Source organism: Anolis carolinensis, chromosome 3 (genome assembly GCF_035594765.1).
Source record: "Anolis carolinensis isolate JA03-04 chromosome 3, rAnoCar3.1.pri, whole genome shotgun sequence".
Lineage (NCBI taxonomy): Eukaryota > Metazoa > Chordata > Lepidosauria > Squamata > Dactyloidae > Anolis > Anolis carolinensis.
In genome coordinates, this window is record NC_085843.1 from 279,560,768 (window position 1) to 279,687,429 (window position 126,662).

General features: G+C 39.5%; 4 protein-coding genes across 5 annotated transcripts; all 4 read right to left on the reverse strand.

The window, feature by feature from the left end:
• Positions 1 to 14,844: 14,844 nt before the first annotated feature.
• Positions 14,845 to 35,534, reverse strand: LOC100563941 (cytochrome P450 2J4). The gene is made up of 9 exons (XM_062976848.1): positions 35,060 to 35,534; positions 31,127 to 31,289; positions 26,224 to 26,373; positions 25,854 to 26,014; positions 24,697 to 24,873; positions 20,718 to 20,865; positions 19,264 to 19,448; positions 18,167 to 18,308; positions 14,845 to 16,650 (listed from the first exon to the last, which is right to left on the reverse strand). Exons 1-9 carry the CDS (start codon positions 35,402 to 35,404, stop codon positions 16,460 to 16,462), a joined length of 1,662 nt encoding a protein of 553 aa, XP_062832918.1. The 5' UTR covers positions 35,405 to 35,534; the 3' UTR covers positions 14,845 to 16,459.
• Positions 35,535 to 43,377: 7,843 nt separating this feature from the next.
• LOC134297917 (cytochrome P450 2K1-like) lies at positions 43,378 to 60,333 on the reverse strand. Of its 2 annotated transcripts, none has more exons than XR_010004889.1 (4): positions 56,899 to 60,333; positions 47,253 to 47,437; positions 45,760 to 45,901; positions 43,378 to 43,638 (listed from the first exon to the last, which is right to left on the reverse strand). XR_010004889.1 is itself a non-coding variant. In XM_062976856.1 (4 exons), the coding sequence occupies exons 2-4, from the start codon at positions 47,274 to 47,276 to the stop codon at positions 43,445 to 43,447; spliced, it is 360 nt and encodes a 119-aa protein (XP_062832926.1). In that variant the 5' UTR covers positions 47,277 to 47,437; positions 53,336 to 53,638; the 3' UTR covers positions 43,378 to 43,444. The 2 variants fall into 2 exon arrangements, 1 of the variants encoding a protein (XP_062832926.1); XM_062976856.1 differs by lacking the exon at positions 56,899 to 60,333 and adding an exon at positions 53,336 to 53,638.
• Positions 60,334 to 63,476: 3,143 nt separating this feature from the next.
• On the reverse strand, positions 63,477 to 82,534 carry LOC103279724 (cytochrome P450 2J6). The gene is made up of 9 exons (XM_062976851.1): positions 82,243 to 82,534; positions 79,588 to 79,750; positions 77,833 to 77,982; positions 77,487 to 77,647; positions 72,795 to 72,971; positions 70,130 to 70,271; positions 67,725 to 67,909; positions 65,495 to 65,636; positions 63,477 to 63,777 (listed from the first exon to the last, which is right to left on the reverse strand). Exons 1-9 carry the CDS (start codon positions 82,417 to 82,419, stop codon positions 63,584 to 63,586), a joined length of 1,491 nt encoding a protein of 496 aa, XP_062832921.1. The 5' UTR covers positions 82,420 to 82,534; the 3' UTR covers positions 63,477 to 63,583.
• Positions 82,535 to 96,622: 14,088 nt separating this feature from the next.
• On the reverse strand, positions 96,623 to 108,058 carry LOC134297955 (cytochrome P450 2D3-like). The gene is made up of 6 exons (XM_062976992.1): positions 106,714 to 108,058; positions 106,428 to 106,588; positions 103,258 to 103,434; positions 102,005 to 102,163; positions 98,013 to 98,154; positions 96,623 to 96,813 (listed from the first exon to the last, which is right to left on the reverse strand). Exons 2-6 carry the CDS (start codon positions 106,527 to 106,529, stop codon positions 96,623 to 96,625), a joined length of 771 nt encoding a protein of 256 aa, XP_062833062.1. The 5' UTR covers positions 106,530 to 106,588; positions 106,714 to 108,058.
• Between the last annotated feature and the right edge of the window lie 18,604 nt (positions 108,059 to 126,662).

Here is a 126,662-nt window from a genome sequence, read left to right on the forward strand (position 1 = left end):
TCCCAGATGGTGTCATTGGGGGACACCTGCTCGGCCCCACAACCATTGACTTGTGGGGTCCCGCAGGGGTCAATACTGTCCCCCAAGTTGTTTAACCTATACATGAAGCCGCTGGGAGAGATCATCCGGAGTTTCGGGGTCCGGTGTCATCTGTACACAGATGATGTCCAGCTCTGTCACTCCTTCCCACCTGTCACTAAGGAGGCTGCCCAGGTCCTGAACCGGTGCTTGGCCGCTGTGTCAGACTGGATGAGGGTGAACAAATTGAAACTTAATCCAGACAAGACAGAGGTCCTCCTGGTCAGTCGTAGGGCCGAACAGGGAATAGGGTTACAGCCTGTGTTGGATGGGGTCGCACTCCCCTTGAAGACACAGGTTTGCAGTCTGGGGGTCCTCCTGGACTCATCGCTGAGCCTGGAGCCCCAGGTCTCGGCGGTGGCCAGGGGAGCCTTTGCACAACTCCGCCTTGTGTGCCAGCTGCGCCCGTTCCTTGGGAGGTCTGACTTGGCCACGGTGGTCCACGCTCTGGTTACAGCTCGTTTGGACTACTGCAACGCGCTCTACGTGGGGCTGCCTTTGAAGACGGCTCGGAAGCTCCAACTAGTACAACGGGCGGCAGCCAGACTAATAACAGGAGCGGCTTACAGGGAGCGTACTACTCCCATGCTGAGCCACTGGCTGCCAATATGGTACCGAGCCCAATTCAAAGTGCTGGTTTTGACCTACAAAGCCCTAAATGGTTCTGGCCCATCTTACCTGTCCGAACGTATTTCCCCCTATGAGCCTTCTAGAACTCTTAGATCATCGGGGGAGGCCCTGCTCTCAGTCCCACCAGCCTCGCAGGTAAGGTTGGTGGGAACGAGGGACAGGGCCTTCTCGGTGGTGGCTCCTCGGCTGTGGAACACCCTCCCCAGCAACATACGGCAGATACCAACTCTCCTAGGCTTCAGGAAAGCCTTAAAGACATGGCTGTGCACACAAGCTTTTAATGAATAAGAACATGGACTTTACATGACCTGTACGAAGACTTGAGGATTCTGGATGAATGGATTTTAATCTTGGACATTCTTAAAATTGTATATAATGTGATTTTCTTTTGTAATGGTACCTGTTTTATATGAACTGTTGTTTTGTAGATTGTTTTATATGAATTGTTGTTTTTACATTGTTTTTAGGCATTGAATTTTTGCCTATTTACTGTAAGCCGCTTTGAGTCTCCTCGGAAAGAAAGGCGGGGTAAAAGTGATGTAAATAAATAAATAAATAAATAAAATAAAGGGGAGATGGAAGGTGGGGAATGGGGTTGGTAGAAAGGGATAGGAAGGGTGGGAGGTGGTGAGAGGAACTTGGGGAAGGGAAAGTAAGAAACTAATAGTTGGGGTAGGGGGGTTTCAACTTCCATTCTTCTTTCTTCCAGTTTTCTGGTTTCCTTTTACGCATAATTATCCTTTAGATATTCTTCTAGGTCTGTCCAGTCCGTTTCTTTCATTTTAGTATCTGTATTCTTCTTAACTAGAAATGTCCATGTCTCTTATTGCAATAATTTTATCTATCCATAATTCCTTTGTAGGTGGTGTTTCTGATTTCCAGTATTTAGCTATTATAATTCTTGCCGCAGTTATAAAATAAGTGAAAAGTTTGTCTTTATTTATGTCCAATATTTCTTTTTGATCTAAGAGGCCTGGTAAAAAAATTTCTGGTTTCAACTCCAATTTTAATTTTAGAATTTTATTACATTCTGTTTGTACTACCTTCCAATAACCTAACAATTTTTTACAATTCCACCACATATGAAAGTAGGAACCAACTTGGTCCTTGCACCTCCAACAGTAGTTATTTACATTTTTCCCCATTAATCCAATTTTTTTTGGTGTTAAATACCACCTATGCAGTACTTTTAACCAGTTTTCCTTCAGTTCTGTCGCATAAGTGTATTTAATTTTTTCCTCCAAATTGATTCCCATTCATCCATTTTAATTGGTCTACCTATATTTTGTGCCCATTTTACCATCGAATTAGTAATCTCGGCATCTGCCGTTTCCCATTCTAACCATTTTTTATATATGACTGATACAACTTTGTTCTTTCTTTGGATCAAAATATCCCAAAAACCATTTTCGGTCATAAAGCCCGTTTTTGTGTCTTTCTTAAAAGCTTCCTCCGGTATTCATTCTCCTCTGGTCTTCCCTCCCAAGAACAAACCAAGGTTAACTCTGCTTAGCTTCCAAGATCAGACAGAATATCTTGTCTTTGGGTTATTCAAAGTTCCTATATGGTCCCTAAACTAGGGGCAACATAGAGAACATAATAGTCACAAGTGTATAATTTGATTTAACACAAATGTAACTACTACCATAGAGGACCCCAGTTGATAACTTTCTTGGAAACAAGTTTACATTTGCGTTTAAATATTTAGAAAGGCCTATATTTGAGGGAGAGAAAAATATTATTGCAATTTCAATACTCACTATAATAAAACATTTGCATGCTGATGACCTATAAATGTGAACATGAAGTAAGTCCTCAGTTCCGCAGAAGGGTGTGCACCTAATATTTGAAATTGGAAGCATTTAAACACACCCCATTAGAATTCAAATGCAGTCACATGTATTTACTTGAAATGAGTAGATAATAAACTAAGAGTTGAACAGGAAATCAAGAAAGTCACGTCTTCTTCTTCTTCTTCTTCTTCTTCTTCTTCTTCTTCATTCACACAGTCGTCTCCGACTCTTCGTGACCTGATGGACCGGTCCAGGCCAGAGCTCCCTGTCAGCCGTGACCGACCCCAGTTCCTTCAAGGTCAAGCCAGTTACTTCAAGGATACTGTCCATCCATCTCGCCCTTGGTCAGCCTCTCTTCCTTTTCCCTTCCATTTTCCCCAGCATCGTGATCTTTTCCAAGCCTTCCTGTCTCCTCATGATGTGGCCAAAGTTCTTCATCTTTGCCTCTAATATCCTTCCCTCCTCTAATGCCATTGGGCATTATTTCCTGGAGGATGGACTGGTTGGATCTTCTTGCGGTCCAAGGCACTCTCAGGATTTTTCTCCAGCACCAAAGTTCAAAGGCATCTATCTTCCTTTGCTCAGCCTTCCTTATGGTCCAACTCTCACATCCATAGGTTACTCTGGGGAATACTATTGCTTTAACTATGCGGACCTTCGTTGCCAGTGTGATGTCTCTGCTCTTCACTATTTTGTCAAGGTTGGCCATTGCTCTCCTCCCAAGAAGTAGACGTCTTCTGATTTCCTGGCTGTAGTCTGCATCTGCAGTGATCTTTGCATCTAGAAATATACAGTCTGTCACTGCCTCCACGTTTTCTCCTTCTATTTGCCAGTTATCAATAGGTGTCGTTGCCATGATCTTGGTTTTCTTGATGTTTAACTGCAGCCCAGCTTTTCCACTTTCTTCTTTCACCTTGGTGATAAGGCTCCTCAGGTCCTCCTCACTTTCGGCCATCAGGGTGGTATCATCTGCATACATAAGGTTGTTAATGTTTCTTCCAGCAATTTTAACTCCGGCCTTGGATTCCTCAAGCCCCGCATGTCGCATGATGTGTTATGTGTACAAGTTGAATAGGGAGGGTGAAGTATGCAGCCTGGCCACACCCGTTTCCCAATCTGGAACCAGTCTGTTGTTCCGTGGTCTGTTTTTACTCTTGCTACTTGGTCTTTATACAGATTTCTGTATAAAGGGGCCATGCGAGTATCCACTGCAATTTGATTCAAGGACCCTCTGAGGATAGCAAATTCCATGACTATCAAGTCTCATTATATACAATGGCAGTATCCTTTATATAAAATGGCAAAATCAAGCCTTGCCTTTTGGATTTATTTATTTATTTATTTATTTGTTTATTTCCGACATTTATATCCCGCCCTTCTCACCTGAAGGGACTTAGGGCGGCATACAAAATTGGCAACAATTCAATGCCTACACATAATTAAAACAGCAATGAAAATCCAATTAAAACAATTAAAACAATATATGATTAAAATCCATTCATCCAAAATCCTCGTGCTGTAGCTGTAAATCAGTCCGTGCGAGTGTATTATATATATTTTGAGACATGAATGGTTCAGTCTACAGGTGCAGAATACATAGAAAGCTCACTGTATTCATTTTATATCCTACCTTTTTCTGGTAGAGTACGCAAGGTGGTCAACATCCAGTTAAAACAAACTAAGGCTAACATCTCTTTCCATACCATTAGAAGTGAGTTAAATAAACATTTCTATTCACAACACTTGTCCAGATTGATTGAAAATTTCCAGTTTTGATCCTGTTCTTTTTGAATTTCTACTGCATTAATATAAATAAGCAGATCTTCTGATATACAAATCTCTGATCATACCAGAAGTGGAAAAACATGTTCTGTTCTAAACAAAATTTGTTTGTCTCTCCAAAATAAAATGGACTTTCCACAGATATATATATATAAACCTTCCTTGCTTAGTTTCTCCATACCTCACAACCTCTGAGGATGCCTGCCATAGATGTGGGCGAAATGTCAGGAGAGAATACTTCTAGAACATGGCCATACAGCCCGGAAAACATACAACAACCCTAAAATGAGAAGAAACAGGAACAGAAGACAGTCCATCTGGATGATCCCAACAAAACCATTTAAATAGTACATTAAAATATGCTTAAAGGAATGTAACTGCATGAATGTAAATTTACACTTTGAAAGCATGATGCAGGTGTTTGTTTACATTGATTTCCAAAAAGCTTTTAAGGAAGTTCCTCGTGAATAATTCCCAATTAGCAAAGTTTCAACTACTTGTGGCTCAACTACTACTTATAACATAGAAAGCAAAAAGTAGAATGAGTTGTTGCTTTCTCACCATGGAAGGATCCAAAGTGAAATCTGCATATTTCTCCAAAAATACCTTCTGAAACTGTCTTTTTAAATGTTCCATAAATGACATAGATTTAGTGTTGCCAAGTTTTCTGAAAAAGGGTCTACAGAGAGTCCTATAAGGATGTTTCACAACACTACAACCTATTGATAACTGGCAAATAGAAGGAGAAAACGTGGAGGCAGTGACAGACTTTATATTTCTAGGCGCGAAGATCACTGCAGATGCAGACTGCAGCCAGGAAATCAGAAGATGTTTACTTCTTGGGAGGAGAGCAATGGCCAACCTTGATAAAATAGTGAAGAGCAGAAACATCACTGGTCCATGAGGTCACAAAGAGTCGGAAACGACTATATGACTGAGAGAGAGATAACAATGTTGTGTGATAAGGTCCTAAGTATTTTCATTGCTGATTCAGGGAGTCATTCACTATCACCCCCGTGTAAAGACCTTCACACCCCAAGAGTCAACTTCCTTCTGGTATTTGCTGCCCAGAATGGTGAAGTAGTAGCTCAGTCTCCATCTACACTGCCATATCATTGAACTGCATCCTATGAATCTGACCATACAACTCAGTTTCAAGCCATATAATGAGGCCTGAGAGAAGCTAAGATGTGCCAAGAATCACCCAGCAATGGGGATACATGAGGATATAGCTATAGCAATATCCTTGTAGCTGGACATAAAATAGTAATGCCACCCCCCGGGACCTTCACAGTACACTTGAAGGTTCTGGAGGATGCCTATATTGGCTATTGTTATTATAAATTTTGTAAAAAAATTTTTAAAAAACTGGGTCAGTAATGTTAGAATAGTGTATCCTTTCTTCCAGTTTATATTTTTCTATTACAACTAGTAATTGTGGGAGCAGGCTTCTTTAGGCCCCTTCTACACAGCTGTATAAATCCACATTATCTGCTTTGAACTGGATTATATGGCAGTGTAGACTAAGATGATCCAGTTCAAATCAGATAATGTGGATTTTCTGCTTTGATAACCTGGATTATTTGGCAGTGTAGAATGGGCCTTAATGTGTTCATGTTGTATTCCATTATTGTTCAGTGTTTTAGAATAGGACTTTCGTGGTTGGTTTTAACTTTAATTAATTTAGTTTATAGCTGTCTCTTTCTGTGTGATTTTATATAGGTAGGTATATTTTCTTCATAGGCGTTTTGGGTGTGTTTCTTTTGTTTCTTTCTATTTGGGTTGTAAAAGATGAAGCCTGCAGAAGGTGAGAGAGGAAACAGAAGGGAATTCCACTTGGTTGGACTTTTGTGCTCTACTTCCCTGCAAAGAATCTTGGCCTAATATCAAGGGTCAAGGATAATATACAAGGAGGCCACAGCAAAACACCTGTATTGGTTTGGATGTAAGAATAAATAAAGAAATAACAAAATAAATAAAATGTAACCAATGTGATCAATCTATTGCTTCTGGTATTAATGTTAGAAACGAATGTGACATCACAACATGTTTTGGCAAATATAATCAACATGTCTGCTGAGGGATTACCAACAGCTGGCATTCTTCATGGTTCTGAGGAAATGAAGTAATTACATCATATAGTACTAATTAATAACTCAGTGTGCAAGCTTATCATCAGTTGAAATGAGTTCAGACCACTTCAAACATCATTAGATCTTATTAATATGATTATTTTAAAATTAATTATTATTTACCAACAGGGTTGCCAATCCAAGGGCATGCCCAAGAGTGTTGGGTTTTTGTGGGTCATCTCCAAGTTGGAGGAAAGGATGCAAATTCCCCAGGTTAGGAGGACTACGTGCAAATCTCCAACTCAGTTAGGACAGCAGAAGCTTGCCACAATTCCCAAGTCTTAATTGATTGGTTGGTGCAACTTGGAAAAACTCTCCAGGTTTGGTGGGGTGGGTCTGTGTAGTCAGTAGCGTTGTCCAAAAAATCGTTTTGATTCTTATATCGGAATTATTTCGGATTGTTCTCGCTTTTTGAAACGCATTCCTAGACGTTGTCTCACGGCGCAACTGGCAATGTAATTCGAACCATCGTTGGCCCATTCTCTAATTGTCTCTTAATGTTTCGTTAAATTTTTTTCCCCAAATTTTTTAAAAATATATTTTTTAAATTATTTTGCTTCTGCAACCTATCTTGAATGGGAGCTTAGCGCAGCCTGATTTGGCTGCCGCTCCCCAACATGGCTGCTGCTCCCTGGCCAATCAGAAGCTTCCATGATGGACGCAAATGTGGGTGCTGGGGTCCTCTGCGTCCACGTGGAAGATTGGCATGAAGCCCGTTGCACAGCCCGGGCGAGCCATTCTAGGATGGGTTTTGCGCGGAAAGGGTGGTGGTGTGGAAGCAGAGAGCAAGCAAGCCTATCTTGAGGGAAAGAGGGAGAAGGGGTCTGGTCTGGTTTGGAGAAAGGGTTAGGCTTTTGTTGCTAGTTCCTTCTCTTGTGAGTGACTGAGTGTGTTAATTTTGGGTAGCGCTCAGCTATAGAGCTGTGAATTCCAGGGGTTTTTTTCCATATTAAAAAAATTATCTAGCTTTCAATTTCATTAAGAATAGTTCTTGCTAGATCACAGCATACCTTTGTTGCAGAATCAGTAGTCTGTTTCATTAAGAAGGCATTGCCTTTGAGGCTTGTGGTATCACATAGCCAAACAACATTGATTTCCAGAGTTCTTGCTTACAAATATAGCAAGGGAATTTATAGTTTTCAAGGTATCTTTGCACTCCTGTGACAGCTCTATTTCTAATTGAAGACAAGGCATTGCCTTTGAGGCTTGTGGCATCACATAGCCAAACAACATTGATTTCCAGTGTCCTTCTTGCTTAAAAATATAACAAGGGAATGTATAGTTTTCAAAGTATCTTGTCAGGGCATTGGCCAGCTTCCTCACAGGTACATTACCAAAAGGAAGGCAAGACATTGCCTTTGAGGCTTGTGGGATCACATAGCAAGACACACCATTGATTTCCGGTGTCCTTCTTGCTTAAAAATATTACAAAGGGAATCTCTAGTTTCCAAAGTTCCTTTGCACACAGTGCCTGAGCATTGCCTGGCTTGGTCACAGGTACATTTCCTAAGGAAGGCATTGGGTTTGGGGCTTCTGGGAGCACATAGCAAGACAGCATTGATTTCCAGTGTCCTTTTTCCTTAAAAATTTTACAAAGGGAAAATCAGACACAGAAACAAAGTTACACAAGTAGAAGAAAAAACCCCCCACAATTGAACAGGAAATAAAACTTTCAAACCAGGAACAGGTTTCTTCAATTATTAAAAATAGTTTATTATAAAAGTTATGAAAATTCTCCAAAAATCAGAGGATACAGGAAACGTTCTGCAATTTGGTGAGCTAGGAGGGTTGAATGTGTTCTCCCACTGTACCAAATTTGATCAGGATAGCTCAAGAAATGAGGGCAGGAGAGCCCTGTAAAAGTCCCCCCCGGGTGCTTTTTTTTTTGGCGATTGCACATGCGCGTCCGCCATTTTAGAAACATTACTAATTTTCGGAAATATCCGAAATTTTTGAGGGAAAAAATTGGAAATAGTTTCTATATCCAAGTGCCGGCACCCCCTACTTTAGAAACGAGAATTGAAACATTTTTTTCATCGATCAGACATGCCTAGTAGTCAGTTAGCTTCCCCATAGTTGTAGTGCCAGGGTTTACCCTCAGCTTTGCTCTGCATCAACCTCTTGGCTAGGAGCAAGCAGACCAGATTAAATGTTTTTATCCATTATCAAAATGACTCTGAAAACAGTCCTTTTAGATGTGATTTCTGTCTAAATTTCCAATCAAAACTGCATACCTCTATAGGAGCAAAAACATGTTTTAATCCTTCTATGTTGGGCTGAAGGAATGGATTTGCAAACATTCTGCCAATTTTTTTTTTAAAGAGAAGACAGTGATGTAGAGAAACATCTCAGGACTTGGAAGGAGTCATTACTCAGCCGTGTCATAAATCAAAGGCACATTATTTTATTAGAAATTGAAAGGATAGAGGCTGGTATTATATATCCAGTATATATCCAATCCTCATCTAGCTTGCCTGTTCAAAAGGCATTTTCTGTGGTGTATGCCATAAGGTCCTGTATTTGTAATTGTTGCTCTACTGAAATCCTCCTTAAATTGCTTTATAACATGGCAGGGGTTGGACTCGGCTGTTGTGATTTCTTCTAATTATATAATGGAAATTATTATTTTAAAAATATCCTTGAAGTTTGTTATAAAACAACAAAACATTTTTCACCAGCCCATCTTACATGTAGTGCATCAATACACCCACAAGGCTAAAACTCTGTGTGAACTGAATTTTTGAACCTTCTAATGATGTACATGTAATGTATATGCAGTCCAGTCAGAGCTGTCATTATTACCCAAATACAATAATGCTTTGAACCATGCAATTACATCTGCATGCACTACAGGCATGTTCTGTTGTTTAGTTACTGCTGTTTTTAGAGTAACTTACCTTTGTCAATTTTTCTGTATTTTAGCAACAAGATTGTGGCATGATCTGAAACGGAGAAGGTCCATGGGGGTGATACAGTGGAGTTCCCTCCAAACCCAGAGAACAATCAGCAACAACAACAGATAGCACATCACAGTCAACCAACTTTCAGATCTTAGCCAGCCAGAGTCAGCTACTAGGGTTGCAAAATCCTTTGCTTCTAATTGCTATTGGAATATAAATATTTCTGTATGTTTGCATTGAGTTATGTGTTAGTGTGTTCTGTTGTTAGAGTGAAATGTTATGCTGTTGGGTGCTTGCAACTGTGTGTTTCCGGCAGAGCATTCCAGCAGCGCATGGATTAATCACAAGCCAGCTTTATTGATTGCCTGCAGGACCAATAGGACAGGGCTTCCGTTTGAACTGTCTGACCAGAACTTTCATCATGAACTGAGCAATGCAGGAGGTGCCTGCTTGTACTGATAACAACCTTGGCTAGCAGAGAAGACGCCATGTGTCCGGAGAGTTATGGCTTTGAGTAATTGTATATAACTTGTAAATAAAGCAATTAGACCTGCTGGGATCAGCAGTAATCCAAAAAGTCACAGATATCTCTACAGTATAGAGGAGGTAAACAAAAGTTGTGTCTGTTAAATCACAGTAATGTTATGCATATATATCCAACAAAATATTAATACACAGCAGTGTAGTATTTCTAAAATAGATATTACAGGATTAAATTCTCACAAGTATGTGTACATATAGCAAAACAGTTTGAGTTTAATTCACTCTACTGCTTAAAGCATATAGTACAGGGTTAAGCTTTTATTCATATATGCATAAGTAACAAAATAGTTAGAGTTCAATTCACTCTTTTGCAACTTTCTATAACAGTATTATAGTTGCGCAGTATGCTGCAAGTAGTTGTCTTCTTTTGCTTTTCTGCATATAAGGTGGAGGTAGGTAAGTAGAAATGAAGGAAGTCTCTGATATGAGAAGTGTTTGTTGTGTCCTTGAAAGGATGCACGACAAAGAGTCCCGGGTTTTTTATCTTTGTTTCAGGTCGAGCCCTTCTTCAGGTTTTTCTTAAGGACAATTAGGTTGCAGAGACGCTATATTCTCGTTGAATTCTCGTTCCTACATAAATATCAACAGACAAAAAACAATAGATATGCCAAAAGGCACCCACTCACACAGAATGACAGATAAATAATGATATTATGAATGTCAACGAATAAGAAAACATGCATATGATAACTTACATTCAATTCCTGCGTTGCTCTACATAGAGTATTGTACTAAGGTTTTTTTGTTTTCCGTGGTGAGCAGCTAAATTGCCTAAGGGAAGTGATTTATATCTAAATACTAATGATAAGAAGCAGCTGGTGTGGCTTCTCAGTGGAACAGATAAAGGAAAGGAATTTATTTACAAGAAACAACTGAATTCTAATTTATCATTAAGGCCAGTAGGAAATACTGTATTCAATTTGAAGATCCAAAAAGCCTCCCTTTGTAGGAGAAGATTTTTTGTGTCTATGTGCTGTTTTGAATTGATTTTTTTCTAGGACACAGAATTTTAGGCTTGATGGGGGATGTCCTTTCTCTAGGAAATGGGAGTATAAGGTGCTATCACTGTATTTGTTTTTTTATGCGTGATCGGTGTTCTAAGATTCTGGACCTGACAGATCTTGTAGTCATTCCCACATAGAGAAGATTGCATTCACATTGTAACACGTAAATCACTTGGTCTGTTGCACACGTAGTAAAGCTGTTGAGGGGTATGGTGATTCTCAATGTGGGGTGTGTGAATTGTTTTGTGTTTAGGGAATGGACACAAACATCACAATGTCCACAAAAAGTATGTCCTTTGAGGTTGGATTTGTTGTGAGTAGTTGGTGATATAAAGTCTGATCTAATTAGCATATCTTTAAAGTTTTTTGTGCGTTTGTATGCCACCATAGGAGTATTTTGACATCCTGGGATTTCCTTTATCATGTGCCAATGTTTCTTGACTATTTCACAGATATTAGAAGAGAACTGTGTGAGTCTAAGGGGCCAAATTATCCTGCTGGGATATGTTTTAGGTGAGTATCTTAGTAGATGAGATCTGTCAATGTGGTTGACTTTGCGAATGGCTATATTTATAACTCTGGAAGGATAGCCTCTTTCTTGGAATTGTTTCTTAAAGGTATGTGTTTCTATTTCAAAGTCCCATGGGGAGCTAGTGTTGCATTTTAGACGCATGAGTTGTGAGAAAGGCAGATTTGTTTTCAGCTTGTGATGGTGAAAGCTAGTGTAATGTAAGATGGAGTTTTATCTGTGGGCTTACAATAATTTATCACCCTTAATTTATCTTGCATTTTATACACTGTAATATCTAGGAAATTGATTTCATGTTGATTACTATGGCTGGAAAATTTAATGTGTTCATGTAATGTGTTTATCCATTGACTGAATAGTATGGCTGTTTCTAGTGATTTAATTACCATGAATATGTCATCGATAAATCTACCATAGTAGATAATTTCTGGCAAATAGTTATTTTTTTCTGTATTCAGAATCAAATTTTCTTCCATACTGGCTATGTAGAGGTTTGCCAGTGCGGGCGCGACAGGGCTGCCCATTGTGACCCCAAAAATCTGTAAAAAGAATTGTGATTTACATCTAAAATAATTATTCTCTAGAACAATATCAAGAAGGTCCATCAAAAAATGAGTGGGAGGTGCAGGAGGGTTTCGTGTGTCAAGTAATTCTTTAATCACTGTTCTTGCTTCATCAAGTGGGATGTTAGTATATAATGATGTAATGTCCATCGTCATGAGTATCGAATTGGTGGGTATGGTTAAGGATTCTATGATATTGATAAAATGTGTGGTGTCCTTAATGTAGGATGGCATTCTGGAGACAAAGGGTTGTAAATGATAGTCAATGAATTTGGCCAGAGGTTCTAGGATCGAGGATGTACCAGAAATTATGGGTCTACCAGGAGGGGGGATGATGCCCTTATGAATTTTGGGCAAAATGTAAAATACTGGGGTTCTAGGGTATTTGTTATATAGAAATTCGAATTGTTGTAAAGAAATGTATCCTTTAGCTAGGCCTTCTTGGCAGACTGTTAGGATGAGAAATTTTATTTTTTCAATGGGATCTGTAGGGATAGGTTTATAGAAGGTGGTATCATTCAGATGTTTTTCTACTTCCTTTATGTAGTCACTAGTATTGAGCAGAACAATAGCTCCTCCTTTATCAGCCTGTTTCCAGATATAGTCCTGTAGGTTGGCCAGCCTCTTTATGGTATCTAATTCAGATGGTGTTAAATAATGTTATGGCTTTGAGTAATTGTATATAACTTGTAAATAAAGCAATTAGACCTGCTGGGATCAGCAGTAAAACAACGACTGAGCTGTCGTTTTGTTGGTGCCACTTTTGCTGCTGCATCAAGTGGTCCCTATGGGTGAACAGACAGAGAGAACTGACTCATCAAATAGTCAGGGTGGGGAACGATCAATTTATCCCCCTCTCCCCAGCCCCTGACATTATGTCCATTTTTGGAGAGCAGACTCTGCTGACATACACTTTAGCCAAAGTGAATAAGCGCCTCTTATCTGTGCCTTCATCCAGTGTGTGTCTTATTTGATCCTTTGGGATTTTGACATGCTGGATCCCCAAACCCGTGATTTTACCTGAGCTGAAATCACTCAACACATCCCTGAAATAAAGTGACACTGCCAGGCATTTCTTAGCTGACTGCAGTGATTACATAGCTCTATTATGGAGCACAAGAGGATAAGAGTCCTGCAGAGGGGAGAGGGGAGAGAAAATGGACTTCCACTTGGGTGGAATTTTTTGCACTGCCACCCCGCATGATCTTGGCTTCGTTTGATTGATTGCTCATAATGAAAATATACAAGGAGGACAGAGCAAAATGCCTATATTGATTTACATGTAAGAATAGGAAAACAATAGGTCTGATAAATACTTTGGCTCTGATGTAATGTGCAACCACAAAGTGTTTTGGCAAACATAATCTACATGTGCCCAGTGTAAATACTAACAGCTGGCACCTTCTATTGTTCTGAGGAAATGAAGTAATCACATCATGTGGTTCTAATTATAACTCAATGGGCAAGCTTATAATCAGTTGATAGGAGTTCAGATATTTCACCTATCTCTTAGCTAGGAGCAAACAGGCCAGTTTAAATGTTCCTTATCTTTAAGGTAGTAAGAATGAAAATTCTTGTTTCACCCCAATTTGGAAACACTCCCTGTAGAAAAGATTTCCAACAGGCAAAAATGTTGTGGGTGTGTGTGCGAGTGTGTGTCTATGTTTGTTTGAATGCCAGGCTCTTTCCCTCTGTAGTTGGTAATTAATGCATAACACTTAATGATATCACCAAAGACCTTCAGTTTTGGTCTCGAACCTATACTGGCAAAACCTATTTACCAATATGTTGAACAGCATATAGGCAAATAGACAAAACTGATAATGAGTCTTCCTTATGCAATCCATTTCTATGATTTGTTGTCCCCTGAAAAAAATTGGCCAGCCCCTTCCTCCCCCCCCCCAACTATCAACAGAACAAAAACATGAACAACAGAAAAATGTATGTAAGGAGAGTGTGCTTATTCCCTTTTTAAAGTAGAACTAAGCATAGGAATAATGTCTTCCTCAGTAGACTTGTTAAAAATTGCAAAGCACTTGGAATAGTCCATATTTCAAGAAGAGTTTCGATAAGTGAATACAGTGTTCCCTCACTTATTGCTGGGGTTAGGTTTCCGGACCACCCGCAATAAGTGAACATCCGGGAAGTAGGGACACTATATTTATTTTAATATTTATACATTATTTTAGTAGTTATACACTATTTTAAGTCTTTATCAACCAATTGTGTGTTGATAAATCGCCTCCTTCTCCTCCCGTTCTGCTTGAGCTCCTTTTCTCCCCCTTTGGCTTCTCCTTCTTCCCTTCCTTAGGCTGTAAATTGTAATTTTTTGTGATTTATAATAGTCTTTTAGAGTTTATTGAAAAACTGCAAAACAGCAAATCCACAAAAAGTGAACTACAAAGTAGTGAGGGAGCACTGTAATTTCTTATTTTTGCTGGTGGAAAGTAAAATTGTATTACCTTCACTCAGTATTTGGCTCTTGCTTTGCTGTTTATGAAAAACAAAGGAATGGTTGCAGAGTTTTCATTGTAATTGCTTTCCATTTGTGCTTCCATTTAGTCACCTATGTGTCCCATGGCTCCATTTGTTTACAGCCCAGATCAGCTGTTTCAGAGTTTTAAAATGTGCACATGCACTGGAGCATTACATAGTAGTGTAGGACTAGATTATATGCCTTAGGCTTGATCTACACTGCCCTATATCCCAGGATCTGATCCCATATTATCTGATTATTACAGATTATCTCACAGTGTAGACTCATATAATTAGGTTCAAATCAGATAAACCACATTCAAAGTGCCATCAGGCATCTGTCTTGGAAACAGACCTCTGAACAAAGCCAACTTCCAAAAATATCCCGCCAAAAAACAAGCAATAACAAATGGTATCTCTTTGAGATGAAAGATTTAATTACACTTTACATTCTTTCGCAAGATAATCCTACTAGGAACATAAACAATGGGGATAAAAACAGATTAGAGGAGGAGGAGAAAGGTGAAACATAGGGAAAGGAACATCTCTCTCTCTCTGCTTGCATACCTTGGCCTGTTTCAAAAACATAATCCTGCCCAAGAGATATTGGTGGTAGTAGTGTAGCTTTTTATATTGTTTTGTTATGACCAATAATACTCAAATTTTCCATATTAATCTATTAATGGAATGAAAATAACAAGAAGCCATATTTGCTAAAGAAAAAGAACAGGATTTGGGGCTACAGATTAGAGATATAGAACAGATCCTAGAACATTTCACCCAGGTAAAAGCCTTCGAAGAGTCATATCCAGACTTTTCCCCAGTATGCTGGGGCAGACCTCCCTAGCATATCATCGTATAGTAAGCACTTCCAGGAAAATACTATACGCAATACACAATAAATAATACGGTCCTGGCAGAGTGTGAATACAGAGATTGAAAATCACAATAAGAATCACCTTGCAACCATTGGATCTATCTTATATTAAGATTTATAGAAGCTGCCTCTAGACGGAACAACTGTTTTTCAACAAGGAAAAGTTTATATAACAAGAAGGCAACTGCTTATATTCACTATGACCATCTACTGGTCTTATAGCTTATATTTTTGAGTACTGTATATACTCGAGTATAAGCCTAGTTTTTCAGCCCTTTTTTTAAGACTGAAAAAGCCTCCCTCGGCTTATACTCGGGTGAGGGTCCTGGTTGGCTTATATTTGGGTCAGCTTATACTCAAGAATATATGGTACATTTATTATTTTTCTCTATTATTACTGGTATTATTACATTTATTATTTTTCTCTATTATTGTTGCTACTATTACATTTATTTTACTCTGTTTTTATTATTAATAATAATACACTTATTATTTCACTCTGATCTTATTATTATTATTGCATTTATTATTTTACTCTATTTATTATTACATGTATTATTTTCCTGTATTTATTACTATTATTATTGCATGTATTATTTTACTCTATTTTTATTAAAAGGATACATAAGCACATTTACATTGAAGAAGATGAGAATAATGATTTAATCAGAGTTGGACAGTCTTATCATAAATTTGAGCTTTATGTAAATATTCAAAAACATTTAACCTACTGATGCCTCAATTAATGTAATTTTATTGGTATCTATTTTTATTTCTGAAATTTACCACCCTCTGCTTATACTGGAGTCAATGTTTTCCCAGGTTTTTTGTGGTAAAATTAGGTGACTCGGTTTATATTCGGGTCGGCTTATACTCGAGTATATACGGTATTATCTTTATTCCAAGAACTGAGAAAATACAGCTATATTGGTTTATGCCAGATTGCCAGTAGTATTCCTGGATTATGAATGGTGATTTCATAGAATCATAGAATCATAGAATAGTATTTCACAATAAATCAATTTGTACTTTATGACTGGTGTTCTTCAGGTCTTAAGCATAGGAAGGAAATTTGGGAAAATGAAAGGAAGCCTGGATTTGGTTTAAAATTACAGCAATAAAGTATATGGCATTGTAACTATTTTTGTATGTTTTATGATGAACCACAGCGATGAAGAGCGCACACTTTATAAGGATGGGGTGGTGTTATAAATCCTGCTACAGGTTCTTCATTGAGTTTTTTGACTCCTGGAGGCAGCTCGAAACGGAAGGCCCTCAGCAAGTTGACCAAGAAGATGAAGAACTCCATCCTTGCCAGATGCTCCCCCAAACATGCCCGAGCCCCTGCAAGGGAAACAAAGGCAGAAAGTGAATATCTATCCCATTCAGCAAATGGGTGGATCTAAAAACGGGACTATGGATTGGTAAGCCATGGTGTACTCCACCCTCTTAAAATAACCCATCAGATTCAAATTACAAGACAAGCTATTCTGCCTAAACATTGGAAAGAACTTGTTGTTTGAAAGTACAGACTAAATTGAAATGGGCTGCATTGAAAAATGAACTCTCCATCGTTCGGCAATTGTAAACAAAGGCTGAGAAAGGGCATCTTTCAGTGCTTTATGCCTTGCAATCCCCTCTACTTCTTTCATTTGTTTTCTTTCTGGCATGAATAGGAAAGCAGTGTATTTAAAAGACAGTTTTCATTAAGAAGAGAACAGCAGAAACATTTTTGCATTGCTACCTACCAGAAGGAAAATAGTAAGGAACTAAGGGTAATTGATGTGGAAGCTAAGGACACCTACAACAATGTCATTGGTAAAAAGTTTTCATATGTATAATATATATATATATATATATATGTATATGTATAATATATATATATATATATATATATGTATATGTATTATATATATATATATATATATATATATATATATATATATATATATATAACAAATAACATATTTATAGAAATAGGTAACATTATAGGATTAAACATCACTCCGGATGCTAGGTTAGCATTATCAATGGTCACAACAAAGTTGGATTTAGAAATGGAAAAGAAAGAATTGGTGATTATTTTACTTACAGTAGCAAGACTTATAATTGCAAGGAATTGGAAGATAGTAACCAATCTTACACTGGAAGCAAGGTATGGGGAGGTATGGAATGTAGCCTTAAATGATAAACTATTAATGGAAATGAGGGTGTTCAGGGGGGAAACTAATAGATCTGATTTTGATTTTTACTGGTCAGTTTTTATTAAATATGTTCTAGAAAGCGAAAAAAGAAAACATTACAATCTTGCTGTCAAGAATTTTGGATATGACATTTGTTTAATGGTTGATTTATGAATTCTATGGTAAAGGAAAGACCTGTTCAGTTCTTGGTGGTGGGGTTATATGTCTGTAAAATGTTCATTGTTTTTGTGTTTTGTTTCACTGAAAGTTGTTAATGTATGTAAATAAAAACTATTATATTGGGAAAAAAACATTTTTCCTAAAAGCATTTTCATAACTATCAAAGAAAAAGAAAGTGAACTGAAATGGTAAAATAACCTTTTCATCAACACCAACATCAATCATCCATGTCTTTTTCTCCATTTTTGCCTCTCATGGATTTCAATAGGATTTATTAAGAGAAAATCGCTGGCCTCCCATAACTGCATCATTGTGTATCAGTTTATGGTTCTAAATTGCACCATAGTTGCAACAAATGTTTTACTTCCTAGATGAATATGTGCTCCAGAACAGCAACTGCACTGACTCACAAAGGGCAGAGGCTGCACCAGATCTTATCATGGAAACTCCCCAGAAGACACATTGATGAATCACAAGTTGCTATGAATTACTTTTACCTGCACCAAATCCCAGATATTCTTCCCTAGCAACAAAATGTCCATCCTGGTCCAAAAAATGTTTTGGATTGAACTCATTAGGAGACTCCCAATGCTCAGGATCAAGAAGAACAGAGCGTAGATTTGTTATAACGGTTGTCCCCTGAAAGGCAGAAACAAATGTCAGACAAGCAAGCATATACACATCTCTCTTAGAAATTAATATTTCGTGGGAATGGGCTGTCTGTGTTGTTGTATGGCAGGGTTGTTGTATGTTTTTCGTTCTGTATGGCCATGTTCCAGAAGCATTCTCTCCTGATGTTTCACCCACATCTATACCTCACAACCTCTGAGGATGCCTGACATAGATGTGGGTGAAACATCAGGAGAGAATGCTTCTGGAACATGGCCATACAGCACGGAAAACACACAACAACCCAATGGCTGTCTGATCACTTATCTTAACCCTACTAAGGTTTGTTTTTGTTTTGTTGCTTGCAATCGCTGATATCCTTCATCATGCATGGATAGCATCTAGTTATCAAATGGTTGTGCAACACCACACTTCAAGTACAGACTGACATTGTGCACCCACATGTCTAATCTCCCAATATTATCTGTGCTCAGCTATTCATTTTTAGATTAAACTGACTCATGTTTAAGTACTGTCTAACACCATAGTGTATAACAGTTGACAACTTGTTATTTCGCTTTTTGGTATTTGCTATAGACATCTGTGCCTCTTGGATAATCTCCCAATATGCCTTCTTGATACCTTAGTGTGCAATAAATAATACAAAGTTATGGATGACTCTAATCCTGGTCTGGAGTGATGAAGCCCATTTACACGGACCATGTAATACCAGATTAAGGAGAAGCAGGTGCATGTGAAACAAACCAGATCACAGGTCAGGCTCAGGAACTGGGTTGAGGCTGGGCAGTCACCTGGAAAAGGTAACTCCAACATAATTCCAGCAAGGTTTTGCCATGCAATATGGTTTACACCTACATGTGCAGAAGTACATTATGTGGCCTATTTTGGAAAATTCCAGTATGTTGCTTAACCCTATTTAAGGCTTCAAAGGGCATTGTTATGCACATATATCTACATTCTCTACCTTAGGGATAAGAAAACCTCTCATCTTCACATCAGTGGCAGTTTGTCTTGGGACTCCAAATAGGGAGGAATATTTTGAACGCTGGATCTCATGAAGCACGGCATTTGTATAAGGGAGCTTCTTTAGATCTTGATAGCTGAAGGAAGAGGAACTCAAAACATCTTCTATTTCCTTGTAGGCTTTATCTGTGGAAAAAGATGGAAATGGAAGGAGGCGAGTGGGGATGGGGCTATCCTGGTCAATCTCTCTTGGTAGGGAATTCCTCATTCTGGGACTAGCCACTGAAAAAGGCCCTCTTCTCACATGTTCCTACCAAATGTGATTGAGTAGTCCATAAAATGAACAGAAGCCGGATCTGATTTTCTTTCTTCTCTGATTTAGCACATTGTTGAAAAGATGGGGCTGTGGTGCCACAGCGGGTTAAACCACTGAGCTGCAGAACTTGCTGTTGGCAGTTTGAATCAGCGGAGCGGGGTGAGCTCCCATTGTTAGCCCCAGCATCTGCCAACCTAGCAGTTCAATAATAATGATAATAATAATAATGACCCAAAATGCAGACTGTGCAAGGAAACCGACGAAACCATTGATCATATCCTCAGCTGCTGTAAGAAAATCACACAGACTGACTACAAACAGAGGCACAACTATTTGGCCCAAATGATTCATTGGAACTTATGCCTCAAGTACCACCTCCCAGCAGAAAAGAGCTGGTGGGATCACAAACCTGCAAAAGTATTGGGAAATGAGCACGCAAAGATACTGTGGGACTTCCGAATCCAGACTGACAAAGTTCTGGAACACAACACACCAGACTTCACAGTTGTGGAAAAGAAAAAGATTTGGATCATTGATGTTGCCATCCCAGGTGACAGTCGCATTGACGAAAAACAACAGGAAAAACTCAGCCGCTATCAGGACCTCAAGATTGAACTTCATAGGCTCTGGCATAAACAAGTACAGGTGGTCCCAGTGGTGATGGGCACATTGGGTGCCATGCCAATGATCTCAGCTGGCATTTGAAAACAATAAACATTGACAAAATCATGATCTGTCAACTACAAAAAGCCACCTTACTGGGATCTGCACGCGTCATCCGAAAATACATCACACAGTCCTAGACACTTGGGAAGTGTTCGACTTTTGATTTTGTGATATGAAATCCAGCACGTATATCTCGTTTGCCGTGTCGTACTATGTCTTTGTGTCAATAATAACAATAAATCTTTATTTATAGCCCACATTTCTCCCTCATGGGACCCAAAGCGGCTCAACACAAACAACAATCAGAGTACATCAACTATAAATATAAGCATAATGAAATAAACAAATTAAGAAAAACAACTACAATATACATTTAAAATTCACGTGGCATTGTATCTAGACATGTATTACGTTTTACTCCTGTCTATAAGATAGGATCTTTTCTGACACTCCTGATTAATTTTCTCTTTTACCTTGAATATCTGGATGATTTGCCAAAAGGAGGACTGCCCATTTCAGAGAAATGATTATTGCTTCTGTTCCAGCGAGAAATAAGTCATGAATATCCTGAGCCAGGTTCTCTTCATCATATGTTGAAGTAGGATCATTCCTCCTCTGATCCTGAAAATAGGAAAGATGAAGTATGACTTATGATAGACTACAAAGCTTCTCTTCAAAGCTGTCTTTCTATGTGTGTGCATGTGCCTTCAAATTGCTCATTGATTTATGGCGACCTCATAAATTTCACAGGATTTTTAAGGCAAGGAGTAATGAAATGTGTTTTTGCCATTTTCTTCCTCTGAAATATGGACTGCAGCTACTGTAGTCATTGATGGACTCCTTCCATGTAGTAACCAGGACTAATCTTCCAAGAACAAATGGGATCTGGTGCCTTTAGAGTTTTTAGGTCCTATTTCTAAAGCACAATATTATTATCCTGGTAAAACAGGTTTTGTAAGTGTGTGGATTTGGGTGCTATTTCAACAGCAGAACTCCTAGCCAATAATTTCTTGGCAGAACTGAGGTGCTGATCCAGGCTTTATGTCTATATTATACAGCTCTTCTGTTTCTCTGGTCTGGGATTTAATGAGAATGTCTTAAGAATTGGGCTATCCCGGGCTTCCAGTTGACATGGAGGGCAAAGATTTATCTGCCCCCAACAGCAATGATTTAGTGTCCTCTAGAGTACTCTTCAAGGGTCAGGAAGATTACTTAGTCTTAAATAAATGGCCAAAGTTGATGTGCAAACTCTTTAATTAGTAGCGGCAACCCAGGAGAAACTGCAAGTCCCACAGAATTTCCTTATGGGGAGTGTTCAAGGCTACCACTCCTCAAAAAGGCAGCATCATTGGGAGGAGAGAAAAGCCACACACATGATCAGATTGCCGCTGTTTTTCATTAGCTAACAATACCAACCAATTCAACATTTAAAAAATTATTTTTTCTTTGTTTTTGTTTTTTCCATACCCTTGGAGTTAAATGGAATTAAAGAAACAGAGAAAGACAAAGAAACATCTCAAATGTGGAAGAAGGAGGGGAAAAGAGAAAATTATTTTAAAGCAAATTTTTTTTGAATTTTGTATGTTTTATATCTTAATGCAGCATTGAATTATTGCCAATTTGGAAGCTGCTCTGAGTCCCTTTCAGGGTTGAGATAGAGTGGGGTAAAATACAATAAATAAATAAGAGGAAGACGAGAATTAATTGAATCCTTGGATCACACAACTAATGGCAGGTATACAAACAGAAAACAGATGAGATCATTTTGAAGTGTATTTATTAACAAACATTTAAAAGAAGAAAAAGGAAAAAGGAGATAAAAGGAGGAGAATATTTGTAGCAGAATGTGAAAGAAGCTTTCAAAGGAAAATGTAAAGTGTAGTATCTTCCCTCAAAGAAACAAACAATTTATAGATACTGCAAGTTGTCAGACTAAAAGAAAAGGGAGTAAAGCCTTCTGGATAATTTGACCTTGAAAAAAGTACATGGATTCAAAAATAACATTCCACTCGATTGTGCTTTTCCTGCATGGCAAAGGGTCAGACCAGATGGCCTACGTGGTCTCTTCCAACTCTAATATTCTATGACACTATGATTCTGTTTGAAGGCAAAAGAGATCCTGTTTTTAACAGAAAGATAATCAGCAGAAAGACAACAGGTGACATCTAGTGGACAAGTCCCATAGTGTTTCAATTAGTTCAAATGTTTGATTAGAAGGAATAGAAGGATATGGTTGCTTACCTGTAACCGAGTGGTGATCTGTGAAATCGCGCATTCGAATCAATTACTTCCATATGTGCAATTTCACAGAGACCACGAAGGAGAAAACAGATTTTAAAATAAAGATTATTTTAAAAACATGAGTAAAAAAAGAGAGAAGATGACTGGATAGACTGGATGATATAATAAACAGGGTCAAAAGCATGGATACTAAATTTGGAAAATCTAGTTTATAAATTGGATCAATTGAAGCTAATGCAAAAAGAAGTGATGAAGGAATTGAGTGAAGTGGACATATGGGTAGATGAAATTGAAGACACATAGGACCAGCATCAAACAAAAAGGGATCAATTGCAACAACAACTTCCATCAAAAATACTGAAAGAAAGTATATTACAACAGTGATTGGACTGGCTACAAAAGTGGTTCCCATTTAAACCAAGTGGCATTTCTCACAATGCCTAGAACTCAAGAAAAATGCTGATTTGATCATCTGCAGAAAGGCCCAGAACCCAGGAACTGAACCTGGAGAGACAGACAGATCAGACTTTTTGGATAAATTCTGAATGTGCTACAGGGAATAAAGTCCCTAGAGATGAAGTTAAAGCATTTGTCAAGAAATCTATGCCCTCATTATGACAGACCATGCAGAGCCAGAATAGGTTTCTACAGTCACTTACAGACCCACCACCAAGACTCTACCCTTGGAAGATGATCATACTCAGCCAGTGATCGCCTATTATGAGGATGATACTATTAGCTGAGCTGTTATTTCTTATCCCATAAAATGTGTTAGACTTGGCAAGTCTTACCAATTTTCTTTAAAATTCGTCAATGACATGGGAGTTAGCAGTGTCTGTATCTAGTTGCATTCCATGTCCAGATAGTAAATTCAGATTATTCACATCTTTTGACAATAGAAGCTATTGCTGATAGGAGCAATTTTCCAAAAGCCTGAAGTAAATCTCACAAGGTTAAAGCTTCTTTCTTCTTTAAAAATTGAAATTAAGTTATTCTTTTTTGTTATGGGCTTAACACAGCTGCCACATTACAATGGGTATTTTTTTCCTAACTCTTGTCTTCTCTGGCTCCCACGGCAAAAGCAAATGCTTTGGCAAGCTATCAGAAGAAGAATCTTGATCTTAACAAAAATCTCTTCTTCTTCTTTACCTGAAGGAATGCCAGCACCAGACCAAGATATCTCAGAACAACAGATGGTGAATTCTTTCCCTAGAAGGTTATCAGAGGAGAACCGTGCAGTCAACGATCTTTACCAGGTCTCCATATCCACAGATTCTGCATCCATGGATTCAATCATCTACAGCTTGGAAATAATAAAGAACATCAAAAAAGCAGATTGCGATTTTTACCATTATATATATATATTTCACAGAATGGAATTTGGACATTCACAGATTTTGGTATCCACGGGAATCCTGTAATCATACCACAGTGGATACCAAGGTCCCATTGCATTTCTTGTTGTTATTTATTCATTCAGTGGCTTCCGATTCTTTGTGACCTTATGGACCAGCCAAGGCCAGAGCTTCCAGTTGGCCATTGCCACCCCCAGCTCCTTCAATGTTTCCTGGAGGATGGACTGGTTGAATCTTCTTGCGGTCCAAGGCACTCCCAGGATTTCCCTCCAACACCACAGTTCAAAAGCGTCTATCTTCCTTTGCTCAACCTTCATTATGGTCCGGCTCTCACATCCATAGGTTACTATGGGGAATATAATTGCTTTGACTATGCGGATCTTCATTGCCAGTGTGATGTCTCTACTTTTCACTATCTCTTCGAGATACCGAAGGAGTGAATACGCAATCTGCATCAGCAGTAATCTTCACACCTAGAAATACAAAGACTGTCTCCATGTTTTCCCCCTCTATTTGTTACTTATCAATCAGTCTGGTTGCCATAATCTTGGTTTGCTTGATGTTTAACTGCAACCCAGCTTGTGCACTTTCTTCTTTCACCTTGGAGATAAGGCTCCTCAACTCCTCCTCACTTTCAGCCATCAGAGTGGTATCATCTGCATACCTAAGGTTGTTAATGTTTCTTCCCGCAAGTTCCAGGTCGCAGGATCTATTCAGCATTCAAGTTGAATAGGTAGGGTGAGAGTATACAGCCCTAGTGTACTGCTTTCCCAATCTTGAACCAGTCTTTTCTTACTGTTGCTACTTAGTTGCCTTTCTTAGAATGGATATAATTGGACACAAAGCAGATACTTACTTTCTCTATTTCAAGCAGAAAGAAATCAATGAAATCCCGTGGCTCCTGAAAGGACTTTTGCTCCTTATGTTTCCGTATTTCTTTCTTTGCTAATGAAAGTACCATCTCTATGGTATGCAATGCCTCTTTGTGGGGCCCTGGAAGATGCTTCATGAGCCATGGAAACATTTCATATAGCTACAACAAAGACAAAAGCAAAACCCCGCCATTACTAGAGCAGAAGCAATAAAATTCAGTCCATGAGCTAAAGAGCTTTGACACACACAAGTTGCTTTAGGAGAAGAAAATTTCTGAGGATTGTCTGATGCCATTTTGGTGTCTTCCAAGCACTGCTAAGGACAGTTAAGGGGGCAAGACAGATGTCATCCACATTCCCCAGTTTACCCATTTCCCAAGTGGAAGTGGCTCAGTTGATTAGATGGTTCAAAAGCCACAGATCTTTTGGATTATCCAAAGACTTCAGGTAGTGTGGGTCAAGACCACGTTAATGTCAGATGAGCTCGATGCATCCTATAATGAGCATGAAGCTGATCTGGTTCCCTTGTAGGGATAACAGCAGTTCAAGGTATGCCCTAAGACTTGGGAAGGCAGCTATGTAGGAACTATACAAGATCCTGAAATTTTAAGATAGATAATTGAACAACAAGGTTAGGATTGTTCAGGCCAGTTTCTAATTTCTAGGTTTCTTTGTGAAAGCTGAACAGTGAAGAAAGGAACAAAATCAATTCATTTGAAATGTGCTGCTAGAAAAGGTTCTACAGACAGCATTGACTAAAAAAGACAAAAAAATTGATCCTCAAACCAATCTAACTCTCACTAGAAGCCGTTTAGATCCAACATACTGTTGTCTAATATTGTTACATATGATGTCAATAATGCAGTTTTGTCATACCTAGGTTAGACAATGCAGATTTTGATATTTTCTGATCATATCCAACACTCAAAACACGATTGTAATTGTTTTCTAAATGTTCCTAAGGTCTTGGAAGCATTGGAAAATCTATCTGGTTGAATGGAAATGAAAGAAACCAAAGAAAAAATACTTACGAAATAAAAGAGACTGGTAGAGCACTTTGGTTTATCCAGTGTTAAGTGAGAAGGCAAGCTTTGCTTATGATCTTGCAAAGGTGTCTAAAGTGGCTTACCAAATGACTTACCAAATGAAATGGACTTCCTCCAAATTTTAAGGAATATGTAATGGCATCAATCAGTTCCTTGAAGGTTTCATCTTCAAGGGGAAACCGGTATCCAAAAGTCATGGCACATATCACATTGGAGACTGAATTGGTGATGGGCAATGCAGGATCAAATGGCTGCCCTGCAAATCGAATTCTATTAATATCAGGCAAATGCTTAATACCCTGAATTACATTTTCCATTGGAGGAAGGGACTATTGGGATTTTGTCCACTTATGCTTATATTAGAAATCAACAAAAATATGACAAATTCCACATCAAAGAACAGTAGAGGCCACATAAACTTCTGCAGGTTGACAGATGGTAGCATCATCTCCTAATATGACATACCTTTTTCACGTGCAAAAAGCTCTACAAGCTGTCGGGATTCCTCTTCTATTTGGCCCTCCATGCTTTTTTTCCCCACTCCCAGTTTCCGCAGCGTAACTACGCCAAACCGCCTCTGCTGCTTCCAGGTATGTCCATTTGAAAATACAATACCTGAGGGTGGAAGGAATCAATACGTAATTATTACAAAATTCAGGTCAAATATGGCTAGGTTGCCACCCTAAAATACCCAAACTTTACTAAACACACACACACAGTCACCACACACATGCAGCCATGGGCCATCTCCCTCACCAATGTATATTTTTCCCAAAACAGCTGTTATGAGATTATTAATTTTATTTATTTATTGTGTCAGAAGCAAATTGCGGATGCAGTTATCTATATACAAAAATGTAATGTTCATTTTACTATGGAGTAAACAACAAAACCACTGGACCAAGTCACACCAAATTTGGCCACAAAAGACATAGCCATCCAAAATATGTCTTTCAATGAAAAAAAACCTAGAAAAATAGTCCAAATTACAGAGAATGAGGAAGAACCTTTCTCCCCTTAACTGCCAGTCAGAAAGATGTGCTCTGCTGCCTTTAGGCCCCGCCCCCTTTAGGCCACGCCCCCTTTAGGCCACGCCCCCTTCATGTCCTAGCAACTCCCTCAGCCAAAATAGCACCCAGAGGACAAGCACTTAGGCCTCATCCACACTGCCTATAAAATACAGATTATCTGACTGGAACTGGATTATATGGCAGTGCAGACTCAAGGCCCTGCCAACAGCTATATTACCCAGAATGCCAAGGCAGATAATCCACAGTTTCTGCTTTGAACTGGATTATCTGCCTTGGCATTCTGGGTAATATAGCTGTGTAGCAGGGCTTTGAGTCTACACTGCATCTAATCCAGTTCAGTGTGGATTTTATACAGCTGTGTAGAAGGGGGCCCATATAATCCAGTTCTAAGCAGATAATATAAGATTATAAATATAATATGTAATAATTACTGTGGTATAATAATGCAGAGCAATATAATCGCTAAAACCAGGACAGTAAATAAAGAGCAACACTCTGAAAGCAGGGAAATTGGGAATTTCAGAAAGGAAACAATAAGGGCCAGCTAACACCTCCCAACAAAAGATTCCCCCAGGCAGGAAGCAGCCAGGCTTTGAAGCTGCAAGGCCATTAAATGCTAATCAAGGTGCCTAATTGCAGCATTCATATCTGTCACACCAAGACTATTAATTGCTATTCGAACTAGCCAACCAAGATTTCCCCCTAGGTGAAAAACCCCCAGGCTTTGAAGCCATGAGGATACTCCGTCACATTCAACCTGGCCTAGCAAGGATGCCCTATGGAGAAAGCAGCCAGGCTTTTAAACTGCAAGACTATTCAGTGCAATTCAAGCTGGCCAAACACTGATTCCCATAAGCCTCAGCAACGCGTGGCCGGGCAAAGCTAGTAATGTATAAAAAAACACAAACAGAGTTAAAAACCACAAATAGAGTTTTAAAAAACACACTTGGTATTATATTAAATTTCCTTTGACTAGAAACAGGTGCCTCTGGTGTCACTGTGAGATCTTCCATTGTGTGCATGGCAGGGCTCAGATTGCATTGTAGGAAGTGGTCTGTGGTTTGCTCTTGTCCACATTCCTATGTCATGGACTCCACTTTATAGCCCCGTTTCTTAAGACTGCCTCTGCATCTCGTGGTGGCAGAGTGCAATCTGTTCAGTGCTTTCCAAGTCGCCCAGTCTTCTGTGTGCCCAGGAGGAATTTTCTCATCCAGTATCAGCCACTGATTGAGGTTCCGGGTTTTACCTGTCACTTTTGGACTCCCATTTGCTGAAGTGTTCTTGTGAGTATCTATGTAGATCTTAGGAAACTGTTCCTTGATTTAAGGTGTTGGCATGCTGGCTGATATCTGATTGGAGGATGGGTCATAGATGTCACTTCTTTGGCCCTTTCACTACCGAATGCTACTTCTTCGTGGGTATCAAGTGGTGTAATACTAGCTAAACAGTACAATTTCTCCAGCTTGCTTAATAATAATAATAATAATAATAATAATAATAATAATAATAATAATAATAATAATTGTGTTGTCGAAGGCTTTCATGGCCGGGATCACAGGGTTGTTGTATGTCTTTCGGGCTGTGTGGCCATGTTCCAGAAGCATTCTCTCCTGACGTTTCGCCCACATCTGTGGCAGGCATCCTCAGAGGTTGTGAGGTATTGTGAGATACCTCACAACCTCTGAGGATGCCTGCCACAGATGCGGGCAAAACGTCAGGAGAGAATGCTTCTGGAACATGGCCACACAGCCCGAAAGACATACAACAACCCTATAATAATAATTATTATTATTATATTCCACCTTATTTCCCCAAGGGGACTCAGGATGGATCACAGTACACATACATGGAAAACATTCAATGCCGTTTGGAGACAGGACAGAACAGAATAAGACAAACAGAAGGAGGTATGTAGTCTTGAAGTCCAGGTTCTTTTTGTGTCTTGTAGGTTGAGGTTGTACTCAGATTCAGTCACAGGAGGTGCTGTTGCTTCATTCTCTACGACAAAGAGCCATCAGGACTTACTCCTTCCAAATTCCTCTCTGTCACCGCATTTCTGGTCTTGTTATTTATGGTGTTGTAAAATACCTCCCCCGCAATTTGTGGTACCTAATTTCTCTATTTACAGCTTATAAGCTGTTTTTGAACTGCTTAGGTAAACAGTGGGCTGGGCTTGAGGTCGAGTGCTCACCCCAACCGGGCTTTGAACAGGCCACCTTTTGGTTGGTAGATTTTATTACTGCTGGTGATTTACCAGCTGTGCTACAACCCAGCCCCAGATACTGAAGGTTCATAGGATTCTTTTTTATAGCCAGGATGGAGCTATGCCCCTTTCTTCTCTCTTCCCAACCCTAGTAACATCCAGGGAGGAGGAGAGAGAATAAAGGCAGAAGGTTTTCTTCCAGGATTTCTTACCACATATCCCTGTTTCTGGGAAACTCAGTGGCGTGCACCGGTTGCTGTATAGTTTTACGATTGAGCCCTCCAGCTCCTAACTCATGATTACTTTTGGTGGGGCTCCATTGTAAAACTGTAGAGAAACCGGTGCATGCTGCCATAGCAACATGGGAGGCTTCCCGTGTTCAATTGAAGACAACGAAGGGAAGCCAGGCAGTGGACACTTCGCACTGTGGGATAAGGTGGGGAAAAGCCAGGCAATGTAGCGCATGACAGATTCCCCCTGCTCCCGGCCAGGCACCACCGGATTCGCTTCAATTCATGGCGATTCTGGCAGCCCATCTGATGAGATTGGTAGCCTCAGCTGCTGAACAGACCCACATATAAATCAACCCAGGGTTTCAGAGTCCATTTGTTTTTACCAAGGAATTCTATTTATACAAGAGTATATGCTGTAATTGTTACTTAAATGTAACTATGAGATATGTTGAAATGAAATATGGCCCTGAAAGCCTTAATGAAAAGCCATGTCTATACCCAGCACTGAAGAGAAACAAAAGTTTCCCTACTCAGCTTCCAAATGGAAAGTGCTTTACAGCCTGTCATCTGATTTAAAAGTGTACATACAAAGTAAAGTATAGATCTCATACTCAACATGGTGAAATTGTCTTATTTCAATTTGCAACACCAATAGTGTATGACATAGTATGGCCTGACTCCACCTGTGCTACTGATTTATCTTTGTTTTATTTCCTGTTTAGTGCTTTTGTCTCACAAGTTTGCCATTGCCTTTTTCTGGGGTTCTGAGGCTGCCATATAATGCTGTGTCAGAATGCAGCCTCATAATCCAGTTCAGTGCAGTTCAATCTACATTATATGAGTCTATACTGACCATTTAATGCAATTTAAACTACCTTATATGTCTGTGTAGAAGGGGCAACCCAATGAGTTTTCATGGCTGAACGGGGATGTGAACCCTGGTCTCTGTAATCATAGTTCAATACTCAAAAGCTACACTACCGAAAGACACAGTATAGTTGCCATTTTTACAAGTGACTTTCTGAGTGTAATGTCCAACCAACCACAACTTTCCCCAAAGGATGATTTGTCTTCATATTGCTTCTCTGGAGAAAGATCTACGAGGGTTGAATGAAAAGTAATGCCTCCACCTTCGAAACTCCTCAACAGATGGCAGTACTGGTATGCGAAAGGTCCTGGCTTGTTCAATAGACTCTCCTCTACAGTTCCATTTGGCGGGAAATCTTAGCATTGAACGGTTGTGTTGTTAAAGTGCGAAGTATGGAACCCTGTGCAGACAGTTGGTCAATGCAACTTAAACAACATGCAGTCATTGAATTCTTGACAGCAGAAGGTGTCACCCCAAAGGAGATTCCTCAGAGAATGCAAGCTGTTTATGGTGATTGTGTTGATGTGAGTACTGTGCGTTGTAGGGTGAGTAAGTTTAAAGATGTTGAGGTGGGAACATCTGACTTGCGTGACAAACAAAGAATTGGACATCCTGTGACAGCAACCACCGAGCTTCACAAGCAAAAGGTTGACAGATTGATTCAGGAAGATCGTCGTATCACTCAGAGAGAAATTTCAAGCATAATCGGCTTTTCACAAGAACATGTGGGTCACATTATTGCTTTGCTTGGCTATCGGAAGATCTGTGCACGATGGGTACTGTGGGACGCTGGTTGCGGAAACAGAGTGTCGACTTCTTCCGTGACGGCTTCAGAAAACTTGTTCATCGTTGGTAGAAATGTATCCAATTGTCTGGTGATTATGTGGAAAAGTGAATAGTGATAGTAAAAGAGCACATCCTAAGGATTATTTCTGCATTTGATTTATTAAAATATTCCCATCCAAACCCAAGTAACGAAGGTGGAGGTATTACTTTTCATTCAACCCTCATAGTATAGCATTTCACCACTTACCCTTTCCTTTTCCTATAGTTGTAAGAAATGGACTCTGTGGTCGCTCTGAGAATTCTTCCGAATGATCAACCAGTCCTTCTTTCACAGCTTGAAATCCAGACAAAAACACAACTGGCATATGTCCAACCCACAAAGTAAAAATGTTTCCATATTGTTCTGCAAACTGCCATTTGGATCAATGCAAGAAGAAAAAGAACAGTTACAATCTGTTGAAGCAATGGTTTCAGGCCAATATAGGAATAGTAACCATATCCAGATCCTTGCTTCTGATGTTTCTGGCTGGAAGAAGTCAGATCGGCTCTCACCCTGATGTCATTCAGAAAAGATGTGAAGACTTTTCTGTTTGCAATAACCTTTAACTAAGCACTTTATGGTCATACAAGGAATTTTAAGCTGATTTTAACTTTATTGTTTATAATATGGATGATGCTATAGAGCATTCTTGAAACTTATTGTTTGTTTTTAGCTTTGATTTTATGTTACAACGTATCTTTTAAGATGATATGAGCTGCACTGAGTCCACCTGGAGGAAGGTGGCATAGAAATCTCCTAAATGAATAAATAGTATCAACCCCACTCCCTATTTTAGTTTAGATTTTAGTTGAGAACTGACCTCTCATTTTCTTTAGTCTCATTAAATCATCTCTCTCAAACTACTTATGTCATAAATGTAATGCCTTTCATTGGAGTTGATCATATAATGTCACTGCTCTTTTGCAATGCCTCTGTGGCATACTGTTTGAATAGTGTTTCTTTTTATCAACACCAAAATTTCCTCATAACAAGCTCAATTTCCTTTTCTGCCAGTCACCATTGAATGGTCAGTAGATGTGCTTTGGGTAATTTCCTTACAATTGACAAAATTACCTTTAGAAACCTCATCAAGCCATTTTTTTTCACTAGTGCATCTGGAGAAGTAGTATAATGCCCATGAAAAACCATTCATATATATAAGTCAAAACATGTATCTCTCTGTCTGGACCGAACATGGCATACATATCCATCATGACCAACTTTTGGTTTGGGGGCAGTGATAGGGAATGATGGAAGTTATGTTTCATCCATAATCAAGAGTATCCCGAATGTAACTCACAATGGATCTGGACCAGACTTAGCACACATTTACCCATCATGACCAAATTTAAAATCTGGCAGGGCTTGGGAGGCAATCAAATAAAATGTTGGGAGTTGCGGTCCAACCACATCAAGAGAGCAATGTGAACCCTACTGACGATGGATCAGAAACAAACTTGGCACACGTTCCCATCATGACAAACATTAAATACATGCAGAGATTGGGGGTCAATGACAGAGGATGATGGGAGTAATAGTTTATCCACATCCTTATGCATTTTCTAATGGGATCAATGACTTTTTCTAATGTTCATCCTTGCAAAATACCTAACTCAGGTATCACCAGGTGACAAAGCTAGTGCTAAAATAAATGTGCTCGTCTGAAAGGTGCTGCTCGATTCTTTCACCCCATGCAACCCATACTTTCCATTTAATGCTGAAACAGACTGCTACAACCACTTCTTTCATGTCTGTTCAATGTTTTTCTAAGCATGACTGGGCTGTATGGCCATGCTCCAGAAGAATTCTCTCCTGACGTTTCACCCACATCTATGGCAAACATCCTCAGAGGTTGTGAAGTATCCTTGCCATAGATGTGGGTGAAACGTCAGGAGAGAATGCTTCTGGAACATGGCCATACAGCCCGGAAAACACACAACAATCCTGTGATTCCGGCCTTGAAGGCCTTCGACAACACATGACAATTGTACTTTTCCACTACATACAAAATTTTTTGCAGAGCTTTAAATCCTAATGCACTTACATTCCATGGGATTTCTTGCAATCCACCTTCCCCTTCAGTTCTAGATAACATCCAACCCCTCATCTACATTCCTATTTTTATCACATGTGGCGTTTATGAAATAATTATGTTGATGAGATGCTTCCGTTAATGAAGTTTTTTCACCCTGGTTCCTTTCTTGTCATCAGTTGCACTGAACACTGAAGACTGTGTGAAGCCGATGAAGAGAAGACATCTGATTGCATGCACAGAAGTAGTCTGTTAATTGTACATTCATGCACTGGGGGAATATTTGGGACAAAAAGCAGAGCTGGGAAAAGTTACATTGTGGACTGTAGCTGTGTCACACAATGTCTATACTGCCTAGAAGATTCTGAGAGTAAGCACTAGCAGTAATATCTCCAAACTCTGTCAAAATTTTAATGAAATTACTACAACAACCAAACATATTAATAATAAGCTTTTGTATCAAACATTTACCTATGTGTTTTTGTTTTATTGGAAGTCTCATTGCTTGCACAGTATTATTGCAAAGTATTATTTTCATTCTACATTCATGCACTGTTTATACCACTGGGGGATTCCTTGGGACAAAAAGCAGAGCTACAAAAAGTCATTTTTTGAACCATAGCTGCAACACGGCATGCGCGTTCTGTCTAAGACAGCATTTCTCAACCTGGGGGTCAGGGGTTCTGTATGGGAAGTTTGGCCTAATTCGATCATTGGTGGATTTCAAGGGGTTCTTTGATTGTAGGTGAACTATAAATCCCAGCAACTACAGCTCCCGAATATGAAAGTCTAATTGTGTTGGCATGGATGTGGGAAAACTGGCTCATATATTCATATATGGTGGGAATGTGATAAAGTACAAAATTTTTATAACAAGGTAAAGAATGAAATTGAAGATTTAACAGGACATAAATTGATTTTGAAAAATAAAGAATTCTTCATCCAGAAATTAGATAAGGACAAAATTACTAAGGACTGGGGGGAAGTTATAAAAGATACGATAGTTGCTGCTCAAGCAACAGTTGCTTTGGGTTGGAAAGAGCAAACAAAGTGGGAAGTTTAAAAATGGTATGAATATCTAGCTGATTTTATGCTTCAGGACTATATCCTTGAAAAGAGAACTAAATATATATCAGGCCGGATAAAAAAGAACTGGGATCTGAAATGGGGAAGAATGATAGATAAAGTCAAAGGACAAAGAAAATATAAAGAATTGAATCATTCTCTATTTACGATTGATCAATTAAAATAATATCTGAAAGTACTGTTCCCAGAGGGTGGGGGGAAGGGGGAGGGGTGAAAAACCATTTGACATAAATTAAAAAAAATAATAAAAATATGAAGGTCTATCTTCCCCAAACTCCACCAGGGTTCAAATTTGGGCATTTTGAGTATTTGTGCCAAGTTTGGTCCAGATCCATCATTGTTCGAGTCCCCATTACTCTTTGGATGTAGGTGAACTACAACTCCCAAACTCAAGGTCAATGCCCACCAAACCCTTCCAGTATTTTCGGTTGGTCATGGGAGTTCTGTGTGCCAAGTTTGGTTCAATTCCATCATTGGTGGAGTTTAGAGTGCTCTTTGGTTGTAGGCCAACTATAAATCTCAGTAACTACAACTCCCAGTTGACAATATCCAACCCCACCAGTATTCAAATTTGGGTGTATTGGGTATTTGTGCCAAATTTGGTCCAATGTATGAAAATATATCCTGCATATCAGATATTTACATTACGATTCATAACAGTAGCAAAATGACAGTTTTGAAGTAGCAACGAAAATAATTTTATGGTTGGGAGTCACCACAACATGAGGAACTGTATTAAGGGATTGCGGCATTAGGAAGGTCGAGAACCACTGATCTAAGACATTCTAAGAGCTATATTTTGAGTAAGCAATAATCCCATACTTGCAAAAAGGGATAGACTAACCTTAATATTATTACAACAAAACATATTAATAATAGGCTTTTGTTTCAAACATTTACCTATATATCTTTTATAATTCACAATTCTTTTGTCCACAGCCACCATAGAAAAACATTCACAATGATCCTCATTAATTTTGTTCAAATTAATGTCATTGCTTAATGATTTAGAAAAAAAGTACCTGCATTGGTGTGTCTACATTATATCCAGTTCCAAAGTTAATTTTCCATATGCCTCCAATGAGAGGAAGGGCAAGAGGTCCAGGTGGAAAATGTTGGCGTGACCACTGCTGCTTCAGAAAGTAGAGGAGCAGAAGAATCGCAAGCAGAACAATCAAAAATATCCAGGTCCCCTCCATTCTCCTGCCTTCTTTCTCTTTGATGATTTCCAACCAATTAAAGGGGAAGTTGGTGAAGTGTTCTTTCCTCTCTCTCTTTCCTACTAACACACACACAAACACAAGGCATTTAAATAACAAGCAACTCAACTTCTGATGGCCCTCTGGGCATAGGTCATAATTACCCATTACAGTTTGCAATATGTTTGATTAATTATGATATGTCATGAGTGGCTCAAACTAATTAGAGGAAAGGCGGCTTGAACATAGGACCAATATGTACAACATATGTACAGAAAAAATATTGTATCAAATTGAATAAACATTCAGTATAACCATATATGAAAACTCCCATGTTTAATGAGACTGTTATCGACCGCGCTTTAGGGGATCGGGCCCTTAAGGAGAGTCCCGATCCGGTCCTGAGAGAACGGACCTTGGCGGAGCCAATAGGAAAATATGAGCCGCAATACAACCTGAAGCCAAAATGAAGAAGGTCCGCCAAAGTTGAAGGAAAATCCGCCAAGGAGTCTTTATTGAGCAATTCAGCTGAAGAGGACTCTAGTAGCGATCATTCAGTCTACTAGGGTACCATATAATCAAAATAAAGCCATATTTATACAAAATTTCAGTCTGACAGCCCTTTGAATTTCCCGCCCCGCTCCCCTGCCCATCTGATCGCTGATAGGCTAGAAGGTTGCTCTACCCGAGCCAATCAGGAAGGAGAAGGCGGGAGTTATTGAAACAATGAAGTGACAGGGCAGGAAATATCGGATTAATTCCTGCTAGACCGATTTCTAAAGGGATTAATGGCAGCAATCAAGGATGTCCGGGTTTCTGTCACGTATACAGATTTTAGATATGCCTTGGGGTGTCAGAGGTGGAAGTAAGAATGGGTGGTGATGAGCCATATTTACAGGCTCCGCAGGGCGCCTTCCTGAGGTGTCCTGGTTTTTCCTTTGGATGAGATATGACAATGTTTGCCTTGGGGCGAATCACCTTTAGGTCAATACTCCGAATTCGGCGACTCAAGCCCTATATTGTCCATGCAATCTGAATTTGATTGGGTTAAGCGGTGGCAGATTATCCTTTTGTTTTTGGGAAGGGAAGCCTGGGTCATAGAAAATGGGACAGGTTCTGGGGTTCAGGTTGAGTTCAAAATATTTCCTATTTGATTTCATGACTTGACAATTATATGAAATAAAATGAAAAATAAAATAAAGTTGGAATATAAACCCTGCTGGGAAAAATACATATTTTCCGGGGATCCCAAAGAGTACAAATACATATAGGCAGACAGATAGATTTCATGGAAATAAGAGAGAATTCATAAAAGTGAGTTACATTGCATAAAAGGGAATCATGAATGATATAAACAATTAAAAATATTTGATAAGAACGAAGTTCATAACATCTGGAGAACCCAGCATGGAAATTCATAAAAGTGGAGTTTTAGCAGCATGATTTTACAATTCATGAAGTTGTTATCTCTTGCCTCAGAGTGCAGGGATAATCCACAGTAAACTCCAGTAAAAAGTCTCAATCACCTTCTACTATAAATTATGAAATATAGAACATAAAGTCTTGATTTTTGAACTATCTTTTACAAAGTCCTGGGGGGGGGGTGGTCATCTCGATCACATTTTCCCCCCTTCGGGGCTTGGAAATGGCTATGGGAATCTTCCTGGAAATGAGTTTCAGCCAAAGAAAACTAAGCCCGCTTGCAGACCCTTTGCTCCATAGTGGCGATTTTGCCTCAGTAATAAAAGCTTGAGTTTTAAAAGTAAAAATCTAAGAAGTATGTGTATATATATCTGTGTGTGTGTGTGTGTAATTTCCACATACAGTGTCTATAATTTCATGTGCTCCTATTATACTCTGCTGAATATAGGCTTATTCTTATAATGAGTATGGGGTATTGTTTGGAATTACTCTTAATATAATGGGAGAATTATCATCAGATGGAATGATTTAAAGTAATAAATCAAACTATATGAGTTCCATTTAAAGTGAAAAGGAGTTACTGAGTTTAATGATGAAGATATCTAAAACCAACAGATGGTGCTGGCAATGCTTGCAATGGAATTCGAATATATAGTAGAGAAAATAGCAAAGTTCAGGCTTACACGAAAGTAGCACAGGACCTTGGCCTAGTATCATTCCTCATAACGAAAATATACGAGGAGGACACCTATATTGGCTGACACGTAAGAATAAAGGAAAACAATAAGTCTAATAAATACTTTGGTTCTGAAGTTACTCTTAGTAACTAATGCGCAACCACAAAGTGTTTTGACAAACATAACCTACATGTGCCCAGTGTGAGTACTCATAGCTGGCACTGTTTATTGTTCTGAAGAAATGAAATAATCACATCATGTGGTTCTAATTATAACTAAACATGCAAGTGTATCATCCCATGAAATGAGTGCAGATATTTCCGATATCAGTAGATCTTATTAATAAAAATTAGGACATTATTATTTTCAAATTATTTCTTATTTACCAATAGGCTTGCCAATCCAAAGGCCTGGCCCAGAACATCCAGTCTTTGTGAGTCATCTCACACAAAAAAATCTTGTTTTTGTTTGACTTGATCGCCATAAGCAAAGGAACTGGGAGTGGGACTAGGTGAGCTGGGCAGGAGACTGATGTAGTTGAGTGTGACTCCTCCCCTTTAAAAGATAGTTTAAAATTAGGAAACTTTTTGCGAAGGACACCAGGCTGGAATGATATAAAAGGGGTTAAGTCTTGGCCAACTTGCAAAAGGACTAACAACAACGAGGACCCTTTCCCATGTTAAGGTCTGTGTATATTTAATCAAGGTTTTATATGTATGTGTATAGATAGATAGATAGATAGATAGATAGATAGATAGATAGATAGATAGATAGGCCGGGCTGTGGTGCAGGCTGGATAGCAGCCAGCTGCAACAAATCACTCTGACCAAGAGATCATGAGTTCAAGGCCAGTCTGTCTCTGTCTCTGTTCTATGTTATGGCATTGAATGTTTGCCTTATATATGTACACTAGGTTTGCCCGGCCATGCGTTGCTGTGGCTTATGGGAATCCTTTGTTGGCCAGGTGGAATAGCAGTGAATAGCCTTGCAGTCTCAAAGCCTGGCAGTTTTCTGGAGTAGCTGGAGCTTTTTGTTGTATGAACGTAGAGGCATGGATGAGGGGTTGTGTTGCCAAGTTTAATGTTTCTGGGATGTGTAGTTTTGTTGTTTTGTCCTAGGCCGAAATTTCATTACTCTTTTATATATATAGATTGTGATCCACCCTGAGTCCCCTTCGGGGTGAGAAGGGTGGAATATAAATACTGTAGATAGATAGATAGATAGATAGATCCAAAATTAATAGGTAACAAATATGCTGGAATCCATGTTACAAAAGGCATTGACGTTTGGTTGACCTAAGCCAACATCAAATCAACCCTACTCTTAGGACTTAGTTCTGTCAATTACTCATAAACAAAGGAATTCCAAGGCCTTTTGTCTAGCTGGGGTGAGGGACATCTGCATTTCTATGCTATGGCCTGGGAAAGCTAAAAGGTTAGTAAAGGGAAAGCCAAGAAAACAATATATTTTATAATATTGCACTTACATGTATTTCTCAAATCTAAAATCTATCCTTTCTGCCTATGCCTGCCTCTCTATGTCATCTTTGATTCACTTTGCTGTTTTCTTGCTGCCGCAGCTGGATTCTAATAAAACATATCTATAACTATGCATATAAACCATCATCCCCAGCTGTTTCCCCCCTCCCTCCCTCCCTTCCTTCACCCCCCAAACATGTCCTCCTTTCTCCCCAAATAACCCTGAGTCCCTAATCTCCCCTGTGGATGTTCAGAATTTCTTCAGTCGCCGGGTTCCCCCAGTATCCTCAGGCCCCTCATGTGTGTGTTTTTGTTCAATATTTCTATATTTTATGTCTTGATATAAAACCTTGGAAGATGAAGCCACTCAGCATGACCTTGGTGACCTTTCATCGGCATCTCTTGACCTGGGAACTTGACCTGGTCGTCATCTCTTAACAATGAACTCAATCACCCATCATCTGTGAACCATACTACCAGTTTTCCAAAGACAACAAACATCAGAGTAAGACGAACTGTTTATTTTGCAACCACATGGATGTTTCAAAAGACACTGGGCATGGCAGGTCCCAATGGGAAGCAGATCATGCTCTGTTTTCCACAATGACATTTCCCTTTCCCAGGAACAGATTCATAATCCTATTATCTTGGACAATATATTCTGTTGGAAATACAAAAGACACTGGTGCAGAGTCAACAGCCCATGAGAGACTGGGGTTTATAGCGCAATTATCAGGACAATAAATTTCCAGGAATTTATTAATCCCCTTTTTTTGTCCCAATTGAGGGGCAGTGTAATTGCTTAGTCTGCTTATTTTGAACACTATTTCAAAAATATTAGATACACTTTTCTTAATAAACTTATTATTGTTGTTGATCTGTGTGGTGTCTGAGTGAGAAAGGGATCAAGTAGGATTCTGGGCTGCAATGCACACATTTTTCTCTCTCCTACTAATTCCACAAAGAAACCCAGATGCTGCAGGGAAGAGACTAGCTTTGCAAAAAGCATGTGATTGGCTTTCTTCTTGGCTCTTCTCCTGATTGTCTGACAAGGAAAAATACTGCATGAAACTGCCATTGTCAGTAATCTCAGCCCCTCCCACCCCGGACAATCATGGAGTATGTTACACTGAAAAAACACAGCTTGAAACAACAAATATTTACTAATCTCTCCAAAACATTTTGGAAGCTTCTGTTTCAATTTTTTTTGGTGCATTTTTCACCCATGAAGATAATTTATTAACATTTTAATGATGCAGTTTGGCTGCTTTAATACAATGGATTCCAACTTAATCGTGATAAATCTGCCCATGGTTCACTTTGTTTCAATTCTTAATGCTTCAGAGGGGTCCTGGTCTGATTAGTAATTCAGAGATTTGTATCAACAAATCACACAAATCTCCGAATTAAGAAACAGAGCTCCCAAACTTTGCACAGGCCTACCATATAATGCAGATGGAGGCCTTCATCCTTCTGTCCCTTTTATCTTTGGGCAGATATCTCTGTTCCAGGATGTCTGTATTCTCCCATCTGTCTGTTTGATTCACCCAACATATGGGTTCTTATGAAAACATTATCAACAGATGCTGATACATATTGTAGTCTGGACACAGATTCTACTGCGGCTGAAAAACATGCGATGTTTCAAGAAGCTCTGCCACTTCTCTAAATGTATGGGTTATTGTAGTGTGCCTTTCAGATGTAGAGGAACTCTAAGGCGAACCTCTCACAGTGTTTTCTCAGTAACATTTGTTCATAGAGGTTTGCCATAATCTTCCTCCGAGACTGAGAGAGTATGGTTTCTAGAGTTGTGCAAAATGGCTGAAACCCAATTAGTGATTTGTTTTGGAGATTTAGATGGGCCCTACTTTGACTCACAAAGATTTGACTCACAGTCTTGTTCCGAGTCATAATCTAAATCTCCGATGCTTCGTAATTGAGTCATTAAGATTTGTTCCATTAGCAACAATGAAGAAAATTGTGAGGAATGTTTTTCCTATATTTTTATGGCTATCAGGATGAAATTTGGCACACTTATAGACAACATTTATGACTTTAAGCCTCCCACATTTCAGAATGTTTTAGTCATCCAATAATTGTTAGAATTTTTAAAAAAATTACAATGCTTTTTTTTAAAAAAAAGAACTACAAGAGGCATCCTCTTGAATTTTTGCAAAATAAGACAGCATAAGCTGGGCATCACTCCTGCAAAGTTTCAGAAAGCTTCATTCATTTGCTAATTTTAAGGATTTTTTAAAAAAAAAACATTTCAATTCAAACATTATTTTTAAAACTTCAAGAGTTATCCCCTAAAATTGTGACACAGTGAGACAACATGGGCGGGGCAGAAAACCTGCAAAGTTTCAGAACAATCGGTTTATCCATGGATTTTTAAGAATTTTTCCAGTTTAAGCACACGTGATCAACCTTCATTGGGGTTTTAATGAGGACAGCCCCATTCTTCTGGTGTGAGCAGAATTCTGGGGAATATAGTTTAGGGCAGGGATTTTTTAATAAATAATTTTATTGGTGAAATAAAATAATCAATTTTAACAATGTTTAAAAACAAAGACAATTGGTAGGAAGAACTAACAATTACAAAGTAGCTAAACAACAAAACAAAAAAAGAAAAATGAAGGAGTGGATTTGGGGCAATAGAGGGTTGATGGGTGGAGAGAAGAAAAAGAGGAAGAAAGAAAAGAATTGACTTCCAATCTTCTCCACAGAGGCTTTCAATGTCTTTTTCCCAAGTCTTTATTTTTCTGCTATTCCCTCTTCGAATTACTGTTCCCTGGAGAACAATTTTTATCCTACTAAGTTGTCCCTTATACCCATTTCATTTTTTCTTGCTTCATAAATTCCACTAATACTGTCAAAACCTATTACATTTTTCCCTGTGATTCTTGGCTCATTTATTGGGTTAATTTATACATTTCATTGTGTTTGTTATTTTAAACATGTTCTAATGATGTAAACTCTTTTGTCCTCCATTTTTGGGCATATGCTTTTTTAGCCTCAGTTATTAGACCATTGAAAAGTTTCTCTTTGTTTTTATCCATCTCACAGTCTATTATTCCTAATAGAAAGTACTCAGGTATAAAATGAAATTTTATGTCCAATTAAATTAAATTGGGGCCAGGCTGTGGCGCAGGCTGTTGAGCAGCTGCAATAAATCACTCTGACCATGAGGTCATGAGTTCGAGGCCAGCACGTGGTGGGGTGAGCACCCGTCAATTAAAAATTAAAAATTAAAAACAGCCCCTGCTCGTTGCTGACCTAGCAACCCGAAAGATAGTTGCATCTATCAAGTAGGAAATAAGGTACCACTTATAAAAAAAAGTGGGGAGGCAAGTTTAACTAATTTATGACCTGGAATGAGGAAGTGCCATTAGATTGGATGATGAAGCAGCTGCTCCCCCTGTGGCCAGAATCAAACATCCCCTCAGGAGAAGGTTAAATTGCCTCTGTGTCTGTCTGTCTCGGTCTCTGTTTGATGTGTTTATGGGCATTGAATGTTTCCCCTATGTGTTTATAATGTGATCCGCCCTGAGTCCCCTTCGGGGTGAGAAGGGGGGAATATAAATACTGTAAATAAATTTTTAAAATTTTTCTCTTGCATATCTCTCCAATACTTTTTTTGCCAATTTGCAGGTCCACCACATGTGAAAGAACATTCATGTATGGTCTTCACACCTTTTGAATACTCTGCTACAGAGGTCCTTGATTTCCCAAACTACATTTCCCAGAATTCTACTTGTGCCAGAGGAATGAGGCTGTAGTTTGGGGTTGGATAATTTCAATAGAGGAAAGTTATAGACTGGATGAAGGGACAGAAAGAAAAAGAATTCTCAAAAAGCTACTATAGGTTTAAATTTTAAGAAACACAGAGAAACAGAATGGACCTCAAAAGAACATGCCTTTATCTCTCTCTCCTGCAAATGCCACCACGACAAAGACACAGAGACACAGAGGGGAGTAGACTAGCTTTGCAGAAAGCCATTTGATTTGGTTTTCTTCTTCTGATTGGCTGACAAGGAAAAAACGGCATTTTGCTGCCTGCTCTCTCCCACATCAGTCCCCACTTCCTCCCAGCACAGAAAATTATGGACAACAAAGTATGTTACATTGGAAAAAAAGGTCAGAAACAACAAATCTTTGTAAATCTCTCTGAACTTTTGGAGACTTGTGTTTCAATTTGTAAATGCCTCAAAGAGTCTTTTCCAATAAGTAATTCCGAGATTCGTATTTATGAATCATTGAATTCTCCAGATCATGAAAAGGAACTCCAACGCTTTGCATGCCTCCAATAGTTTCCCAAGATCACACAGGAGTTTCCATGGCAAAGCAAGGATTTGAAAACAGATCTCCCAAAGAAGCAGATCAACTTGCAACACACTATGCCACATTAGCCCCACTACATTCATAAATAGCAAGAATTCTTTAAACTGAACATTTTGTGAAAAAATAAAGCAAAACAGAATGAGACAGAATCTCTTTATGACTGAATTATATCACAAGTGTGCTTCAGATCCTAAGCATAGTAAAGAAATTTGGGAAAATGAAATGAAGTCTGGATTTTATTTAAAATTGCAGCAATAAAGTTTATGCCATTGTAATTATTTTTGTATGCTTTATGATGAACTACAGCGAGGAACTGCACACACTTTATAAGGATGAGGTGGTGTTGACACTCCTACTACAGGTTCTTCATTGAGTTCTTCATTGACTCCTGGAGGCAGCTGGAAATGGAAGGCCCTCAGCAGACTGACCAAGAAGATGAAGAACTCCATCCTTGCCAGCTGCTCCCCCAAACACACCCGAGCCCCTGCAAGGGAAACAAAGGCAAAAAAGTTAGTATCTCTATCCCATTCAGCAAACAGGGATGGATCTGAAAACTGGACTGTGAACTGGTAAGCCATGATATACTCCATCATCAGATTCAAATTACAAGAGAAGCTATTCCGCCTAACCATTGGAAAGAACTTGTTGTTTGAAAGTGCTGACTAAATTGGAATAGACTGCATCAAAGTATGGTAAACTTTCCATCATTGGGCAATTGTAAAAAAAAAAAAGGTTGAAACAAGATCATGTGTCATAGAAGGGAAACAGGAGGAGAAAATTGTCCAAGATACAAAGATATATTGACTAGAGAGAATAGTTCCTACAACTTGAAAAGCCAGGAAGAGTTATGCCAACAATTCAAAAACATAGGATGGTTTCAATACATGCAGTTAAAAGACTACTATAACAAGGACAAGAAATTAGTATTTGAGAAGAAAGAAACTTTCTGGGAGAAGATTATGAAATTGGAAAAGAAGACTATATCTAAAATTTATGAGAAATTACTAGAATCGGAAACAGAGACCAAATTAATTAAAGAGTGCATGATAAAATGGGCGAAAAATCTATGGAAGCCGATCAAATTGGAAGAATGGGAAAAAAAGTTGTAATACTAGGCTCAAATTTACTTATGCAATGGATATGAAAGAAAATTGGATAAAAACATTTTATAGATGGTATTAGACACCCCCCAAAATTCAAAATTTTGCAAAAATACATCAAATAAATGTTGGAAATGTGGAGAACAAGTAGGGACTTTTTTTCACTGTTGGTGGACTTGTAAAAAAGCCAAGGCTTATTGGAAAGAAATTCATTATAAAATTCAAAAGATGTTACAAATTAGAATAGATCTGAACCCAAAATATTTCCTCCTAGGGATGTTAAATATAGAAAAAGATAGAAATAAGGAAATTCTATTTAATTACCTCACTACCGCTGCAAGAATGACTTTTGCCAAATACTGGAAAGAGAAAGGAATGCTGGAAACAAGGTATTGGATAAATAAGATTTGGGAAATAATGAATATGGATAAGCTAACATATCTATTAAAAAACAACCAAGGCAGGCCAAAAAAACAGACAGACTGGGAATTGGTTTAAAACTATTTGAAAGAAGAGGAATGTAAGGTGATTATCTAACTAAAATGAATTTGAGGAAAAGGTCTGCAACTGAGTATGTGAATAATAGGCAATATCTAAAATAGAGACACTAGATAGAGATGGTTGAGAAAAAGAATGTAAAATTTCTTTTATGCAGAATACTGTGCTAAAGATGGAAGTTAATTTTATGTCTTCTCTTTTTTTCTCTTCTTCTTTTTTCTTTTTTTCTTTTTGATGTTATATATTTTTTTCTCTTCTTTCTTTCCTATCACTGATATTTTTTTTCTGTATGTCAAATCTTGATCTTTCTTTATTTTTATGTTGAAAGCACTAATAAAAATTATTTCAAAAGAAAGAAAGAAAGAAAGAAAGAAAGAAAGAAAGAAAGAAAGAAAGAAAGAAAGAAAGAAAGAAAGAAAGAGGATCATTCAGGAGTGCTTTAGTTGTGTATCCCTTGCAATCCCTTCTAGGTCTTTGATATGTTTTCTTCTTGGCATGAACAAGATAGAGGTGTGTTTAAAAATAATAATCAAAGAAACAGCTTAAATTAAGAAGAAAGCAGCAGAAACATTTCGGTATTACTACCTACCAACAAGAAAATAGTGAGGAACAAAAGTGGGAAGGGCAACTGATGTGGAAGCTAACAACACTTATAACTATGTCACTGGTAAACATTTTTCCTAAAAGTATTTTCATAATGCTATGAACTACCAAAGAGAAATAAAGCAAACCATACCAACATCCATCACCCATGCCTTTCTCTCCATTTTTGGCACTCATGGATTTTAGTATGATTTATTGGCAGATTTATTGACTCCCATCATGTATTAGCTTATGGTTCTTGATTGCACCATAATTGCAACAAATGTTTTGCTGCCTTGATGAATCTGTACTCCAGAGCAGCAACTGCACTGACTCACGAAGGTCAGAGGCTGGAGCAGATCTTATCATGGAAACTCCCCAGAAGACACACCGATAAATCACAAGCTGCTTTGAATTTCTTTTACCTGCACCAAATGCCAGATACGCTTCTCTAGCAACAAAATGTCCATCCTGGTCCAAAAAATGTTTTGGATTGAACTCTTTAGGAGACTCCCAGTGCTCAGGATCAAGAGGAACAGAGCGTAGATTTGGTACAATGATTGTCCCCTGAAAGGGAGAAAAAAATGTCAAACAGTTGTAAACACATCAGTCTTAGAAATTAAGATTTTGTGGGAATTGAATGGACTGTCTGATCGCTTACTTTAAACCAGTTAAGGTTTGTTTTGTTTGTTGTTGTTTGCAATAGCTGAGATGCTACATCGTGCGTGCATAATGTAAACATACTCCTACCTAGTTATATGATGTTGTTCTACACCACATTTATGGAAAAGACTGATATTGTGCATCCAGGTATGTAATTTCCCAATATGCCTGCTTGATGTCCCATTGTGCAATAAATACAGTAGAGTCTCACTTATCCAGAATAAACGGGCTGGCAGAATGTTGGATAAGCGAATATGCTGGATAATAAGGAGGCATTAAGGAAAAGCCTATTAAACATCAAATTAGGTTATGATTTTACAAATTAAGCACCAAAACACCATGTTGTACAACAAATTTGACATTAAAAATAGTTCAATATGCAATAATGCTATGTAGTAATTACTGTATTTACGAATTTAGCACCAAAATATTACGATGTATTGAAAACATTGACTACAAAAATACGTTGGATAATCCAGAACGTTGGATAAGTGAGACTTTACTGTAATGCAAAGTGGCTATTTCTGCTGTCCCAACAAATCAAGCAATGCACTAAAGGAATTGACAGATACATCCAGGCACACCATCTAAGAATGTGCAAAACATGGCAGAACCCCTTCCTGGGTAAATTTAATTACGGTACATCAAAATAATGTATTCAATTGTTGGATAGTAACTCAACACATAGATAAAGTCAGGGCACTTCTGTCCTATGTGGGTAAATCTTTCAAAATCTTCAGTCATCTTTAAGTGATCAGCATAGATGTTCGTACCATGTTTCCCCGAAAATAGGACAGTGTCTTATATTAATTTTTGCTCCCAAAGATGTACTAGGTCTTATTTTCAGGGGATGTCTTATTTTTCCATGAAGAAGAATTCACATTTATTGTTGAACCAAAAAAAAAATGAACATTTATTATATACTGTGCAGTAGTTGTCATCACAAACCAGCATAACCAGACAAACTCTGAATCCTATCAAGAATTTCTTATTACTACCAATATTTCCATTTACAACACTCTATGGTACGTACATTTACCGATCTGCTCTGGTGTTCTGTTTGGCGGGCATGCTTCCAAACAAAAACTTTGCTAGGTCTTACTTTCGGGGGAGGCCTTATATTTAGTAATTCAGCAAAAACTCTATTAGGTCTTATTTTCTGGGAATGTCTTATTTTAGGGGAAACAGGGTAGATGTGCCCTTAATCCAATGTTTAAACCGCTACTACATGCTATCTCTGTTCTGTATCCTATACCTTAGGGATGAGAAAACCTCTCATCTTCACATCTTTGGCAGTTTGTCTTGGAATCCCAGTTATGAGAGTATACTTTGAACGCTGAATCTCATGAAGCACAGCATTTGTATAAGGGAGCTTCTTTAAATCTTGATAGCTGAAGGAAGAGGAGCACAAAACATCTTCTATTTCCTTATAGGCTTTATCTGTGGAAAAATATGAAAATGGATGAAAGTTTTATTATGAATACTAAAGTTGATATTGTAATTATTATTCATGGTTTTTAATGATGTCCAATGAAAAATTCATACCGATCTACCCATTATAATGTAATAAACAACAACTCCCAAATCACAATTAGTTTATTATATTTATGTCTCATTTTTCCTCCAAAGAGTTCAAGTCACTTTCATGGATCTATGGGAATCTGAGCTTGGTTTGCCCAAATCCAACTGTTTCATCCTATTTTAACGATGGGTTTTTAAATTTCTTATAAGTCACTTTGAGTTCCAAACTGGGGGAAAGATGGGATAGATAAAATAAAAACAAAAACAATACCTGCACCCTACAGCCACCAATTTTTCCCCCTTTTTTATAGGCCCCAAAATTCTCAGAACAAATCTTGCCAAGAAACCTCATAATAGGTTTGCCCTGAAGACAGTAAAAAGCCTAAACAATTTTAGGAGCAATACATAACCGCATAGAAAAGTTTTTGTGAAACTGTGTGCATGCTTCTCTGCTGATTGCACCCAATACATGCATTTTTCTATTTACCTTTTGCTGACATAACCATTGGAAAAGCAGGGTTGTTGTATGTTTTCCGGGCTGTATGGCCATGTTCTAGAAGTATTACATACAACAACCCTGTGATCCCGGCCATGAAAGCCTTCAACAACACATTGGAAAAGCAGTTTTCTAATACCTTAAAAATGTGTTAATGCATCTATAGATGTTTCTATACCCTTTTGCCCAATAGATGTATATTTCAGACACAACAATTCCAGTTCACATTTCAAAGTCATGTCAGTTTTGAAGAATAACCAACATTTTGGGGTGTGTATTGGTTAGGAAATGGAAAACATGGAGAACATCAAATGGAGATGAGAACAAGAAGAACTTTGTTTTTCCTTGTTGCCTTGTACTTGATTCAATAGATTCTACTCAGCCTTTTGTCTGATCAAATAATAGACTGAAAGCACTCTCATTCAAGGAAAGGAACGTCACAAATGTTCGATGTTCATACGGTGGCCCTATCTTGATTGAAATTGATATTTTATTAAGATACTTTTGAAATGGCAGACAAAGGTTTGAGGTAATGAGACAAAGAGAGTTCCGGTTGCTGTAGAAAAAGACGTTTATTCTCAGTGGCCAGAGAGAATAAGCAATAAGAAGGACCTTCTCCTGTAATCAGGAAAGCGAAAGTACAGAACAAAGAAACACACGTCCTTATATACTATTTTTGCCTTCATCTACCTACATCATATAGGCATTATCCATCTTCAATTAGTGTCAAAAAAGTCTTACTTTGCACTTTACTAAAAGCTACTTTTGCATTTTCCTAAAATATAGGCTACTTTCAAGACCTCTGACCCTCCATTAGGCCTTATCTAAGGAATTCCTATCTAGGCTTTCTGAGATCCCATTAATTGAGGAATTCCCCCTTATCCTAGCTTTCAGGGAGCCATTAGCACTCCTACAGGTCTTATCTTGACATCCCAAAAGCCTTAATTTGCCTTTTGTCCATTAGCTTATCTATTCTTGTTGACACTTGACATATGTCCCTGGAACTTAGGGTGAACTTTGGTCTCTGCTTATGGGGAGATGGTTATTTGCTAGGCAGAGTGTATTTTGGGGCTATATGCACACAATCTGCTTGTGATTACATATTCTCCTATTCCTATTTCTAATATGATTACATTCAATATATAGTTTCCAATACAAGTATTATATTTTCCCAATACACCTTCATCACTTTAAATTCTTCAAAACTGTTAAATGTCTTCAAGTCCATCCCAGTTTAGGGCAAGGTGTTTTAAGGTTTCTTTGGCAAGACATATTCAGAGGAAGTGCCTCCTGTGCTCCACGTGTTTCACATTTATTTTCAATATGTGCATTCCATATGTGACTTCTTACCCATGTCTTCCTAAATCAAACTAAGCAGTCCAGTAGGGCTCTTCTGTATTTGGGTACGTGTATTCCAGACAGACCCCTAGAATGAGAGCACTGGACCTGTTCAGATGTACTAAGATCCAGTACCATTTTGCTGTTAAGATCTTTGGCAGCCATTTCAATTTCAACTCCACAGCTGTTGCAGAAATGAAGTAGAACATCCTCAAAAATGTTCATTGATAAATACGAGATCCGCGTGTTTTCATTTAATACATCCATTTGAGCATTTCACATGCTGCCTTCCTCCTACCCACACAGGGTTAAACACATCCATTCATCACCCTTGATATTTATTTATTCACCCTATTCATACCCCGCCTTTCTCTACCCCAAAGGGGACTCAACGTGGCTTGCATATGGCAATTATTCACTGCCTTGAAAACATACAAAACATTAAGCTTAAAACAAATTGAATTAAAACAAATGCATATTAAACATTTAAAAACATTACATTCAATATTAAAATCACGCCATCCAAAAATCATAGTCTAAGGTATGCCCTGCTTTCTTCCTTTTAGACAAATGTTTGTCTATTTTTTTGACGTGATTCATTGCAGTTAATTGCAGCTGGCTTGCTCTCTTTTGACAACAACAACAACAACAACAACAACAACGAAAACAACTTCATTTGTATCCTGCTCTGTCTCCCCATGGGGCCTCAGGCCAGCTTCCAAATAGTAACAGGCAAACATTCTGCTCAAATAATTCGATTTCCCCGTTACCCGTTATTAATTCATTACTTTCGTTTGTTTTGAAGCAATATACGACCTTGATTGTCCACACGTCTGGATATTGCGGTTTCGAATCGCGAGAGGCCGTTTTTCGTTATGTCGTCGTTTTTTTCGTTAGGAAAAAAAAGCTTTTGCAAATCACCCAAACTCCCACCATTCAGGCCCTTTCCTTTTGCCCCTCAGCAAAAGGGGCGTCACGGGCTCAGCCAATGGGAGGGGACGAGGGGGAAGGAGGCCGAGGAGGAGGAGGAGGAAGACGGAGGGGGGAAATGGCCGCCGCCGCCGCCTCGCCTCAGCTCAGGCCTGATACTCAGAGGTTTTGACGTCTGTGCGAAGCTAGGCAAGTGGGGTTTATATATCTGTGGAAGGTCCAGGGTGGGAGAATGAACTCTTGTCTGTGGGAGGCAAGTGTGAATGTTGCAATTGGTCACCTTGATTAGCATTGAATAGCCTTGCAGCTTCAAAGCCTGGCTGCTTCCTACCTGGGGGAATCCTTTGTTGGGAGGTATTAGCTGGCCCTGATTGTTTCCTGTCTGGAATTCCCATTTTCTGGGTGTTGTTCTTTTACTGTCCTGATTTTAGCTTTTCTGTAGCTAAAAATGCATATAAAATTGATTCTATAGGGAGGATAAATGATTGGATTTCAACTCCTACAGCTTAGCTTTCTCTGCCAATAATGGTACCATATCAAACTAAACCTCCCAAGATTCTGTAGCAGTGAGCCATCTTGGATATTGTAAGGGATTTTTTATTGTTATTATTATTATTATTATTATTATTATTATTATTATTATTAGACCTTGCTCCCAGGAAGGTGCCTTCGCTGTGGCTCCCAACTTATCTATCTACCTTTCCACATATTCTCCACATTGTGTGTATGTGTATGTATATTATATATACATGAGCCCTGATGGCGAAGTGTGTTAAAGCACTGAGCTGCTGAACTTGCAGACCGAAAGGTCCCAGGTTCAAATCCCGGGAGCAGAGTGAGTGCCCGCTGTTAGCTCCAGCTTCTGCCAACCTAGCAGCTTGAAAACATGCCAATGTGAGTAGATCAATAGGTACCGCTCTGGCAGGAAGGTAACGGCACTCCATGTAGTCATGCCGGCCACATGACCTTGGAGGTGTCTATGGACAACACTGGCTCTTGGGCTTAGAAATGGAGATGAGCACCAACCCCCAGAGTCAGACATGACTGAACTTAACGTCAAGGGATACCTTTACCTTTACCTATACACACACACACACACACATATATATATGCAGGGACTATATATATATATACATAGTATATATCACACACACACCAATTTAACAAAGTTTCAGCCACAAAAACAAAGTTTCTGAAGTAGAACAATGACTTTCACAGTAAAGACAACCCAATTTAACAGGAAATAAGACTTTCAAACCAGGAACAGATTTCTGCAATTATTAAAAAATGGTTTATTATAAAAGCTATGAAAATTCGCCAAAAATCAGAGGATAAGGGAAACGTTCCAAATTTTGGTGAGCTATCAGTGTTAAATGTGTTCTACCACTGTACCAAGTTTGAAGAAGATCACTCAAAAAATGAGGGTGGAAAAGTCCTGTAAAGTCCTCTCCCTCTGTGCTGTTTTTGGGAATTGCGCATGCGCGTCCGCCATTAACGAATTAATTTAGAAAATAACGAATTTTCGTTAATTTCGAATTTTTTGGGGGGGCAAAATTCGGAAATGACATCAGAAACGAAACGCTGGCGCCCCCTGCTTTTGAAACGAGTTTAGAATCAATTTTTTCATGGATCGCTCAAGCCTAGTGCCTACATAATGCAATAGATCTAGACCAAACTGAAAATATTGGAAGAGGGGTTCTTTTTGGGGGGAGGGGGGGAATTGAACCTGGATGATGGAAATTGCAGTTTACTTCACGTCCAAGGAGAATTTCCAGAAAGCACTATGAACCCTACTGACAATAGATCTGGACCAAACTTGGCTCGGATACCCATTAAGACCAACTTTAAGTATTGGTGAGGTTTGGGGGCAATGACAAAGAATGGTGGAGTTATAGCTCATCCATAATCAAGAGTATGCTGAACCTAATGCACAATGGATGTGGACTAGATTTGGCACACATACTCATCATGACCAACTTAAAATACTGACAGGGCATGGGGAGGGGGCAATACAAGAAGATGATGGGAGTTGCAGTCCGCCCTCATCAGAAAGCACTGTAAACCCCACTGACAATGGATCTGAACCAAACTTGGTACACAATCCCATCATGACCAACATTAAATACTTTTGGAGTTTGGGGGACAATGACAGAGGATGATGGGAATTATAGTTCACCCACATCCTCATAATGATTGCTAAAATCTCAAAAACAAACAATGACTTTTTTCTAATGTTCATCCTTACCAAATACCTAACCCAGGCATTGCCAGGTAATGAATTTAGTGCTAAAATAAACGAGTTTGCCTCAAAGGTGCTGCTCAATTCCTGTACCCCATACTTTTCATTTAATGCTGAAACAGGCTGCTACAACCATCTCTTCTATGTCTATTCTGTGTTATTCTAAGCATGACCAGTGTGCTTTTCTGCTACATACAAAAGACTTTGTGGAGCTCTAAATCCCAACACTGTTGTATTCCATGGGATTTCTTGCCATACACTTTCCCCTTCTGTTCTATATAGCATCCTACACCGCATCTATATTCCTTTTTATCAGATGTAGTTTCTATGAAGCTATTCTATTGATGCAACTGATTCTGTGAAGGAGGGAGTTTTTTCACCCTTGTTCTCTTCATGTCATCAAAATTGTTCTGGCGCCTTGAAGGAAGAAATGTGGGAAACATGGAAGATTGTACGGGGCAGAGGGATTGAAGACGTCTCACTGCATGCACAGAAATATTCTGTTCATTATCCACTCATACATTGTTGGTACCACTGGGTGAAGCTTTGGAACAAATTAGGAAAGGTTACATTTTGGACTGTAATAATAACATACAATGTCTATACTGCCTAGAAGATTCTGAGAGTTATATCTCAAGTAAGCAATATCTCCAAACTCTGGCAAAACTTTAGTGAAATTACAACAAGCAAACATACTAATAATAAGTAACTCACAATTTGTTTCTCCATAGCACCCACAGAAAAAATGCACAATGATATTCACTAAATTTGAGTCAAATTCCTAAGTTATTACTTAATTATTTAGAAAAAGTACCTTTATTGGTGTCTCCACATACATCCAATTCCAAAGTTTAGTCTCCATAAGCCTCCAATAACAGGAAGGGAAAGGGGCCCAGGGGGAAAATGTCGGCGTGGCCACTGCTGTTTCAAAAAGCAGACAAGCAGAACAATGGCAAACAGAACAATAAAAATATCCCAGCCCTCTCCATTCTCCTGACACTTTTCTCTTTGGATGAAAGATGATACACAACATAGGACCAGTTTTATGCCACGTGTGTTCAAAAAGATGTCCTACATTGAATAAGCATTCAATATATGTTGCACATGAGAAATCCTGTATTTCATTAGGCTAAGGACCTTATCACATGAAGGAATCAAATCATGCAATAGGTCCTGCTTGCCAATCTGCTTCCTCCCTAAGATTAACCCAGTGAGTTCATGGTTGCTCTGGCTGTGCATATGTGCCTTCATATTGTGTGGCAATTTCATTAATTTCATTACGTTTCCTTAGGTAAGGTATACTAAAGGTGGTTTCCCCAGTTACTTCCTCTGGTATTCATTGGCAGTCTCCCCCTTCCAAGAACTATCCAGGGCTGATCCTGCTTAGTCTCAGAGACGAGACAGGGTCTGGTGCCTTTGGGATGTTTAGGCCCTTCAGAGTTCCTATATGGTCTAGAGCAGTGGTTCTCAACCTGTGATCCCCAGAAGTTTTTGGCCTTCAACTCCCTATCAAGGTCATCAGCATGGTTAAACAACAGTGTCAAAGAAACAAGAAATGAAAGGCTTGTGCAGAGCAAGAGAGCACAATGAGGGAAATACACTAATACACAGAGCCGGTCCAACAATGAGGTGAATTAAGTGATCGCTTCGGGCGCAAAGCATATGGGGGCGCAGTCGAGACTGCTTTTTCTGTTGATTTGTTGTAAAACATGATGTTTTGGTGCTTAATTTGTAAAATCTTAATGTACTTTGATGTTTAATAGGCTTTTTCTTAATCCCTCCTTATTATCCAACATTTTCGCTTATCCAACGCTTTTATTTTTCAGTGATTGGTTTGGGTGGGGCGCCAAAATTCTGTTAGCCTACACTTGAAAAATACCTAGGGCCGGCTCTGCTAGCACAGAAGAATTGCCAGGAGTCCATAAAGAATTACTAAGGGAAGATAAGGAGATTGTAGTGAAGCTGAATGAATTTCTTTAATTCATATCTGAAAAAGCAGACACAAAAAAGACAACCACATCTGACATACAGATTTCACAAGCATTCACCAGGCAATAGGCATAATCCCCTAATAATGCCTCTACATACCCAACAATGGAGCTAAAACAAAGGTCATGGAATTTGCCCAACACATTATCTCTATCCTTTAATTGGGAACCTATTTCAGTTTGGCTAACACCCATTCCTACCCATTGTTTCACGAGCACAAATAATTTCCTCACTTAAGCTGGGGAAACTACGTTATCATTAGCACCCATAACCTCAAACCAGGAGCCCCCAGTGGCACAATGGGTTAAGCTCTTGTGCTGGCAAGACTGCTGACCTGAAGGTTGCCAATTCGAATTTGGGAAAGCACGGATGAGCTGATTCTGCCAGCTGCAGCTCTCCATGCGAGGACACGAGAGAAGACTCCCACAAGCATGGTAAAAATATGAAACATCTGAGCATCCCCTGGGCAACGTATTTGCAGACGGCCAGTTCTCTCACACCAGAAGTGACTTGCAGTTTCTCAAGTTGCTCCTGACACACACAATACCCCCCCCCCCCCCCGTCAAACCTACCCACATGAGAGATGGAACAAACAATGTCTGGACCAATCAGCAACTAGGGTTTGAAATGTTCTTTGTTTATAACTGCTGTCAGAATGCTATAAATATTTCTGTATTTTGTATCACCTTATGTTAGTTTTTGGAGAGCAGATTCTGCAGACATACACTTTAGCCAAAGTGAATAAATGCCTCTCTTCTTTGCCTTCATCCATTGTGTGTCTCATTTGGTCCTTTGGGATCTTGATACACTGGGACCCAAACCTGCAATTTTAGCTGATCTGAAATCACTCAACACATCACCGGAAAAAAAGCATTTCTTGGCTGACTGCAGACATATAATAATAATAATAATAATAATAATAATAATAATAATAATTTTCTTCATTCACTCAGTCATTTCCGACTCTTCGTGACCTCATGGACCAGTTCATGCCAGAGTTCCCTATTGGCCGTCGCCGCCCCCAGCTCCCCAGCTATATTATTAATACATGTTAGAAATCTCACAAAATTTCATATCTGCTGTACATGGATGACCTGAAGCTGTATGGGAAAAATGAAACTGAAATCCAGACTCTGACTAACACTGTCCGAATCTTTAGCGCTGATATCAACATAGAGTTTCATTTAGACAAATATTCGACAGTGGCACTGAAGGGAAAAATCATTGAAAGTAAGGGCATAAATATGCATAATGATCAAGTGATAAAGTGTAACCAGCCAGAGGCCTATAAATATCTGGGCATACTACAGCTGGACATCATCAAACATGAACATGTGAAAATTGTTGTCAGCAAAGAATACACTCAAAGGGTCAAAAAAATTCTCAAAAGCCATAAACACCTGGGCCATACCTGTCATAAGATACACTGCGGACATCATAAACTGGACAATTTGAACAGAAAAACAAGAAAACTCATGACTGTTCATTATTCACTGCATCCTCGCAGTGATATTTACCAGCTATATCTACCTAGAAGGTCTGGTGGCAGAGGACTTTTGCAAGTAAAACAAACAGTTAAGGAAGAAAAACATGCACTGGCAGAATATGCACAAGCCAGTAAAGGTAGTCCCCGTGGGGATCGGCACACTGGATGCAATGCCTAAAGACCTTGGCTTGCACTTAAAAACAATCAGCACTGAGAAAATTACAATCTCTCATCTACAAAAAGCCACCCTATTCAGATTTGGATGCATTATTCGCCGATACATCACACAGTCCTAGATACTTGGGAAGTGTCCAATGTGTGATCCAATACAAAAGCCAGTATAGTGATCTTGTTTGCTGTGTACTGATTTTGTTGTGTATCAAATAATAATAAGACTTTATTTGTAACCCACCCTATCTCCCCAAGGGAACTCATAGCTCTCTTATTGGGCTCAAGAGTATGATGAGTCCTGCAGAAAGCAGAAGGGAGACAAAATGGACTTCCACTTGGGTGGGATTATTTGCTCTGTCACCTGTACAGGGTCTTGGTCTAATGGAAAATATGCAAAGAGGACAGAGCAAAACACCTATATTAGTTTACACGTAGGAATACAGGAAAATAAAATTTCTGATAAATACTTTGGTTCTGATGTTACTCCTAGAAACTAATGTGCAACCACAAAGTATTTTGATAAACATAACTGACATGTGCAGAGTGTGAGTGCTAACAGCTGGTGCCCTTTATTGTTCTGAGGAAATGAAATAATCACATCATGTGGTTCGAATTATAACGCACCAGGAAAGCTTATTATCAGTTGAAATGAGCTCAGATCATTTCCAAAATAAGTAAATCTTATTAATAAATATTAGGCTATGATTATAATCAAATTAATTCTTATTTACCAATAGAGTTGCCAATCCAAAGGCCTGGCCAAGGGAATCCAGTCTTTGTCGGTCATCTCCAAGTTGGAAACAAGGATGCAAATTTTCATATTCAAAAGGAAAACATGGAAATCTCCAACTCAGGAGAACAAAAGATTGCTATAATTCCCAATTATTAACGGATTGATTGTTGCATCTTGGAAATACTGTCCAGGCGGGGTGGGTCTCTGTAGTTAGTTAGTTTTCCAGTTTTTGTAGTGCCAATGCTCACCCTCAACTTTGTTCTTCATTTACCTCTTAGCTAGGAGCAATCAGGCCAGATTAAATGTTCCTGAACCTTAAGGCAGTGAGAATAAAAATGCTCCCTGTTTCACCCTGATATGGAAACACTCCCTGTAAATAAGATTTCGGTCTAAATTTCCTAACAGGCAAAAATGTTGTGGGTGTGTGGATGGGTGGCTGTTCACGTATGTTGGAATGTCAAGCTGTTTCCCTCTATAATTAATGCGTAATACTTAATGATATCAATAGAGAACTTCAGTTTTGATCTCAGGGCTTGGTCTGAATCTAAACTTGCAACCCTATTTACCAATGTGATAAAAAGAATATAGGCACATAGACCAAACAGATAATGAAAATACAAGCAGGACCTCTGTTCATTAATTAAAATACCATAAGTCTACCTTGTGCAATTCATTTCTATGGTTTGTTGTCTCTCAAAAAAAATGCTCAATCCTTTCTCCCCAACATGGCCACTTCTCAATTGCTGGAGATCAGGGGAAAAAGTGAATGATGGCATATCTGGTAGTTTTCCTGTAGCTAAAAAAAAGTGTAGCAAACCCGAATGCATCACGGTACTCCAGCAATTCAGAAGTACAGTAGAGTATCACTTATCCAACATAAACGGGCCAGCAGAATGTTGGATAAGCAAATATGTTGGATAATAAGGAGGCATTAAGGAAAAGCCTATTAAACATCAAATTAGGTTATGATTTTACAAATTAAGCACCAAAACATCATGTTAGACAACAAATTTGACAGAAAAAGAAGTTCAATACACAGTAATGTTATGTCGTAATTACTAGGCTTGAGCGATCCATGAAAAAATTGATTCTAAACTCATTTCAAAAGTAGGGGGCGCCAGCGTTTCGTTTCTCATGTCATTTCCGAATTTTGCCCCCCAAAAAATTCGAAATTAACGAAAATTCGTTATTTTCTAAATTAATTCGTTTTGGCATGCGCAGTGGCCAAAAAAAAAAACAGCACGAGGGGAGATTTTACAGGACTCTCCCGCCCTCATTTTTTGAGTGATCTTCTTCAAACATGGTACAGTGGTAGAACACATTTAACACTGATAGCTCACCAAAATTTGGAACGTTTCCCTTATCCTCTGATTTTTGGCGAATTTTCATAGCTTTTATAATAAACCATTTTTTAATAATTGCAGAAATCTGTTCCTGGTTTGAAAGTCTTATTTCCTGTTTCATTGGGTTGTCATTACTGTGAAAGTCATTGTTCTACTTCAGAAACTTTGTTTTTGTGGCTGAAACTTTGTTAAATTGGTGGACCAAACCATAATATGTTCCATCCATGTCGCTTGCACAAAGTTCAGGCAGTGTCATAGATTTTGCCATGTTTCTATGACAGAACCAATTAGGAAATGACATTTATCACCCAGGAACAGAAATCATAGTACACCATCAAATCCTTCCTGACAGATGGCCATCAGCCTCTGAATAAGGAAATTAGTTCCTGGTTTGAAAGTGCTATTTCCTGTTTCATTGGCTTTTCTGGGCTGAGAGTGTGTGACTTGCCCAAGTGGGTGGCAGAGTGGGGAATCATGCCACAATTGGAGTCCAAAATTCAAACCTCTTCCTCCCTCCTTCTCTCTAAACTTCTCATACCTTCCAAGAATTCACATACTGTATGAAAGTTTGGTCAAGATGGTCAGAGGAGGGCAACTAAAATGATCTAGGGTCTGGAGAACAAGCCCTATGAGGAGTGGCTTGAAGAACTGGGCATGTTTAGCCTGCAGAAAAGAAGGCTGAGAGGAGACATGATGTATAATATGTGAGGGGAAGTCATAGAGAGGAGGGAGCAAGCTTGTTTTCTGCTGCCCTGCAGACTAGGACACTGAACAATGGCTTTAAACTACAGGAAAGGAGATTTCACCTGAACATTAGGAAGAACTTCCTCACTGTGAGCTGTTCAGCTGTGGAACTCTCTCCCCAGGCTGTAGTGGAGGTTTCTTCTTTGGAGGCTTTTAAGCAGAGGCTGGATGGCCATCTGTTGGGAGGGATTGGATGGTGTCTTCCTGCCTGGCAGAAGGGGTTGGGCTGGATGGCCCACGAGGTCTCTTCCAACTCTACTGTTCAATGACGCTATGATTCTAAGTGAGGACAAAAGGGGGTGGGGAACGTTAAGAGGAGAGAGGGCTTGGAACACCTGGGAATTGTAGTTTGCAAGTGGGCATAGTACTATTGGAGAAACGTTTGCTTCAGCCCAATGCTTTTATAAATGGTCAATATTCAGAGGCTTCGTTCTCCTGCATTTTGAAAGCTATTATGATGAAATTTGCCAGAATGGAAGCAAAAATTAAGTACTCTTAGCCTATCAAGTTTCATAATGTTTGACCCATCCACTGATTTTTGGGGATTTCTGAAGCAACATTTTTTTTAAATGTTAGCAGATCGATGGCCACGCCTCCCTGTCCTTCTTCCTTCCACTTTGATTGGCTTGCTAAGGCTTCTGGGAAATGGAGTTTTTTCTCTCGTTATGGCGAATTGCTTCATTTCCACTTAAAAGAATGGTCAATATTCAGAGGCTTCGTTCTCCTGCATTATGAAAGCTATTATGATGAAATTTGCCAGAATGGAAGCAAAAATTAAGTACTCTTAGCCTATCAAGTTTCATAATGTTTGACCCATCCACTGATTTTTGGGGATTTCTGAAGCAACATTATTTTAAAATGTTAGCAGATCGATAGCCACGCCTCCCTGTCCTTCTTCCTTCCACTTTGATTGGCTTGCTAAGGCTTCTGGGAAATGGAGTTTTTTCTCTCGTTATGGCGAATTGCTTCATTTCCACTTAAAAGAATGGTCAATATTCAGAGGCTTCGTTCTCCTGCATTATGAAAGCTATTATGATGAAATTTGCCAGAATAGAAGCAAAAATTAAGTACTCTTTGCCTATCAAGTTTCATAATGTTTGACCCATCCACTGATTTTTGGGGATTTTTGAAGCAACATTTTTTTTTAAATGCTAGCAGATCGATGCCCATGCCTCTCCCTCCCTCCCTCTTCCGCTCTGATTGGCTGAGAGGCATGCCAACATGGCTTCTCCTCTCAGAGGGGCTACAGCTTCATCCGAAGACATCAGAAACAAACGAAAAAAGGTACTTTTATTATTCAAATTCGTAATATTTGTAAGGGCAGTGAGCAGATGGTTCAATATTAATTCAAAAGTGTCAGAACCCTGCTACTAGAGCCTGGATGTGGCTCTGAGTTTCAGGGTCACTGACATTGATAAGACACCTGCGGCTCAGGACTTGGAGAAGAAACGGCTGCTGGACTTGGCGGGGAATTTGCGCGGGGTTTTACTGAGCGGGAAGAGACTGTTCAAATGAGGGGGAGGGTATATAAAGGAGGGTTGGCCGGAGTCTCCCATTCTTGGCTTTTCTGATGTTCATGTTTCCTACAGTAAAAGTTTCTGGTGATATCACAGAGAGTCTTGTGTGTTCATTCAGGAGCGGCTGTGGTGAGCTGACACAAAAGTGCTTACGAAACGAATTTTTAACGAATTGAACGAAATAACAAAAAATTTGCTCAAGCCTAGTAATTACTGTATTTATGAATTTAGCACCAAAATATCATGATGTATTGAAAACATTGACTACAAAAATGCGTTGGATAATCCAGAACGTTGGATAAGTGAGACTCTACTGTACATGTATTTAGCAAGCTGGACAACTTAAAAGATGGAATATGGGGAAGCAGATTTGACAGATATAGTTGAATCACCATAGCTGTACTGCTGCAACTAAATATTGGCCTATGTGTAGAACTGAATGCTAAAATATTGTGAGAAGGAAGGAGCTACAAGCATGCATGAAATGTAGCAGTGGTTAGAACAATCAACATGTAAAAAAGATTAAAGCAGTAATAATTCTAAAAACCTGGTAGAATAAAGGAAGAACAATCAATCAACAGAACAAAAACATGAACAGATAAATGTACATAATGAGAGTGTGCTTATTCCTTTTTAAAAGGAATAATGTCTTCCTAAGTAGACTTGTTAATAATTGCATAGCACTTGTAATAGTCCATATTTCAAGACAAGATAAGCTAATTTCAATATGTGAATAATTTCAAATTTGTGCTGGTGGAAAATAAAATTGCATTACCTTCACTCAGTATTTTGCTCTTACTTTGCTATTTATGAAAGACACTGAAATGCTGTCATTTTGTTGCAATTTAAGGACAAGATGATTCAAACTACAAACAGAATTAAACAGAACTTTAAGGGTGCTTCCAGACTGCGTCAAAATGCAGGACAAATAGGTGGGGCAAAAAATTGTGGGACCTGACAGGAAATCCAAACACAGACCTGTCAATCCCCGTTAATGCTCCCCAGCTATCTTGACGTCTTTTTTGTAGTGGATTTTAGAAATCTGCAAAATAACAGGACATCCTGTGGAGGTTTACTTTTATTTATTTTTTTACTTGATCCTCCAAGATACACTGGAACTCATATGTATATTTAAATGTACACACAAGCAGATTTCTTATTATCTTTCCTCAGCCTACTCTAAATTCAAGCTCTGTTTAATTTCATAAAGATCAGAACAAAGGAACAATTGCAGAGAGTTTTCATTGTAATTGCTTTCCATTTGTGCTTCCATTTAGTCACCTGTGTGTCCATTGCTCCATTTATTTTCAACCCAGATCAGCTGTTTAAGAATTTTAAAATGTGCACATGCACTAGAGCAGCCCACACCAGGGTATATCATGTGTTTTTCTTAACTGTAGAGATATACTCTCGTGCAAATATGCACATTTTTTTACCAAAATCAGACCTTTTTAGCCTGTGTTAATCTGAATCAGTATGCATTTTAGTGAAATATCATTTAGCCACATTTGCTTTTATCCTTTTGTGGTGAGAGATTTAATTACACTTAACTTTTCTTCCCAGTAGTATCTTACTAGCAATATGACCATTGAGAAAAACAACATATCTAGATGACGAGGAGAAGAGTGAAGCATAGGGAGAGGAATTTTTTCTTCGTGTTTGCATATCTTGGACTGTTTTAAAAACATAATTCTGTCCAAGAGATATTGGTGGTGGTAGTGTATTTTTTATTGTTTCAATGTGACAAATAATACTGAATTTTTCCATGTTAATCTATTAATGGAATGGAATGAAAAGAATGAGATGTTATGTTTGCAGATGGTGAAAAACAACATTTGGGGCCACAGACTGAAGATACAGAAGAGATCCTAGAACAAGTCACCCAGCCTTGGAAAAGGCATATCCAGACTTTTCCCCAGTATTCTGGGGCAGACTTCCCTAGCATATCACCACATAATGAGCACTTTCAGGAAAATGGTTCATTCAATACAGTCCTGTTCATTCAACACAGAGGTTGAAAATCGCAATAAGAATCACCTTGCAGCAATGCCATCATCTTGTAGGAAAAACTATAGAATCTGCCTCCAGGTTGATTTTTCACTGTTTTCAACAAGGAAGAATTTATATAACAAGAATGCAATGTATTATTCACTACGACCATTTGGTGTTGTCATAGCTTATATTTTTGAGTATTACTTGTATTCCAAGAGCTGAGAAAATACAGCCTTATGCTAGATTGCCCAGTAGTATTCCTGGATTATGAACGGTGATTTCATAATATAACAACTTGTATCCACTCCTTTGGAGTCTATGGCTTCATGAAACCATACAAAGTGTGTGAAGTGCTTGTTCTATGTTCCCCTCTCTATAGAAGATTATCTGTTGCCTCACTAACATTGCAGTGGCAGCATCTTCCTGGCCCCATCTACACTGCCATATAATGCAGATCAGGCCCTTGTCTTCTCCATCCTTCTGTCCCTTTTATCTTCAAACCATTTCAATGGCTCTTTGTTCTAGGTTGTCTATGTTCTCCCACCCACCTATTTGATTCTGCCCAACATATATGTTCTTAGGAAAATATTATCAGCAGACACTGATACATATTGCGGTTTGGATACGACTCCTACTGCAGCTGAGAAACATGGGATGTTTCAGAGAGCCCTGCCACTTCTCTAATTGTATGGGTTGCTGTGTTGTGCCTTTCAGATGTAGGGGAACCCTAAGGTGAACCTATCACAGGGTTTTCTCAGTAACATTTGTTCATAATGGTTTGCCATGACCTTCCTCTGAGAGTGTACGGTTTTCCTTCCAAGATCAACCAGGGGTTTCCATAGCAAAATGAGGATATGAGAACAGATCTGCCAGATAAGTAGACCAATCTGCATCATACTATACTACTTTAGCCCCACTACATCCACACATAACTAAAATTCTTTAAACTGAAAAAATTGTGGGAAAAAAGCCAAACAGAATAAGTCTGAATCTCTTTATGACTGAGTTATATCACAAGTGTGCTTCCATGTTTTAAGCATCGAAAAGAAATTTGGAAAATGAAATGAAGTGTGGATTTGGTTTAAAATTACAGCAATGAACTACAGCGAGGAACAGCACACACTTTATAAGGATGGGGTGGTGTTGTCAGTCCTGTTCTAGGTTCTTCATTGATTTTTTTGACTCCTGGAGGCAGCTGGAAACGGAAGGCCCTCATAAGATTGACCAAGAAGATGAAGAACTCCATCCTTGCCAGCTGCTCCCCCAAACACACCCGGGCCCCTGCAAGGGAAACAAAGGCAAAAAATGGATATCTATCCCATAAAGTAAACTAAAGAGGGTTGTTGTATGTCTTTCGGGCTGTGTGGCCATGTTCCAGAAGTATTCTCTCCTGACGTTTCGCCCACATCTATGGCAGGCATCCTCAGAGGTTGTGAGGTATGGATAAATTAAGTAAGGAAAGGAAAGAATATATATCTGTGTATAGTCCAAGGTGTGGCAAGAGTTCTTTGTAACTGGGAGCCAGCATTAATGGACAAGTATACATAGGGACCACCAAATGCAGCGCCCAAACAAGAGTCAAAGAACATGAAAGGCACTGCAGACTAATTCAACCAGAGAAATCAGCCATAGCAGAGCATTTGATGAACCAGCCTGGACACAGAATACTATTTGAGAACACAAAAATGCTGGACCATTCTAACAACTATCATGTCAGACTACACAGAGAAGCCATTGAAATCCACAAGCATGTGGACAACTTCAACAGAAAGGAAGAAACCATGAAAATGAACAAAATCTGGCTACCAGTATTACAAAACGCCAAAATCAAAACAGTAGATGGGAACCAACACAATGAGGACTTGACTGAACAAAGGATGCCCTCAGGCAAGGGACAAAACATTTCCAATGCCAATTAGGGTGATTAACTGAAACATTAATGCTGGCTCCCAGTGACAAAGGACTCTTGCCACACCTTGGACTATACACAGATATATATTCTTTCCTTTCCTTACTTAATTTATCCATACCTCACAACCTCTGAGGATGCCTGCCATAGATGTGGGCGAAACGTCAGGAGAGAATACTTCTGGAACATGGCCACACAGCCCGAAAGACATACAACAACCCTGTGATCCCGGCCATGAAAGCCTTCGACAACACATTAAACTAAAGAGGGATGGATCTGAAAACTGGACTAGAGATTGGAAAGCCATGGTCCACTCCACCCTCTTAAAGTAACCCATCATATTCAAACTACAAGAGAAGCCATTCTGATTAACCATTGGAAAGAACTGGTTGTTTGAAAGTACAGACTAAATTGGAATAGATTGAATAGAAAGATAACAGACTCTCCATCATTGGGCAATTGTTAACAAAGGTTGAAAGGGCATCATTCAGGAGTGCTTTAGTTGTGTATCCCTTGCCATCCCTTCTATCTCTTTGATTTTTTTTCTCCCTGGTATGAATAAGATAGAGGTATAACAAAGAAAGGTGGAGGGGGGAGTTTTCTTTCAATTAAGGGGGGAAAACAGCAACAATTTTGGCATTATTTACTATTTGCCAGAAATAAAATAGTGAGGAATAGTGCAAACTAAGGACATCTACAACCACTTCATTAATAAACACTCCCTAAAAGCATTTTCACAATGCTATGAACTACCAAATAAAAACAAAGCAGAATGAAATGGTAGAATAACCTCTTCACCCATACCAACATCCATCACCCATGTCTTTCTCTCCATTTTTCCCTCTTATGGATTTTTATAGGATTTATTGGCAGAAAATCTCTGGTTTCCCATAACTGCACCATCGTGTATTAGTTTATGGTACTTAATTGTACCATAATTGTAATGAATGTTTTGTTGCCTTGATGAATATGTGCTCCAGAGCAGTAACTGCACTCATTCACAAAGGACAGAGACTGCAGCAGATCTTATCATGGAAACTCCCCAGAAGACACGACAATAAATCAGAAGCCACTTTGAATTACTTTTACCTGCACCAAATGCCAAGTACTCTTCTCTAGCAACAAATTTTCCATTCTGATCCAAAAAATGTTTTGGATTGAACTCTCTAGGAGACTCCCAGTGTTCAGGCGCAAAAAGCAGAGAGCGTAGATTTGGTACAATAGCTGTCCCCTGAAAGGCAGAAACAAATGTCAGACAAACAGGCACATACACATTGGGGCCGGGCTGTGGCGCAGGCTGTTGAGCAGCTGCTATAAATTACTCTGACCATGAGGTCATGAGTTCGAGGCCAGCCCGTGGCGGGGTGAGCACCCGTCAATGAAAAATAAAAAATAGCCCCTGCTCGTTGCTGACCTAGCAACCCGAAAGATAGTTGCATCTATCAAGTAGGAAATAAAGTACCACTTATAAAAGTGGGGAGGCAAGTTTAACTAATTTATGACTTGGAATGAGGAAGTGCCATCAGAGTGGATGATGAAGCAGCTGCTCCCCCCTGTGGCCAGAATCGAACATCCCCTCAGGAGAAGGTTAAATTGCCTCTGTGTCTGTCTGTCTCAGACTCTGTTTGATGTGTTTATGGGCATTGAATGTTTGCCCTATGTGTGTATAATGTGATCTGCCCTGAGTCCCCTTTGGGGTGAGAAGGGCGGAATATAAATACTCTAAATAAATAAATAATACACATCTCTCTTAGGGCCCTTCTGCACAGGCCCTAAAATGCAGAAGGAACTGGGATAAAACATGGGATGGCTAAATGACATTTGCTGAAAATGTCATGGATTGCATCAATGGCCAAAACCCACATGTCAAAAAGGTGCGCTTAAAATCCAATTTTTGCCCCCCCAAAAAAGTGCATATTCTCATGACTGTATATCCCTGTACTCAAGGAGAACATGTGACTTCATTCCTATATGCTGGTATGTACTGTTCCAGGCCTGAAACAGCTGCTGAGGTCTGTAAACAAATGGAGCTACAGTCACAGAGGTGGCTAAATATAAGCACAATTGGAAAGCAATTCCCATCAGAACTCTTTGAAAATTCCTTTGTTCTTATGTTTATGAAATTAAACTGAGTTTGAATTTGTACAGTGGACACCAGCATGGCAGGCAAGTGACCCCAAAAGGAAACAGAGTTCTCAAGGGAAAAAAATAAAGACAGCAGGAAGGTGAGGAGAGGTAATAAGTGACAAGAAATGTGCTTGTGTGCACATTCAGATATCCGCATCAGTGCATATGAGGTCCAGCACATCTCAGAGTGTCAATTAAAAAAAAATTAAAAGTAAAGTTCTGCTGGATGTCTCCCATCCATCTTGCGTATTTCTAAAATCCGCTACAAATAAACGTGTCAAGACAGCGGGAGAGCATTTTTTGCCCCACTTATTTCTCCCAGATTATGAGGATGTCTGGAAGTGTTGTATGTTGTATGTTGTTTTTGTATTGTCTGGCTAATCAATAAATTGTTGTTGTTGATGTCTGGAAGTGCACTTAGAAATGAGAATTTCATGGCAATGGGCTGTTCGATCACTTATCTTAATCCAACTAAGGTTTGTTTTTTGCAATTGCTGAGATCCTAAATCATGTTGTCAGGACACTGCAGTCAGAAAGCTGGCAACATAGGCAAGACAGCTCACAGTCAAACACAGAAGGAGTCTTTTCCAAGATTGAAGAAGTAGAGAATGCCAAAAGCCATTCCAAAGGTCATATACACATGAAACTCACCATCTAATCCAAACATCCTTTCACATATTTATGCATGGCTATCATGTCTTCTCGACCTTCTCTTCTGCAGGCTAAACATGACCAGTTCTTTAAGTGATGGAAGGTGCTTCCTCCACCCACAGGGAGGAAAGTATGTTTTGGGTAGCTCCAATGGAGCTACCTGCATTTTCCTCTTCCTTTCCCCATATGATGGGGAAAGGGCGGCAGGGCAACATGCATTGCTGTCCCTTCTCCCATCTGTCACTCCGTGTGCCTTCCCTTTCACCAGCGACTGCTGGCAAAACAACATGGCCCAAAAGGGCCACGTGAAGAGGTCCTTATTCCAATTAAAGGCCTACAAAGTGAATTGTTACGCATGCTTAGACACCACATTTCTGAACTGCCTTCAATCCACGCTGACTGATCAATGTAGATGAGCCCCAAATCCAGTGTTCAAACCACTACTCCACACTGGCTCCATTCTATGTGGGTAAATCTCTCAAAATCTTCTATATCGCAGCCTTTTTCTTAGGATACAGAAGTGCACATCTACATTCTCTACCTTAGGGATGAGAAAACCTCTCATCTTCACATCGTTGGTTGTTTGTCTTGGGGCCCCAAATAAAATGGGATATTTTAAACGCTGAATCTCATGAAGCACGGCATTTGTATAAGGGAGTTTCTTTAGATCTTGATAGCTGAAGGAAGAGGAGCACAAAACATCTTCTATTTCCTTATAGGTTTTATCTGTTGAAAAAGATGGAAATGGATGAAAGTTTTATTATGAATACTAAAGTTTATTTCACAATAATTATTGATGGATTTTAGTAATGTCCAATAAAGAGTTCATACAGGTCTACCCAGTATAATTTAATAAATTACAATTCCGTAATCTCAATTTGTTTATGATATTTATGTCCCACTTTTTCTCCAAAGAGCTCATGTCACTTTCATGGCTCAATGGGAAACTGAGCCTGGTATCCCCCAATCCCACAGTCCTATCCAATTTTAATGATGTGTTTTTAAATTTCTTATAAGTCCATTGAGTCCCAAATTGGGAAAAAGATGGAATAGAAAAAAAATAAAAACAATAATAATACCTGCACTCCACAGCCACTAATTTCTTTCCCTCCTTTTATAGGCTCCAACATTCTCATAATATATAGATACATAGTTTTAGCATTATAGTATACTGTAATGGTTTGCTTTGTTGATAATATTATTGCTCTTAAGAATGTATTCTTCTCTTTTTAATAAAAAAAATTAGTCAAAAAGAAATATGTCCAATCTCTCTCCCCCCCCCCCCCCCCGAAATCTACAAAGCAATTTGGAGGGAAGCATGCATATATAGATGTTTCTACTTTCGCCTAATATATACTTTTGTAGACTGGACAATTCCAGTTCACATTTCAAAAATGTGCCAATTTTGAAGAATAAACAACGTATTGGTATATGTATTGGTTAAGAATGCAAACTATGGATAACATCAAATGGTGATGAGAACTGTCTTATTCCTCACCCTGTAGAATTTCCTTTTCTGCCTTGTAGTTGATTCAACAGATTCTACTCAACCTTTTGTTTGATCAAATGATAAACTGAAAGCACTAGGTTGCTGTGAGTATTTCAGGTTGTATGGCCATGTTCCTTCTTATAGCATCCCCAAAGGCACTCGAAATGGCCAGCTTCCTGTCAAAGGAAATTTAGTATAATGGCAAGTTTTTAACTCTGTGGTTTTTCTCTACGTCAGGGGTCCCCAAACTATGGCCCGGGGGCCACATGTGGCCCATCGAAGCCATTTATCTGGCCCCCGCATCGGTGGCTCCCTCCTCCTCTGCCGAGAAAGGCGCATGCGGCGTGAGGGAGAAGGGAAAGATGTGTGCCTTTCCCACCTCCTCCCTCGCCTGGTGCATTCATTCCAAAGCTTTGCTTGTTTATAATGGTATTTTAATTATCATTTAATTAATAATTAATTTTTAAGGGGTGCTTTGCTAGTGCTTTTGGTGCACAAAGGCAGAAGAGGGCTGGACTAAATTGCCCAACGGGTCTCTTCTAACCCTCTTTATTGTTGTTGTTATTATTATTATTATTATTTTATTATGACACAGCAAACAAGATAGATATGCTGGATTTCGTATCACAAAATCACAAGTCGAATACTTCCCAAGTGTCTAGGACTGTGTGATGTATTTTCGGATGATGCGCGCAGATCCCAGTAGGGTGGCCTTTTGCAGTTGGCAGATCGTAATTTTGTCAGTGCCTATTGTTTCCAAATGCCGGCTGAGATCTTTTGGCACGGCACCCAACGTGCCGATCACCACCGGGACCACCTGCACTTGTTTCTGCCAGAGTCTTTGAAGTTCAATCTTGAGGTCCTGGTAGCGGCTGAGTTTTTCCTGTTGTTTTTCATCAATGCGACTGTCACCTGAGATGGCAACATCAATGATCCAAACCTTTTTCTTTTCCACAACTGTGATGTCTGGTGTGTTGTGTTCCAGAACTTTGTCAGCCTGGATTCGGAAGTCCCACAGACTGCACAGAGGCAGAAGGGGGTTGGACTAAATGGCCCAAGGGGTCTCTTCCAATCCTCTTTATTATTTTTATTATGATTGTGATTATTAATTTTGAGGCTGTAATTGTTGCCATTTTGTTTTTTTACTTCAAAATAAGATATATGCTGTGTTCATAGTTTTTTTTTTTTAAACTATAGTCTGGCCCTCCAATGGTCTGAGGGACCCTGTTTAAAAAGTTTGGGGACCCCTGCTCTACGTTATAACTATATTCTCAATTGACTTCTGACACTATAAATAAATAAAGTGTACCTAGTGGCCCAATTGAAAATGTTTCCCACATTCATAGAAACAATATTAGCTAGATCCAATTTCCTTTCCTCTTTGATTTAGCACATTGTTAAGACGTTACTGCTGTCACAGCAGGATATTGTTCTTGCTGCACAGAGCTCTCTCTTACCTTGAATATCTGGATGATTTGCAAAAAGGAGGATTGCCCATTTCAGAGAAGCAGCAGTTGTTTCCGTTCCAGCAACAAGTAAGTCATGAATATCCTGAGCCAGGTTCTCTTCATCATATGTAGAGGTAGGATCATTCTTTCTCTGATGGTGATGATATGAAAATGATGTGTGATTTATGATAGACTACAAAGCTTCTCTTCAAGGCTGTCTTTTTATGTGTGTGCATGTGCCTTCAAGTTGCCTATTGATTTATGGCAACCTTATGTATTCTGAAGGGTTTCTTAAGGCAAGGAAAACACATAGATGGTTTTGCCAATTTCTTCCTCTGAAATATGGACTGCAGTACCTGGTAGTCATTGATAGGCTCCATCCAAGTAGTAACTAGGGCTGACAATATATAGCAGTTCTCGACCTGGGGTCCCCAGATGTTCTTGGCCTATAAGTCACAGAAATCCCAGCCAGTTTACCAGCTGCTAGGATTTCTGGGAGATGAAGGCCAAAAACATCTGGGGACCCAGGTTGAGAACCACTGCTATATAGCTTCCAAGATCAGATGGGTTCTGGTGCCAGTTTTAGATGCTATTTTTATAGTACTATATTATTCTACTGGTGAAACAGGTTTCACAAGTGTGTGAATTTGGGTGCTGTTTCAACAGCAGGACTCCTAGCCAAGATTTTTTTTGGAAGTACTGAGGTGCTGATCCAGGAGATATGTCTATACTATACAGCTCTGGGATGTAGTTACTATAAAGATAAGATAACATTAAAACCATAAAATAATTATGCAGTCTTTACATTTAATGTGGATAATTTAGGAGGAAATTTTTAAAAATATTGTATGGATAACATTTGGATGGCAAAGGAATCCCTGGAAGCATGACAGGTTGCCTCCTTGGGAACTGCAGTGGCAGCTCCCTGTCTCCCTCTGTCCCAGAGATATTCACTGCTGTGCTTCTACCTACCATGTGCTATTAACATAGTGATAGAAAAGAAAAAATAATAATACAACTATGCAGAGGCGGTTCAACCACCAGGCCAACTAGGCAGTTGCCTGTGACGCCATTTTGTTGGGGGCGCCATCGAGGCAACTCCTGTCTCCTGCGGCCTGCCTCCACAAGGTAAAACATGATGTTTTAGTGCTTAATTTGTAAAATCTTAATGTAATTTGATGTTTAATAGACTTTTCCTTAATCCCTCCTTATTATCAAACATTTCGCTTATCCAACGCTTTTATTTTTCAGTGATTGGTTTGGGGGAGGGGTGGCAAAATTCTGTTCGCCTACACTTGAAAAATACCTAGGGCCGGCTCTGCAACTATGATAAAGTGAACAAGATAAAGTAAAGCTAAAGGTTAACCTTAAGGCTATTCATGTCTAGCTCCATTCTAAATGTGTACATTTTTGTAATAAAAAAAAAACACCCTACTAATTTACTTTAAACTAGTACCCCAAAAATTACACAAAACAGCAAAAAATAGAAAAAATAAAACATGCCAACACTCATACATGCTTAGTATATATATTAGTGCTGTGCAAAAATTCATTTGTACCTTGTTTGTCATATTTATTTTGTAATATCTATACATATGAGGAAATATTAAGAAATGCGGGGGGCAACCACGCAAAAAACCTAAGAATCAAAACTTCATAAGTCTCCCAAAGTTAATTCTCATTTTCAGCACAAGCAGCAAACTGTACCAGTTCTTCTTTAAATTAAGGAGAGCCAGGATGCCTGTCACATTGGGAGGGCAGGCGAGCTGGGAGGGAAACTGAGAATTCTGGGAAATGTAGTTTGGGAAGGTGAAGACCCTGTGGCAGAGAATTCAAAGGGCCCTGTCCTAAACTACATTTCCCAGAATTCTGATTGCATCAGAAAATCCCAATGAGATAGAAAAGAGCTATTGTCCATCAGTAGCAGCAGCCAGCCACATAGTTTAGAATTCCAATAAATTATTGAATTTACAAAGAAGACTGATAGTAAATCTATGCTGGACTGGGAAGAGAATACCTAAGTTGACATTCTATGGTATGTGTTCAAGGGGATGGCTGTTGTGGCTTTTAAAAAAAGGTTTTGTCAAAACTTTAAAAATTCCCCAAAAATCAGTACATGTGAGAATCTTTCTGAACGTTAGAGAGAATTATGCTCTGAGAATTTTTAAATATTTTAATGTTAAAGTGAGAACTGTGCCAAGAGGAAATTGCACCAAGCAAACCCTTCCTGGGACTGCCTTCCATCTGGAAATATATCCTCATTGTGACAGACCATGCAGATCCAGAATAGGTTTCTACAGACACTTACGGATCAGATCCACTGCCAAGACTCTACCCTTGAAAACAATAATATGAGTTATCCTCTGTGATGATGATGATACTATTAGCTATTACAATTTACCTAACCCACAAAATGTATTAGACTTGTCATGTCTTAATAACCATCTTTAAAATTTGTCAACAATTTACGGGAGGTGGCAGTGTCTGTATCTAGTTGCATTCCATTTCCAGATAGTAAATTCAGATTACTCACATCTCCTGGCCAGAGAAGTTACTGCTGATAGAAGTAATTTTCCAAAATTCAGGATTAAATCACGCATGATTAAATCATCTTTTTTTCTTAAAATTTGCAATTAAGGAATGCTTTAGCAAGCTATCAGAGGAAGACACTTACTTTCTCCATTTCAAGCAAGTAGAAATCAATGAAATCGTGTGCTTCCTGAAAGGAATTTTGCTCCTTATGTTTCTGTATTTCTTTTCTTGATAATGAAAGCAGCATCTCTGTGGCACGAAATGCATGTTTGTGAGGCCCTGGAAGATGCTTCATGGCCCACGGGAACATTTCATATAGCTACAACGAAGGGAAAAAAACAAAAGCCTACCTTTAGTAGGGCAGAGGCAAGGAAACACATTCCATCAACTAAAGCAGCTTTGACACACACAAGTTGCTTTAAGATATGAAAATTTATTGTCTATAAACAAGAAAAGGAGATGGTAATTGTTTGTGTCCTCTTTTTTCCCTTCTTGAAGATAAGGACAACATTTGCCCTTCGCAAGTCTCCTGTTCTCCAAGAATTCATAAAGATTATTGCCATTGGTTTTGAAATTACTTCTACTAGTTCCTTCAATACTCTTGGATGTAATTCATCTGGACCTGGAAACTTAGCCAGGTATTCCTGGACTGTTTCTTGTCAGGGCCTTCAGGCAAGATGAGGATGTTGGTAGGGAGGGTTTCCCCCCAGCAGCAGAATCTCAGCCCAAGATGGATGAGCAGCCTGACACTGTAGAGATTGCTACTGCTGAGCAGGAGTAGGATGCTCCAAGAATAGAGGACCTGAGTCTGGGCGGGATGAGGCTCTTCAGGTGAAAGAGCAGGAGTTAACTCTCCCCACCCAGCTTCAGCTTAGGGTTGATGCCATCTAGTTGTGAAGGTTCAGTCAGCTGGTTCAAAAGAGGATCTCACAGCTGTAAGAACTTTTCAGAAGCAGCATAAGGGGTGTGTGTGTGTTTGCAACAATTCTTTGCTGAAAGTAATCATTGTGTTGTTGCTACAGCTGATAATCTTACTGGTGATCCTCGTGCTATGAACCTCAGACCACATCCTTTGGATTTCAGACAGGATTTAAGAGGAGTTTATATTTTTGTGAGGATTATGAGAGGAGATGAATAGAAAATGGCATTTCAAACCCGGTATGGACATTTTGAATATACTGCAATACCATTTGTCCTGTGTAATGCTTCTACCATGTTCTAGCATTTTGTTAATGACATTTTCTATGACTTTTTGGCCCATTCTGTCATTATTTATTTGGGCGATTTCCTGATTTATTCACCAAATCAGCTGTTGTACAACAACCCTGGACAGTGGACAACTCTTTATCTATTTTGGTTTGGTTTTCACCTATTACCTCATCTGCTCCATATTGCACAGGTTGAACACCAATCCACCAATTTATTTGAATTCCTTTTTAGTGATTTCCCCCTTTTCCATTTCTTGTTCATATCTCTTAGCTCAGTTAAATCTTCTTTGGACATCCATTCTGGTTTCTTTACACTTTTCATTTTTTTTTCTCCTTGCTGGCACTGATTGCTTTCAGTATTTCACTTTTAAGAAACACCCATCAATCATTAACTCCCTTCTCTTTTAGTATTCCTGTCCATGGAATCATGTTTAGTATTTCCTTACATCTCTTGAAGTCAGCTCTACTAAAGTCTAGAATGCATATTTGACTTCTCTTAGTTTCCCCCTTCCTTTGTATCACAAACTTCAGGAGCAAATGGTCATTCCCACCTAAGGATCCCACCAGTTCCACTCCATTGACCAGGTCCTCAGTGTTGTTTAGGATCAGATCCAGAATTTCTGATCCCCTTATTGCCAACAAATATCAGAATAGGGTTGTAAAATGTCAGGAGAGAATGTTACTGGAACATGGCCATACAGCATCAAAAACTCACAGCTACCCAGTGATTCCAGCCATGAAAGCCTTCAAAAACACATATATCAGAGTAGTTGAAATGACATCAAACACTCTTTAGTGGCTTGAATGGCGATATCCAGCATTCTGGCGAGACCGATGAGTGAGGGGATTCTTAAATGCCACTTTGGTGTCCTCAAGGCAGTGCTAAGGTCAATTAGAGGGAAGCAAGGCAGATGCCATCCCCATTCCCCAGTTTATCTGTTCCCAAAGCAGAAATGGTTCAGTTGATTAGATGGCCCCAAGGCCACTGGATAACCCAGAGCTTCTGGGTTATCCAGCAACTTCAGGTAGTGTGCATCAAGGCCATGTTAATGCCAGAACAACTCGAGGTATCCTATAATGACCATGAAGCTGATCTGGTCCCCTTGTAGTGAAAACAGCTATTCAAAATGCACCCTAAGACTTGGGAAGGCAGCTATATAGGAACTATATAAGATCCTGAAATGGAAAGATATATATCTGAACAATAATGTTAGGATTGTCTGTTGTGAATGCACCTTGTGGATGATAGTGGTGGGATCAGGAGAGGAAGGAAAAACCCTCGCGAGGAGAGCTCGTTGGAGGATTTGTTTAGGAAGAGGGTCAGGGAGACTGATGGGGAGTCTTCTGAGGAGGATTCAGATGGGGATCTGGAAGAGGAAATGGATGCTGGGGAACAGGTATTAACGGAGGAACTGGGCACGGACTGGGCATGGACACCGGAGATGCTTGGGGAAGAATTGGGGGCCATGGATGCTGCTGATGCTGGGGAAGCTTGGGTGTCTTCAGAAGCAGATCCCATTTGGTCTGCTTGGAGGAGTGAGAGGGGTTCCACAGGTGTGGATAGAGTTGGGCATGGGCAGGATGATTGGGACTCTGATGAGGAATTCGGAACACCTGATCCAAGGGCATTGGCTGTGTGGAGTTCTGATTCAGATTAAGAAGTTGAGACACCTGCTCTTTGGGCGTGGATAGTTTGGAAGCCCAGGGAGACCTGGATATATTGAGGTTGTTTGGCCATTATACCTTGCATGTGGCAAGGTGTTGCTGGGCGCCATTGGGTTTCCTGTGTGTGTTACTGAAGACTGGACTGGGACTTTGCAACGGATCTGCTGTTCGCCCTCGTTGCTTTGGCTCTCTGTGCCATACCGTGTTGTGACCTTCTTGGATGACTTCAACCTCTCGGACCTTGGACATTGGACTGGAACTTGATTCGGCTTTGCTCTTCGCTCTCAAATCGTGGTTTGGCATCATTCTCTACTCGGTGGCTGCCTGACTGCTCATCCTGACTCCAGGCTTGATGATGCTTTCTCGCTCTGCCCCTTTAACTCCTGGCTTGGCGTTTGCTTCTACAACGGCTTGGTCCTGCTGGCTTATTCCGACTCTGGAACAGCTCGACAAAGCTTTCCTGCTCCGCTCCTTTAATTCCTGGTTTGGCGTGTGTTCCTGCAGCGGTTGCTGCGGGCTTGCCAGCGTCTCGCTGTTCTGCTGGCTTGTTTGCTCTTAACTGAGAGTCCTTTAGCCCAGTTTGGGTGTTTGTTTGGTTTTGAACTCCTTTTGAAAGTTTAAGTTTTGGGAAGGGTTTGTGGGCTTCAATACTGCTTGTCTTAGTTTTTGCCCTCGTTTTTCGGCCCATTGTGAACTCTTCAGTCAAGTTCTAGGACTCTAAATTTAATCCAGATTATATCTCTGGTTAATCCGGATTATTTGCCAGTCTTTGTTTTTTGGGGTTTTTTCTCGCTCAATCTGCTTAATAACACTGAAAGTTAAATGTTTTAAGTCTTTTTATGTTTGTTGAGCTATTTTTGGACATTTGCTTTAATAAACTCTGTTTTGCTCTCTTATTGGCATCTGACTTTTGACATTGTCCATGCCAATTTCTAATTTCTAGGTATCTTTATAAAAGTTGAACATAGAAGAAAGGCAATAGAAACAAATTAACCCTTTTGAAATGTGCTACTAGAAGGGTGTTTAGACAGATACCATGGACTGTAAAAAAAGACACATCAATCCTCAAGCAAATCTAACTGTCCCTAGAAGCCATTTAGACCCAAGAGACCGTTCTCCTCTAACACAGTTTCAAATCATGTAAGTAATATAGTTCTGTCATTCCTAGGTTAGACAATGCAAACAATGATATTTTTGTGAAAAATTGTACAAACCCCTGCAATGTTTACACACACAAAATTGCATATTATTGTGCTAATTTTCCAAAATTATTTGGAATGTGCAGGTTCAATGTGGTAACTGTAAAAATATTGCACTAGCCATGTATAACTTGTTACATTATACTGTATAACTTTACATACGTAGAAGAGGTGCTAAGAAACAACCAAATTGTGATATTGCAAAACAGGAAACAACAAATTAGATGCTCATCGACAATTAGATGGTGTGTCTCAACTCCAATGCATATCCCATCTGTTCCATTCTGCATCAATCAATTTTTGGGCTCTGTTTTATAGGAATGTAGCAGACAGACACGATAGACCAGGCAGGGGCAAACTTTGGCCATTTGGGTGTTTTGGACTTCAACTTCCACAATTCCAAAGAGCCAGTAAGCTAGCTGGGATTTCTGGGAGTTGAAGTCCAAAACACCCAAAGGGCCAAAGTTTGCCCATGCATGCAATAGACCTTCTCTATTTAAATTCCTACAGACCTAAGTTCACATACAATGATGTGACCCCCCCCCCCCCGCACCGCCAAGAGGATTCCAGCCTTTGTTTTCTCCATCTACTGTGATAAAACTTCAGAAAGCATTCATCATCATACATGAGAATGAAATGGTCAAATATTTAATTTCCTAGTGTAAACTGCGTGGATTTACCTTTGTAGAATTTATTCCAGTCTGCCATGACCAAATCCAACACTCAAAGCATTATTACAATTGTTTTCAAAATGTTCCTTACCGCATACCACACAGTTGTTGCAAATTCTATAGTAAATCTGATGGCATCAATCAGTTCCTTGAAGGTTTTATCTTCAAGAGGAAAACGGTATCCAAAACACATGGCACATATCACGTTGGAGACTGAATTTGTGATGGGCAATGCAGGATCAAATGGTTGCCCTGCAAATCAAGTTCAGATAATATCAGTCAACCACTTAATAGTCTCAATTACATTTTTCTTTGGAGAAAGAACTATTGGGATCTATGTTCGCATATGTTTATACTAGAAATCAACAAAAATATGACAAATTCCACATCAAAGACCAGTACAGACTACACACAAACTTCTGCAGTTTGACACATACCTTTTTCACGTACAAAAAGCTCTACAAGCTGTTGGGATTCCTCTTCTATTTGGCCCTCCACACTTTTTTTCCCCACTCCCAGTTTTCTCAGGGTAACTAAGCCAAAGCGTCTCTGCTGCTTCCAGACATGTCCATTTGAAAATAGAATACCTGAGGGTGGAAAGAATCAATATGCAGTTCTTATTTACAAAATTCAGGTGAAATATACCTAGGTTACATACAAGTTGACCCAGTTATTCAAAATCTCAGATCCCCAAAACCATTTTTTTTGCCACCAGCCTCTGAGGAGCTGAGAGTCTATCAAGTATGAGCACCACAAGCAGCATCTTGAAGGCAGAAGCAGCTGGCTGGGAGCATAATGTCCCACCATGTTACAAATCCTCATCCTCTCTCCAGCCTTGCATCCCATATGCAACACAGATAGCCAACAAATGAGACACAAAGCTATTCCAAAAATGTAATCTATGGCACTTCTGGGTTGAACTGGCACCAGACAGCAACATCCTTAAGCAACTCCACTGAGGGCGCTTCCAGACAGCCTCCTGATCCGGGAAAAAGCAGTGGGGAAAAATCATGGAACCCAAAGGAAAGTCTGAACTCGGAGCTCTTCGTCTCAGTCAAATGGTTCCCTGGCATCCTGAAAGGCTTGGTTATAGCGGATTTTGCAAAGTGAATGGGGGACATTCTCCAGAAGTTTTCTTTTCTTTTCCTTTTCGAATTGAACCTCAGAGACGCGCTGCACCGCATAAGCGCAGATGCAGATATAAGAAAGAACACACAAACAGATTTCTTGACATCGTCTCTCCTTTCCCCCCTGGTGCCTTTAAGTTTGCCCTCTTGAACCTCATTTCCTTTTTGGGTCACTTGCCTGCCATTTTGGTGCCCACTGCAATATCGAACTCCGTTTAATTTCAGAAATATGAGAAGAAAGGAATGATTAGAGAGAGTTCTTGTGGGAATTGCTGTCCTCTTGTGCTTCCATTTAGCCACCTATGTACCTGTGGCTCCATCTGGTTACATCTCTCATCATAGAATCATAGAATCATAGAATAGTAGAGTTGGAAGAGACCTCATGGGCCATCCAGTCCAACCCCCTGCTAAGAAGCAGGAAATCGCATTCAAAGCACCCCCGACAGATGGCCATCCAGCCTCTGCTTAAAAGCCTCCAAAGAAGGAGCCTCCACCACGGCCCGGGGGAGAGAGTTCCACTGTCAAACAGCCCTCACAGTGAGGAAGTTCTTCCTGATGTTCAGGTGGAATCTCCTTTCCTGTAGTTTGAAGCCATTGTTCCGTGTCCTAGTCTGTCTCAGGATTATAAGATGAGGATACGAGCAGCCCACACCAGTGTATCACAACCAACTCTTATGTTTTTTTGACTGCAGGATATACTTCCTCCGTAGCAGCATATTTTTCGGCCGATCACAAATTTTAAGAGAAACCTTTTAACATGTGATTTTCCTCTGCTCTTGCAATCCAACATGCATTTTTGGTGTGCATCATCTAGCCATGACCCCCATTTTTAAAAGGTTTTAAAGGCCATTTCACACATCTCTACTAGATTATATGGCAGTGTAGACTCATGTAATCCAATTTAAAACAGATAATGTGCATTATTTGCTTTGATAATCTGGATTATATGGTAGTATAAATCCAACATGAGTGTAATTTCTAAACAATAACAACTTTCCCCAAAAGATCATTTGTTTCCATATTGTTTCTCTGGAGAAATATCTAGTACAGCTCTTCACAACTTACCCTTTCCTCTTCCTATAGTTCCAAAAAATGGACTCTGTGGCCGCTCTGAGAAGTCTTCTGAATGATCAATCAGTCCTTCTTTCACAGCTTCAAGGCCAAACAAAACTACAAGTGGTGTATTTCCCCCCCACACAGTAAAAATGTCTCCATATTGTTCTGCCAACTGCCATTTAGATCAATGCAAGAAGAAAAGTTATAATCAAATGAAGAAATGATTTCAGGCCAACATAGTAACAATATTCAAAGCCTCACTTCTGATGTTTCTGCCCCACTCCCTATTTCATTTTAGATTTTAGTTGAGAACTGCCCTTCTCCCTTTCTCTCCAGTCCCACAAAACCAGCTCCCTCAAGCCACTTGCATCAGAAATGTAGTGTCTTCAGTTGGGGATGATCACATAATAACTAAACACAGCTGTCTATTCTAAACAATATCTGAAAAATATTGTTAGCCATAGCTTCAGTTTGTTGACAAGCTTCCAAATAGTTCAGTTCCAAATAGTTCCAAATACTTCAGCTCACAGCCAGCCACTCTAAAATAACATCTATTTGACCGGGCTTCCTGGCTGGGAACTGTAAAGGACTGCAACATCTGTTCCCCTATTTGGAAGCTTATCTCTGAAAAACTGAATTTATTGTTAACAAACTGAAGCTATAGCTAACTGACTGCATTTACATCCTGAGGAGTCCTATAGAATTGCTCCAAGACTTCAGAGACTTTGATTTGTTTTTACTCCAAGCCAGGTTTGAGCCAATTGATTTGTACACTGATATATTTAGTTTCACAGCATATTACATATCATTTTGGAGAGACTGAATGTAAACATATTGTGTCGCTAAAAATTTTTAGTTGGAGTCTGGTTGATATATGTTTGATATATGTTTTATACTGAAAACTGCTCTGTGTAGCATTTAAATCTGGATGATTGCAGTCTATAAATCTTTATACTCTGTAAGTTACTACTCTGTAAGTTACGACTGTGTGCCACTACCGCTGACTGAATTTGGTCATCAGTTGTATTATTATTTATATTATTGTTAACATTATTATGTATATGATGCTCTAATATACATATTGTGTTCTACGCTTTGAACCTTTATCGTGGTGCATACTTCTCAGATGATCACATAATGTCACTGCTCATTTACTATGCCTCTGTGGGAGACTTTTTGATTAATGTTTCTTTTTCATCAACATTAAAATATCAATTAGTGTCTAGCACTTGACACACATGCCCTCCATGACCACCATGACCAACAGAAAATACTGGAGGAGGTTTCTTGGGAGGGGGGATTGAACCTAGATTATGGGAATTGCAGTTCACCCCTTATCCAGGGAGAACTTCCAGAGAGCACCATGAAAGACATTGATGATAGATCTGGACCAATCGTGGCACACACATCCCCATCAAGACTAACTTTAATTATTTGTCAGGTTTGGGGGCAATGACATAAAAAATAGGGGTTATAGTTCATCCATAATCAAGAGTACTCTGAACCTAACCTACAATTGGTTTGGACTAGACTTGGCACACATACCCAACATATGACCAACTTTAAATACTGGGAGGGCTTGGGGGGTGGCAATGAAAAGGATGATGGGAGTTGCCATCTAGCAACATCCAGAGAGCACTGTGAACCCCACTGACGATGGATCTGAACCAAACCTGGCACACATTCCCATCATGAACAACTTTAAATACTTGTGGAGTTTGGGGAGCAATGACAGATGATGATGGGAGTTATAGTTTACCCACATCCTTATGCATTTTCTAATGGAATTATTGCCAAACTCCCAAAAACAAGCCATGACTTTTTCTAATGTTCAACCTTACCAAATCCCTAATGCAGGCATCGTTAACTAAGCTATTGCTAAAATAAATGAGTTCATCTCAAAGATGCTGGTCGATGCCTTCACTCCATGCACACAATATTTTCCTTTTAATGCTGAAACAGACTGCTACAGCCATTTCTTTGATTTCTATTTAGTATTTTTCTAAGCATGATCAGTGTGATTTTCCACTACATACAAAAGACTTTGTGGAGCTTTAAATCCCAAGACTGTTACATTCCATGGGATTTCTTGCCACCCACCTTTCCCTTCTGTTCTATATAACATCCTACACCTCATCTATATTCCTATCTTTTCTGATGATGGAACTGATTCTGTGAAGGCAGAAGTTTTTTCAACCTGGTTCCCTTCATGTCATCAAAATTGCTCTGGGGCCTTGAAGGAAGAAATGTGGGAAACACTGAAGATTGCTCAGGGCAGAGGGATTGAAGATGTCTCACTGTGTGCACAGAAGTATTCTGTTCATTGTCCATTCATGGTCAGTTGGCACCACTGGGGAAATCTTTGGAACAAAAAGCAGAGCTGGGAATAGTTATGTTTTGGATTGTAGTGATAATACACAATGTCTATTCTGCCTAAAAGATTCTGAGAGTTATATCTCAAGCAAGAAATTTATGCAAACACTGGCAAAACTTTAGTGAAACTGTGACAACAACCAAATATATTAATAATCTATTTTCATGTCAAACATTTATGTATTTTTGTAACTCACAATTCTTTTCTCCACAGCCACCATAGGAAAAAAATGCACAATGACTTTCACTAATTCTGAATCAGATTCATACCTAATAATTTAGAAAAGGTACCTTTATTGGTGTGTCCATATTAAATCCAATCCCAAAGTTAATTCTCCATAAGCCTCCAATGAGAGGAAGGGCAAGAGGTCCAGGGGGAAAATGTCGGTGTGACCACTGCTGTTTCAGAAAGTAGAGAAGCAGAAGAATCACAAGCAGAACAATCAAAAATATCCCCGTCTCCTCCATCCTCCTGTCGCCTTTCTCTTTGGTTATTTCCAACCAGATATGGAAAAGATTGAAAGATGATGGTTCAATGTTATTTCCTGCAAATGTCCTCTCTCTCTCTCACACACACACATATATATAGATAACATGAGACCAGTTTTGTGCTACGTATGTTAAAAAAATGCCCTACATTTAATGGGCATGCAATATATCTGCACATGAAAAGTCCATTGTTTAATTAGGCTAAGGAGCTTATCACATGAAGAAATCAAGTCATGCAATAGGTCTTGCTTTAATGTGCATCTTGTTGTCAGTCTGACTCCTCCCTGGGATTAACCCAGGACTTCAGCAGATTGCACTGGGAAATCCCTTTTGGAAGGGTAGAAGCAGAGGCTCAGCTGGTGTTTCTGACTACAACTCTCACAATTCCCAGAGAGGGAGAGGGAGAGAGAAAAGGGATGGGAGGGAATCTCATTTGGAAGGGCAAATTGGGGCCAGGCTGTGGCGCAGGCTTTTGAGCAGCTGCAATAAATCAGTCTGACCAAGAGGTCATGAGTTCGAGGCCAGCCCGTGGCGGGGTGAGCACCCGTCAATTAAAAATAAAAAATAGCCCCTGCTCGTTGCTGACCTGGCAACCTGAAAGATAGTTGCATCTATCAAGTAGGAAATAAGGTACCACTTTTTTTTAAAAGTGGGGAGGCAAGTTTAACTAATTTATGACCTGGAATGAGGAAGTGCAGTCAGTGTGGATGATGATGCAGCTGCTCCCCCCTGTGGCCAGAATTGAACATCCCCTCAGGAGAAGGTTAAATTGCCTCTGCGTCTGTTTGTCTCGGTCTCTGTTTGATGTGTTTATGGGCATTGAATGTTTGCCCTATGTGTGTATAATGTGAGTCCCCTTCGGGGTGAGAAAGAAGAGTGGAATATAAATACTGTAAATAAAATAAATAAATAACTGCACAGGCCCTCCCAACAGAGGAAACAGACAAATCATGGAAGGAAGGAAAAAGGTACCCTGAAAGGCTATTTAATTTTTTTGCAAAGTAGAAGCGTTATGACGTAGCTTATAACCAAACCTTCCTGCTTGGGGAGCAAAAGGAAATGCTGGAAATGGCCCAAAAAAGTTTATTTTGACTCCTCCCCCAATTTCTCCTCCCACAAATTGGGTGGTCTTAACCGGAGAGCAACGAGTGCTACTTCATTCAAAATTTGGCAAAAAATCTGGAGTTTTGAGAAAAATCCATTTCCTCTACCTCTTCCTGATACATTGGGGAAAAAATGTTGCCCTCCATGTTTAAAAGACTCAAAAATTGCACTTCGACCAAAACGAATGTAGAGGACCCACAGAATATGAGATTTTAAGTGTAGGACTCAGTGGAATTTAAGTTATCTGATGAAGTGGTAAGTGTGTTAATAGTCCCTCTGGCTGTGTGTATGTGCCTTCATATTGTGAGTTGATTTGTGGCAGCTTCATTAATTTCACTGAGTTTCCTTAGATAAGGAATACTAAAGGTGGCATTCATTGGCAGTTTCCCTTTTCCTAAAACTAACCAGTACAGACCCTGTTTAGTTTCTGAAATCAGATAGGATCTGGTGCCTTTGGGATAGGATCTGGTGCCTTCATGGTCCCTAAACTAGAGGCTACATAGGTAATATGATAGTCACAAATGTACAACTCTGTTACCTAATTGTAACTGCCATAAAAGACTACAGCTTGTGACTTTCTCAGAAACAATGTTACATTTGCCTTCAAATGTTTAGAAAGACCAAATGTTCTGAAAGATAGAAAAATATTATTGTAATTTCAATATTAACTGTAATACAATATTTGTATGTTGATGACCTACAAATATGAACATAAAGTACGTACTCAGTTCCACCAAAAGGCATGATCAAAAAAATTGAAATAGAAAATATTTAAATACACCCAATTAGAAATGTGAATGCAGTCACGTTTGTTTACTAAAGAAGAAACAGCTTGTGAAATGAATAGGTCAATAAACAAGTTGAAAGGTAAATCAAGAAGGACATCTATCTCCTAAATTCTTGGGAGGTACTGACAAGCAAATAATAGAAGCTCAGCTAAAAGCTAGTGGTTCAAGTCAGGAAAAAAAATAGCCAAAACACCCGGGCCTTTCGGGAAGTTGTGACCTTTGTAAGGAAAGAAAATTTGCATCTGACTATCATGCAGATGCCTATCTGTTATTGAAATGGAGCCAAAACAAAGGTCATGGAAGTTGCCCAACACCTCATCTCTATCCTTCATTTGGGAACCTATTTCAGGTTGGCTAACACCCATTGCTACCCATTATTTCATTAGCACAGGCCATTTTCCTCATACAGGCTGGGGAAACTACCACAATTAGCACCCATAAACTACCCACGTTCTTTTATTTCCCATACCCATGAGAGATGGAACAAACAACAGCCATAAAATCTCAAGCTGAGCAATGATATTTATGAAAATTCCCTCCAGACTCGGAGACCAATCAGCAACAACAGCAGACAGAACAGCACAGTCAACCAGTCTGCAGATCCTAGCTGGCAAGGATCTGGACCAATCAGCAACTCGGATTACAATTTTCTTTGTTTCTAATTGCTCTTGGAATGCTATAAATATTTTTGCATCGCATTATGTTAGTTTTTCAAGAGCAGATTCTGCTGACATACATTTTAGCCTCTCTTCTTTGCCTTCATCCAATGTGTGAATTATTTGGTCTTTTGGGATATTGACATACTGGGCCCCCAAACCCGCGATTTTAGCTGAAATCACTCAACACATCCCTGAAATGAAGGGACACAGCCAGGCTGACTGCAGTGATTACATAGCTCTGTTATGGGGCACAAGAGGATAATGCAGAGGGGAGAAGGAAGACAAAATGAACTTCCACTTGGGTGGGATTCTTTGCTCTGTCACCTACCCAGGGTCTTGGCCTAATGGAAAATATACAAAGAGGACAGAGCAAAACACCTATATTTGTTTACACATAGGAATACAGGAAAATAATAAGTCTAGGTCATTTTACCCACCCTAATTGTCTTCGCTGACCTGATTCTAGTGGTGAGATCCAAAGCGGGGTTTTCGAATAAAATCTATGTTTGTACTTCTCCCATATTTTTAATAGAACTGATCTCATGAAGTGGTTACCAAAGTTTTTTTCCCCACCTTTTTTTCTATTGTACCATAAGTACGAATGCCATCCGGCTCTTAAATCATGGCCTTCTAGCATTTGGGTGGGTAAAATGGCCTATTTATCGTGAGATTCTTAAGAAAGAGAATAGGGAGTTTACAATGCATACACAAGAAGAATGAAACCAACAATACAAAAATATATCCTGGTTTCAATACCGACAGTTAAGAGAATGCTAAACAAAGACAAAACTGTGGGGTTTACAGAAAAGGATATTGCATGGAACAGGTTAATTTTAATTGAAAAAAATAAAATTACTAAAATATGTAAGAAAGTTTTAGAATGGAACACTGAAATGGAACAAGTCAAAGAACATATGATAAAATGAGCTAAAAATATTGGAAAGACAATAAAGATGGAAGAATGGGAGAAGATTTGGAATCATACATTAAAATACATATATTCGTATGATATGAATGAAAACGATGTACCAATGGTACATGACACCAAAAAAGTTATCCAAATGTTACAAATACGTGAATAATAAATGCTGGAAATGTGGAGAAAAAAAGAAGGGACATTCTACTACAGTATATGTGGTAGTCATGTGAAAGAGCAAAATCCTACTGGAAAGATATACCTTAAATCAGTATAAAAAAAAAAAAAGATCTTGGACACACAAATTCAATTTAAACAAGGACATTTTAATTAGGAATAATACATATAGAATTTGGCATAAATAAAGACAAAATATTCAATTACATAACTACGGCAGCTAGGATAATCTATGCTAAAACTTGGAGAACAAAAGAAATACCCTCAACGGATCAATGGCTAATAAAAGTTTTGGATATTATGAACATGGACAAATTGATTTACTTAGTAATGAAATCTCAAGGCCAGCAAATGAAAATAACAGACTGGACTATGTTTAAAGACTCTATGACAAAGAATAAAATCAATATGATAATTTAAAATGAAGAATTTAAAATGAATACTTAAGAGGGAAACTGAACCACTTTAAGAAAAAACAAGGAGGAGGAGCAAAGAAGAATAAATGTTTAAAGGACATTGATAAACCACAATAAAGATGATTGGAAGAACAACACTTTTCCCCACCCTACTTCCCTTATCCTATACCTTTTCAATTTTCCCCTCCTTTTTAATCCTTCCTTCTTCTTCCCACCGATCTTTTCCCCTGCTTTTATACTTCCCTATTGAAAAATTACCTTAATAAACATCATTACAATAATAATAATACGTCTGATAAATACGTTGTTTCTGATATTACTCTTAGAAACTAACGTGCAGCCACAAAGTTTTTTGACAAACATGTGCCCAGTGTGAGTGCTAACAGCTGGCGCCCTATCTTGTTCTGTAGTTAATTAGCTTCCCAGTTGTTGTAGTGCCAAAAGGCTCACCCTCAACTTTGTTCTTTGTCTACCTCTTGGCTAAGAACAAGCAGGTCAGATTAAATATTTCTTAACCTTAAGGTAGTAAAAACAAAAATGCTCCTTGTTTTACCCTTATGTGGAAACACACCCTGTAGATAAGGTTTCTATCTAAATTTCCAAACAGGCAAACACTTTGAAGGTGTGTTTGTGGGTGTGTGTTCACGTATGTTTAAATGCTGTTTCCCTATGTGGTTGGTAATTAATGCATAAGACTTAATGATATCGCCAGAGTTCTTCAGTTTTGGTCTCAGTCTGAACCTAAACTGGCAACCCTATATTTACCAATATGATGAAACGAACATTGGCACATAGACAAAACTGATAATGAGAATTCAAGCAGAACTTCTGTTCATTAATTAAAATACCATAAGTCTGTCTAGTGGAATTCATTTCTATGGTTTGTTGTCCCTCAAAAAATTGCTCAACCCTTTCCTCCCAACATGGTCACTTCTGAATTGCTAGAGAGTAGGGGAGGAATTGAGTGATGACATATCTAGTAATCTTCCTGTAGCTAGAACAGTGATGGCAAACCTATGACACGCGTGTCAGCACTGACACGTCTAGCCAATTTTGCTGACATGCGGTGGTCACCTCTTGGGTTGTTAAGTGTTTTGTGGCCAAACTTGGTGTCATTTCATCCAGTTGTTTTTTTTGTTTAATCTGTCCTACAAATGAACAGTACATTTATATATATATACTAGCTGTGCCCGGCCACGCGTTGCTGTGGCAAAGTCTGGTGGTATGGGAAATAAAGTATTGAGGAATTGGTGGTAGTTAAGGTAAAGGTAAATGTTTTCCCCTGACGTTAAGTCCAGTCATGTCTGACTCTGGAGGTTGGTGCTCATCTCCATTTCTAAGCCGAAGAGCCGGCGTTGTCCGTAGACTCCTCCAAGGTCATGTGGGATAACTGCATGGAGCGGCGTTCCCGCCAGAGTAGTACCTATTGATGCACTCACATTTGCATGTTTTTGAACCTCTGGGTTGGCAGAAGCTGGGGCTAACAGTGGGGGCTCTCTCCGCTCCCCCAGTTCAAACCTGTGGCCTTTCGGTCCAGAAGTTCAGCAGCTCAGCGCTTTAACACGCTGCGCCATCAGGGGATATTATTTCTTAAAGCTTGTGAATATACAATATTTCTGATTGGTTTTTTTGTCTGTTGGAGGCAAGTATGAATGCTGCAATTAGGAAAAATGATTAGGATGTAATGGCCTTTCAGCTTTAAAGCCTGGCTGTTTCCTCCCTGAGTGATTTTTTTGTTGGGAGGTGTTAGCTGGCCCTGATTGTTTCCTGTCTGGAATTCCCTTGTTTTCAGAGTGATGTTGTTTGCGATATTTTATGTGCTTCTACTGTCTGTGGCCCTGAGAAAACAGAGGATTTGCCAGACTTTGATGATGGGAATACTTTGTTGGGAGGTGTTAGCTGGCCCTGATTGTTTCCTGTGTGGAATTCCCCTGTTTATTTACTGTCCTGGTTTTAGAGATTATATTGTTCTGCATTATTCTATCCCAGTAATTATTTCATATTAAAGAAGAATCTCACTTATCCAACATTCGCTTATACAATGTTCTGGATTATCCAACGCAGTCTGCCTTTTCATAATCAATGTTTTTTGTAGTCAGTGTTTTAAATTCATTGTGATATTTTAGTGGTAAATTTGTAAATACAGTACAGTAGAGTCTCACTTATCCAACATAAACGGGCTGGCAGAAAGTTGGATAAGCGAATATGTTGGATAATGAGGAATTAAGGATAACCCTATTAAACATCAAATTAAGTTATGATTTTACAAATTAAGCACCAAAACATCATGTTAGACAACAAATTTGTCAGAAAAAGTAGTTCAGTACACAGTAATGCTATATAGTAATTACTGTATTTATGAATTTAGCACCAAAATATCACGATATATTGAAAGCATTGACTACAAAAATGCGTTGGATAATCCAGAACATTGGATAAGCGAGTGTTGGATAAGTGAGACTCTACTGTAAATGCTACATAGCATTACTGCGCATGGAACTATTTTTTCTGTCAAATTTGTTGTATAATATGATGTTTTGGTGCTTAATTTGTATAACGATTACCTAATTTGATGTTTAATTGGCTTTTCCTGAATCCCTTCTTATTAACCAACATATTCACTAGGCTTGATCGATCCATGAAAAATTTGATTCTAAACTCGTTTCAAAACTAGAGGGGGGCAGCTTTTCGTTTCTGATGGTATTTCCGAATTTGGCCCCCAAAAAATTTCGAAATTAACGAAAATTCGTTATTTTCAAAATTAATACGTTAATGGCGGACGCGCATGCGCAATTCCCAAAAACAGCACAGAGGGAGAGGACTTTACAGGACTCTCCCACCCTCATTTTTTGAGTGATCTTCTTCAAACTTGGTACAGTGGTAGAACACATTTAACACTGATAGCTCACCAAAATTTGGAACGTTTCCCTTATCCTCTGATTTTTGGAGAATTTTCATAGCTTTTATAATAAACCATTTTTTAATAATTGCAGAAATCTGTTCCTGGTTTGAAAGTCTTATTTCCTGTTAAATTGGGTTGTCTTTACTGTGAAAGTCATTGTTCTACTTCAGAAACTTTGTTTTTGTGGCTGAAACTTTGTTAAATTGGTGTGTGTGTGATATATATTGTATATATATATATATATATATATATATATATATATATATAGTCCCTGCTTATGTGTGTGTGTGTGTGTGTGTGTGTATAGGTAAAGGTAAAGGTATCCCTTGACGTTAAGTTAAGTTCAGTCATGTCTGACTCTGGGGGTTGGTCTCATCTCCATTTCTAAGCCCAAGAGCCAGTGTTGTCCATAGACACCTCCAAGGTCATGTGGCCGGCATGACTACATGGAGTGCCATTACCTTCCCAGAAACACCCAGAAAATGGGAATTCCAGACAGGAAACAATCAGGGCCAGCTAATACCTCCCAACAAAGGATTCCCCCAGGTAGGAAGCAGCCAGGCTTTGAAGCTGCAATGCTATTCAATGCTAATCAAGGTGACCAATTGCAACATTCACACTTGCCTCCCACAGACAAGAGTTCTTTCTCCCACCCTGGACCTTCCACAGATATATAAACCCCACTTGCCTAGCTTTGCACAGACGTCAAAACCTCTATGTCTGCCACAGATGTGGGTGAAACGTCAGGAGAGAATGCTTCTGGCACATGGCCATAGAGCCCGGAATACATACCACAACAGTGTGATCCCGGCCATGAAAGCTTTCGACAACACAACCACAGTATCCATTCAAGTTCATGTAGCGTGGTATGGACTGGAGACCTGTATTGGGGGGAGGGAGGGTGCGAATCTGGGCCCCTGGGAGTCGTAGTCCTCCCTCCCTCCCTCCCTCCCCGGGAGCAGCCGAGGACGGGCCTGGCCCACACTCCCTCGCATCCTGGGCCTCTTCCTCCTCACCGCCGGGCCCCTCTTGGTCTCTCCAGGCCTGAGCTGAGGCGAGGCGGCGGCGGCGGCGGCCATTTCCCCCCTCCGTCTTCCTCCTCCTCCTCGGCCTCTTCCCCCTCGCCCCCTCCCATTGGCTGAGCCCGTGACGCCCCTTTTGCTGAGGGGCAAAAGGAAAGGAGTTTGGGTGATTTGCAAAAGCTTTTTTTTCCTAACGAAAAAAATGAAGAAATAAGAAAAAACGGCCTCTCGCGATTCGAAACCGCGATATCCAGACGTGTGGACAACCAAGGTTCTATATTGCTTCAAAACAAACGAAAATAACGAATTAATAATGGGTAACGGGGAAATTGAATTATTTGAGCAAGCCTAATATTCACTTATCCTGCCGGCCTGTTTACGTTGGATAAGTGAGACTCTACTGTATATTGATAATCTTATATTATCTGCTTAGAACTGGATTATATGAGGCCCCTTCTTCACAGCTGTATAAAATGCACACTGAAGTGGATTATATGGTAGTGCGGAGTCAAGATAATCAGTGCAAAGCAGATAATATAAGATTCTAAATGCATTATATAGCTGTGTGGAAGGGCCTTGAGTCTACACTGCCATATAATCCAGTGCAAATTAGATAATCTGTGGAAGAAGTCTAAGTGAGGCCTAAATCTGCCTGTCCCCTAACTGAAACCTGGCTGTCCCTTGGCTGGTTGCTAGGCGACCAAGTGGGCAGAGATTAGCCCTCTAAACTGGCAGCAATTGGATAAAAAAAATTGCTCTCCCTCTAATTAGGACTTTATTTTTCTTTTCTTTTTGTTGTATCAACCTTGAGGCGTGGATGATGGGTTGTGTTGTCAAATTTTGAGGTTGGGGGGGCCTGTACTTTTGTTGTTTTGTGAATTGCCGTGATGCCATCACTCTATATATATATATATATATATATATATATATATATATATATATATAATATCCTATTATTATATTATCCTATTAATATATTTTATATCATTATATTATATTATATTTTATATTCTATTATTATTATATCATTCATTCTATTATTATTCTATTATTGTAGTATATTATCATATTATTACTATTATATTATTATTATTATATTATTCATTATTCATGACTATATTGAAACTAGAATAGAGAGAAATCAATGTGGAAACTTTGTGAAGCTTAAACTGCAAGAAGTACCATAGATTGTTGTACATGGAAATAACTATAGTAAATAGTTTTTTATTTATTAAATACAGTTATATATTACACTTATACATTTTTGTTATTTAAACTATACATATTGCGAAATTATGGGTTTTTTTTCTCAAAGTGACACACCATCCAAGTCATGCTAGGTTTTTTGGCGAATTTTGACAAACCAAGTGCAAAAGCTTGCCCATCATTGACCTAGAAAAAGGTATGGCAAGCCTAGATGCATCATGGCTCTCCAACAACTCAGAAGTACACGTGTTTAGCAAGCTGGACAACTTAAAAGATATATTATGGGGAGGTAGATTTGACAGATATAGTTGTATAACCATAGCTATACTGCTGCAATTACATCTTGGCCTAATTGTAGAACTGAATGCTAAAATAGTGTGGAAATTTAAGGAGTTGCCTAAAATGAAGCAGTAGAACAATCAACATGTAAGAAGGACTAAAACAGTAACAAGTTTTAAAAACCTGGGACAATAAAGTAGGAACAATGAAACTATCAACAGTCCAAAAACATGAACAATAGACAAACATACCTAAAGAGAGCATGCTTATTCCTTTTGGTTTTAAAGAGGAGCTTAGCATAAGAATGATGTCTTTCTAAGTAGACTTGTTAATAATTGCATAGCACTTGTAATAACCCATATTTTAAGAAGAGATAAGCTAGTTTCAATAAGTGAATAATTTCTTACATTTGCTGGTAAAATGTAAGTAAAACTGTATTACCTTCACTCAGTATTTTGCTCGTATTTTGCTGTTTGTGAAAAACACTGAAATGATGTTTTTGTTGTAATTTAAGGATAAATTGATTCAAACTATAAACAGAATTTATCAGAACTGTAAGGGTTCTTCCAGACAGCATCAAAATGCAGGACAAATAGGTGGGACAAAAAATTGTGGGACCTGACAGCAAGTCCAAATACAGACCTGTCAGTCCTTGTTAATGCTCTCCTGCCATCTCGGCATTCTTGTTTGTAGTGGATTTCAGAAATCTGCAAGATGGACACGAGACATCCAGTGGAAGTTTACTTTTCGTTTTTTAATTGACCCTCCAAGATGCACTGGTCCTCATATGTGCTCATGCAGATATTTAAATGTACACACAAGCAGATTTCTTACTCTCTCTCCTCTTCCTACTATAAATTCAAGCTCTGTTTAATTTCATAAAGATCAGAACAAAGGAATGGTTGCAGATAGTTCTCATTGTAACTGCTTTCCATTTGTGCTTCCATTTAGTTGCCTGTGTGTCCCGTGGCTCCATTTGTTTTCAGCCCAGATCAGCTGTTTTGGGATTTTAAAATGTGCACATGTGCTGGAGCAGTTCACACCAGGGTATATTGCATGTTTGTGACACCTCAGGCAGCGTGAGCACTGGGAATCAGACACGAAGGCCAATAAACAGTCTAATATCTTTATTAAGGAAATAAAGGAGACAACTAAAAATAAGCAGAGTATATAGTCCAGTAGTAGACCTTTCAGGAAAGGTCAAATATAGTCCAGTAATATTTAAGTAGATGTCCAGTATTAGAGTTCAAAGTTTTAAATCCAATAACCGAAACTCACTCAAACCTTTAGGCTGTTTGAGTGGGGATTAAGGCAGGAGCTGTCAAGAGTTCCAGGGCTCGAATCCGAGGCTAGGATGCAAAGCAAGGCAAAGTTAGTCGTGGTAAAGCTGAATCGCTGTCCAGGCTTGACAGGGAGACGAGACGCAACGCCGGTCTACTTGAGAGTAGCACGCTGCAGAACTAGAGTCGATGTGAATTCCTCAACTGACACATTGAACACCGCGAAATCTATTAGGTGCCCAGAACTTTTATGGGACTTTGCTCTCCTCCTCAGCCAGGTGTCTGAACTCTTTCCCAAGGGAAAATGACCCAAGTCAACAACTTTGCCAGATGCAGTCCTCCCTGAAAACTCTCAAGGGAACCAGCTTAATTAACACTTGCTTTCTCCGCTAAACGAGCGCTCCTTCTTGAAATCTGCTTTTCCGCGCGCGAAGCCTCCCAAAACAATCTGCGGTCAAAACTAACATTATCTGGAGAACCGGGCTGAGAGCCAAGGCCCTTTTTTATGAACTGTGGGCTAGAACTGTCAACAGGGGACATCTGGAAAGGAACGGAATCAAGCGGAAATGGCAAAAATCCCATCTCTTCTTCCATCTGCTCTGTAATGACGACAGGGTAATGACTCGGGGGTCTCTGAGACACTACAGTGTTTTCCTTAACTGTAGGGATACACACATTTTTTGACCGAAATCAGACCTTTTTAACCTGTATTTTTAAACTGTTAATCCGAATCAGTGTTCATTTTCGTGAAATAACTTTTATCCCGGTTTCTTCCGCGTTGTAGGGCATGTGTAGAAGGGCTCCAAGAATGTAATAATAGAATCTAAGGCCCCTAATACACTGCCATATAAAATCCAAATTATCCACTTTGAACTAGATTATATGGCAGTGTAGACTCATATAATCCAGATCAAGGATAATAATCTGGATTATTTGATTTGTTATTTCTTGTTATTTGGGGGGAGGGGGTGGAAGTTGGCTGTGTTCAGAGATCTGTTCCCAAGACAGATGCCTGATAGCACTTTGTATGTGGTTTATCTTATTTGAACTAAATTATATTAATCTGGAATAATCAGATATCAAAGAGAAATAACAAATGGGATCTCTTTGAGGTTAGATATTTAATTACACTTAACTTTCCTTCCTGAAATAATCCTACTGGCAATATAACCAATGAGAACAAAAACAGATCTAGAGGAGGAGAGTGAAGCATAGGAAAAGGAACTCTCTCTCTCTGCTTGTATATCTTGGCTTGTTTTAAAAACATAATTCTGTCCAAGAGATATTGGTGGTGGTAGTGTAGTTTTTTGTTTTATTATGACCAATAATACTGAAATTTTCAATGTTTATTAATGGAATGAAAAGAACAAGATGTCATGCATGCTGATGGTGAAGAACAAGATTTGGGGCCACAGATTGGAGATATAGAACAGATCCTAGAATAAGTCACCCAGGTAAGAACCGTGGAAGAGGCATATCCAGACTTTTCCCCAGTACGCTGGGGCAGACCTCCCTAGCATATCAACACATACTGACCACCTTCAGGAAAATAGTATACACAATACAGTCCTGGCAGTGTGAACACAGAGGTTGAAAAATCACAATAAGATTCACTTTGCAGCCATTGGAACTATCTTATAGTAAGATCTAAAGAAGCTGCCTCCAGATAGAACAGCTGTTTTTCAACAAGCATTTATATAACAAGAAGGCAACTGCTTATATTCACTATGATCATCTACTGGTCTCATAGCTTGTATTTTTTAATATTATTTTTATTCCAAAAACAGAGAAAATTAGACCGCTATATTGTAGAACCAGTAGTGGTTCTGGATTATGAATGCTGATTTCATAATATATCAACTTGTACCCACTCCCTTGGAGATTATGACTTTATGAAACCATGCAAAGTGGGTGAAGTGTTTGTTCTATGTTTCCCCAATCTTTAGAAGATAATCTGTTGCCTTACTGACAATGCTAATGCAGCATCTTCCTGACCCTACACTGCCATATAATGCAGATGGAGCCCTTGTCTTCTTCATCCTTCTGTCCCTTTTATCTTTGGGCCATTTCAATGGCTCTTTGTTCAAGGTTGTCTGTATTCTCCCACCCGCCTATTTGCATCTGCCCAACATATGGGTTCTTATAAACACATTATAAGCAGACACTGATACATGTTGTGGTCTGGATACAGCTCCTACTGTAGCTGAGAAACATGAGACGTTTCAGGGTGTTCTGCCACTTCTTGAAATGTATTGGTTACTGTTGTGTTCCTTTCAGATCTAGGGGAACTCTAAGGTGAACCTATCACAGGGTTTTCTCAGTAACATTTGTTCAAAACTGATTGCCATGACCTTCCTCTGAGAGTGTACGGTTTCCCAAGATCAACCAGGGGTTTCCATAGCAAAGTGAGGAAATGAAAACAGATCTGCTAGAGAAGTAGACCAACCCACAACACACTATACTATTTTAGCCCCACTGCATCCATGCATAGCAAGAATTCTTTAAACTGAAAAATTCTTGGGGGGAAAAGCAAAACAGAATGAGACTGAATTTCTTTATGACTGATTTATATCACAGGTGTGCTTCAGGTTCTAAGCATAGGAAAGAAATTTGGAAGGAAAATCAAGTGCAGATTTGGTTTAAAATTACAACAATAAAGTATATGCCAGGGGTCCTCAAACTTTTTAAGTCGAGGGATGGTCCACAATCCTTCAGACTGTTGAGGGGCCAGATTATCATTTGAAAATAAAATACAAACAAATTCCGATGCACACTGCACATGTCTTATTTGTAGTGCAAAAACAACAACAACAACAACAACAACGAAGGAACAATACATTATTTAAAAATAAAAACAATTTTAACCAACATACATTTATCAGGATTTCAATGGGAAGTGTGGTCCTGCTTCTGGCCAATGAGATAGTCAAGTTAATTAGGGTTGTTGTTGTTGTTGTTGTTGTTGTTGTTGTGTGCCTTCGAGTCATTTCAGACTTTGGGCGAGCCTAAGTCTAAAATTTATTTATTTATTATTTATTTATTTACTGCATTTATTTACTACATTTGTATCACACCCTTCTCACCCCAAAGGGAACTCAGAATGGCTTACAAATTATATGTACATACAATATATTATATTATTAGCATAGCACAATATTAGCATTATATATTACTATACTGAACTATACCACTATACTGCAATATTATTAGTAATATTATATGTAATATAGAATACACAATTAATATTATTATATGGTATTAGTGTTATATTGTATTACATTATAATATTATCAATATTATATGTATATACAATATATTATATTATAAAACTGAGGGCGGGGGGCAGGTAAATGACCTCGGAGGGCCGCATCCGGCCCCCGGGCCTTAGTTTGGGGACCCCTGGTATATGCCATTGTAACTATTTTTGTATGTTTTATGATGAACTACAGCGAGGAACAGCACACACTTTATAAGGATGGGGTGGCGTTGTCAGTCCTGCTTCAGGTTCTTCATTGAGTTCTTTGACTCCTGGAGGCAGCTGGAAACGGAAGGCCCTCAGCAGGTTGACCAAGAAGATGAAGAACTCCATCCTTGCCAGCTGCTCCCCCAAACACACCCGAGCCCCTGCAAGGGAAACAAAGGCAAAAAATGAATATCTATCCCATAAAGTAAACTAAAGAGGGATGGATCTGAAAACTGGACTAGAGATTGGAAAGCCATGGTCCACTCCACCCTCTTAAAGTAACCCATCATATTCAACCTACAAGAGAAGCTATTCTGCCTAAGCATTGGAAAGAACTGGTTGTTTGAAAGTGTGGACTAAATTGGAATAGATTGAATTGTAAGATAACAGACTCTCCATCATTAAGCAATTGTAAACAAAGCTTGAAACGGCATCATTAAGAAGTGCTTTATTTGTGTATCCCTTGCAATTCCTTCTATCCCTTTGATTTCTTTTCTCTCCGGTATGAATAACATAGAGGTTTAAACCACTGAGCTGCTGAATTTGCTCACCGAAAGGTCAGTGTTTCTAATTCGGGGAATGGAGTGAGCTCCCGCTGTCAGCTCCTGCTTCTGCCAATCCAGCAGTTAGAAAACATGTAAATGTGACTAGATCAATAGGTATCACTTCCATTACAGGAAGGTAATGGCAATCCATGCAGTCATGCTGGCCACGTGATCTTGAAGGTGTCTACAGACAACGCCAGCTCTTCAGCTTAGAAATGGAGATGAGCACCAACCCCCAGAGTCGGACACGACTAGACTTAACGTCAGGGGAAAACCTTTACCTTTTACAAAAAGGAAAACTGGGGTGGGGGAGGCAATTTGCTTTCGATTAAGAAACAATTTAGGTACTACTACCTGCCAGAAATAAAATAGTGAGGAATAAAAAGAAGGAAGAGTAACTCATGTGCAATCTAAGGACACCTACAGCCACTTCATTGGTAAACACTTCCTAAAAGCATTTTCATAATGCTATAAACTACCAAATAAAAACAAAGCAAAATGAAATGGTAGAATAACCTCTTCACCCATACCAACATCCATCACCCATGTCTTTCTCTCCATTTTTCCCTCCCACGGATTTTTATAGGATTTATTGGCAGAAAATCTCTGGTTTCCCATAACTGTACCACCGTGTATTAGTTTATGGTACTTAATTGCACCATAATTGTAATGAATGTTTTGTTGCCTTGATGAATATGTGCTCCAGAGCAGTAACTGCACTGATTCACAAAGGACAGAGACTGCAGCAGATCTTATCATGGAAACTCCCCAGAAGACACGACAATAAATCAGAAGCCACTTTGAACTACTTTTACCTGCACCAAATGCCAGGTACTCTTCTCTAGCAACAAAATGTCCATTCTGATCCAAAAAATGTTTTGGATTGAACTCTCTAGGAGACTCCCAGTGTTCAGGATCAAGAAGGACAGAGCGCAGATTTGGTATAATAGCTGTTCCCTGAAAGGCAGAAACAAATGTCAGACAAACAGGCACATACAAATCTCTCTTAGGGCCCTTCTACACAGGCTCTTAAATGCAGAAGGAACTGAGATAAAAGGGAGGGTGGCTAAATGACATTTGCTGAAAATGTGCTGAATTGCATTAATGGCCAAAACATGTGTTTAAATGGTGCGCTTAAAATCCAATTTTGCCCAAAAATGTGCATATTCTCATGACTGTATATCCCTGCACTCAAGGAAATACGTGACTTCATTCCTATATGCTGAAACCACAGACACACAGGTGGCTAAATGTAAGCAAAATTGGAAAGCAATTCCCATCAGAACTCTTTGAGAATTTATTTGTTCTGATGTTTATGAAATAAACTGATCTTGAATTTGTACAGTGGGCACCAGCATGGCAGGTAAGTGACCTCAAAGGGAAACAGTTCACAAGGGAAAAAGTAAAGGCAGCAGGAGGGTGAGGGGAGATAAGACAAGTGACAAGAAATTTGCTTGTGTGCACATCCATGAGGTCACGAAGAGTTGGAGATGACTAAACGACTGAGCAGCAGCAGCAGCACATTCAGATATCCACATCAGCGCATATGAGGTCCAGCGCATCTCAGAGTGTCAATTTTAAAAATTAAAAGTAAACTTCCATTGGATGTCTCCTGTCCATCTTGCAGATTTCTAAAATCCGCTATAAACAAATGTGTCAGGACAGCAGGAGAGCATTTACCAGGATTAACAGTTCTATGTATGGACTTGCTGTCGGGTACCACAATTTTTTGCCCCACTTATATCTCCCGGATTATGAGAACGTCTGGAAGTACATTTAAGAAATGAGGATATCATGGAAATGGGTTGTCTAATCATTTATCTTAATCCAACTAAGGTTTGTTTTTTGCAATTGCTGAGAGCCTAAATCATGTTGTCAGGATGCTGCAGCCAGAAACTTGGCAGCATAGGCAAGACAGGTCACAGTCAAACACAAAATGAGTCTTTTCCAAGATTGAAGCAGTAGAGAATGCCAAAAGCTAGTCCAAAAGTCATATACACATGAAGCTCACCATCTAGTACAAACACACTCCAGGGTGATTCACAAAGACAACCCAAACAAAGTAGCAGGCACAACATGTCATCCAAGACTTCAGTCCAAGGGTCAAATACATAAATAAAGACTTAAATCTTTGCGCCTTTGGATAACCGAGCCCATAGCTATAGTAGTCGCACAGGCCACCTCTTTGACTTGAAACACTGCACTTTATTCCTCTGCCCCAAAGCATCTTAGAATATCACATTGCATTTTAGTTCTAGTGGTCCCTCCAGGCCATCCTCTCCTCCATCCCAGTGGTCTTTTTTTTTTTCCCTCTTTCTTTGCGGATTCATGTTATTTGAGTGATTATATTCCTTCTGCTTATGTGATTGTTTTAGTCAATTGTTATGTTTTGTTTTCGTTTCTAATTCTTATAGCGTTTTATAGTGTTTTCAGTGTTTTATTGTACAATGTTTTATGCTGATTTTATATTGGAAACCGCCCTGAGTCCCTTTTGGGAGAGAGGGCGGTATACAAATAAACTTTTACTTACTTACTTACTTACTTAAACAACTCACCAAAATCCATGATACACAATACATGTCCAAGGGTCAACATCACCAGCTGAAACATGCAATGCAACTATTGCTTCCAGCTATATTTATATTTATATATTAATATATTTATATTTCCAGATTATATTTTGTAACTGACTTTTGATATTTCACATTTGCTTTTTGAAGAACTTTTTACTATCTATCTTTAATAAACTGAAAAGACTTAAACCTGCTGTACAGTTTTGTGTGTCAGAGCAAGGTAAATCAAGGCTGAGGTGCGACAGCACCCCATCTCGTCTGCACCGTATCATGGGGAAGGAGGAAGGGAAGACCCAGGCTGTGGCACAGGCTGGTGAGCAGCCAGTTACAACCAGCTGCAATGAATCACTCTGACCAGGAGGTCATGGGTTCGAGGCCCGCTCGGAGCCTATGTTTGTCTTGTCTTTCTTCTATGTTAAAGGCATTGAATGTTTGCCTATATGTGTAATGTGATCCACCCTGAGTCCCCTTCGAGGTGAGAAGGGCGGAATATAAATGTTGTAAATAAAAAAATAAAAAAATAAGGGTGCACGAGGCGCCATGAACTGCCTGCATGCCTTCCTTTTCACCGGTGATTGCCAGCAAAAGGGCCCAACCCAAAAGGGTTGCATGAAGAGGTCCTTATTCCATTTTAAGGCCTCAAAAGGGAATTGTTATGCATGCTTAGACACCACGTTTCTGAGTTGCCTTCAATCCACGCTGACTGATCAATGTAGATGAGCCCCAAATCCAGTGTTCAAACTGCTACTCCACCCTGGCGCCATCCTATGTGGGTCAATCTCTCAAAATCTTCTATATCGCAGCCTTGTTCTTGGGATACAGAAGTGCACATCTACGTTCTCTACCTTAGGGATGAGAAAACCTCTCATCTTCACATCTTTGGCCGTTTGTCTTGGGAGCCCAAACAAGAGGGGATATTTCGAACGCTGAATCTCATGAAGCACAGCATTTGTATAAGGGAGCTTCTTTAGATCTTGATAGCTGAACGAAGAAGAGCACAAAACATCTTCTATTTCCTTATAGGTTTTGTCTGGGGAAAAAGATTGAAATGTGTGCAAGTTTTATTATGAATACTAAAGCTTATTTCAGAATAATTATTCATGGATTTTAGTAATGTCCAATAAAAGTTTCATACAGGTCTATCAGTTATGATTTAATAAATAACTCCCAAATCACAATTGGTTTATTATATTTATGTCTCATTTTTCCTCTAAAGAGTTCATGTCATTTTCATAGCTTGATGGGGATCTGGGCCTGGTTTCCCCCAATCCAACAGTCTTATTCTATTTGAAAAACGTGTTTTTAAATTTCTTTTAAGTCCCTTGAATCCCAAACTGGGACTGCAGTGGTGCAATGGGTTAAACCAATTGCACCACCCCTCAGAGCTTTAACGATTTAAACCGCTGAGCTGCCAAACATGCTGTCCAGAAGGTTGGTAATTCGAATCCACAGCAAGGGGTGAACTCCCGCTGTTAGCCTCAGCTTCTGCCATCCTAGCAGTTCAAAAACATGCAAACGTGAGTAGATCAATAGGTACCATCTCGGTGGGAAGGGAAACAGAACTCCATGCAGTCATGCCAGCTGCTTAACCAAGGAGGTGCCCAAGGACAACACAAGTTCTTCAGCTTAGAAATGGAGATGAGCACCACCCCAGAGTTGGAGATGAGCACCAGCCCTCAGAGCTGGAAGGGGAAGACTTTACCTCCATCTGTTTTTCATTGTTTCCTGGCATTGAATGTTTGCCTTTGTGAGTGTTTCCTGGAATCCGCCCTGAGTCCCCTCGGGGAGATAGGGTGGAGTACAAATAAAGTATTATTATTATTGACACAACGACACAGCAAAGAAGATAGATATGCTGGATTTCGTATCACAAAATCACAAGTCGAACACTTCCCAAGCGTCTAGGATGGTGTGATGTATTTTCAGATGATGCGCGCAGATCCCAGCAGGGTGGCCTTCTGCAGTTGGCAAATCGTAATTTTGTCAATGTATATTGTTTCCAAATGCCGGCTGAGATCTTTTGGCACGGCATACAGTGTGCCCATCACCACCGGGACCACCTGTACTGGTTTCTGCCAGAGTCTTTGAAGTTCGATCTTGAGGTCCTGATAGCGGCTGAGTTTTTCCTGTTATTATTATTATTATTATTATTATTAATAATAATAATAATAATAATTCATTTAGCACATTGTTAAAAAGTTACTGCTGACACAGCAGGCTGTTGTTCTTGATACACAGAGATCTCTCTTACCTTGAATATCTGGATGATTTGCCAAAAGGAGGATTGCCCATTTCAGAGAAGTGGCAGTCGTTTCTGTTCCAGCAACAAATAAGTCATGAATATCCTGAGCCAGATTCTCCTCATCATATGTAGAGGTAGGATCATTCTTCCTCTAATGGTGACAATATGAAAGATGAAGTATGACTTATGATTGTGTACAAAGCTTCTCTTCAAGGCTGTCTTTGTATGTGTGTGCATGTGCTATCACGTTGCCTATTGGTTTATGGCAACCCCATGTATTTCAAAAGGTTTCTTAAGGCAATGAACACTCAGAAGTGGTTTTGCAAATTTCTTTCTCTGAAATATGAACTGGTAGTCATTGACGGGCTCCATCCAAGTTGTAACTAGGGCTGACCCTATATGGCTTCCAAGAGCAGATGAGATCTGGTGCTAGTTTTTTTTTATCCTATTTCTATAGCACTATATTATTCTACTGCTGAAATGGGTTTTGTGAGTGTATGAATTTGGGTGCTGTTTCAACAGCAGGACTTTCTTGGCACGACTGAACTGCTGATCAAGGAGATATGTCATGCCCAATTCCAATAAAGGTGGGATGGTTCTCATTTTGAATTAAGTTATTTTAGCTAAATACCGCGTGATGTTTTATTCTATTGTTTAACTGTTTTAATTACATTGTTGTGGTTTTAATTTTTATCTGTTTTGACTCCTAGGCTTGGTTCCCATGTAAGCCACCCCGGGTCCCTTCGGGCAGATGGAGGCGTGTTATAAAAATAAAGCTATTATATTATTATTAACCCCTGGCTCTTCTGCTCAAGGCAAAAACAAATGCTTTAGCAAGCTATCAGAAGAAGAAACTGAATCTTCACTAAAAAAAAATCCCCTATTCTTCCCTACCTGGAAGAATGCCAGCACCAGACCAAGATATCTCAGAACAACAGGTGGTGAGTTCTTTCCCTAGGAGCTTATCAGAGGAGAATTGTGGAGTCAATCATCTTTGCCAGGTCTCAATATCCACAGATTCAGAATCCATGGATTCAACCATCTACAGCTTGATAAAGAATATCTCTAAAAAGCAGATCTTGGTTTTACCATTATATATAAGGGATATGTGTGTGTGTGCAGAATGTAATTTGGACATTCACAAATTTTTTGGTATCCATGGGGCTCCTATAATCATAGCACAGCAGATACCAAAGTTCCATTTTTTGGAATTGATATAATTGGATACAAAGTAGAGATACTTACTTTCTCTATTTCAAGCAGATAGAAATCAATGAAATCCCGTGGCTCCTGAAAAGACTTTTGCTCCTTATGTTTCTGTATTTCCTTCTTGGCTAAGGAAAGCACCATCTCTGTACCATGCAATGCCTCTTTGTGAGGCCCTGGAAGATGCTTCATGAGCCATGGGAACATTTCATATAGCTAAAACAAAGAAAAAAAGCAAAGGCCTACCATTAATAGGGCAGAGGCAAGGAAACACAGTCCATCAGCTACAGCAACATTGACACATACACAAGTTGCTTTAGGCTAAGAAAATTTATTGACTATAAACAAAAAGTAGAGATGGTAATTGTTTGAGTCCTCTTTCTTCCCTTCTTGAAGATAAGGACAACACTTGCCCTTCTCAAGTCTTCTGGGAATTCTCCTGTTCTCCAAAAGTTCTCAAAGATTATTGGTTTTGAAATTACTCCTGCTAGTTCCTGCAATACTCTTGGATGTAGTTCATCTGGACCCGGAAACTTAGCCAGGTATTCCTGGACTACTACTTATCAGGACCTTCAGGCAAGATGAGAATGATGGGGAGGAGGGTTTCCCCCTAGCAGCAAAATCTCTGTCCATGGTGGATGAGCAGCCTGACACTGTAGAGCAATGGTTCTCCACCTGGGGTTCCCGGATGTCTTTGGATTACAACTCCCAGAAATCCTAGGCAGTTTACTAGATGGGGACCCCAGGTTGAGAACCACTGCTGTAGAGAATGCTCCAGGAATAGAGGCACCTGCATAAGGCTCTTCAGGCAAAAGAGCAGGAGTCAACTCTCCCCACCCAGCTTCAGCATAGGGTTTATGCCATTCAGCTGCAAAGGTCCAATTGGCTGGTTCGAAAGAGGATCTTGCAGTTCTAACTTTTCAGGAGCAGCATAAAGGGATCTTGCGAGGAATATGGCAGGATATGAATGGAAAATGGCATTTCAAACCCCGTATGGCCATTTTGAATATATCGTAATGCTGTTCGTCTTGTGTAACGCTTTTACCATGTTCCAGCATTTTGTTAATGACATTTTCCAAGACTTTTTGGACCACTCTGTCATCATTTATTTATATGACTTCCTAATTTATTCACCTAATTAGCAGGTGTACAACAGCTCTGACACTTCTTTATCTATTATGGGTTGCATTTCCCCTATTATCACATCCATTCTATATTGTTCAGGTTGAACACCAATGTTTTGGGAGAGGACTGAGGCAAAGAAGGTGGTGAGCAACTCTGCCCTTTCCCTATCCCCTGTTAGCATTTCACCACCGTCTCCACACAGAGGTCCTACTGTTTCCTTTTTCTTTCTTTTTCTGCTGACATAACCAAAGAACCAATTTTATTGTTTTTAATCTCTTTGACAAGCCTGAGATCATTTTGCACTTTAGTCTTACAAATATTTTCCCTAAGTATCTTGGTTATTTATTTGAATTTGTCTTTGGTGATTTCCCCCCTTTTCCATTTCTTAGCATGTCTCTTTGAAATCTTAGCTCAGTTAAATCTTGTTTGGACATCCATTTTGGTTTCTTTCCACTTCTCTTATTTTTTTTTCTCCTTGCTGGCACTGTTTGCAATTGTGCCTTCAGTATTTCACTTTTAGGAAACTCCCATCGATCATTAACTCCCTTCTCTTTTAGTATTCCTGTCCATGGAATCATGTTCAGTATTTCCTTACATTTCCTGAAGTCAGCTCTCCTAAAGTCTAGAATGCATATTTGACTCCTCTTAGTTTCTCCCTTCCTTTGTATCACAAACTTCAGGAGCAAATGGTCACTCTCACCTAAGGATCCCACCACTTCCACTCCATTGACCAGATCCTCAGTGTTGTTTAGGATCAGATCCAGAATTTCTGATCCTCTTATTGCCTTTTCTACCTTCTGGATAATAAAATTGTCTGCAAGGCAAGTGAGGAATTTGTTGGACTTTGTACTCTTGGTAAAGTTTGTTTTCCAACAAATATCAGAATAGGGTTGCATTGAGTTTTCCAGGCTGGATGGCCATGTTCCAGAAGCTTTTTCTCCTGATGTTTCACCTGCATCTTTTGTTTGGCATCTTTAGAGTTATGAAGATGCTGTCTACAGATGTTGGTGAGACATCAGGAGAGAATGCTACTGGAACATGGCCAAAGAGCCTGAAAAACTCACAGCAACCAACGAATTCCAGCAATGAAAGCCTTTGACAACACAAATATCAGAGTAGTTGAAATGGCATCAAACACTCTTCAGTGGCTTGAATGATGATCTCCAGAGGAATCCCTTTATGCTCTCCCCTCTCCACCATTCTATGCACTGAGAACTGTCAGATGCCATTTTGGTGTCCTCCAGGCATTGTTATAGTCAGTTAGAGGGAAGCAAAGCAAATGCCATCCCCATTCCCCAGTTTACCTGTTTCCAAAATGGAAGTGGATCAGTTGATTGGATGGCCCCAAAGACGCCATGGGCTATAAAAAAGACAAATCGATCCTCAAGAAAATCTAACTCACCCTAGAAATCATTTAGCTCTAACAGAATGTTGTTGTCTAACATGGCTTCATATCATGCAAGCAATGTAGTTCTGTCATTCCTAAGTTAAACAATGCATACTATGTTATTTGCAGTTTGTGCTTTTTTTGTGAAAAATTGTACAAACCCCTACAATGTCTGCACATAAAACAATGCATAATGTGTTGAATAATTTTCCAAAATTCTTTGGGATGTGTAGGTACAATGTGGTAACTGCAAAAATATTTCACTAGCCATGTATAACTTGCTACATTATGTAATTTTACATAGGAGAAGTGCTAAGAAACAACTGAATTGTGAAATTGCAAAACAGGTCACAAGAGTGCTCAATGCTCATTAACAATTAGACAGTATGTCTCAACTCCAATGCATATCCCATCTGTTGTATTCTGCATCAATCCTCTTCTGCATCAATCACTTTGTTGACTCAAGTTTATAATATTGTAGCAGCCCGTTATTGAATGCAGACACGATAGACCATGCATGAGAAAACTTCGGCCCTCCAGGTGTTTTGGACTTCAGTTTCCACAGTTCCTAACACCTGGTAAGCTGACTGGGATTTCTGGGAGTTGAAGTCCAAAACACCTGGAAGGCCAAAGTTTGCCCATGCATGCAATCTGACACGCAAAACATTATTGCAATTGTTTTCAAAACGCTCCTTACCACATAAAAAAGACTTCCTACAAATTTTAAGGCAAATCCAATGGCATCAATCAGTTCCTTGAAGGTTTCATCTCCAAGAGGAAAACGGTATCCAAAGGTCATGGCACATATCACGTTGGAGATTGAATTCGTGATGGGCAATGCAGGATCAAATGGTTGCCCTGCAAATTAAGTTCAGTTAATATTTGGATTTGTGTCCACTTATTAGAAATCAACATAAATATGACAAATTCCACATCAAAGACCTGTACAGACTACTCACAAACTTCTGCACGTTGACACATACCTTTTTCCCGTGCAAAAACCTCTACAAGCTGTTGGGATTCCTCTTCTATTTGGCCCTCCAGACTTTTTTTCCCCACTCCCAGTTTTCTCAGGGTAACTAAGCCAAAGCGTCTCTGCTGCTTCCAGACATGTCCATTGGAAAATACAATACCTGAGGGTGGAAAGAATCAATATGCAGTTCTTATTTACAAAATTCAGGTGAAATATACCTAGGTTGCATACAAGTCGACCCTGCATTATTCAAAATCTCAAAACCCAAAAAACATTTTTTTTTGCCACCAGCCTCTGAGAGGGTGAGAGACTATCAAGCATGAGCATCATAACCACCACCTTGAAGGCAAAAGCAGGTGGCTGGAGGCAAAAGGCTTTAGTTTCTCGCCATGTTACAGATCCTCATCCTCTCTCCAGCCTTGCATCCCATATGCAACACAGATAGCCAACAAATGAGACACAAAGCTATTCCAAAAATTTAATATATTGCACTTCTGGGTTGAACTGGCACCAGATGGTCACATCCTTAAGCAGCTCCACTGAGGGCCCTTCCAGACAGCCTCCTTAATCTGGGAAAAGGCAGTTTGGGGAAAACCTGAAACCCAAAGGAAAGTCTGAGCACAGAGTTCTCAGTCAAATGGTTCCCTGGCATCCTGAAAGGCTTGGTTACAGCAGATTTTGCAAAATGGATGGGAGACATCCTCCAGAAGTTTTCTTTTCTTTTTTTTCTATATGAACCTCAGAGATGCACTGCACTCATAAGTGCAGATGCAGATAAAAGAAAGTGCACACAAATAGATTTCTTGACATCGTCTCTCCTCTCCCTCCTGGTGCCTTTAAATTTGCCCTCTTGAACCTCGTTTCCTTTTTGGGGCACTTGCCAGCCATGCTGGTGCCCATTGTAATATCAAACTCTGTTTAATTTCAGAAATATGAGAAGAAAGGGATGATTGGAGATAATTCTCGTTGGCAGTTCTCATGCTTCTATTTAGCCACCTGTGTATCTGTGGCTCCATCTGGTTATGTGTCTCATCAGCTGTTTTGGGATTATATAAGCAACCAACTCTTACGATTTTTTTTTTTACTGCAGGGATTTACTATCTTCTGTAGCAGCATATTTTTTGGCCGATTGCAAATTTTAAGACAACCCTTTTAACACGTGATTTTCATCTGATCTTACAATCCAACATGCATTTTTGGTGTGCATCATCTAGTCACGATCCCCTCTTTTTAGATTTTTTTAGGCCATTTCACATTTATACTGGATTATCTGGCAGTGTAGACTCGTGTAATCCAATTTAAAACACATAATGTGGATTATCTGCTTTAATAATCTGGATTATATGGTAGTGTAGACTCAGCATGAGTGTAATTTCCAACCAACAACAACCTTCCTCAAAGGATCATTTGTTCTCATGTTGTTTCTCTGGAGAAAGATCTAGTACGGCTCTTCACAACTTACCCTTTCTTCTTCCTAAAACTGTAAGAAATGCAGTCTCTGCCCGCTCTGAGAAATCTTCCGAATGATCAATCAGTCCTTCTTTCACAGCTTCAAAGCCAGACAAAACTACAATTGGTATATGTCCCGCCAATAAATAAAAAATCTCTCCATATTGTTCTGCCAACTGCCATTTGGATCAATGCAAGAAGAAGAAGAACAGTTATTTATTTATGTATTTACAGTATTTATATTCCGCCCTTCTCACCCCGAAGGAGACTCAGGGCAGATTACAATGAACACATATATGGCAAACATTCAATGCCAACAGACAAACAACATACAGTAGACAGACTCAGAGGCATTTTTAACATTTTTCCAGCTTCACGATTCCGGCCACAGGGGGAGCTGTTGCTTCACCGTCCAGTAGTGGCTGTACTTCCTCATTCCTTTCCTTGTGTTTTGCTGGCAGTTTTATGGTGTTGTAAATTAGTTAAATTAGCCTCCCGCATAAAGCGTCCCTAAATTTCCCTAACTGACAGATGCAACTGTCTTTTGGGGCTGCATAGGTCAACAGCAAGCCCGGGCTATTAATGATCGGGGGCTTAACCCGACCCAGGCTTCGAACTCATGACCTTTCGGTCAGTAGTGATTTATTGCAGCTGGTTACTAGCCAGCTGCGCCACAGCTATAATCAAATGAAGAAATGGTTTCAGGCCAGTATGAGAATAGTAACAATATTTAGATCCTCACTTCTGATGTTTCTGGTCATAGCAACACCCACACTCCTGATTTCATTTTAGAGTTTAGTTGAGAACTTCTACTTACATCAGAAGTGTAGTGCCTTCAGTTGGGGCTGATCACATAACATCATTGCTTTTTTGCGACTAGACTTAATGTCAGGAGACTTCTGGTTGGCTGCACTTGCAGAGCACTCCTGCTTTTAATTTTATTTACTTGTTTTTATTAGCCAAGTAGTTTATTGCCCTAGTCTTTTATCAATCAGGGAATGTGTTTACATTCCCCTCTGCTCATTGTCTCACTGTCAGGAACTTGCGGCCTTACAGCAACAACAACAAGGCAAAGGACAACTGAAAACAAACCGAAGACCTTTTACTACAATGAATAACACCAGAGGAAAGAAAGGCTCCAACAGGAAAAAAGAGGGAAACACAAGCCCCTGAGAAGAACTAACCTCCCAAACAACTAAGAAAACAACGAGCCCCTCCCCTAACAACGTAAGATCACAGACCTACTACTAAACAAGGCCCCGGCATGTAAGTCTCAATTTGATTCTTCTACAAACTGTTCTAGGGGTTATTTAGAGGGAATAAACTCTACTCTGGAGTCGGAGGAGCTGGGCCTGCCAGAGACGGGCTCAACTGAGCTCTCTATGTCTGTTGAAGACAATGTAACAAAGGACAATGAATATGCTTACAATCTAATGCCTAACCATTGCACATCAACTTTAGAGACATTACTTGCTTTATTTGATCGGATCCAGGCAATTAACCGATCCATAGAAGATCTGAAAGCCTCCTTTGGAGCCCTCACAGCCTCCTATGACAAATGATTAAGTGAAACACCCAGCATGTCTCAAACTGTACCAGAATATATGGTACATTTATTATTTTTCTCTATTATTATTGGTATTATTACATTTATTATTTTTCTCTATTATTGTTGCTACTATTACATTTATTTTACTCTATTTTTATTATTATTATTAATACATTTATTATTTCACTCTGATCTCATTATTATTGCATTTATTATTTTCCTGTATTTATTATCGACACAACGACGTTGTATGACACAGCAAACAAGATAGATATGCTGGATTTCGTTTCACAAAATCACAAGTCGAACACTTCCCAAGTGTCTAGGACTGTGTGATGTATTTTCGGATGATGCGCGCAGATCCCAGTAGGGTGGCCTTTTGCAGTTGGCAGATTGTAATTTTGTCAATGTCTATTGTTTCCAAATGCCAGCTGAGATCTTTTGGGACGGCACCCAATGTGCCCATCACCACCGGGACCACCTGCACTGGTTTCTGCCAGAGTCTTTGAAGTTCGATCTTGAGGTCCTGATAGCAGCTGAGTTTTTCCTGTTGTTTTTAATCTATGCGACTGTCACCTGGGATGGCAACATCAATGATCCAAACCTTGGTCTTCTCCACAACTGTGATGTCTGGTGTGTTGTGTTCCAGAACTTTGTCAGTCTGGATTCGGAAGTCCCACAGTATCTTTGAGTGTTCATTTTCCACGACCTTTGCAGGTTTGTGATCCCATCAGTTCTTTGCTGCTGGAAGGTGGTACTTGAGGCATAAGTTCCAGTGAATCATTTGGGCCACATAGTTGTGCCTCTGTTTGTAGTCTGTCTGTGCAATTTTCTTACAGCAGCCACCTTGACGTGGTGGGGGGGCTTAGCTGCTCCAATGATGACTGAGGGTTGTGCTGGCGGTAGTGTAACTACCAGCAGGTCTAACGAAGCCAGAGAGGCCTCAGCTGAGGAGCAGAACTAAGAACACCTAACCCATTAGCATTATGGAGAATCAAACCCAAACGAAGTCTATACTGGCTCGGTCATCGCCCAGGATAAAAAGGACCGCGGTGGATGCTGCTGATTCTGGACATCCATCGACAAGTGGTGTTATGGTTGAGCCTTCTGGCTCCGGTACTAGGAGATGTGGTCGTAAGACTCCTCGAGAGTCAGACTCTTTTGAGGAGCATGAAAGGAAACGGCTCCGGGACTTATTTGCAGAACCAACAGATGAAGACTCATTTGAGGGTTTTACCGAGGGAATGGAGGAAGAGATGGTTAGCTCAGAGGAGGATGACATGGAGTGGACTTGTGTGAGGGAGGATTTGGGTGCCACCGGCAATGATAGCATGGGAGGCAATTGGCGGGTTGCAGGATCAGACCCATGGACGAGCTGGAGGGATGGAGCGGGATCCGCAGCTGGGGATGCTGTGGGGCGTAGTCAAAGGTGTTTTAGCTCTGATGAGGATGATGATGATGAGGCACCTGGAATTAGGATAGCAGCTGACAGCGATGAGGAGTTATGAACTGGGATAAAATGGGGTTTAGGATCAATGGCTAATTGCGTTGGGCAAGGTAATCTGGACGAACGCTTGGGCTCTTGTTGGGGAACTTCCTGAAGACAGGTGTGATTCGTTGCTGGATACGTAAGTTACCAAGGACACTGGGCATAGACGGCGGGAGGAACTGTGTGGGGTTTTTCTGTGCAACTTGTGTTTAATCTTGATAGCTTGGACCTCCGTCGTCTTTTTGACGGACATTAATTACCTACTCTGGATTGACGCTGGACTGACTGACTGACTACGACCCTGGACTATCCCTTCTGTGGCTATCAGTGGAACTTGTGGACGTCTGCACTTGGCTTTCGACCTTGGACCGGATTGAGACCCATGCTGACCGTCGTTACCCTGATTGATGTGCCTGGACCCGGATTTCGCTCGTTGCACGGAGGAGTAAACAGCCTGAGTTACTCATCTGTAGCTTTTGAGTAGCAGAGAGGAATCTGCTGCCAGTTTTTTGTGTTCATTTTGACCTCTGTTTTCCAACTTGTGTTTGTTTAAATTGTCAGGCTGAAGTAAGCACTTTTGCTTTAATCCGGATTAAACTCCTGTTTAATCCGGTTTATCCTTTGGAACCGTTTTAATTCAAACGGAGCTGTTTCTGTTACTTTTCACACTGAAGACAAGTGTTTGCCTAGTCCTTTGCTTTCTACGGGCATTTCTCAGTTCTGTAACTTTAATAAACTGTGTTGTACTCTATTTGGTGGCGTTCTGTCTATGACAAGTGGGCTACGGAATCATCAAAACCCAAATGAACAGTCACAGAAGTGGCAAAAATATACAATGCCAGAAAACCGCACAATTATGAAATGCTACTACAAATCTGAACCTCAAAGGCGTGGCTACCAAAAAAAGATTCATCAATTGTGGAAACAAGAGTATCCTATATTTATTATTATTATTGTTATTGTTGTTATTATTATTATTATTATTATTATTATTACATGTATTATTTTACTCTATTATTATTAAAAGGATACATAAGCAAATTTACATTGAAGATGAGAATAATGATTTGATCAGAGTTGGACAGCCTTATCTTAAATTTGAGCTTTATGTAAATATTCAAAAACATTAAACCTACTGATGCCTCAATGTAATTTTATTGGTATCTATTTTTATTTCTGAAGTTTACCACCCTCAGCTTATATTGGAGTCAATGTTTTCCCAGGTTTTTGTGGTAAAATTAGGTGCCTCGGCTTATATTCGGGTCGGCTTATACTCAAGTATATACGGTACATCTCTCAATTGACAATGGCAAGTCACAATGGCATAGGCACTTTCACTGCTTTTTGCAATGCCTCTGTGGGAGACTTTTTGAAACATGTTTCTTTTTTTTATCAACATTTAAATATCAATTAGTGTCTATACTACAATTTCCTCAGCAAAAGCTCAGTTGTGCCTTTCTGTCAGTCACCATTGGGTGGTCGGTAGATGTGGTGATTTCTTTGCAATTGGCAAAGAAACTAAGAAACCTTCATCACTGCATCTGAAGAAGTAGGATGAGGTCCATGAAAGATGTGTTTCTGTCTGTGTGTCTCTTTTTTCCAGAGACCACTGTGAACCAACCGGCAATGGATCTAGACCAAACTTGGCACACGTGCCCACCATGGCCAACAGAAAATACTGAAGGAGATTGTAAAAATACAAATACAAGTTTCTGGAAATTTAAAGAAAAAGATAGAACAAACTTCCTCTTATGGTGGACATGTGACAGTACGAAGAAATTCTGGAAAAAAAATACAAAGTGAGATCCAAATATTTTTAGGAATACAAATACCATGGAGACCAGAAATTTTTCTATTAGAAATACATGAAATGAAGATAGAAAAAAAAACACACAGACAAATTACTATTTTTGATTACTACGGCCGCAAGAATATGTTATGCAAGGACATGGAAAAAAGAAGAAATACCGGAAGAAAATACATGGATAACAAAAATATTAGAGATTAGAAATATAGATAGGCTCACATTCCTCATGTCAAAGAATAAGGGAACGATAATGAAAGAAACAGACTGGAAACAAGTAACTGAATATCTTGTACAAAAGAACAAAAAAATCTTGATCTAAAAGAGAAGATGGCGTAAAGAAAAATTGAAGAAGGAAGAAAGGGAGAGAGAAAAAAACACACACAAAGAACAGCAAAAAAAGAAGGACAAGACCTCAAGAAGATACCACCAGGGAGTCAAAAACAAAACATTTTGCTCTTTCATACTTTTATTTTACTTTTCTTTATTTTTTTTCTTTACCATCTAATACTAAATCCTGATAAGTACATTGTCTAATTATACAGTCTCCTATAAAGAGTTAAATATACAGCATATACTGTAATAACAACTCGGTAAATATGATCTAATATATATGTGTTCAGGGAAACTGGTACTTAGGATACTTTTTCTTTCTATAATCTTTATTTCTATCGCTTATCTATTTCTCTAAATCTGACTATATTTTATTATTGTAACAATAACATCTTAATAAAGAGGGCTTTTAAAAAAAAGCGGGGGGGGGGGAATTAACCCTGGATAATGGGAATTGCAGTTCACCCCTTATCCAGGGAGAAATTCCAAAGAGACCATGAACCACATTGACGATGAATCTGGACCAAACTTGGCACACATACCTATCAAAACCAACTTTAAATATTGGTGCAGCTTGGAGGGCCATGACAGGAAAAGACATGGGTTCATCCATAATCAAGAGTACTCTGAACCTGACTCAAAATGAATCAGAACAAGACTTGAAACACATACCCATTATGACCAACTTTAAATACTCACAGGGCTTGGGAGGGGGCAATGAAAGAGGATGATGGGAGTTGCGTTCGCCCTCATCCAGGGAGCACTGTGAACCTCACTGATGATGGATCTGAACAAAACTTGGCACACATTCCCATCATGACCTACTTTAAATACTTGTGGTGTTTGGGGAGCAATGACAGAGGATGATGGGAGTTATAGTTTACCCATATCCTTATATATTTTCTAATGGGATCATTGCCAAAATCCCAAAAACAAACCATGACTTTTTCTAACATTCATCCTTACCTACACCCTAAACCAGGGGTCCCCAAACTAAGGCCCGGGGGCCGGATGCGGCCCTCCAAGGTCATTTACCTGGCCCCTGTCCTAAACTTTAGAATTGACCTAAGTCTACCTGGTCTTTGGAGGTCTTTTTGCTTACCTATGGTCTTATGAGATTGTCTAGATGGTCTTTGAAGGTCTCTGTGCTTAGCTATGGCCTTATGAGACCATCTAGATGGCTTTTGGAGGTCACTTTCCTTACCTATGCTTTTATGAGATTGTCTATATGGCCTTTGGGGGGCCCTTTCCTTCTCTATGGTCTTATGAAACCATCTAGATGGTCTTTCCTTACCTATGGCCTTCTGATGGCCTGATGAGATCATCTAGATGGCCTTTGAGGGTCCCTTTTCTTACCTGTGGTCTTATGAGACCGTCTAGATGGTCTTTGGAGGTCTCTTTGCTTACCTATAGTCTTATGAGATAGACTAGATTAGGGGTCCCCAAACTAAGGCCCATGGGCCAGATGCAGCCTTCCAAGGTCATTGACCTGGCCTTTGTCCTAAACTTTAGACTTCGGGTTGACCTAAGTCTGAAATTACTTGAAGACACACAACAACAACAATCTTAATTTTCGACTATTTCATCATAGTCCAGCCCCCTAACAGTCTGAGGGACTGTGAATCGGCCCTCCACCTAAAAAGTTTGAGGACCCCTGCCCTAAACCAATGGAGAAATTATACTGCTTAGCCAGCATTGAACCACCTGACATCCGCTGGGAATGCAACCAACAATGAAAGGACCAAGGCATTGACATCTCCGGCCCATCTCCTGTTCGGATATCAGCCAGCACGCCAATGCCTTAAATCAAGAAATAGCTTTCTAAGATCTATAGACATATTCGCAGAGTCCAAAAGTGGTAGGCTAAAACCGGGAACAGAAGACTGGGCAACTTGGAAGGCGCTGAACAGACTGTGCTCTGGCATCACGAGTTGCACAGCCAACCTTAAGAAATGGGGCTACAAAGTCGAGTCCGTAACATGTGAGTGTAGAGAAGAGCAAACCACAGACCACCTATTGCAATGCATTCTGAGCCCTGCTATATGCACAATGGAGGACCTTTTAACAGCAACACCAGAGGCACTCCAAGTGGCCAGCTACTGGGCAAAAGACATTTAGTATTAATGCCAAGGGTTTTTTTTCTTTAAGAAACCTCTATGTTTGCAAATCTATTGCAACTTTACCTTCAGTTCGCTTCTGACACAAGAAATAAATAAATATCCTTATCAAATACCTAACCCAGGCATCACCAGGTAACTAAGCTAGTGCTAAAATAAATGAGTTCATCTCAAAGGTGCTGGTCGATTCCTTCTTTCCATGCACACCATACTTTCTTTTTAATGCTGAAACAGGCTGCCACAACCATCTCTTTGATGTCTATTCAGTGTTTTTCTAAGCATGACCAGTGTGATTTTCCACTATTTATTTTATTTACATCACTTTTACCCCACCCTTCTCACCTCAGGGCATAGGGACTACATACAAAAGACTTTGCAGAGCTTTAAATCCCAACACTATTACATTCCATGAGGTTTTTTGCCATCCACCTTCCCCTTCTGTTCTTTATAGCATTGTATACCTCATCTATATTTCTCTTTATCAGGTGTAGTTAATATGAAGCTATTCTATTGATGGAACTGATTCTGTGAAGGAGAAAGTCTTTTCACCCTGGTTCCCTTCATGTCATCAAAATAGCTCTGGGGCCTTGAAGGAAGAAATGTGGGAAACACTGAAGATTGCGCTGGGCAGAGAAAGGGAAGATGTCTCACGGCGTGCACAGAAGTATTCTGTTCATTGTCCATTCATACATTGTTGGTACCACTGGGTGAAGCTTTGGAACAAAAAGCAGAGCTGGGAAAACTTACGTTTTGGACTGTAGTGATAACACACAATGTCTATACAGCCTAGAAGATTCTGAGAGTTATAACTCGAGTAAGCAATATCTCCAAACTCTGACCAAACTTTAGTGAAAATACTGCAACAACCAAACATATTGATAATAAGTAACTCTCAATTCGTTTGTCCATAGCCACCATAACAAAAAAGGCACAATGATTTTAATTCTGAATCAGATTAATAAGTTATCACTTAATAATTTAGAAAAAGTACCTTTATTGGTGTCTCTACAGTATATCCAATTCCAAACTTAAATTTCCATATGCCTCCAATGACAGGAAGGGAAAGAGGCCCAGGGGGGAAATGTCGGCGTGACCACTGCTGTTTCAGAAAGTAGAGAAGCAGAAGAATCGCAAGCAGAACAATCAAAAATATCCTAGTCCCCTCCATCCTCCTGTCGCCTTTCTCTTTGGTTATTTCCAACCAGCTATTGAAAAGGTTGAAAGATGATGGTTCAGTGCTCTTTCCTTTCTTTCCTGCTAACATCTTCATACATATTTATAGACAACATAGGACCAGTTTTATGCCACGTATGTTCAAAAAGATGTCCTACATTTAATCAGTATTCAATATATCCTGCACATGATAAATCCTGTGTTTAATTAGGTTAGGAGCTTATCACATGAAGGAATCAAATCATGCCATAGCTCCTGCTTGAATGTGCATCTTCTTATCAGTCTGCCTCCTCCCTGAGATTAACCCAGTGAGTTCATGGTCCCTTCATGTTATTTGTTGACTTGTGGCAATTTCATTAATTTCATTGAGTTTCCTTAGGTAAGGAATACTAAAGTTGGGTTTCCCAGTTCCATCCTCTGTATTCTTTGGCAGTCTCCCCCTTCCAAGAATTAACCAGGGCTGGCCCTGCTTAGTTTCTGAGATCAGACAGGATGTGGTGTCTTTGACATGTTTAGGCCCTTCACAGCTTGTAAATCTCTTTTGATCTCCAAAATCCAAATATATCCAATGTTTTGCGATTGAATTCCATGGGATTGATACCAGAATTGACATTTTGTTGGTTTAATAACATTTCAAGCAGGCTTTCTTCTGTTTCCTTTTAATGCTAGAAGTAACATTCCTTGTCTAGCACTAACCTTGTCTTCTAGCTGTTGTTAGACTGATCTATCTGCCCATTTTATAATAGCCCCATTCTTGAGGTGTTGCCAATGTTATTTTGCACTTTATTGTCCATTTCAACCGTGAAATACCTTCCCCATTCCGGCATATTCTGTACTGGGTTTTATGAATTAGTCTCCTGTTTTAATATTGTATGCTTTATGTCGATTTTATCGATTGTTTTTGTCATAGACAGAACGCCACCAAATAGAGTACAACACAGTTTATTAAAGTTACAGAACACAAAAATGCCCGTAGAAAACAAAGGACTAGGCAAACACTTGTCTTCAGTGTGAAAAGTAACAAAAACAGCTCCGTTTGAACTAAAACGGTTTGAAGGAATAAACCGGATTAAACAGGAGTTTAATCCAGATTAACTCAAAAGTGCTTACTTCAGCCTGGCAGTTTAAACAAACAAAAGTTGGTAAACAAAGGTCAAAATGAACATCAAAAGCTGGCAGCAGATTCCTCTCTGCTACCAAAAAGCTACAGATGAGTAACTCAAGCTGTTACTCCTCCGTGCAATGAGCGAAATCCGGGTCCAGGCACATCAATCAGGATCACGGCAGTCAGCAGGGTCCCAGTCCGGTCCGAGGTCGAAAGCCAAGTGCAGGCGTCTAAAGTTCCACGAGTTCCACCGACAGCCACAGAAGGGATAGTCCAAGGTCGTAGTCAGTCAGTCAGTCCAGCGTCAATCCAGAGTAGGTAATTAATGTCCGTCAAAAAGACGACGGAGGTCCAAGCTATCAAGATTAAACACAAGTTGCACAGAAAAACCCCACACAGTTCCTCCCGCCGTCTATGCCCAGTGTCCTTGGTAACTTACGTATCCAGCAACGAATCACACCCGTCTTCAGGAAGTTCCCAAACAAGAGCCCAAGCGTTCGTCCAGATTACCTTGCCCAACGCAATTAGCCATTGATCCTAAACCCCATTTTATCCCAGTTCATAACTCCTCATCGCTGTCAGCTGCTATCCTAAGTCCAGGTGCATCATCATCATCATCCTCATCAGAGCTAAAACACCTTTGACTACGCCCCACAGCATCCCCAGCTGCGGATCCCGCTCCATCCCTCCAGCCCGTCCATGGGTCTGATCCTGCAACCCACCAATCGCCTCCCATGCTATCAGTGCCGGTGACACCCAAATCCTCCCTCACACGAGTCCACTCCATGTCATCCTCCTCTGAGCTAACCATCTCTTCCTCCGTTCCCTCGGTAAAACCCTCAAATGAGTCTTCATCTGTTGGTTCTGCAAATAAGTCCCGGAGCCGTTTCCTTTCACGCTCCTCAAAAGAGTCTGACTCTCGAGGAGTCTTACGACCCCGTCTCCCAGTACCGGAGCCAGAAGGCTCAACCATAACACTATCCCCTCTCACAAAGGCCTCCTCCTCCAAAGATGGGGACACAGCAGTGACCTCTTCAGCTACAACGTTACGGCGCCCAGAAGTATCCAATTTCAATAAAGAGCGATGAAAGACAGGGTGAATCTTAAAAGAAGGTGGCAAGCGCAACCTAAACGCCACAGAAGAAATTTTTTTAACAATAGGGCAAGGTCCCAAATACCGTGGCGCAAACTTTCCCCCAGTATGTTTAATATATTTAGAGGATAACCAAACCATATCCCCTTCATCCAACTCCTCCCCTGCTTGTCTATGGCGGTCTGCTTGAGTCTTCTGCGCTGCCTTAGCTTCTAATAACAACCGACGAGCAACATCATGTAAAGCAGCCATTTCAGAAGAGCGGTACACCGGATCAGGGGAAACCACATTAGTCGACGGCGCCACCCCTCCCCGCGGATGGAAGCCATAAGTTAACTCAAATAGTGTGTGTTGACTAGACGTATGCACAGCGTTATTATAAGCAAACTCAGCCACCGACAACCATTTCACCCAAGCACTCGGTTGTTCTAGACAAAAACAACGCAAATACTGCTCCAATAACCCATTAACTCTCTCAGATTGTCCATCCGTTTGTGGATGAAAAGCAGAGGAGACATTCAACTTGGTTCCCAAACACTCATGGAAATGCCTCCAAAAACGAGACACAAATTGAGGAGCTCTTTCAAAGATAATAACCTCAGGAGCCCCATGCAAACGGAAGATATGCTTGGTAAAAAGTAAAGCCAATGTAGGAGCCGCTGGAATTGTTGAACAAAGTATAAAATGAGTCATTTTAGAAAATAGATCCACCACCACCCAAATACATGTATAACCCCCTGACCTAGGCAAGTCAGAAATGAAATCCATAGAAATAATCTGCCATGGTCTCTCAGGAACAGGCAATGAAGACAATAATCCCCTAGGGCGCCCGACAGGCGTCTTGCTCTGCTGACATACTGCACAGCTATCACAATAACGGAGAATGTCCTGTCGCATTTTAGGCCACCAATAATTTCTGGTAATGAGTTGTACAGTCTTAAACCTACCAAAATGCCCAGCCATCGGTTCATCATGATGTGCCCTAATGACTTCCAACCTGAGTGCACCCGCCGGTACATAAACTTGTCCATTACGTACCAATACTCCCTCCTGGTCCTGTAAATGAGGCAGCACAGTACGAGTCCCTACCGAAAGCAATACGAGTTGCTCTTGAGTCCAATTGTCGTTCTTTTGAGCCTCTAGAATCTGAGTGTGTAAACCAACCTCATTTTCTACCACGCATAAAGAAGCAGTAGGCAATATTGTCTGACGCACTGTTTGCTCGCAAGTTTTAAACTCAGGTTTACGAGATAAGGCATCCGCCCGTAGGTTTACCTTCCCTTCCACAAACTGAACCTTAAAGTTGAACCTAGAGAAAAACAAAGCCCATCGAATCTGGCGTTGATTCAATTTCTTGGCAGTTTGCAAATGTTCTAAGTTCTTGTGGTCAGATCTGACCACAATTTGATGACGTGCGCCCTCTAACCAGTGCCGCCACACCTCAAAAGCCACCTTTATAGCCAACAATTCCTTTTCCCAGATGGTGTAGTTTTGTTCAAAAGGTGTTAGTTGTCTGGAGTAGAATCCACAGGGACGCAAGGTCCCTGATGAATCCCTTTGAGATAATACAGCCCCCAATGCATAACTAGAAGCGTCTGCTTCTACTATGAATGGTTTATCAATATCTGGATGTATTAGTATATTATCAGCTTGGAAACTAGATTTCAACTGTATAAACGCATCGTGAGCCTCCCGTCCCCACACAAATGGTTGTTTCTTACGTAAGAGTTGTGTTAAAGGCACAGTAAGTTTAGCAAAGTTTGGAATAAACTCCCGATAGTAATTAGCAAACCCCAAGAATCGCTGTACATCTTTTTTAGACTTGAGTTCCTGCCAAGAGTTGACTGCGTCAACTTTGTGCGGGTCCATTTTTAGCTCCTTTCCCGAAACTACATGTCCCAGAAACTCAACCTCAGACACGTGAAACACACATTTGGAGGCCTTAGTGAAAAGCCCATTATTCCGTAAACGTTGTAACACCTGCCTTACATGCTGCTGATGTTCCTTTTCATCCTTAGAGAAAATTAATATATCGTCCAAATAAACCACCACAAATTGATCAATTAAATCTCTAAATACATCATTTATGAATCTTTGAAAGACAGCAGGTGCATTGCATAATCCGAAAGGCATCACACGGAACTCGTGACATCCGAAACACGTGTTAAATGCCGTCTTCCATTCGTCACCTTCCCGTATTCTAATCAAGTTATACGCCCCCCGTAGATCAAGCTTAGTAAAGATCTTAGCCCCTTGCACTCTCGATAGTAATTCTGAAATCAAAGGTAGCGGATATCTATCACGAATGGTGTGCTTGTTGAGAACCCGATAGTCGCATACTAATCTAAGCTCCCCTGTCTTTTTAGCCACAAAGAACACAGGTGCAGCAGTTGGAGAGCTAGATGGGCGAATAAACCCTTTGGCTAGGTTACATTTGCCTTCAAATGTTTAGAAAGACCTATATTTTTCAAGGGATAGAAAATATGAATATAATTTCAATATTCACTGTAATAAAATATTTGTATGCTGATGACCTACAAACATGAACATAAAGAAAGTACTCAATTTAACATAAAGGCGTGATCAAAATATTTGAAATAGGAAATATTTAAATACACCCAATTAGGAATTTTAATCTAGTCACATTTGTTTGCTAAAGAGGAAGCTGCTCATGAAATGACTAGGTCAATAAACAACAAGTTGAAAGGGAAATCAAGAAGGTCATCTGTCTCCAAAATATTTGGGAGGTACTGACAAACAAGTAATAGAAGCTCAGCTAAAAGTAAATGGCTGGAATAAAAAAGAAAGATAGCCAAAAATACTACCAAGGTTATCAGCATGGTTAAACAACAGTGTCAAAGAAGCAAGAAATGAAAGGCTTGTGCAGAACAAGAGAACACAACAAGGTAAATGCAGTAACACAGAAGAATTGCCAGGTGTCTGTAAAGGATACAGCATATAAAGTATTACGAAGGGAAGATAAGGTGATTCTAGTGAAGCTGAATTAATTAATTTAATTCATATCTGAAAAAGCAAACACAAAAAAGACACCCGCATCTGAATTGGGATTTGTGGGAAAGAAATCTGAGAAACTGAAACATAGAAACTGAAATATTGTTGTGAGGAAAGGACATTCTGGAGTCTGTTAACAAATTTAAAATTATTAATCAACTACTTTATTTTACTTATTTACAGGGGGCCATAGTATCCATTAGGGGTGTGCATAGTTTTGTTTTGAATGCTCCTGATAAGGAGAACACTCTAAAAACAGAAGAATTCCAGACATGAATCAATCAGGGACAGCTAACAACTCTGAACAAAGGATTCCCCCAGGCCAAGAGGTGAAGCTGGGAAAGCCATTTAATGCTAATTGAGATGATTAATTACAACATTAACACTGGCCTCCAACAGACAAGAGTTCTTTTCCCCACTCGAGATGTTCCACAGATAAACAAACTTTCCTTACTTAGTTTCTCTATACCTCACAACCTTTGAGGGTGCCTACCATAGATAGATGTGGGCGAAATGTCAGGAGAGAATACTTCTGGAAAATGGTCATACTGCCCAGAAATCACACAACACCCCCCCCCCCCCCGCCCCCGAAATAACAAGAAATAACAAATGGCTTCTCTTTGAGATGAAAGATTTAATTACACTTAACTTTCCCTCCCAAGATAATCCTACTAGTAACATAACCAATGAGAATAAAAACAGATCTAGAGGAGGAGAAGTATAATGAAGCACAGGAAAATGAACTTCTCTCTCTCTCTCTCTCTCTCTCTCTCTCCCCCCCCCCCCCCTCTCTGCTTGCATATCTTGGCCTGTTTAAAAAAAAACATAATTATGTCCAAGAGATATTGGTTGTGGTAGTGTATTTTATTTTGTTTAATTTGCGCTTCAAAAGTCTTCTGACCCTTTGCACATATTCTTTTCTGACAACATTTTTTACATGTCCATGCTTGATATTGTCGAGCTGTAGTATGCCCAGATATCTATAGGTTTCAGGCTGATGGCACTTTATGGTTTGTCCATTTGGCATCTCTATGCCCTCGTAGTGAGTAATTTTCCCTTTCTTTAATGTCACTATGGTGCATTTGTATAGGTCAAACTCCATGCTGATGTCAGTGCTTAAGACTCTGACTGTGTTGGTCAGTGATTGGATTTCAGTTTCTTATTTTCTCTAAAGCTTTAGATCAGGGTTCCCCAAACTAAGACCCAGGGGCCGGATGCGGCCCATCGAAGCCATTTATCCGGCCCCCACAGCACAAGGGCAGAAGGGGGTTGGGCTAAATGACCCAAGAGGTCTCTTCTTCTCTTAAAGCCATTATTGTTGTTGTTGTTGTTGTTATTATTATTATTATTATTATTATTATTATTATTATTATTATTACTATTTGAAACACAACAAGATGAGTCCACAGCAGACACTCTGCTGGTTGTTGTATTGGATCACACGTCGGACACTTCCCAAGAGTCTAGGGCTGTGGGATGTATCGGCGAATAATGCGTGCAGGTCGTAATTTTGTTAGCGCCGATTGTGTTTAAGTGCAGGCCAGGGTCTTTAGGCACTGCACCCAGTGTGCCGACCACCACTGGGACCACCTTGACTGGCTTGTGCCAGAGTCTTTGTAATTCGATCTTTAAATCCTCATATCATATCAGCTTTTCCAGTTGTTTCTCCTCAATCCTTCTGTCACCTGGGATTGCAACATTGACAATCCATACTTTGTTTTTTAACACGATTGTGAGGTCAGGAATATTGTGTTCCAAAACCCTGTATTATTATTATTATTACAGTAGAGTCTCACTTATCCAACGTAAATGGGCCGACAGAACGTTGGATAAGCGAATATGTTGGATAATAAGGAGAGATTAAGGAAAAGCCTATTAAACATCAAATTAGGTTCTGATTTTACAAATTAAGCACCAGAACATCATGTTATACAACAAATTTGACAGAAAAAGTAGTTCAATACGCAGTAATGCTATGTAGTAATTACTGTATTTACGAATTTAGCATCAAAATATCATGATATATTGAAAACGTTGACTACAAAAATGTGTTGGATAATCCAGAACGTTGGATAAGCGAGTGTTGGATAAGTGAGACTCTATTGTATTATTATTATTATTATTATTATTATTATTATTATTATTATTATTATTATTAACATTGAGGCTGGGTGGCCATCTTTCAGGGGTGCTGTGCTTGTGCTTTCGGTGCACAAAGGCAGAAGGGGGTTGGACTAAATGGCCCAAGGGGACTCTTCCAACCCTCTATTGTTGTTGTTGTTGTTGTTATTATTATTATTGCTCGGTGACCAAATATAGTCTGGCCCTCCAATGGTCCGAAGGATCGTGAACTGGCCCCCTGTTTAAAAAGTTTGGGGACCTCTGCTTTAGATCATCCATGTACAGCAAGTGGGAGATTTTTTGGTGAATTTCTTGCCATCTGGTAGCTCTGGTTTGTTTTCTGTAGAATTATTGACAGTGGGGTCATTGCAATGATGAACAGCAGTGGTGGCAGTGAATCGCCCTGGAAAATTCCTCTCCTGATGTTAACCGTTCCATAGCTTTTGTTGCCCACAAACAACTCAGTTTTCCATTGTTTCATTGCATTTTCAGTGAACTTGGTAATATTTTCACAAACCCTGATGACATCCAGACATTTGTTAATCCAACTATGTGGCAGTGAGTCAAATTTTTTTTTGCAATCAGTCCAGGTTATATAGAGGTTTGTTTTGCGCTTTTGCAATTCTACACTATCATTTTGTCAATCAGAAGCTGATCTTTCATGCCCTTACTTCTTCTTTTATTACATTTTTGTTCTACTGGCAATATGTTATTTGCCTTCAAGTGATCTTGGATTTGATCAGCTATTATGCCTGTCAGCAGTTTGAACATTGTAGGCAGACATGTTATTGACTGTAATTTCCTGGTATTATCCCTTCTGCTGGATCTTTCTGTATCAAATATATCTTTCCAGTTTGGATTGGATTACATTTGCTGATGTTTCCAGTTTTCAGCATTTCATTGAATTGTTCGGGCATATTTGAGGGCAGGCTATTCAGATATTTAAGTCAAAATCCACCCAGTTGATCATTGCCAGGTGATGTCCAGTTCTTGACTTTCTTCACCCTTTCAGTGATCATTTCAGTTGTTATTTCCAAACTTCTCATTTTGTTCTCTGAAAATTTATTTTCAAAGTCTTTTTTCCACTCAGCTTTTTTGTTGTAACCTTTTTCTGTTTCCCGTAAATCTTTCCAGAATGTATTTGTAGATGTTTTTTTCTGGTTTTTCAATAGAATCACCTTTGATCAGATTGGAAGAGTTGATTTTGTTTTTACTGAATGACTCTAGCTTCATATCGCTCATTTTTTCTGGCTGTTGTCATGATTTGTTGTTTCACAATTTCAAGTGCTATTATTGACACAAAGACATAGTATGACACAGCAAATGAGATCTATATGCTGGATTTCGTATCACAAAATCACAAGTCGAACACTTCCCAAGTGTTTAGGACTGTGTGATGTATTTTCGGATGATGCCCGCAGATCCCAGTAGGGTGGCCTTTTGCAGTTGACAGATCGTAATTTTGTCAATGTCTATTGTTTCCAAATGCTGGCTGAGATCTTTTGGCATCTCACCCAGAGCACTGATTACCATTGGGACCACCTGTGCTGGTTTATACTAGAGTTGTTATTATTATTATTATTATTATTGTTGTTGTTGTTGTTATTATTATATTTTATTGTATGACACAGCAAACAAGATAGATATGCTGGATTTCTTATCACAAAATCACAAGTCGAACACTTCCCAAGTGTCTAGGACTGTGTGATGTATTTTCGGATACAGATGGAACAGCTGCTTTTCAACAAGAGTTTATACAACAAGAAGGGAACTGCTCATTCACTATGACCTTCTACTGGTCTTATAGATTATATTTTTGAGTATTATCTTTATTCCAAGAACTGAGAAAATACAGCTATATTGGCTTATGCCAGATTACCAGTAATATTTCTGGATTATGAATGGTGATTTCATAATATATCAACTTGTACCCACTCCCTATGAAAGTGTATGACTTTATGAAACCATGCAAAGTGGGTGAAGTGTTTGTTCTATGTTCCCTTCTCTATAGACGATTATCTGTTGCCTCACTGACATTGCTGCCAGAGCTTTTTCCTACATCTCTATATATAAAAGGGTAATGAAATTTCGGCCTAGGACAAAGCAACAAAACTACACATCCCAGAAACACTAAACTTGGCAGCACAACCCCTCATCCATGCCTCTACGTTCATACAACAAAAAGAAAATAGAAATAAAGTCCTAATTAGAGGGAGAGGAAGAATTGTTTTTATCCAATTGCTGCCAGTTAGAAGGCTTTTTTTTCGTGTCAGGAGCAACTTGAGTCGCTTCTGGAGTTAGAAGGCTAAGCTCCGCCCACTTGCTCTCCTAGCAACCCACTCAGGGGACAGGCAGAGTTAGGCATGACTTAGGCCTCTTCCACAGATTATCTGATTTGCACTGGATTATATGGCAGTGTAGACTCAAAGCCCTTCCACACAGCTATATAACCCATTTATAAAGGACTTAATGCCAGGGGAAAACCTTTACCGTGACCTTAACTACCACCAATTCCTCAATACTTTATTTCCCATACCACCATACTTCGCCACAGCAACGTGTGGCCGGGACAGCTAGTTGCCATATAATTTAGATGGGGGCCTTGTCTTCATCATCCTTCTTTTTTTTATCTTCAAGCAATTTCAATGGCTCTTTGTTCCAGGTTGTCTATATTCTCCTACCCACCTATTTGATTCTGCCTGACATATGTGTTC

Excerpts from the sequence above, each read along its gene's own strand:
- LOC134297917 (XM_062976856.1), bottom strand. The coding sequence starts at position 47,276 with ATGAGAGGTTTTCTCATCCCTAAG. Across the intron at positions 45,902-47,252 it reads GAGGTTTTCTCATCCCTAAG|GGGACAATCATTGTACCAAA; the intron begins GTATAGGATACA and ends TCTCCCTTTCAG. Across the intron at positions 43,639-45,759 it reads GTATCTGGCATTTGGTGCAG|GGGCTCGGGTGTGTTTGGGG; the intron begins GTAAAAGAAATT and ends TTTCCCTTGCAG.
- LOC103279724 (XM_062976851.1), bottom strand. The coding sequence starts at position 82,419 with ATGGAGGAGACGGGGATATTTTTGATTGTTCTGCTTGTGATTCTTCTG. Across the intron at positions 79,751-82,242 it reads ATATGGACACACCAATAAAG|TTGGCAGAACAATATGGAGA; the intron begins GTACCTTTTCTA and ends TCTAAATGGCAG. Across the intron at positions 70,272-72,794 it reads ACTTGCTTGAAATGGAGAAA|AGAAAGAATGATCCTACCTC; the intron begins GTAAGTGTCTTC and ends CATCACCATCAG.
- LOC100563941 (XM_062976848.1), bottom strand. The coding sequence starts at position 35,404 with ATGGGTAATTATGACCTATGCCCAGAGGGCCATCAGAAGTTGAGTTGC. Across the intron at positions 20,866-24,696 it reads TTCTGCTTGAAATAGAGAAA|GATCAGAGGAGGAATGATCC; the intron begins GTAAGTATCTGC and ends TCCTATTTTCAG. Across the intron at positions 19,449-20,717 it reads AAATCATCCAGATATTCAAG|ATAAAGCCTACAAGGAAATA; the intron begins GTAAAAGAGAAA and ends CTTTTTCCACAG.
- LOC134297955 (XM_062976992.1), bottom strand. The coding sequence starts at position 106,529 with ATGACCTTTGGATACCGTTTTCCTCTTGGAGATGAAACCTTCAAGGAA. Across the intron at positions 102,164-103,257 it reads ATCTGCTTGAAATAGAGAAA|AGGAAGAATGATCCTACCTC; the intron begins GTAAGTATCTCT and ends TGTCACCATTAG. Across the intron at positions 96,814-98,012 it reads GTACCTGGCATTTGGTGCAG|GGGCTCGGGTGTGTTTGGGG; the intron begins GTAAAAGTAGTT and ends TTTCCCTTGCAG.